The 137,407-nt window shown below is 45.4% G+C and overlaps 24 protein-coding genes; 11 read left to right on the top strand and 13 right to left on the bottom strand.

Annotated features, from left to right (window-relative positions):
• Window positions 1-503, bottom strand: part of GSTUM_00006385001 (uncharacterized protein) — a 2,544-nt gene extending 2,041 nt beyond the window's left edge. Inside the window, exon 1 of the mRNA XM_002838561.2 lies at window positions 118-503. Coding sequence (XP_002838607.1) covers window positions 118-414 — 297 coding nt within the window. The 5' untranslated portion in view covers window positions 415-503.
• Window positions 504-13,494: 12,991 nt separating this feature from the next.
• On the top strand, window positions 13,495-15,018 carry GSTUM_00006387001 (uncharacterized protein; the record flags this gene model as incomplete). The annotated part of the gene is made up of 1 exon (XM_002838562.1): window positions 13,495-15,018. The coding sequence occupies one exon, from the start codon at window positions 13,495-13,497 to the stop codon at window positions 15,016-15,018; it is 1,524 nt and encodes a 507-aa protein (XP_002838608.1).
• A 2,563-nt stretch (window positions 15,019-17,581) lies between these two features.
• GSTUM_00006388001 (uncharacterized protein) lies at window positions 17,582-18,871 on the top strand. XM_002838563.2 has 4 exons: window positions 17,582-18,131; window positions 18,257-18,411; window positions 18,518-18,618; window positions 18,682-18,871. Exons 1-4 carry the CDS (start codon window positions 18,068-18,070, stop codon window positions 18,815-18,817), a joined length of 456 nt encoding a protein of 151 aa, XP_002838609.1. The 5' UTR covers window positions 17,582-18,067; the 3' UTR covers window positions 18,818-18,871.
• Window positions 18,872-24,627: 5,756 nt separating this feature from the next.
• GSTUM_00006389001 (uncharacterized protein) lies at window positions 24,628-26,140 on the bottom strand. XM_002838564.2 has 4 exons: window positions 25,839-26,140; window positions 25,317-25,768; window positions 24,994-25,254; window positions 24,628-24,925 (listed from the first exon to the last, which is right to left on the bottom strand). The coding sequence occupies exons 1-4, from the start codon at window positions 25,927-25,929 to the stop codon at window positions 24,701-24,703; spliced, it is 1,029 nt and encodes a 342-aa protein (XP_002838610.1). The 5' UTR covers window positions 25,930-26,140; the 3' UTR covers window positions 24,628-24,700.
• A 26,789-nt stretch (window positions 26,141-52,929) lies between these two features.
• On the top strand, window positions 52,930-53,850 carry GSTUM_00006393001 (uncharacterized protein). XM_002838565.2 has 4 exons: window positions 52,930-53,092; window positions 53,177-53,548; window positions 53,613-53,645; window positions 53,707-53,850. The coding sequence occupies exons 1-4, from the start codon at window positions 53,063-53,065 to the stop codon at window positions 53,791-53,793; spliced, it is 522 nt and encodes a 173-aa protein (XP_002838611.1). The 5' UTR covers window positions 52,930-53,062; the 3' UTR covers window positions 53,794-53,850.
• A 3,117-nt stretch (window positions 53,851-56,967) lies between these two features.
• GSTUM_00006394001 (uncharacterized protein) lies at window positions 56,968-61,615 on the top strand. XM_002838566.2 has 3 exons: window positions 56,968-58,170; window positions 58,316-59,696; window positions 59,751-61,615. The coding sequence occupies exons 2-3, from the start codon at window positions 58,466-58,468 to the stop codon at window positions 61,040-61,042; spliced, it is 2,523 nt and encodes an 840-aa protein (XP_002838612.1). The 5' UTR covers window positions 56,968-58,170; window positions 58,316-58,465; the 3' UTR covers window positions 61,043-61,615.
• Window positions 61,616-63,491: 1,876 nt separating this feature from the next.
• GSTUM_00006395001 (uncharacterized protein) lies at window positions 63,492-67,633 on the bottom strand. XM_002838567.2 has 9 exons: window positions 67,388-67,633; window positions 67,075-67,167; window positions 66,727-67,005; window positions 66,561-66,651; window positions 65,196-66,479; window positions 64,701-65,123; window positions 64,172-64,634; window positions 64,031-64,106; window positions 63,492-63,950 (listed from the first exon to the last, which is right to left on the bottom strand). The coding sequence occupies exons 1-9, from the start codon at window positions 67,514-67,516 to the stop codon at window positions 63,882-63,884; spliced, it is 2,907 nt and encodes a 968-aa protein (XP_002838613.1). The 5' UTR covers window positions 67,517-67,633; the 3' UTR covers window positions 63,492-63,881.
• A 300-nt stretch (window positions 67,634-67,933) lies between these two features.
• Window positions 67,934-68,882, bottom strand: GSTUM_00006396001 (uncharacterized protein; the record flags this gene model as incomplete). Its single annotated transcript, XM_002838568.1, has 4 exons — window positions 67,934-68,046; window positions 68,109-68,477; window positions 68,539-68,667; window positions 68,783-68,882. The coding sequence occupies 4 exons, from the start codon at window positions 68,880-68,882 to the stop codon at window positions 67,934-67,936; spliced, it is 711 nt and encodes a 236-aa protein (XP_002838614.1).
• A 1,870-nt stretch (window positions 68,883-70,752) lies between these two features.
• On the top strand, window positions 70,753-71,800 carry GSTUM_00006397001 (uncharacterized protein; the record flags this gene model as incomplete). The annotated part of the gene is made up of 5 exons (XM_002838569.1): window positions 70,753-70,913; window positions 70,988-71,100; window positions 71,201-71,379; window positions 71,448-71,530; window positions 71,590-71,800. The coding sequence occupies 5 exons, from the start codon at window positions 70,753-70,755 to the stop codon at window positions 71,798-71,800; spliced, it is 747 nt and encodes a 248-aa protein (XP_002838615.1).
• Window positions 71,801-72,585: 785 nt separating this feature from the next.
• GSTUM_00006398001 (uncharacterized protein) lies at window positions 72,586-73,012 on the bottom strand (the record flags this gene model as incomplete). Its single annotated transcript, XM_002838570.1, has 2 exons — window positions 72,586-72,654; window positions 72,719-73,012. The coding sequence occupies 2 exons, from the start codon at window positions 73,010-73,012 to the stop codon at window positions 72,586-72,588; spliced, it is 363 nt and encodes a 120-aa protein (XP_002838616.1).
• A 1,255-nt stretch (window positions 73,013-74,267) lies between these two features.
• Window positions 74,268-76,867, top strand: GSTUM_00006399001 (uncharacterized protein). XM_002838571.2 has 7 exons: window positions 74,268-74,872; window positions 74,943-74,967; window positions 75,040-75,103; window positions 75,165-75,188; window positions 75,251-75,674; window positions 75,736-76,453; window positions 76,519-76,867. The coding sequence occupies exons 1-7, from the start codon at window positions 74,827-74,829 to the stop codon at window positions 76,718-76,720; spliced, it is 1,503 nt and encodes a 500-aa protein (XP_002838617.1). The 5' UTR covers window positions 74,268-74,826; the 3' UTR covers window positions 76,721-76,867.
• Window positions 76,868-77,145: 278 nt separating this feature from the next.
• GSTUM_00006400001 (uncharacterized protein) lies at window positions 77,146-77,989 on the bottom strand (the record flags this gene model as incomplete). XM_002838572.2 has 2 exons in its annotated part: window positions 77,887-77,989; window positions 77,146-77,838 (listed from the first exon to the last, which is right to left on the bottom strand). The coding sequence occupies exons 1-2, from the start codon at window positions 77,935-77,937 to the stop codon at window positions 77,146-77,148; spliced, it is 744 nt and encodes a 247-aa protein (XP_002838618.1). The 5' UTR covers window positions 77,938-77,989.
• Window positions 77,990-79,265: 1,276 nt separating this feature from the next.
• On the bottom strand, window positions 79,266-81,391 carry GSTUM_00006401001 (uncharacterized protein). XM_002838573.2 has 5 exons: window positions 81,154-81,391; window positions 80,666-81,085; window positions 79,924-80,597; window positions 79,771-79,866; window positions 79,266-79,698 (listed from the first exon to the last, which is right to left on the bottom strand). The coding sequence occupies exons 1-5, from the start codon at window positions 81,298-81,300 to the stop codon at window positions 79,566-79,568; spliced, it is 1,470 nt and encodes a 489-aa protein (XP_002838619.1). The 5' UTR covers window positions 81,301-81,391; the 3' UTR covers window positions 79,266-79,565.
• Window positions 81,392-81,610: 219 nt separating this feature from the next.
• On the top strand, window positions 81,611-82,746 carry GSTUM_00006402001 (uncharacterized protein). XM_002838574.2 has 2 exons: window positions 81,611-82,029; window positions 82,094-82,746. The coding sequence occupies exons 1-2, from the start codon at window positions 81,751-81,753 to the stop codon at window positions 82,427-82,429; spliced, it is 615 nt and encodes a 204-aa protein (XP_002838620.1). The 5' UTR covers window positions 81,611-81,750; the 3' UTR covers window positions 82,430-82,746.
• A 297-nt stretch (window positions 82,747-83,043) lies between these two features.
• On the top strand, window positions 83,044-84,575 carry GSTUM_00006403001 (uncharacterized protein; the record flags this gene model as incomplete). XM_002838575.2 has 4 exons in its annotated part: window positions 83,044-83,437; window positions 83,545-83,816; window positions 83,873-83,981; window positions 84,040-84,575. The coding sequence occupies exons 1-4, from the start codon at window positions 83,200-83,202 to the stop codon at window positions 84,573-84,575; spliced, it is 1,155 nt and encodes a 384-aa protein (XP_002838621.1). The 5' UTR covers window positions 83,044-83,199.
• A 781-nt stretch (window positions 84,576-85,356) lies between these two features.
• On the bottom strand, window positions 85,357-89,157 carry GSTUM_00006404001 (uncharacterized protein; the record flags this gene model as incomplete). Its single annotated transcript, XM_002838576.1, has 9 exons — window positions 85,357-85,603; window positions 85,665-86,454; window positions 86,509-86,767; window positions 86,831-87,280; window positions 87,331-87,893; window positions 87,944-88,427; window positions 88,505-88,888; window positions 88,947-89,075; window positions 89,128-89,157. 9 exons carry the CDS (start codon window positions 89,155-89,157, stop codon window positions 85,357-85,359), a joined length of 3,336 nt encoding a protein of 1,111 aa, XP_002838622.1.
• An 11-nt stretch (window positions 89,158-89,168) lies between these two features.
• Window positions 89,169-89,331, bottom strand: GSTUM_00006405001 (uncharacterized protein; the record flags this gene model as incomplete). Its single annotated transcript, XM_002838577.1, has 2 exons — window positions 89,169-89,248; window positions 89,304-89,331. 2 exons carry the CDS (start codon window positions 89,329-89,331, stop codon window positions 89,169-89,171), a joined length of 108 nt encoding a protein of 35 aa, XP_002838623.1.
• Window positions 89,332-89,869: 538 nt separating this feature from the next.
• On the top strand, window positions 89,870-90,600 carry GSTUM_00006406001 (60S ribosomal protein L32; the record flags this gene model as incomplete). The annotated part of the gene is made up of 4 exons (XM_002838578.2): window positions 89,870-89,928; window positions 90,033-90,138; window positions 90,239-90,360; window positions 90,413-90,600. The coding sequence occupies 4 exons, from the start codon at window positions 89,870-89,872 to the stop codon at window positions 90,519-90,521; spliced, it is 396 nt and encodes a 131-aa protein (XP_002838624.1). The 3' UTR covers window positions 90,522-90,600.
• Window positions 90,601-90,870: 270 nt separating this feature from the next.
• On the bottom strand, window positions 90,871-91,593 carry GSTUM_00006407001 (uncharacterized protein). XM_002838579.2 has 2 exons: window positions 91,346-91,593; window positions 90,871-91,289 (listed from the first exon to the last, which is right to left on the bottom strand). The coding sequence occupies exons 1-2, from the start codon at window positions 91,556-91,558 to the stop codon at window positions 90,966-90,968; spliced, it is 537 nt and encodes a 178-aa protein (XP_002838625.1). The 5' UTR covers window positions 91,559-91,593; the 3' UTR covers window positions 90,871-90,965.
• A 651-nt stretch (window positions 91,594-92,244) lies between these two features.
• Window positions 92,245-93,921, bottom strand: GSTUM_00006408001 (uncharacterized protein). XM_002838580.2 has 5 exons: window positions 93,602-93,921; window positions 93,421-93,508; window positions 93,218-93,346; window positions 92,846-93,152; window positions 92,245-92,760 (listed from the first exon to the last, which is right to left on the bottom strand). Exons 1-5 carry the CDS (start codon window positions 93,871-93,873, stop codon window positions 92,339-92,341), a joined length of 1,218 nt encoding a protein of 405 aa, XP_002838626.1. The 5' UTR covers window positions 93,874-93,921; the 3' UTR covers window positions 92,245-92,338.
• A 30,714-nt stretch (window positions 93,922-124,635) lies between these two features.
• GSTUM_00006410001 (uncharacterized protein) lies at window positions 124,636-127,332 on the bottom strand. XM_002838581.2 has 5 exons: window positions 126,377-127,332; window positions 126,252-126,311; window positions 125,834-126,197; window positions 125,360-125,727; window positions 124,636-125,304 (listed from the first exon to the last, which is right to left on the bottom strand). Exons 1-5 carry the CDS (start codon window positions 127,223-127,225, stop codon window positions 125,233-125,235), a joined length of 1,713 nt encoding a protein of 570 aa, XP_002838627.1. The 5' UTR covers window positions 127,226-127,332; the 3' UTR covers window positions 124,636-125,232.
• Window positions 127,333-129,669: 2,337 nt separating this feature from the next.
• GSTUM_00006412001 (uncharacterized protein) lies at window positions 129,670-131,322 on the bottom strand (the record flags this gene model as incomplete). XM_002838582.2 has 7 exons in its annotated part: window positions 129,670-130,092; window positions 130,164-130,644; window positions 130,700-130,718; window positions 130,782-130,859; window positions 130,963-130,974; window positions 131,060-131,125; window positions 131,187-131,322. 7 exons carry the CDS (start codon window positions 131,320-131,322, stop codon window positions 129,718-129,720), a joined length of 1,167 nt encoding a protein of 388 aa, XP_002838628.1. The 3' UTR covers window positions 129,670-129,717.
• Window positions 131,323-131,860: 538 nt separating this feature from the next.
• Window positions 131,861-134,720, top strand: GSTUM_00006413001 (uncharacterized protein). XM_002838583.2 has 4 exons: window positions 131,861-132,141; window positions 132,200-132,227; window positions 132,311-132,385; window positions 132,451-134,720. The coding sequence occupies exons 1-4, from the start codon at window positions 132,050-132,052 to the stop codon at window positions 134,590-134,592; spliced, it is 2,337 nt and encodes a 778-aa protein (XP_002838629.1). The 5' UTR covers window positions 131,861-132,049; the 3' UTR covers window positions 134,593-134,720.
• A 1,237-nt stretch (window positions 134,721-135,957) lies between these two features.
• GSTUM_00006414001 (uncharacterized protein) overlaps window positions 135,958-137,407 on the top strand; it is a gene marked incomplete at its 5' end in the record, with an annotated part of 1,849 nt that continues 399 nt past the window's right edge. Inside the window, one exon of the mRNA XM_002838584.2 lies at window positions 135,958-137,407. This exon is cut by the window's right edge and continues 399 nt beyond it. Coding sequence (XP_002838630.1) covers window positions 135,958-137,407 — 1,450 coding nt within the window.

Below are 137,407 nucleotides of genomic sequence, written 5' to 3' on the forward strand. Positions count from 1 at the left end.
TCGATAAAAGAATGAGTTATTACTGCTATAGCCTTGATGGTAGAGAGGAAGACATGAGATCATCTCGCCATGCACCATCCCCGCACTTGAAGTGCTTGACAATGGTGATACACATACAAAATAAGATAATCCAGCACCGCCACCGCTGCTAATACCGCCCGAGTACCCACCAGCAGGCCGCCGCAGGACATCCTCGGCACCGCTGCGCCTGTGGCCACCATTGGAGTTTGCGCGCGATATCAAACAAAGTAGGTTCAAAGCCAAGCCTAGGGGGTTCTTGACGGTATTCTGCAAATTGTCCCAGTCATGGGATTCCAGCCAGATGGAGAGTGCAAGGAAGAGGTCAAAGGGGTTGACCAGGCTCGATAGCCTCTCGGCCAGGGGTCGACGGCGGACGAAGCGTTGAGGAGGCATGGCAGCGGAGGAGGGGGGGTCGTCCGTGTGAAATAGGTCCGCAGCGATGTTCCTGTGGTGAAAAGATGAAGGAAGAATTCAAATACAACTGTAAACCGGCGCAATGGGGTTCGGTGCGATGTGGTCGTTTGCCCGGCATGAAAGGGAGAAAGGGTTCAAGGTCAAGTTAGGCTCCCGCTATTGACTGAGCCTTGTGCCGTGCGGTTTAGCTCGGGAAAAAAAAAAGATGCAAGAAAGTGGCTGCACGCGTTTGTTGTCGTCGGTTGTCGGGGAGATCAGACTGTTGCTACGTGCCATCATAACGTGCCCCGGTCAGCTTAATATTAACCCCGGTCAGCTCACATCATAGTGACCACCATACTGGTTCGCTAGGGCCGCTCAGCAAAAGTTACAAGTACTGTACAGTACTTGAGTACCGCACTGGAATGGTCCCACCATAAAAATCTAGGCAAGCTCCACCGGCCCCATACCTAAGGCAGTGGCTGGCTCTCTTGAGGCGCAATCCTGTGGCCAATGCCCTATTCTGAGGATAGCAACTGCTATACAGAGAGTAGTGGCGTACTGAATTTACTTGAGTACTCGAATTTATGGTACTTGTCCATAGGAGTGCCGTTTGACAAGGTTTTCCTGGGCTGCGTTCCTTCAGTGCCATAGAATTCACTCGCGCTTCCACTTCTTCTGCTGGGAATCTACTTGCGGGAACACTACTTGCCTGAGATGAGCGGGGATTGGCGAGCACTGGAATGTTTGGGTATTGGGTTCTCATGTCACGATCTACCGGCACTCGAGCACTGTACTGTACCTAGTACTGTACAGCACCTGGCACAGTTCGACAAACAACCTTGGCACTGGCGTGGATCCATGTATGATACAGTACCTTCAATCATAAGCAATGGAAATCATATAGATGCTGAACCTTCCCCAAACAAAGGAAGCCTGACCACCACCTTGGACCCCCGCTTGATTCCCCACCTCTCTAGTTGCGTGCAGCGTCTTTGTTCCCTCATCACCATCCCGGACCCCCGCTTAGCCCTCTTCGCATAACCTTGTTAGCTTATTAACCCTATCAGCCAAGGGTTGGAGCCTCCCCTGATTGTTTTTTGGCTAGGGCTTTTCTCTCCACTGGGCTGGTACGGCGCTGCACGAATAAGATATCATATCATCCGGCACCGGCACTTGTACCATCACGATACCCTACCCTACCCTATCATACCAAACTGACTTCCGGACTGCCTCCAGTTACCCCTTCGGCTATCAGAGTATAATCACTACACGAGCACAGTTGGCAAAGGGTATCAAACCTCAAGGCAATTGAAGCCCCCAAAAAACGATGAAATAGCTGCAAGGTCATAATCCAAGGACGGCAATATCCAAGTAAGGCGCCTCCGTAACCCGTGGTGAGGCGTGCGGGGGGAAATGGAGAAAATCTAGAGGCTGTGCAAGTATAATTTGCGTGTACTGGAGTATCGGCATGTGGTGAGGTGAGGTACAGTACAGTACCGGTACCGACAGCCGGTACTTAGGTTCACCAAGATCCTTGCCGGAATCATGAATGAGGCTCAGCTAAGCCCAGGAAAACTCATCCGGGGCGTCGGAACCCGAGCTGCTCGCTATTCACTCCGGCCCCCGTCCCGCAAACCCAGGTGGAACTACTGTGGCGAGGGGGCGTGAGATCGCTGGGATCAAAAACGTGATGAGACGAGGCGTTTTATGCAAGATTTACAACATCCACCTACCCTACAAGACAAGTACAGTACAGTACCATGACGGCATGCGGTGCAATATTATCCTAGCAACACCATACTTGTCCGCCTCAGTTCCTCCAAAACCGTGATAGGATCACGGTAGTAATACGACCCCATGCCGCAACGTAGGTAGTAGTTATATGGTTTGACCATAGCACCATAAACCCACTGCCCAGCACTTTGATCGTGACCCCAGGTCAAGAAAAAGGAGAAAGGGCAGAAATGGAAGAATCTCGAACCGCTTCCAAATACCAATGGAAGCACGTAAGGTATTTACAATAGCACTGTAGCACAATATTCGCTGGGAGTTACCCCTAACGCGGCAGACGGGCGATCAACCAACCAACATACCGGCACATGATTGGTACGAGCAAGTCTTCCGTGTGCGTATCATGTAATACCACACGGAGCCGGAACTCGTAGTCTAGTTTCCAAAGCGCACCTCTATATGTCGATTTCGAATCATTAGTTATGATAGCAAGTGCGGATAATCAGTACGAAATCTTTTCAAGTTAGCTGGTTTCATAAATTTGACATTAAAATCGTCGCACACACACACCAGTAACGAGTTGGCGATGCCTCCTTCTACGGACAGCCCGATACTATCCCCTCACGGTAGCGGTTCTTCAAGTTACAGATACTACGGTAACCCACCACGCATACAGATAATAAGTTAGATTTATCACGCGGAAAAAATCACGCGATACGGTAGCCTTACTAACTTATAGCCGTTTGCTTGAACGGGGTTGTACTGTACTGTACTGTACAAGTACTGTTATCACGTTGGAAGGAAGAGAGAAAGGAAGGAAGAAGAAAAAAGTTGCTTAGACCACGATAATTATCGGATTTGTACAAGTACTCGTACAGTAAATTACTTATGCTATGCAACAAGATAATAATGTGCAGTTACATATGAGCAAAGAAAAGAAAGGAAAAAAGAAAAAAGAAAAAAAAAAACCGCCTTGTACTTATTGTACTGTACTCACAAAGTCTTCGTCCGCCATCTTCTTCCGCCAGTTCCTGCATCCCGGTACGGGTACGGGTATAAATAGCACGATATGAAGGGATAGTATCATAAGCAGGAGGTGAAAGAAAAAAAAAAAAAATGACGACATGCTGGTATCATAATATTATTATCGTACTCACTCTTTTTTGTTTTTTGTACGTTACGAAAGGCGATCACTTAATCATTGGAATACTTACAATATTCCGATAAGTAAAAGGAATAAATAAATAAAAAGCGAAACAGATCCCTTTCCCCTGCCTGCCTGCACTTTTCCCCTGCCTATGATACTCGAGCGGAGGAGACCTGGTAAACGCACTTTCCACGGTTACTGTACCACACTCTATGCGTTCTGGAAGGAAGGAATGTGGACTATTATGCAGGTACAGTACTGTACTTTACGGTAGGGATCAGAGTTCAGGTACCGGTATCACCAATCAAACTATAGCTATGCATGTGCGATTCGAGTACTCGTAGGGTGAGAAAAACTTGTTTTTTTGTTTTTTTTTTGTCCCCTGATTTCTAACGGACTGCTTCTTCTCGGGGAATCTACAGTAAGAGTACTTGTATTCCTACCCGTGTCCATGCTATACTCTACTCCTACTGTACTCGTACCGGTATTTCCATTCGGTTGGGTTTCGCGGCTTTTTTGGGATGGGGGAAAAAAAGGAAAAGGAGGAAAAGGAAAAAGAAAGAAGAAGAAAATTAGGTCATGGACGGAATTGGATCACAAGTTGGACTAACGCTATGGGATGACGTGGGTAGCAGGTAAGTACTGTACTCGAGTGAGTATCATAGTTATCGTGGTAGTAGTGATGGTAGCACCGCTATGTATAATCATGCTGTACTCGAGTCGTGGTCCGACCGTGGATTGGGGAAGAGTAGAGAACTCTAAGAGTCGCGACGACTCTCACCCCCCCACCACCTCCCCCCGCTACCCAAACATCGCGCTGACAATATTGGTATTCAGGTCAGTCGTCCCTCCCTCGTGGGGGTCATGTGGGAAGGTGAATTTCAAATTTCAAATTTCAAATTTCATATGATTAACGGATGACTTAGCCCCCGCGATCCACGTTAATGCTTGTGCCAAGGTGGCGCTCCCATTTCCTCACATCAGTCTGCAAGTGATTAGATCCGGGAAGGTGAATTTCGAATTTCGAATTTCAAACTTCATATGACAAACAGATGACTTAGCCCCCGCAATCCCCCTTAATGCCTGTGCCAAGGTGGCGCTCCCATTTCCTCACATCAGTCTGCAAGTGGTGGTAGTCTAAGGGGTTGACTGACGCTCCCTTCTGCCCTTACCAGCAATGTTCAAAACGAAAGAGTGAAAGGCTAAAGGAAGGCTCAGGAACCAAGAGAAGCTTCTGGAACCCTTTTTTTCTTTTTCAAGGTTAACCTTTACTTGCTCGTGAAACTTTGCTTGCAGTGTGGGACCGTTGCCACCACATAAACCTGAAGTTACTTGCAGATATCATGACACCACTCTCCTCCCCTTCCCCTTTCCTTACCATTTCCCTTAATATTTTCACCTTCCTTCTCGTAGGGCACCAATGTATCCGAACTTCTACAAAGCGCATAATCAAATCTGCTTCTTCTTCTTCTTCTTCTTCGTCTTCTTCCGGATGGAGACTGCAGGATTTGAGACCTTGTAGGGGCGTACAGTGTCTATTTCACTTGGGACAAGGCTGATCTTAAGTATAAAGAAGCGAGAACTATGGATGCAGCGCTCACTTACTTAGGGGTCAGTACCCTACTACTACTATTTCATAGCAGCGCTTGCATCTGCCGGCACGCGGAACAGCCGGTCAACCAGACGATAGCCCTGCCAGATAGGGGGTACCGGCCTGGAGACATGGCGGGTAAGAGTCAAGAATAACTGAAACCCCACCATCCGAGAGTGGGGAGGTTCCCTTTCTTCCATTCTCATCCCATCCTTTGCATGACCTTTGTTATGGTACTTCCCACTCTGTCAACGGGCATGGTCCGAGATTGGGATTGCAGGACTTATTTCGGCCATAATGAGTTTCTCCTGGAGGCCTGCTTCAGAAGTGTACACGGCTGCGTCCGGAGGCCGCTTGTGTCCGACCCGTCATCCAGATGTTCACGGGATTCCGGTTGCCTGTCCAGCAAGGCAAACACATTCTGTCTGAGAATTTGTAATAAACAGTACTCCTTCAGCTACTTACAGCCTAGCACAGCTGCAAGGCAATGAGCCATTAGGATTCTTCGAAAGGCATCCCGAATGTTGCAGTTATTGAGGAATTGGGGTGGAAGAAATACTTAATTTGCTGTAGCACTCAGAGTGTGCCGTTTGTCTACCCAAGTAGCTCTATGTGGGTTGTCCGTATTGGGAGTCTCACGGACCTCTCCACACTAACCCACTAGTTCATCGGTCAGGCATTCTAAACTCTCTAACGCTAGCCCGATTGTAGTATCATATCCCCATATTCCAGCACAGAACAGGTTGTGTCTGGCGAGTGATAGCTTGTGAAGCATCCAAACAGGACACTGACAAGCCTGACTGCATGTCCGAACGACCCATAAGAGTCCCATTCCGACTCAGTCCTGTGTACCACGGAAGGATTAGTTCCCATAAAGCCTAATAGGTAGAGACATTCAATGAGCCCTCGCTTCGGCCCTTGCAGATTGGCATGAGATACGTTGGCATGGATATCCATGCACCCGTGGCTGGGCTACTATACCGATAGCAGCGAAGATCTCTCAAACCGGCGACTAACAAAAAAACCCTCCACTCTCGGAAAGGTTTCGCGCAGTGACCCAGAGTCACACCAGCTCTTACTTTGCTTGTCCTCGGCAGGATCACAACTTCTGCACACACTTTGCTCCCAGACAGCTACGGTACGGTATCGGGACTCCTCCACAGCCACGCAATTGAGCCAGGACCGGCAGTCGGGTCATCCACCCCTTGATTGAATTATATCCCGTGTGTGCCTCGCAGGAGCAATGTGAAAGAAGGGATGTTTGCGGGATGTTACCAAGATCTCTTAATCGCCCCTCGGGATGAAGATCTCTAAGAACCTCCTTGGAGGGGCGGTAGGTTCGTCAGTGGTCCCAGCGGTAGCTGATCTCCGGATGCTTTGACATCGCATTCCTCGGGCAAAATTCCCACATGGGCTATCTCCTGCACAAGTACCGGTAGGGGCAGTCGGATAGGCGGGGACACAAAGTACCGATTCACGCAAGTTATCCCGGAGAAGTGACTCGGGGAACCTTCCCGCTCTGCTAGAGGTAGTGTGGCCTAGAGCGGTTATTGGCGGAATGTTGTCTGTGCCTACAATGGCATGGTTGTTGTGCGGAGAGTTGATGTACGAGTACTCTAAGTAGTGCCGGTCACCGAAAACCGATTTATTATCCGCTTATCATCGGAATACTCGAGTACAGCACAAAGACGTAGTGTCCCCGCATAAATTCGCACTCGTGGCGTTTGCAAAACCGACCGCCCCCGCACGTAGCCAAGGGTTGGCCAGAGTCCCAGAATTTTTGTGGCGTGCAATAACATTCCATCCTGCAGAATTCACGGCGTCACAAGTAACTTAGCTCAGTTGTATCCATCTTTTCAAAATGCCCTCTATCGTTCCGGGCCAATAATCACCCTACCGGAAAACGAAGTTCATAGAATTAATTAGGAGTCAGTTTTAAGTAATGCTGTGCCGAGTTTTTCTCCAAAAAAGACAAAAACAGGTTCCTGTTGTCGGGCCCCTCATTGTTGACTTTTGGTGGTGAGGTAGTTTCAGAGGCCTGGCGCTGTAGTCTATGCAACGAACCGATCCTCGGGCATATGCTGACAAAGCCATGGTTCGGACCTCAGCTCACCGAAGCGGCCCCCCTGCGTGCCTGAGAGTGCCACACCATCCATGCCATCCCCATGGTATCCTACTCAAGTACAGGTATTTGTTTTCTTTATTTTTTACTTTGCCCTAGCCTTTTTTCCATTGTGCATTGCGCAGGGTTAAAAACAAAGTAGTGATGAAAGATAGTTCGCGGTTGCGGTGGTGAGGCGGTAGTGACTCGAGGGATAGATTTTTTCCCCTTTGTATTCCCTTTGTATCTTTTTTCTGAGGAAAAATATGCATAATGAGGGTCGTCTTTTGCCGGAGAACATACTTTGCCGAGAGAATGTTGCCCAACTTCAATCCCCAAAGGATTTTCAACAGCCACTCCCATGGGAATTCTCAGATGATAGGTAGGTGATTGCCTACACGTTAGAGAAAAATGTCATGAGTCTTCATGGAGATATAGGAAAGTTAGGTCTGACTTTTGGCCGGAGCAGGGGAATGTCCGGGACATGATAATTACTGTTACCTTCCTTGGCAGACAGTTAATGGATGTTTGCCAAGACATCAACCTGTGGTGGGCCGGGGTTAGCGGATTAACATAATATTACTAAGCCAGGGGAGCATGTCAGGTCCTCACCACTCTACGACTGTGCTTTCCAGCTGAGGAATTATTACCGTAGCTTATGAACTAATCGCTCTCCTTACCCCTCTGTGCAGTAACCCCTGTGCCTTGGTATTTTTCCAAGACGAGTTCCTTTAACAGCACATCTAGACCGGCCGTGGCCTTCGCTCAAGAATTCGGAGGGTCGGATTAGGGAGCATGGTAGACCATGACATCTCAAGTTAACCCCTCCCGATCCGGGGTTTCGGGAACGAGAAGGAGAAAAAAGAAAAGAGAAACGGGAAGAGAAAGAAGATATGACCCAGGCTGAGATGGGTCCAAGACTTCGTCAGGAATGCCGGAGGTCTCCAATTCGTGAGGGCTTTTGGGTGGCTATCGGTGCTGTAGGAGGGGGTGGTTTTCTTTGTTCCCTAGATGACCACAGCAGGGCGATAATACACATGATGACAGAGGAGACACCTACCAAAATATCATGGCGTTTTCAAATGGTGGTGAACGGTGGTGGTTCGTGCTTGCGGCGAGTTTGTATCCGGTGAGAGTTCCCCTATCCATAATCTCCAATCGGTGCCACCACAAGCAAGACAGATGAACACAGTAAAAATTGGGGGTGAAGCGGCCGTACATGGGTCTGTAACCGGAGTTACAAGAATTTTTGAGACTCCCGATTACCGGGTTCATCAACATCACCGGCTTTGGGAGGAAAGGAAAAATAATGCTAGTGAAAAAGGAAAGAAATAAAAAAAGAAATAAAGAAATAAAAAGGAAAGAAGAAGAAAGCTGTTGTATCATACTCAAGCAGACATATGCGATGTTGATACAACTGTTACCGGTAGAACTATGTCTGTCGGCTGACAGAGTTGAAGTTTCCACCCCAATTAAATAATTTCCCTCAGTTCTTCCAGCTCACGATACGACTGTGTGAGAGGGTACTGTACCGGTACTAGTACGAGTACTAATACATGTGGGGATTACGGCGCTAGCGGAACAGTGGCCTGTGCTTTTGGTGGTTTATTTTTCCCCTTCCATATGGCCGAGTACTCGTATGGTACTCGAGTAAGGGATTGCACCGTGAGAAGTTCGCGTTCCGATAGTCTCTCCCCAGCCGCAATGATATCTTTTTTTGGAGTTTTCTTTGTTTCTCACATGTGTTGCCACCGTTGTTTGTAGGAAACAGGTTTAGCTTGATACTGCTTACCTAGGACGATATTTTTTTTGATTCTTCCCTCGTGCTTTTCGGCCCCATCAGAGGCATCCCTTCCCTCTCTCCTCTACGCGTGAATATCGGGGTTACCTGTATGATACGGTATCGGTGCTTGCTGTTCAGAGTTCAAACGAAGCCGGGTGGTCCTGATAACCTCAACGAGCAGAATTACCCTAACCCATAGTGACACAATTGTCTTGTTTCCTGGAACGGGCCCTCGTCAAACTGCAGAGTTAGGGTGCTGAGGTGCTCCCCGGATCCGTTCCCATAAACCAAACCAGGGAAAATACGGGCACACAGATGAACAACACAAAGGACGTTTTCAACATTGGAAGTTTGTTCAATTAACAAAATATCGGTACCCTTGCTCTGATGCCACTTCAAGCCCGATTAAAGGAGACCTATCTGTTCCACCGGCAGAAATCTGGATGGAGTTATCTACCTGAGGTGGCTAAGCTGAAAGCACAGTCATCACGTTCGTTTTTAGGAAAAGACAATACTGTATTCCTACCCCAGAGCTTGACCAGCATTGCAGGGGTTAGACCCCCCCCCCGTTCCCCATAATCTCACAAAGTTTTTCTTTTTCTAAACCGCACTCGCGCGGCCGACTGGAATCCGGGCTCTTTGCACGGTAATTTCCACCCCAAGTGCCCGACTTCGGCTCGACCGCGCGAGTGCGTTGTGTTGTAATACGAGAAAACCTATTCGAGAACAATACCAGCGAGACTCGGACCCTCCCTTCAAAATACCATCCAAGTTTTTCTATGCCAGCGAAAACGCAATGTTTCACCCCACAATTTCCTGTGGTGCTGAACAAGGCAATGGAAAATAATGATTCAATTTCTAAGCGTGAAAAAACAATTTGAAAATATTTCTTTCATGTTAGAGGACAACTACTCGTGCAGTATGCAGATGGCCTTTGTCTCTTAAGATTCGGGATATATTCTCTTTTTGGGAAAATGCCAGGCAGGGTAGACATCCTGCCAAGCTGTGCTGAGACTGTACTTATTACCTTGTTCGGCACCACCAGAAATTGTGAGACGAAACGTTGCGCTTTTGCTGGCATAAAAAAAACTTGGATGGTATTTTGTAGGGAGGGTCCGAGTTTCGCTGGTATTGTAGATATGGGTTTTCTCGTTGTGACACTGTACCGTACTCGTACCCTTTGGTATGGGACACCACCGCACTCATGTCTCCGCGCCATGAATTGACACCCTTTTTGGAATATCATAACCATAGAAAGGGCGAACGGGTGCCAATTATCGGCTCGGAGACGCTGATGTGGATTCGCTGGGTTTCAAATGCTAGCGAGAGATTTATGATGGAAGGGGGTTTGGCTGCTTGACCGACAGTGGGGGCAGGTTTGGGTTTGGAGACCCGCTCGCTATGGGGGGAGGAAAAAGCGGTGGCTTGGCTTTTTGGGAATACCGCACATTGTCTTGGGATTCCTTTTGGTTCCTCCTCCTCCATGTCTGATGTTTAACCCGATCGGTTCCTCGTAGGTTTTCATTTTTTTGTTGAACGTGACGGACGCTCTGGGGCCTGGGCGAATCTTTTTTCGGGTGCTAAGGCTTGGTGCTCTCTCGTAGTGGCGCCAAATGATCTGCGACCAATCCCGCAAGCAGCAGATCTCACAACGTCTGCATGTGACTTCGTACAACAATCCATTTTGGGAAAATAGAGCTTTGTTTTCTGCTCCTTTTTGTCGTGATAATATTTCCATGAGTGGGATGGAAGATACTAGCGCTTCTTTGGAGGCGTTTTTTATATTTCCTTTTCCTTTCCATTTTGCTGCCAACATCCCATCCCATCCCTTACCCCTCCTGAGGTTTCTTGGTTCCAGCGGTAAGGTCGCACGGAGAGAGACCCTTGACGTCGCTCCCATGCATTATCATGCCAGCCGCGGGCACAGCCAGTTGGGGGAATAGATATTATTATAAGGATCACTAGGACAAGAACAGGACGAGTCTGCAATGCCCTGGGTCAGTATTGACTTGGTCACTGCGTTCAGTCTCTCATTCGCTCACGTTGGTCACCGCCCGGTCAACTTTGATCTTAATCACCCAGCAGGAAGATGCACCACTCTATGGCTAAGGCTGACCGAACTAACCAGCGACAGCAACTTATTTTTTTCCCCCACTGTAATGTAGGGGCACCGTGGTGCTCATGATTGTTGTTGCTGATGCCGGGTGATGCCCTGCACTGGCCTTTTTTTCCCATTTCTCATGATGTCCTGTGTATGGTATATTCGTATATTCTTTTTTGGGTCACCTCTTTCGCCTCTCTCGCCTTTATTTTTTTTGTAAAATAGTGTCAGCTATTTTCTCCTACTTTGGGAGAGGGTGTTCAGGTAATCTCGCTGCGTCCCTTGCTTGAGTGTACCTGTCATCATGCATCAGAATATGGGTGCGAACAAAAAAAAAAAACAACTTGTGTGCGTGCAGGTGGTGGTGGTGGTGGTGGTGTAGCTGCTCCTGGTGACGCCCTTTCTCCCTTCTTCCTCGTCTTGGACGGAATGGAAAAATGTAAAAAAAACCTTGCACCATCTGAATTGGTAGACGGGTAGGAGGGCCCAAGAACGGAAGGGAAAGTAAAGATAGAAGGGCAGAAGGCACAGCTATCAAATGCTGCCTCTAAAAATTTGACTGGGAGGGTAAGTGGTAGGGAGAGGGAGGGAGAGAGAGCTCCGTCTTCTTTGCCCACCAACGCCGTTTTCACGATGCCGCCGGAAACTATCTGTTCAGATCTAACACCACCTTACTTTCTCCAACCTCTTGTGATCACACTGGACGAGAGGGAGTGTAGGATAAAATAGAAACGGTTATATTCACCACCGTAATCCTGCGAATAGATGATACCTCTGGCACATCGGTTTGGGACTCAAACCCCCGTGCAGTCTAGCCTGACCCTTCCAAGATGTCAACGGGTGGATGCTTGCATGCCTTAGGGAACAAGTTTGACTGCATGCATGTAATTTCGGAGACTCGGTTGCTCAAAGCTAGCTTGTCGTCGCTACATAGAGTACATCTCTCATTCATAATCTTATTTCGAGGGCCTTCCCACAACTTTGTGTTTTTATTTTTATTTCTTTTTTGTCATTATTACTTTTTCGCATGATACTTTCGTTGTCTATCTATCGATTCACCCCAAATCTCTGAGCTCGGGAGTCGGACAAATCGATCTTGCAGACATACCCTTCGACCCTATTGCCTACCTCATAATCCCACAATCATCAGACGACGATCCTGATCGTGATTCATCAAATTGTCACTGCACCAGGGGTTCTCTGGGAAGGTCTCAACGACACATTCTCCCCCTCCCCCCCTTCCCGGAACTTTACTTTGACTCGAAAGAGCAGGAAGGGAGAAGGACGGTGTGAAGGAGTACCGTAAGAGATAGAGACAGAAAAGGGGGGCTAAGAACGACATCGATTTAAGCTATTAGCTTCGGAGGGACCTCGGGACTATTATTTATACCCTTGAGCTAGCAAGAACGAAGTTTGTTTGTCCCCACGGGTCCAGCGGTATTTTAGTGCCCGTCTATTTCACCAACGAAGAAAGGCACAAATTTATCGCTGCAGGCGCCGCCGCCTTACTACCTACGCGGATATCGTCTAGGATTCGTCTAGAGTTTACTCTCTGAGAGGGTATAAAGGTTCTACATTCGAGGTCCGGTCGAAGTTGCCGAGTTTTGGTGACGGGTTGTTCGTCGAGCGGCCTTGCTTGTTAGGATCACCCCCCTCCCTCCCGCCCCCCCCAAGCTTTTTTTTTTTTCCTTTTCCACCGCCCCGCTAGTTCTATCCACCCCCCCATATTCCTGCTACCAAACATCCACGCCCCCTTCATTCTGGGCGATCAAAGCAACTATCGCATGAAGTTGTCAGATTGCGGAGTTCAGTTGCCATAATTGCTGTATTTAGTGAACCTCCTGGCTGCTTGCTTACCTGAACAACGCTATAGTTACCTCTTGTCCGTCGAGCACACTGGAGAGAAAGAATAGTTGGGGCGTGAGGAATCGGACCGTGGATAATCTAAGAAATCCATCCAGGCTTTTTTGAATTTAAACTTCACCCCGCCAGGCAACAGAACCTAACACGGAGCCCGCCAAAATAAAAGCTTGTCCAGTACGACGCCTATCTGTTTGTCTTGCCCTCTTGTCCTCTGTCCCGCCTGAGCAATCGAGAGCTGAAAAACTTCGGAGGGTCGACGACTACTTTGCCCGTTGGATCCTAATATCGGAGCACCGGATTATCTCGAAGCACGGAGTTTTTATCCATTGGCTGACGGCCCCCCGGCGTATAAGAAGGTCTTCCACCCCCTCCCACACTGGACTGCAGGAACCATTACGCACGATTGCGTGTATTATCTTCAAACACCTTCAGCCCTTTCCAGGAGCTAATACATCTGGAGCCAAACCCATTGGCTCAGCCTTTATTCACTTTATTTCCAATCTCACACACTCTCGGTCTCCTTCCCATCCCCTCGCATTTATTTTTTAATTTTTTCGTCTCATTTTTTAAATTTCCGCTTAATCGAGGTGAGCTGGTGCCACGTTTAGCGCAGTAGGGAGCGCAGAGGTCAGAGTGCTGATATTCGCTTCTAGATCTTGCCCAATTCCCTTCCTGCTGCATCGTCGTCATCATCACCACTCTGGCTTTTTCTTTTCCTTATCATCCTCCCCACAGCACAATATCACCCACAACAGCAGCCATGAACGAAGCTTCGAGTTCAAGCTCGGTAGAACCGACCTTTGAGGGATTCGTCGAGAGTACTAGGGATGCCCTCCTTCTTTTTCAGGGTGTCATCAACCAAACCTTACCGACGGTGCCTCGCCGTCCTCACGAACGGGAGAGAGAGTCATTGATAAGATCCGGAGCCGTCTTCGTGTACGAAGAGAATTCTTCAGCGATTAAGAGGTGGACAGACGGGATTGCTTGGAGTCCGAGTCGGATAATTGGAAACTTCCTCATTTATCGAGAACTGAAAAAACCATTCGCACCAGGGGAGAAGAAGCGCGCCACCAAGGTAGCTAAACGTGGACAGGCTTCTCAACAACAACGATATTCCCGTGCTACAAGTGATGGAGATGGATCAAGCCCCGGATCACACCATTCTTCCCATTGCGGATCACTTTCCCCTCAACCCCATTCTTCGCCAGAGGAAGGTGAGATGAGGGTTCCCGATCTGGGGCCAGAACTGGAGCGTATGCTCGTGGGGTCTCTAGTCGATTCATATGGGTTCAAGCCTGATGGATTGATAAAAAAGACGATTAGTGTTCAATTCGGTGCTGGTACTTACCACATGGTTTCCTATTATAGATTATCTGACTTCGTCGACAGCCACCTGAAGAGGCCTGTGCAGGACCATCGATGCTCTCACTTGACCATTCATCAAGACCTCGTCAACAAACAATCCTTCCGTCAGATTGTTGATTCTAGGGGCGTCGAACTCTCACAGCCAAGCGAAACCAGGTATCCGAATAGCCCTTCACTGCCCGGCACGCACCCCAGTCAAGCCGTTAGCCCTGCCTGTTCAGATTACGGCTATCAGCCCGGCGGATACAATCCCATAGAACAGCGGTACGACAATAGCGGATACGCGGGTGCTCAGGATATTCCATATGCATACCCGCCAAACGGCCCTCGGGAAGGCGGTGGCTTTGGAGGATTTGGAGGCCGAGTAACTCAAAGACACCAGGGCTTTGGAAACCAAACGCCAGTTGGATATAACGTTAGCCCTATGGGAGCAAATGTTGGGACATACTTCCCCCATGCCCCGAGCACACACCCGAGCCCCATCCACGCGATTCCCACGGACTACGCTAGTGCCACCATAGGTGATAGCAATTTATCTAGAACAGCGGCTCATTATGGCCATAACGCCATCAATGGACCCGGCATGCGCCGAACAGCCCCCGCTCACTATAGTCCTGCTGAGGTGGGCAACTTACCCCGCACCCTCTCCGATCACTACAGTCACACTGCTACTGCTGGGGGCAGTCTTCCTCGAACCCCGGCAGCTAACTTCAGTACCTCCATTACTGATGGAGGATCACTCCCTCGTGCGTTCCAGCCCCGTGGAAGCCAAGGGCTCGATGACCCACAATATTCTCCTTCCAATTCTCCTTGGGGCGATAGTGGGCCGAACAGTGAATATTACCATCACCAACATCCACAGCCTCCTCACGGCCCATTCGATCCAGATCAATCCAATGGGGGTGGTTATGGCCACTGATTCTATCGATACACGAAGAACATGTTATGAACTGGTGCAGGGCGTTTGGGTGATGCAATTTCGAAATTGATAGATGTTCGGTGCGGTGATATGGTTGGGATGGCGTTTATTTTCTGCATTTTAAAAGGATCTCCTATCTTACCTCGGTGTTTTTTTTCTTTCTTTTCTTTCCATTTTTTCTTGAGAGCAGTCGAAATAGTAGGTCCTCAAAGTCATTGTGCTCTCAAAGATTACTTTTCCTTTCGGGAGTCACATTCGATCGTTATACCAATCCTTTGGGGGGTATAAAATTGCTTCCTTTATTGGTTTCCGGTGGCTAGTTTGTGGGTTCTGAATTCCATAAAGACATTTGGTTTTCGAGACCACCAGACTTTCGAGAGCCATCTCAATTACCCCCTCATTGTTTTTCATTTTTCGCATTTTCTCGGTTCCAAAAGTGGATGCTCTTGTATTGATAGTTTTTTTTCCATCTTGCGCTCTTGATTAAGGTTGGTGGGTTTGACATCTGAAAATGTTAACTATCTACTCTCGCAATCAGAGTCGGATTAGGTAACGCTTTTTATTTTATTTTTATTTTAGAAGCATTTCTTCTCTCAAAGGGTTGGGTTTTTAGTTTCCGGCTGTATTCCCATGGGAGGACGAGGTTCTCCTTTCGTTTCTTTTTGTTGGAGGGACAAGTGGTATTAATACGTTCATGGCTGTTGTTTTTGTTGAGGCTTGTTAGTGAAAATTGGGACTATCTGGAACGATCTGGCGTCTGGCGGTATATGTTGTGTATGGCTTATCATTAGCAGAGGGACTTAAGCAATGATGGAGCGTGTTTTGTAAAAAAAAACCACACCTGAAGTCAGGCGATGGACCAAAATTGTCGGCCGGAGGTTGCTGTTCATGAATTGAACTTGTGATGTGATAGTAGTGGTAGCAGTGCAGTAGATGTGATGGTTACATTCACTGCAAGTAGCCATCAAGGTGGATTGGTTGGTGCATAAAATGTTTGCAAGGAGCTCGAAGCACATCGAAGGCGAAATTTATATCTCCAGCGTTTGTACAGCATCGATGATAACTCGGTTTAGCCGTTATGCGGGGAACGACAGGACCGGAAGCGCGAATAATGTTATGTACTGTATGCAATGTAATATGGATGTATATACACGGAAGGGGACGAGAACGAGGGACGAGAATTAGTAGGGAAGTATTAGGGATGTTCCTCCGCGGTCACTGTGAAGATTTGTTAACTTTGAGGGAGATGGAAAGTGCCTATGTGGGTAATCACAGTAGCTGTTCTTGAGCGAAGAGGGGAAATCTTGTGTGCAAGTGGAAGCGCAGAGGGGGGGGGGGAGAGAAAGGAAACTGGCCTCGATAAGCTCATAGCACAGTGCGACTTGTGGCTGGCGGAGTGGCGGGAGCATTGCATATGATTGAACTGGAGAAGAGAGCTTCTGAAAATTATATGGGAGCCCGGTCACTTGCCCTTGCGATCTTGGCAGCGCAAAAGTAAAATTAAGAACAATGATGCGAATAATCACAAATCTGTGGTCATTTCACCAGTTCGGTTGTTCATCGCGCATTCCCGCAGTGATTAGACTATGATATGATACATCTACGGAGAGCCCCTGCCGATTGTGTTAGCGGGAGGGTGCTAGGGGAGAGAGAAGTGAGGTACCGGTAGGGGAAGGGAAAGGAAAGGGGAGGGAATAAAAGGAAAAAGAAAAGAAAGAGAGAAAACGTGGGAGAAAGGGTGGAGAAAAAAGAGATTATCCGAAGCAGATCCTATCAGTCCTGTGGGTCAATCCTTTGTGGTAAGGAACTAGGGTGTTTATTGTCTTCAGGGTCGTTCGCCAAATAATTAACTGGGAAGGCGTAGTTTCATGCCTGTTGAACCTCACTAAGCAGTCAAAGCTTTGGACTGCGGTTGTCTTATCGTATGTTTGCCCGCCTTGCCTTGATCCTTATTTCAACTTCACCGGACCCATCCGCCTCTATTTGATCATTGGTAAGGAGGGACGACATTGGTACCAGGAATTGGGGAGAGATTGAATTAAGAAATGGCAACGATAATGATAACACAGCCACTTCGGTCCTTGGCTTCACGCTCGTCAGTCGCAATAATATCTGCTGGTGTTACCACCGTCATTGGTGCTGATACAGCCGCCGCTGACGCTTTCTCTATGCTTGGACGGCGGCAGTCGGTGCCATCGGGGATGCGGGCGCTGATATGCCGTCGAGGCGTGACGACAAAGGGTTTGAATGATAGGAGAAGGGGTATCCTATTGATTGCGGGTTCGCGGTATGCAATGGGGTGAGTGATACCTGCACCTTTCGTTTCTTCCACCCGTCACCCCCATCGCCGGCGATTCTCCTCATCGGGGCCAAGCGTGACCATGCCACCTCAAGCTGACACACACACTCCCGCTCTGAAATAGGAAGGAAGAAATTGGGGGATCCAGCGCTGCGTCGGGTTCGCTTCGGAGTGCGGTGAATAATCCTCTGCGGCGCCAGAGCTACAATCATCATCGCACTTTCTCTACTTCCTCGATGCTTCTCACATCACATGGAGAAAACACGTAATTGATTCCCCTTGCAACCACTATTTCCTCCCTTACCCCCATCCCTTTCAATTCATTCTGCCCACCTCCTTCAATCTCGGACTACATTGCGGACCGGGGATGGGAGGGGAGTGCCAACGCATCACTTCCATTCCTGCTCAGATAAAACCCACTGAGGCTTACAATAATCTTGGCCGATACCTGACAGATCCAAACGCCATACAGCCATCACAGCTGCCGGCACCAACACTACCACATCTAATCCCGTAAAGGAGCGCCGAAATATTCTCCCTATCACCCCGCACGAGGACATCTATAACATCCCTAACCTTTTAACCTTTTCACGTATACTCGCTTCACCGGTTATCGGTTACTTGGTGCTGCAAGAGCAGCATGTTACTGCACTGGCGTTATTTGTTGCGGCAGGGCTGACAGATCTTGTTGATGGTTACTTGGCAAGGAAATGGAACCTTAAGACGGTCGTTGGATCAGTTATTGACCCTATGGCGGACAAGACTCTAATGACCATTTTGACTGTCACTCTGGCTATGAAGGGATTGTTGCCAGGTTTGGGCCCGCCCTTGGTTCCGCTGTCTTTCCCCATTGCACAAATCTTCTGTACTCTGCGCGAGGACCGCTGGGCGTTAAATAGCCATTGCTGACGAGGCGGGTTTTTCTACCCATGCTTGCAGTCTGGCTCGCGGGCATCATTTTGAGCAGGGACATCGGGTTGGCGATCTCCGCAATCTACTTCCGCTGGATATCGCTTCCTCCGCCAAAGACTATGGCAAGGTACTGGGATTTTTCCTTGCCAAGTGCGGAAGTGCGCCCAACCACCATCAGTAAGGTTTGTCTCCCGCGTGCATAAAGGGGTTCCGTGGGTAATCCCTTCTTACCTTAATTGCACCACTCCTGGGTGTCACGCAATATTATTGGCGCTAATGGAGATACAGTTGAATACTGCGTTACAGCTAGGCCTAATTGGCGCGTGTATGGCGCACCCTTTCATGGTGACCATGGGCCCGGGCTGGGACATTGCTCTCCGAGCAATGCAGTTAGTGTTCCAACTCCTTAGCCATTGAGACGTTTACTGAAGACCTCATTTCTCCATAAAAAGGTACACGGTTGCAACTACCACTGTTTGGAGCGGCCTCTCATACGTATACTCGAAGGATGCCGTTAGGATCCTCAAGCGGCCGCGGGAGCCGGAAGATAGGGCGAACCCTGACGATAATAAAAAGAAAATGAGCTAGCATCCGGCCACCTGACGCGGCGCCGGCTTCCTTGAAGCAGCGAATGAAAGTATAGAGCTCTATAATGAAAGGTCTAAGCCTGTAGATCGTAGACCTCATAAACTACAGCGAGGGAGACGGTAAATGAGATATCGAGCATCCCCTCACAGACACACACACATATTATAATACACGTACTATAGCTGCAAGGCAGAATACCCGTCCTGTCACAATCCCTCCCGAGAAGCGACTACCCGTGCCGCAGTCAAGTCACAAGCCCGAGTGATAGCAAATGACGCATGTGATTCCCTCCGTAAGAGAAAGCAGAGTACAGGCCCAGGAGTATTGTGCTTCGAATTGCCTGCACGCCCGAATATCACAATGTTGTAGAACAGCCGGTAATTGCGGTTATTATTATATCTGCGTATCAATGTCGCCGGATTGGAGCCGCTCCCTTTTTGGTGACGCACTAGGATAAACGGGACTTTCAATAAGGCAGCATGAGCACTTGCATGCCCCGCACTAGGCAGTTGGGGATGTTTTATGTCATAGAAAATTTCATGGCTACCATAGTCATAGGGTATTTCTGCTATTCTGACATAGGATTCCGCCATCCCTAGTTAGTGGGGAGGAAACAGCTGTGTTTGTTTGCTAGAAGAAGTGTTTTTCTTTTTTCCCACTCACCATCGAGGTGAGCTCTCTTTTCTTCAGATGATCGCGGAGATCTTGTTTCTCCATTCGCATCTTTCTTTTGTACGGAAAACCGACACGATGCCCGCGGGTTCGATAGCAGGGGGTACCCACTGCCACTCATGATACAATGCCAGTCTGCGAAACTTGGAGTGTAACTCAGCCTCAAGAGTGTGAGCTTAAGGTCTATCGAGGAGGAGAAGCATAATCTATTATGTTATCCCAACTATAGTAAATAAAACAGACTTTCAATTCGATAAACAGAAAACAAATCTTTTCACGAAAAAATTATACCCGGCATGATAGATGGTAAAAAAGACATGGAATATTATCTTCCCTTTCCTATTTCCACCTGGTATCGTGTACTTTTTCTCGAGCAGCCCCCTAATTGTATGTACCCCACCAGCTATCCCTGACGGCGAAAAATCCCCCCAAAATACTTATGTCCGGTGCAGCGAGCGACCCGGGAGAAGGAGTGATGGTTGGCGGAAAAAGGAATTCAGAGTTTCACAGAAGTTCATATGGGGCGGTGGGGTATTCGGATTATCGAGACCGGGGCTGAAAAGTGTGGCTGTATCATATATCGATCGGGATTCAGGATTGGGGAGCCCCGCGAATCATGTCCGGATGGCCGCAAGTTGGACACCGGAATCAGGAACTTCAGGTAACTTACTGTAGCCGTAGACTATCCGCTTCCTCTGATCGCCTAGACCACAGCGCACAGTCCTCGGTCTCCATTTTGGGCCTCCGGAGAAAGGTGGACCACCTAACAAATCCAACATAGGCTCGCAGAGCAGGACCAAAGGACATGGAGACGGCCAGTGCGAGTAGTGGTAAGAATGGTTTGTGAATTGGTGAGAATAGCGGCCGATTTCAAGAGAGCTTTAGTACCATAATCAAAAGGATGTTGACTCGGAACTATTCGATTCTTATGTCCTTGAAACTTGGGCTATTTCTACAATCCCCGAGGCTCAGTTTCTCGTAAATCTTTAGCTAAAGATAATAATAAAGGGTTGCTGAGAATAGTCCTCGATTGGTTCTCATACAGGAAGGTGTATAATTGCTCTGAATCCTAGATTTGCATGGAAAGGTGGTAAGAGTGGTGTAATATCATTGTTCTCGGATGTTTTTTTGGGAAGGTATTGAGTAGACGCAAGAGAGGGAATATCCATAGAACACCAATTTTTTTGGTATCATACCGGCCAAATGAACACCAAGTATGAGTAAGATGAACCATATAGGACTTTCTGTTAAGGCTTACAGTGCGAGCGATCTTATGGTTGAAGAGTTGAATACTTCTTTTGTTGTATATGTTGTAATATGACTTCCAAATATGCATCGGTTTTGTCATTGACTACGACTGAATATTTTGATATGGGTTCATCAAGTGACTGAGCTCATTACATGGTTGACTAGAGCAGAGATTACTTGGAAACTCTATTGTGGTACTAGTTTAGTTTCCTTGCTCACGTTTCCTTTCTCTTTACTACTACATTATGTAGTATTATTGTCGTTTATTTTTTCTTTTCTCTTGTGTGAAGCACATGTCCTGGATGATTGTAGCGCGCTCTCCTGTAGTATAAATAGGGCCCTATAGCCTCCTGGTAGAGCATGAATCAAGCAAGAAGTACAACTTCAAATAAGAATTACAACAGTATAAATACAATCACTTTCGAGTATTCTCTCATGAATAAAACATCAGGGAGTACAGTTGTATTTATTGAAAATAATTAGCTTACATTTTAGGATACTTGTTCTGATGCTCCTGTCTTCGCTGAAACTGTAATTGCTTATAGCATCAAGCAATTCAGTGCATGGTATGATAGTTGCTACTCCTATAGTAGTGTTGAATTGATTGACTCCAGAATATTTAAGGTATGATGCCTATTAGTATGTTGAGGAATGTATGGTGCTGCTAACTTTGTTCGGTCTATTTTACGGATGTAATTAGTAAGATGTGAACCGAGTTTAGTAATTTCATTAAAGAGTAATTGATAGGGTTTCTTGGGATGCATGTCTCCAGTTTAGCAAATAGATCTGCTAGTACACCTTTCAGGCCAAATATTTCCCAAATGTTGCCCTTATTAATGACATGTACAGTAGCTGTGAAGGGTAAATAGTCAGCATGTCATCTGCTGATTCATGGTCTTTACCTCCATTGCTCATAACTGTAACTCCTTGTAAATCACCTTTCAAAATTGACTAGTGGTGATGAATTAGCAAATATTATTAAGCACCTTCTGTATCACTTTTTACAATTGTTCAGGTAAGTAAGGTGGCATGATTTTCAGCATAAATTTCCACAGTGAGAAGAAGTACCTAGATAAACTGAGTTTTGGTAGAAGTTTTACCTAGTGCAATAAATATTTAATGGTAAAGAAGGGGGGGAGTTGTTAGGAGTTCTAAGGACAAACAAATAAAAAAATCTCTTAAAAAGAATTTGTTTCCAGGTTGAGGTTAAGTTATGCCTAGAGATTAGGATTCTGATATTATGATAGTCTTGCTTATACCGACATATCCTAAGTGGAAATTTTATGGTAGTGGCATTGTAAAGCTTGCACTATAGCTGGTGATTTTGTGTCATCATCAATGCCTAAAATCTCAGGGAGTTTCTTAATCAACTTGAACCAATCTAACCTACTTGCAACAGTATGCTTGAACTAGGCTGAACCAACATGGGTATGCTCGCAGGAAATTGACATAATACAACATTTTCAATAGCTGGCTGGACAACAGCATAGACACAGAATGGGCGGGTTGATAGTTGATATTTGATGTTCATGTGTGGTGGATCTGATTCATCAATTGGGTATGGAAACTTGCCCATACCTGACCCATCAGTAACTGTAGACTTGAAATTCTTCGGGGAAGGGAATTCATCTCCGGATTGAATTGAATACTCATTTCGCTCACGAGCAAGTCTGTTGGGAAGCGGTGGTACAATTCTCCTAGAGAGAGGCTTCGAGTTCTTTAATCTATTATTTATATATCCGAAACTTCGTTGAACTATACATCTTAAGACCTTAAGATGCAACGTTGTATCATATTGTCAATGAAGGCAGTACCTCGAATATCATTCACCGTAGCTCTCTGCGCTTGACCTACTGACTTCACACCCACCGTGTATCTATTGTTTTTCCATCTCACAAGACAGGCTTCCGAGACGTTTTTAAATCATAGCATGTCACTCGGCTGCTACACAACAGACAAGCGCAAGTGTATATGCACCCAAATCAGGCAGTTAGTCAGCCCCGTGGTGAATTCCTAATCGAAAAACTCCATAGGAGCTTCTAGAGTGCCCAATTAAGGACCTGCCCATCCGCTGGTCACACTCCTCGTTTTCACATGTTTGTGGAGGTCTCGAGGTAGGGGCAGTCAAGGAACTCCCATCCCCGATGAGTGAATAGTCAGACAGAGAAATTAACGTGAAGGTCCAAACTTATAGCCGAAGTGTATCTACATCTTCGGCTTTCGCCCTACCCCCCTCCCCCCATTCACAGAACACATACCGCATTCCCCATTCGGAAACCCAAATATCTGGTATAATACTTACTAGCACCTGACTCACAAAGAACACACTCAATCACCGCCAAAAATGCGCCAGTCGCTTCCCAATCCAGTAGACCCCTGTGCCCGTGATTCTCCGGAAGGTTCCAGCAGAAGAGCGGCATGCTTATGGGTGGGGGGAAAGTTCATCCTTCTATCTCACAGACCCTTCACGGCAGGATCTTCTTTCTCGTTGTCGTTCTTTTCCCCGCCCCACGTCACGGGTAGTTCAAGGGTAACGAAGAAACTGAACTTCCCTGGACTCCTACCGCGCCCACCCATGAGTAGATTAGTTGCAGATATCTTAACCGCTGCGCCAACTGGGTTAGGTTAGTCGGCTTGATATCATTTTTCAACGGAATATTATTGGAAAGGAGTGCTCGTCCTACTAACGAGGAGGTGGAGACAGACTCTCTTCCTTGGGGGGGGGGGGCAAATATTTGACATTCTGTATTAAACGTGGAAAGGATTATGGAAGTATCATAGATGCTCCCTCAATAGGGATGATATTATAGACACTGATCACGGATAGATAACAGCTGAATCTCTCCCGCGAGAGGGAATATCAGGCGATACGATACCGAGATGAAACGGGGTAGGCCTGGTCTCACCACAAGTAGGATAGGATTCTGAGGGAGTCACGGGTCCTAATTGCCAGCGGAGTATGATGGAAACAAGTGTACGCGGAAAACCATAACCCGGTCGACGGGTTCTTCATGGCCACTACAAGTGCGATCCAGAACCCGATTCGCGACCTACCCCGCCTTTTTTGCTCCGTCTTAGGTCTTCCAGTCAGAAAGAGCACAAGAATGTTAGTGCAGGCCTATATATGAGCAAATGCTTTCCCTAGCTTACTGTAATATTGCACAATGAATGCATAATTGCGTCCAAGATTTTATACTACCGCGTTCCCCCAATTCCTCTTTTATTCCCTTATATACCCCTGCCCTCATTTAAGTGTTATTGTGAGCACTGTCGAGGGTGAAAGATGACGGGTGTGCTCCAACACTTGCCCCCCGGTACTGTAGTATTGTAGAAGTACTCGAGTACAGTATTCATGTCTTATGATAATCCCATTTAGGGCATTGCTTGAGACTTTAGAGGTGGGATTCAAGAGTAGTTTAGCCTCCTGTATCATACCCGGCACCGTCGCAGGGGGGGTTCATCATTGATAAGTGCATAAGTTGACTAAGGAACAAGACAAGTTTCACAATATTATGACTTGATAATGGGATTGTGGTTCAAGGGATTGTGTCGGACTTTCAAGTCGAGTGCCGTGAGCATCATGGCCAAGTTTGGGTTTGGTTAGATTGCGAGTGTTTGTGTATGATATGATCGCGATTTTGGTGGGTTTCCCGGGCTTGTCGGGTAAACGGGTTGTTAGGGGTTTAGAGTGGTACCGACACTCTAGTGCAGAGGCCGTACCGCATTTAGCCAAGTTTCCAGTCTCACCTTGGACTGCTGATCCTTGTCGATACAGAGTTCCTTATCCCAAGTCATTCGGCTTCAACAAGCCACTAGTAACACCAAACACCTATCCCTCTCCCCCAAGTATCACATAATCACTTGGCAAAGCTACGCTTCATAAACAACAGTCAGTCTCAAGTCGGGTGTTCTATTTCCTCTGATCCAAAATACACAAAGTCCTATCTCGATCCTGAAAACCAATCAAGAAAATCGTCTAGGTTCCAACTGGGGCTTATTACACACTACCTCCTCAATCTTCTCCATAATCTCCGGAGTCAATTTGTTAGCATGCTTCACAGCCTCCAGGTTCTCGAGAACCTGCTCCGGTCTGCTAGCTCCTGTGATGACACTAGAGATGTTGGGATTCTTGATGACCCAAGCGATCGCGAGTTGGGAAAGGGTGATTCCGAGTCCTTTGGCGACCGTCTGTGTTATCATTACACCATTAGTGGTCCGTGGTATGTAGGTTGGGGGCATTGGGTCAATGGAAGTACTTCAAGGTTCTTGGTGGTGATGATTTGCGTCCTCATCTCCTCGTCTGTGTCGAATTTCTCTCTCATAGACTTAGTGAAGAGATCAGAAGAATTTGAAAGACGGGAGTCCTCGGGAATCTTGAAATCGCTGTACTTTCCACTCAAGATGCCCATCCTAAGAGGAGAGAAAGTGGTCAGACCGAGACCGTGCTTAGCATACAAGTTGTAGAATTCCTTCTCCACTTTGTCGCGGACCAGGAGGTTGTATTGGGGTTGCTCCACCTGAAGTTTCGAAATTGTCAGATCTCGCCCCAAAACCAACAAATATAGGACCGAGAAGATACCAGAGGCCCGATCAACCCCAAACGATCAGCAACTCTCCAGGCATCCGCAATCTCTTCAGCAGACCACTCGCTAGTTCCCCAATAAAAGGCCTTCCCCTGACCAATGACATGGTTGAAAGCCCGAACAGTCTCCTCCATGGGTGTCAAACGGTCCGGCCTATGAGCATAGACCAAATCGACGTAGTCCAATCCCAGACGCCCAAGAGAGGCGTTCAACCCCTCAACAATGTGCTTTCTCGACAAGCCAACGGAGTTCTCCGCATGACCTTTCGATGCGAATGCGCCTCCCCAGTGGATCTTGGTGGAGATGACGAGCTCATTTCTAGCCCAGCCGTACTTGCGAATGCACTCGCCCATAGCAACCTCGGATTGGCCGCCTGCGTAACTCTCGGCGGTATCAAAGAAGTTGACACCGGCGTCGAAGGCTGCTTTCATACAGTCGAAGCCCTTCTCTAGTATGCGTCAGTTACAAAGACACTCGGACCAAAAACCAAGAGATCAAGCAGCTATCCGGGAACCAACGTTTCTCAACATGACCACCATAGGTAAGCCATCCCCCCAAACCAATGACAGAAACCTTAAGCCCAGAACGGCCCAAAAGACGGTATTCCATGGCGATCAGCGTGAATTGAGGTGGAGGTTTAGGATATTGCGATGGAAGATTAGAAGTTGTGAGAAGGGGAACGTGAGGATGTTTGTGCCTTTAGGGGTGGTTGTCCTCACTTTATATGATACGTAACCAACGCTTAATAATTTATTTCTCTGCCCTTCTTCGACTTAGGAATACCGGGGCGTCAAGTCCTTTTAACCCCGCAATGGCAGTGGAGAATCGATTGCTTACCTAAAGCCTCTCATCCCCAACAGATTTATAATACATAACCCCCATGTCGGTAGAGCATCGCATGACAACTTTGGCCATTCACCACCATCCATAGTATGATACCAAGTATGATACAGGACTTGATCAAGACCCAATCGGGAATTAATATCTATGATATAATTACGCTGCATCTGCTACCGGTACCAGTTTATGCAGTAGTAACTTGAGAATATATTAGCACACCGTTGCCGCCTTCTATCTCGACTCGCTAATTTAGCCTACCCTACTAATTTTGGCATAAAACTACAAATGCCCCAACCACCACTTCACAGCGATAGCATACGAGCACTTCTATGCTCTCTTTTTCTCCCTAGAAGTTGTTCTCCTCCGGACCCGGCCAGCATTGAATATGGAGATAGGGCGCCTATGTTTGTTGCGGTGCCCCACCCGCCGTTACGTCCCCCGCTCTAGGTTATCCATGTAAACTTCCTGGAAACCCGAGGAATGGGAGGGAAAGGATTCTGCCCTGTCTGACCGACTAAATTTTCACCGAGGGAAAATTCTCAAGAGAACCAGGGCATACAATTCATCCCGCACAACTGAAAGCGCTGTACTGTACCCCCGATGACAATATCAACTTGATGAGAAAGCAAGAGTTGCTGGACCAGGATTAAGCAACCGAGGTCAGTACCAAAGACATATCAGATATTAAGTTACGGTACCCACCAATTGCAAATTTGGGCATTTCCTTACCACAAAGATAGAAAATGTGAAGGAAGCCTGGATATATCGCCACCTTGGACTCTTTTGTGACCATCCCCCTATGACACTTCCAATTCTGCACAACAGAGGAACCCGAACTCAGCCTTTATGATCCCTGATCAAGGAGACTAGTGCATCTATGTATTTTAAACCCCACAACCCACAGCCAGATCTCAGCAAGCAAGCAGACAGGAAATCCCACTGAGAGCGGAAAATCTCAAGCCCATCCCCGCAAGTGGGGGTCAGGTCACCGTCACGCTCTTCAGGTATGATATCCGTCATAAACCCTGCCCGGCAAATCCCTAATACCTAGTGTAGTATCCCGGTTGTCTATTGATAACGCTATTTTGAACTACTTGTAGGGCTTCGATTAGGGGGTGTTTGGCAAACGCGATTTGGTTGCAAATCATAATTTCAAATCCAAAAATGCGACCCCCAGTCTCCTCCATAGTATTAATCAAGGGAAAGGTTTCGTAGCGCAATCGTTACGGGGGGGAAGTGACAGCAAGGAGCTAACGAAAATCGGTATTATTTGCACCACTAGGAGAATGAGGGAGGGCATCACAATTACGCTGCTTAACAAGATCCGGCCAGTGGCACGCCCGGAAGAAGCCCCATTTACCACTCCCCCGTTTGCTCGCGGATTTCGAAGGCTCTGATAGAGTCCTCGCAGGTATATGATACAAACATGAGAGCTAATCTCACCCAGACGCACGGGCACGATAGCGATCACCAGCAGGGAGCTACAAAAATTACCGTGATGTATTATCGGTAGGTCACTAGTAAGCTGTTGTGGGCGTTCGGTGGGGCGGGGATATCAGGGAGTTTGTTTACAAATTGATATTGTGATAGTCTAATCGAGGAAAGGGAGTACAACCACCAAGCAAAAGTCTCGGTGAAACAGCACATAACTTAACCCTACCGGGAACTGTAGCGCTGTGGGGGGAAGTGAGTGGTATTGTACGTACAGCTTGTGGTCTATGAAAGGGAGAGAAAATCCGATTCGCCAAATGACCAGAAAGCCATCATACCACCGGTAGCCCAGCAGAAGTGGAGACAATGGACAAAAACCAACACTTCAACGAAGATGATAAACACTGAAATTCTAGCTCCAGTGCAAGCGGTTATACGAGCGCGATCAAGTCTTACCTACTCGTAGGGGCCCCGATCTGTCCGAGCCTACTAATCGTCGTGCAAGCCGAGCCGGCCTGTGCCAAACTAATCATATTATAGAGTAATACCTCGGGGAATTCTGTAAGCAAATAGTATCCCTGTTTTCATCCGCTCCGGCTTCCCATTTGCCCGCACGACTGTGCTATTAGCTCACCAAGAACTTCAAACTTTAGGCATCCAGCTCAAATACCCTGCTGAGAACTCCATCTTCTCGGACTCCTTTTCCTACAGACAATCCAAGCGCTCGTTCGAGCCCATATCTCTATTATTCCGTGCCTTCGGCGTTCTATCTACCCAACCGCATAAAACGAAGCCCTCAGAGGAAGCCACGCTCTTGTTCTCCAACCCTTCCGCACTTAGGCCGACCTTCTATGATACTATACAGGTCCTCCGCTCACCCCCTTCGATCACTCCTCTCACCTCCGTACCCGCTACCGTAAACAATTCGATCATAACCCAACCAAAGACACATTATCCAAGCTTCAAACGCAATCCCCAGAGAAGCGAAAACAAACACACGAACAAACCCGCGCCAGAAGCGAGGAGAGCCGGTGTGAGATTCACGACACATGTATATAAAAATCGAAAAGTAATTAAAAAACATCACGACCATCCAACGCCAAACCTAACACTACCCCCCAAGCTCGCGATAGAATCCGGAACGCTGACTACGGCGATGACACGTTACCCCGCCAAAAGCAAAACTTGCCCGAACGCACCCGTTACATGAGGAAGATGCGGAATCGTCCGCAGGCTGGCCGAGCGGAATCTACCTATCATGGGGTATCGCTCGCAACTTGGACCGTTGGTGGGGATTTATATTTGCAGGTTATGATACATGGAGAGGTATTAAAAAAGAGAGGCCGCTACTGGAGTACGGTAGCCGCTTATCTATAGAGGTGGGTTGGGAAGCACACAGGGAGGAAGGGTGTGATACTTAATCGTAATTACTGTGCTCGTGCCCCCGAGTGACCATGCTTTAGGCAAGTCCAACGCTTCCCGGAAACAGCAACCACGGGATCCCAGCGGCGGGGACGACACGGTTCCCCTCGTAAAACCAACCCAGCACATCCCATCCCATCCCACCCTAACGTCACATCACAAAACTATCAACCCACCCATTCATCTGATCACAACCAATCACCCGCTCCAACCTCTGCTGCAACCCCCCCCCCCCGCCCAAACAACAAAAGCCCCACACAACATATCATACCGCCGACGTTTCTTACAGCCCCCCCAGTCCCCCCAGAAAATCCAATCTCATTCCGAATCCTCGCAAAAGGTGATACCCTACTATTAGCGAGAAGGGGCATGTTGCGAGGTATGGATGGATGTACGGCCCTACCCGCAAGGAGGGGGGTTCCGAGCGGCGGGGGTTTCTCGGGGTAATTCCTATCGATGGTGGAGAGAATAGAGTCCGGGAGGGCCATTTAATGCGGACCAAACGGGAACACGACCAAGTTGTACCTGTTGCTTATTGGAGGTCAAAACCCAGTTACTCTGAGACCTAGCCTCGAAGGAAGGGAGCAACCGCACCAGGAGGCGGTTGACCGGAGTATCATAGGAATATAGCGTGGGAGTGTACGGATGCTATCACTCGAATGAAGGGGGACCATTCGCCAGACCGCTGGCTGTCCACTATTGCCTTAGCTGTGGTGCTGGTTCCTGTTTTGGGTCGCGGAGAGAGAATAGACCCTACGGGTATGATATTTTTAAGTTCCAGGGGGGAGGGGGTTCATATAGTTATATAGTACAAGATGTGACCAATGGGAAAGAGTTGGTAGAATAAACATCGCAGAGGAAATGATACCTGCTCACGTGGGTAATCCTAAAGGGGAGCCAGTGTAGTCGTATCACCTTACCAAAGGCAGCCTCTCACCGTAGATGGCCGCTTTGAACTACCTATTTGATAGCGGCGCCTAGGTGAGGGGGCCATCCCCGGAGACACACAGGCTATCCGCGGGGGTCATCATTACCTATGCTACCACTTTCTCACCAACAGTTGAGGAGGATTTCTCAGGGCCATTAGATGAGCATTTGAAGAGAACTCACAAACACCGCCGAATAGACGCAGTTTAGTAGCAGTGCCCCACCAACAAAAAACCCACATTCTAGGTTGCAGAAATACCTCCCTTCTCCCATCCCCAGTCGTAACACTACATCCAACGGCCCGAACCGGACATCACCAGCACTCACCCCCGCAGCCAAACCCTCATTCCCACAGCACAACCCCGCCCTCCTCAACAAACCACGATCCAATAACACTCACTTCCCACCACACGGAAAGGCGCCCAAAAGCCGATTCAGCACACACACCCCTAACAAGCACTTCCCACCCGCGCAACAGCATCTCCACTTTTCATTGAGCAATTCTGGTAGGAACCTAACGGCTATCATCCCGTGCGCTATGTTTTCCGATAAATGGGACGAGGGGTTCTCCGGACGGGAACAAAATATGTATGATGGTCTGATGCCAAACACCAATTATTTGGTTGGCGTTGCGATCCACCTGTCCATGCATCACTCTTCTTTCCCTGGCGAATGGGATTTGAGTGGAGGTTTTTTGATAAAATAGTGGGAGGGCTACTAGTGGTCCTTGCTGCCTGTCGATAACGGGACCTGCGTCACGTAGAGCTATCGCTGCATGGGCTGGAACTTTCACTCGCTATAATTCCAGAGTGTGCTAGGTAACGAGTTAAACTGAAAGAGATAAAATCCGGAGGCATCACAAGATGAGCTACCTTAGTCATCCCACAGGCAGAGCAATCCAGCGTCGCCCAGCATGCAAAAGTGGATATAAAACGCCGCCCCCGATAATCGACTACGGTGCACCGCATACCCACAAGAAAACCCACGTACGATAGAACACATCGAGTGATGACGGATGACGAAAACTGGCTGCAACTTTACTCCTTCCCCCCCTCGCAAACCGGACCAAGTGGACAGCTCAACACCAAATTTTAACATGGCATTTCCCCACGTATTTGTATGCAAAACTAAACATCCCCAACCGGCCCGGGGGCGGGGTCGCTGCGAACGAATCTGCCGGCGCGGGAAAAAAGCATCCCCTGATTTTCGTCTCCATGGCCAATAGAAAATTCCTAAAATTCCAGGATCTCCCTCCACCCTTTTCCCTCTCCTCCCAACCAGCGGCCCTCTTGCTCCATCTATTTACTTTCATCTTTTTAATTCCCCAGGAATGGTCTGCGGGGGGAGGGACAGTTGTCATATCCGATGAGATGAAGAAGATGGGGGGCAGAAGAGATGAGCCTGGGTGAAGCGGTAAAGGAATTTTGTTTTTTTCCCTGATGCGAGAAAATACTCGAGTATGAGTAGACTACATATGACGTGCCTAAAGGAAAGAAGGAAGGACGAAAAGGAGGATAAGGGAAAATGTAGAGCCTCAAAAGCCGGTGCCAAGATAGATGTCCTGGCTCGAATGACATCAGAGTCGTCCAACGCTAAAGAGAAAATGTTCCTGATTTGGTCGTCCTGCATGAAACACTCAATGCCCTAAACAAGGGGTCAAACTTTTCAACTTGAATCATGCACTTATCAACAAACCTTCTGGATGCCCATCGGGGGAAATATACCATCGAAAAAGCGAAATAATCACAAATGAGTACTTTATCATCTTCTTCGCCTATCATACTCTAGTAGAATATGGAAAGAAAAAAGAAAAGAAAAGAAAAGAGATAAGGAACTGTTATATATAGACATTTTAAGTTTTATTTTACATTCAAAAGATATTTCCCTGTGTTGGTCTGTTCTCTCTGAAAAATAGTATATTTAAATAGTAGATTACATTATAAATTTCAAAGCAACTATTGCTACCTTTTACCTACCCTACTACTATTTCGACACTTTGCCAACATCTTTGTGTTGCCAAATACCATACCCTCTAGCTAGTAACATATTAGTATTGTTCGTGAACAAAAATAACCGACTACAATGAACTGAAAAATAACTTGATCGTACAACTACCCCCTCACCAACCTCAACATCAGAATAACAAAAAAATGTAAAAAAATGTAAATACATAATAGAAATCAATATTTAGTGTATCATCCATCTGCCTTAATAATTGCTTCAATCCTATCCACCATTGAACCTGCTACAGAATCAAAAATCTTTGGGTCAAGAAGTTCTCAACGAGCAGTAATAGTCTTCTCAATAGCTTTTTTGACCTCATTGTCAGAGCACTTCATAAGATATAGGTCAGAATAATGTTCTAAAGCTTATCTTTCGCCAGTGCTCAAAGATGTTCAATTGGATTAAAATCTGGTGAATAGGCTGGAATTTCTATAAGAGTAATTCCTGGTACTCCGAGCCATCTTCTAAAAGGTAAATGAGTCTTAGCATTGTCAATGATAAAGAAAACCTCTTCCCACTCAAGATGTTCCTTAATATCTTCCCATATCCCTACAAGTCATATTAATCATGAACCTCGATAATTGACTTTCCAGCTACTCCACTTCTAGCAGAAGAAGAATCAGGAAAAACAGACAAAAAGAGACCATGAGTTTGACCATAAAAAAAATCAGTCATCTGGCTAATCTTCCTCTCCCCTGTCTTAGCAGTATGTTTCACACAATCCTTATTCCACTTCTCTTTTGAGTATCTAAATACCCATTTTCTCCTCTTTCCTTCCCACCTCTGAACAGCAACCTCATCTCCCCATATTACCTTCCTCCTTCACATCTCTCTTGTCCAGTGCCTATGAGCTAATACCCATTTTAATCTCTCCTGAGCTAGAGCCTCATCCAAGTGAACCCTGTCTTGTGCTAACCACTTTTTAAGATGCCTTTGTACAAGTCTTCTTCTGACTATCATGGAAGAAATCTTGAAAGCAATCTTTTAGACAATCTCAAAATAGGTAGTATTGCGATTTTCAAGAGCTTCCTCCACCATAGCATCATCCTGTAACTTGGTAGTCTTAGAACGTTTTCCTCTACCCTTCCTCTCCTTATCCTATAAGTCTTTCTTTGAGATTGGGTTTCTACAGTTGTGAGGAAGATGTTGAGGTAGTCAGAAATCTGCTAATATCCTATTTAAAGCTCATATAACCCAAGGATTCTACCTCTAGTAAACTCAGAGAGGTGATGAGTTACTATAGTCTTTTTCTAACAACTGCAAAGAATAGGAGACATAGTATTTAAAGACAAAAGAATCAGATAATGTGATTGGGTTTTGGTTGAATTGATACACTTTCTTTTGATAGAGTTGAAAATGAGGAGAGGGTGATGGACAATAGTTGTCACACATCCCGTGCGGTCAGTTATTTTTATTAATTAACAATATCGTTACTTTTCAGACTGATAGCCTACAGTCAGTCAAACTATTACAGACAGTTTTTTTTTTTTTCAAATATCTAACTTGGATTCCTATACTCTAATATGGTACATATTTTCCTCTTATCATACTTCAATTAGGAATTTTCTTATAACTTACTCTTCCTGTATATAGTACTAAACTACATACCTACAGATTATATATTCAATTATAACTAATATTCAAATTATTCAACTATAGGATAGTGGACTATGTATAGGATTAATAAGCATTATCAATTTTTCATTCTAATCTTTACAGAATTTCAGCTAATAGCTTTTGTTTAGGCTCAGACTCTTTGATTTTAATGTAAGTAAAGAAGTTATCTACTAAAAGTGCAGGGAGATTTGACTGTATCTATGTCCTGTCGCATGGTTGAAATATTATTTTTTACTTAATACTTGTATCTATTGGTTCTTTTTTTATTTCTTTTTATTTCTGTATTTATATTTATTTTATACCAACTTGTTGAACAAATATTATAATATTCTTAAATATAACTACAACTACAGTATTATACTATTGAAAGTATCAGATAATATATTAAAAATGTATTATCTAATACTAGTAAAATATTCCTTAGCCCTTACCTGTCTGCTAAAACTGGAGAGGAATTGAAAAGTAATTTTTAAACTTCTACAAGGAGTGCTATATGAGGTCTAATATTAAAAAATACTTTCATAATACTGTAAGAACTTGAATAAATGATCCTTGTACTAGGTAGTCTAAGATTTCCTCCTTCAGAAAAGGGTTAAAAACTATACCAAAAGAACTTATCTCTAAGACAAATAAAATAGAAAAAAATATCAGACCTTATTCAGAGAGGCAAGTCCAATGTCCTAGTACAAGGATTATTTATTCAAGTTCTGATGGTATCTTTCTTCTACAAATAGAATCTCTCTGGTCTAAAATAAGAGAATAAGATAAAAGTTTATAGCTAGTCCTTAAACATTTAAAAGAGGAAGAAGTATGATGTCATGAATGGAGCTTATCAAGGAAAGGGTTTTCACATGACTAATAGTTATGAGTCATAAGTATGTTATAATGTTCACACATGTGACCATTGCAGTCATATGACTTATTTATGTGTTTCACATATGACTATTGCAGTCATATGACTTATTTATGTATTTCGCATATGGCCTCGTTTTAAGGTCATGGATTTCGCGCATGTGACCACTTTGGGTCAGATAACTTGCTTATTGTATTATGATTGGTTTATGGGTTTGCATATATGACCTATTCGGTTATATGACTTGCTTGCATGTTTTGCACCTGACCTCGTTATGATGTCATGGGTTTCATATATGCAACCACTGGGGTCATATGACTAGTGTGTTATAATTTGGTTTCGCACATGTGACTACTTTGGTCACATGATAGGAGCATGAAGAATAAGTATATCAAGGGCTGATGGGACGTAAGGAGGATGAGTTCTGCATACATTATTCTAAGTGATTTTTCTATACTCATATATACTCCTTCTCAGTGGTGAGCTTCTACTCTCATGATAATCTTTGATACTAAGTAGTATCTGAGTTTGCCCAGTATCCTGGAATTGGAGATAGTTGTGGAGTTCTGGGCTTGTCTACTTGTTCACATGCTATTTCATCACTTGCTAGGTATCGTCGCATGATACTAGTACTTTGAGCAATTTATCGCTATCACTTATGAGCTTCTTTCAGTAAAATGTCTTCGTCTTCCTATTTATCGTCTACTCGCATAATATTTCATTCCATAGGGGGAATTTGAATATTATGTTTGGAGGGATCGCTAATGTTGTTCTTTGGGTAAGCTCACGTTCGCAGGATTTTAACGAAGTTCCTAGTTCTCACAATATAAAATACCTACAAGTTCATTTGATGTCCATCCTGTTTCTTCAACTCATTGTACTAGCCACATTACTCCTCATAGGACAGGATGGTGCCTGTCCGACCTCTCCTTATTACTACATATTTCTACAGTCAGAATCCTACAATGTTGTTTATTACCATTCCTTTGAAGGTTTATTCTTATGGTATTTACTATTAGGCAGAGATAACCTGATAGACTTCAGAGTTATCTAGGCCAAGCAAGATTCATTTCTGTAGACAGAGTTTATCTAGGAAGGCTCAAATTGCACTCGTTTCATTTATGACTACTAAGAGTGAAGTAAATTAGGTAAAGTAGAGTAGAATCGTAAAAATAATATTATATTGTTAAGGTCTCTTCTCCATTGCTTGATGATATCTAAAAACTTGAGAGGCACTTCAATATTTATATTTCACATCTGAGTGTTCGCGGACTACATCAATCTATTATATAACTATGTATCTCTTCTGATTATAACTCACAACATCAGGTATTCTTCAAGATGCAAACACATCGAGAACCTGAAAATTACCACACTCTCTTCGGTAATTGTGATATAGCTAACTGGGTTATATGCTGCTCCTAACAGTAATTATCTTATTATCAGAGTCTTTTCACTTATAGCCTATTTCTCAAGTTGAACTGAGTTAGTCCCAATCGTCTTCATCATTAATGAAATAATCAATTTCATCCACAGGTTGTATCTACAAAGGTAGTCATAATTGCAACCTTCCTAGGTCGCCTGACTTCAAACTTCTATAACTCTATATTCAACTAATAGATATCTTCTGGAAAACTTTCTACTAACTCACATGAAGCTATTCTACTGAATTAATAGATAATTCATCAGTTAGTTAGTAATCCTTAATTACTTTAGATGCTAGGATTTCAATCACTATTCTTGTATCAGAAATTATTCTTACAACTACCGTATGTTCCTGAACCCAGTTGTAATACTCTGTGAAGTCTATTGGCTTCTGTGAAAGTGTTCCTTGAAGTTCTAGACTCTTCTGATAATTCTAGAATGGGTGTGAATGTATTGAATTCTCCTGGAGATTCTTTACCATTCAATACCGTCTCTTCATGCAAAAATGTCCTGTTATATATGGCTTGTGATAATAATGTCACATCTTTGAGACCTAGTAACTTTCTGGATTGTTGACAGATATACTCTATTCTATTTCCTAGATCTAGCTGAAGGTCTCATCCCATATATCCTATAAGCAAGACTTAGCTGGACAGATGGCAACGATATATACAGTATTATTCTAATACCTTTAATTCTGTGACATTATAGTCACAGGACGCAACTGAGATTAATAGGTATGATGATGTGTAGGTTCTATAAAGGAGCCGTAGGGGGGTATTGGAGACCAGAGATTCCAATTTTGAGTAGAGTTATACTACTTAGGGTAATTCCTAAGTATTGAATCTCAGTGTTCCTAACATTTACAGTTGTTCAGTAAGATGTCTCCTCCTCGCCTCGGTGTGGATGGCTTTAACCCTGAAAACCTTTACCCCCTACTACAGCATTTATTATTACCTGAAGTAGTGTAGGACGATTCGCTGTCAGACACTCACATTATCTGTATGTTGGGTTGATTCTGTTGTGGATTGTAGTTGGTGGCCTCACCCATTACAACTAAGGCCTACATTCTATTCTCCCACTTCTGTTATATTCGCTCAACCCTTCCTGTAATATCAGTTGAGGTTGCCTCTTACCTGTTGTTTAGTCTGCGCCTCTTACCAGACCTGTAGAGCTGTCCCCAGACAGCTTGCCTAACTCTTTTCCAGCTTGATTGGACTTCAGTTCAGCTGGATTAGTTGCTATAGCTGGTGCTGGTCCCTTCAGATATTGGTACTGTCTTCTTTATCGCTCCCAGCTGTAGTTGGTGGCTCTCCCCTGACTGATGGTGTCAGGGTTTGGAGCTGTAGTGGTGTAGCCTTGTATGTGGCTACCAATGGTGACTAGTTAGTAGCTGTCCTTTGATTGTTAAGTGGTTGATCTGCTTGAGGAGCTGAAGGAGCTGAAGGGACTGTGGCGTCTAGTCTTATACCTGGTTAGAGCTTAGCTGTAGGGAGTGGGGCTTCTGCAAGAGTCAGTTGAGTATATGACATGTTGGATGCCATCCTTTTTAGTGTTTTTAGAGTTGTTCAAATGTCTACTGATGGGTTAAGCGAAAATGATGGCCAGCTGCCTGGATAGTGGAATGCAACCTTGCAGTTAGAACTTGGTTAAGTTTAGGTTAGGTATTGGAGTTTGGTTTGATTTCTTTGGCCAGACTCTAGGTATGGCTAGGGGAGCAAGATACTCTGGGTAGGTGATAGGCCCTACTAAGTGTTTTTGGTCAGTCACCACTTCCGGGCTTTCTTTTGTTTGGGATGTTGGACAGAGTTAAATTATTTAAAGCAAGATGGGACCATTGAGTAGCTATTTCCAGGAGGGTTTCTATTCTAGAGGAGACTTTGTGGGACGGTATTCAGACTAAGTAGTAGTATTTATTTGGTTTTTGAGATAAGGAACTTGGTCAAGTTGGTCTTCTGTTCATCTTCAGCTATACTTAGTACTGGTTAGCTTCATACCAGAGAGGCTATAGACTCAGCCTGTCACGAACGTGGCTTAGCGAGGAAAGGGCTTTCATGTGACACATGGTTATAAGTCACAGGTATGTTATTGTTTCATGCATATAACCAATTCAGGTTATATGATTAGTTATGTGTAGGATTTGTGATGTTTTCGCACATAGCTCAAGTATGAGTCATGGGACATGCGCCTGACGAGTATGCCTTACAAGTGTGCCTTACGGGCAAGCCTTGCGCATATGATTTATGTTTTGCACATGACCTCATTATGATGTCATGGGTTTCGTGCATATGACTCAGTCGAGTCATATGACTTGTTTATTGCCTTATGATTGGTTTATGAGTTTCGCACATGACCTCGCTATAAGGTCATGGGTTTGAGCATGAGATTACGTTGGTCACATGATTAGTTTGTTTTGATTTGGTTTTACACATGTGACCACTTTAGGTCACATGATTAAAGGTGGGAAGAACATTATATAAGGAGGCCAATGTGGCCGAGGAAGATAGGTTCTTCATGCTTTGTTCTAAGTACTTTTCCTACATATCACTTTAACGAATATAAAAACACCTTTACGATCTTTATCCTTATTGCAATATTATTATTATGCCAAGAAGCATTCATTACGAAGACGAGTTAGAGAAAGCTTACGATAGGTGTTTCCGATAGAAGACAAAGGTCTTGTACTATCGGTGACATAGGCAGAGGCCTAGAGCTATCGTAAGACAAGGAAAGAAAGGGAAAGAAAAGATAAGTATCGTTCCCCGTCGCCAAGAACCAACTATCTGAGAAGGGATCATTACAGGTGTTGTCGTATGATGTCTGTCCTTATCTCCTCTTCTTCTGAGATCCATTGTTTTCCATCATACCACATGTTTCCATCCTTCCATTGGCATAACCCCAGTGCAATTCCTTTCATCTCCTTTTTTCCTTCTTCCAAGGCTTCTCTTATTGCCTGGATTGTTTTGTCTTTCTCGTTTGCGTCCTCAATTCCTCTTTCCTCCTTTGATGTGAATTGGATAACCTCCATGGCCTTGAAGTACGTTTTTGGTAATAGGGTCCGTGTTTTTTATTTGATCCTTTCGTCTTCTTTTGTTTGTGGTTTGTCGCTTGCAATCCTTGTGAGAGCATCTGGCTTTCCGCTCTCTTTTCCTGGTCGGTATTTGATTTTGAAGTTGTATTTGCTAAGGTGCTCCATTCATTTTATCTGGCGGTCGTTTAATTCTTTCGTGGTCATGAACGGGACCAGGTGCTTGTGGTCGGTTAGAACTCGGACTGGATGGTCGTTGTTTGAAACGTATCTCCTCCATTCTTTTAATGCTTGAACTATTGCTAATAGTTCTTTGTTTGCAACATCGTAGTTGCACTCTGCAGGGGTCATTGTCTTGGATCGGTAAGACACTGGCCTCCATTTTCCATCATCGCACTGTTGCGATAGTATGCCTGAGCAGACGTATCTTGAGGCATCCATTTCGATCATTGTCTTTCGGTTTGGGTCGAAATGAACCAGTATGGGTGCTGATGTTAGATGCGTTCGTATTGCATCATATGCTTTTTGTTGGTTTTCTCCCCATTCCCATTTCTTGTCTTTCTTCGTAAGGTTATAGAGTGGTTTTGCAAGCCTGCTAAATCCCTCTATGAACCTTCGATAAAAGTTGCAGAATCCCATAAAGCACAGAACATCTGTTTTGTTGTTTGGTTTGGCCCAGTCCCAAATGGCTGTTGTTTTAACTGGGTCAACCTTGACCCCACTTCGATTGATGATAAATCCAAGGTATACTGTTTCTTCCTTATGGAATTCGCATTTTGTTGGTTTGATCTTCATTCCTAATCCTTGTATTGCCGCTATGTTGTTGCTGATATCTTTCTGGTGTTGTTGTGTAATGATCCCTCTTTAGATAGTTAGTGCTTGGCGACGGGGAACGATACTTCTCTTCCTGTCTTTCTTCTTCTCTTTGTTTTTACGATAGCTTTAGGCCTCCGCCTACGTTACGGATAATACAAGACCTTTGTCTTCTATCGGAAACGCCTATCGTAAGCTTTCTCTAACTCGTCTTCGGGACGAGCACTTCTTGTCGTAATGATATTGTTGCACTAAAGATAAAGATCGTAAAGGTATTTGATATTCGTTAAAGTAATAAGTAGGAAAAGTACTTAGAACAAAGCGTGAAGAACCTATCTTCCTCGGCTGCATCGGCCTCCATATATTGTGTTCTTCCCGCCTTTAGTCATGTGACCTAAAGTGGTCACATGTGCGAAACTAAATCACAACGAACTAGTCATGTGACCAAAGTGATCACATGCTCAAAACCCATGACCTCCTAGCGAGGTTATGTGCTAAACTCATAAACCAATCATAACACAATAAACAAGTTATATGCACGAAACCCATGACATCATAATGAGGTCATGTGCGAAACATAAATCATATGCACAAGGCTTGCCTGTAAGGCACACTCGTAAGGCATACTCGTCAGACGCATGTCCCATGACTTATACTTGAGCCATGTGCGAAAGCATCACAAATCCCACACATAACTAATTGTAACCGGTACGGGTACTTGGTTATTGGTTTTGTTTTATGTTTTGTTTCAAGTATCGCATTGATACTTGGTTTGTTTTAAGTATCACTTGATACTTGGTTTTGTTTTATGTTTTGTTTCAAGTATCGCTTTGATACTTGGTTTGTTTTAAGTATCGCTTGATACTTGGTTTTGTTTTATGTTTTGTTTTAAGTATCGATTTGATACTTAAGAAGTTTTACCAAAGTGTATCGCTTGATACCTTTGATTAGTTTCGTTCATGCTAGACATGAACAGATTTGTGTATTTAAAGACCGCCTGTTTCTACGATAGAAAAGGCAGACTTCGACAGACAGTATTTCAATATACTTGGTTGAACGGTTACTTCTCTGTTCCTCAGTACACCCTTGAAGCCTCCTTTAGTCCCCAGCTCTCGCCCCCTCTTTGGAAGAGTAGGCCACCTGCCGACTATCGTATCTATTACCGTTAACGTGATTAGCATCTTGCGAACACGTTACATTTTTTTAACCTCAGCAAGTGGTTAAGAACCTGTCCCTGGATTTAGGCCTGATCAACCTATCGATATCCACCTCAGAACGCTAGCGGAGAGAAGCCGCAGAATCACAGTACATTCGGCTTCATCTCAAACCCAAGATAGAGTCTTTGACGACCAGGAGTGGGAAGCAAATCCCACGACAAGACCTTACAAGGAAGAAACAACCCCGGCGCTCTACTAAAGAGCCGGGCGATCCTGCAAACACGGAAGATACACAACCTCCAGGAGAATTCCCTTCTACTGCCGCAAAGAAGCCTTCCTTTGAACCTCCAAACGACCCCGAATCTAGTAGCGAATCAGATATGGCTAGCACAGGAGGAGGGCCTTCTGGAGGGGGGAAATCTCGGGCAAGGCCTGAAGAAGAGGAGGTACCCGCTGCATTTGAACCACCTAAGTTTAAACTCCACCTCCCAGCGAAGTTCACAGGCGAAGGGAAAGACCTCAAACCTGAAGCCTTTGAACGATGGGCCACTGAACTCTCACACTTCCTACTCTTACAAGGAAAAGATGTGGAAGACCCTATAACCGGACTTATCATTAGATCATTCTGTGAAGGAAAGGCAACCGACGCATACCACCAATGCTATAAGGATTTCGGCGGGAATGTAAGATTAAGAGGATCTACAGTTCTCAATTACCTGAAAGGACGATTCCAATCCTCTATAACCAACGACCTCCTATACGAAAAATTCAACCAGCTCCAGCAAGTTAACGGAACACATGTCAAGCGAATCACCGATGTGGCTACGAACCTAATAATGTATAAGGACCGAATGGAGAGAGGAAGTATCTCCAAATACATCCTGAAGCGACGATTCTACGACACCATGCACCCTACCCTCCGGCGAGAAGTAGAACCACGCGAAGAAGATGGCGATGATATTGCAGTAATCATTGCAAGAGCAGAACGAAAGGACACCATTTTCCATGAGACCAAAGCCTACAAAACACAGACATCCTCTAATAGGAACAGCCAGCCACGACACAAAGCCTCCAGCAACTCTGAAGACGATACCCTACGAGTTTTCAAGAAGAAAACAAAATTCTCCAAAGAATCGAGACGGCAAAAAGGAGAATGTTTTGAATGTGGAAAAACAGAGCACATGGCAAAGAACTGTCCTACAAAGAAAGGAAAAGGAAAGGCAATTAAGAAAGAGGCGTCGGCCAACAATGTTGAAAGCAATAACACCCAATCCAGTGAATATGAAGAAATCCACATCGGATATATCGATGTGGAATGCAACAGTGTTCGACCTCCGGCTACATTCAAAGCACACACCACTCTGGAAGGTATTATCCTGATCAATGGCAAAAGGGCACGAGTCCTATTCGACACTGGCGCAATCGGAAGAGATATGATCAGTAATGCCTTTGTCTCTGTCTATGGACTCCCCACTCGAGACCTTAACCAACCCATACCAGTCAATATGGCAGTAAAAGGGTCACGATCCACAAGCCATAAAACCTGTAGTGCAACCATTCGACTTGGTTCTGCAATCCTACTCCCCCAGGAAATGCTGGTTGGAAATTTAGCCAAATACGATGCCCTAATAGGCATGCCATTCCTGAACCGCCACAAAGCTATAATCAGGTGTGGGGAATCAACCATCGATTTCCCAGATCAGAAGGTCAGAGTCTCATACAAGCTAACAAGCGGAGAATACCGAGCCGCAGTCTGTGAAGCAAATACCCAAAAACTATTGGATGAATACTGTGATATTTTCCCTGGTCAAATACCCGAAGAACTACCGCCTATGAGAGAGGTGAACCACCACATCCGCATCCGAGACCCCTTCAATCTCAAGAACCAACCCACCTACTCTATTCCTGACGCATACAAAGGACCACTTTGTGATTGGATAAACCAACAACAATGAAGAGGAGTCATCTACCGGGCAGAAGCCCCAGGTGCCGCTCCTATGTTTGTCCAACCCAAATCAGATGGCAAAAGAATCCGCCCCTTGGTTGATCTCAAGCTACGAAACGAAAATACGGTTATGGACAGCTCCGCTATCCCAAACCAAACCCAGATTCTAAATGCAGTTGGACGGGCTAGATTCCGAAGTAAGATTGACCTAAGCGATGCCTACTTCCAAAGAAGGTTAGATCCAGAAAGCGAACATTACAACAGTTTCAAAACGCCTTTCGGAAGTTTCATTAGCCGAGTTATGTTACAAGGTGATATGAATGCGCCCGCCACCTTTATGCGAATTATGGAAAACCTCCTGAGCGAATACCTCCACCATTTTGTTTGGGTTTACATTGATGATATTCTCATTTTCTCAAACACCGAAACAGAACATGCCTACCATATAGGATTGGTTTGTACCAAACTAAGGGAAGCTAAATTCTACGCTAGCAGAAACAAATCAATTCTGTTTGCCGATAAACTCGATATTCTAGGACATGTCATAGATGATGAAGAAATACACGCAGCCCCTGGAAAAATAGCCTGTTTAATGGAATGGTCAACACCACAGAATCAAAAGGAACTCATGCGATTCCTAGGACTAGTCAACTATATTTCCCAGTTCCTCCCACACCACGCCACTGTGACAGCACCGCTCACAGACCTTACCGGCAATGCAGAATTTGTCTAGACCCACACTCATGACCAAGCCTTTGCCAACATCAAGAAATTGATTAAAAATGCCAACGTTATTCAACCTATTGACTATAGTAAACCAGAACCGATATGGCTGATTACTGATGCATTAGATGTTGGAGTTGGAGCATGGGTTGGGCAAGGGGCCTCCCATGAAACGGCAAGACCGGCGGCATTACACAGCAGGAAGTTCACTAACTCACAGATGAACTATGGAACAACAGACAAGGAAGCCCTTGCTGTAATTGATGCTCTCGCCGCTTTCAATCACATCCTGATGGGCAATACCTTCACTATTGTTACCGACCACCAACCCCTCACCAATCTTAAAACAGAAAAGATACCTGGAAGGAGAAGAACAAGATGGATAGGTGAAATCAGCAAATACGATGCAAAAATCATCTATACCCCTGGAAGAACGAACTATTTAGCTGATGCTCTCTCCCGCCTATATGAGAATCAAGACATCGCAGACCCCCCTCTCGTTCACGACCACACAAGACAAAGCGAGGACAGCCCTGACGACACCTCCTATGAACAAGAACCATCGATGGCTATCGCCAGCTCTGCCGTTCCCTTCAATCCTTTCTCTTATACCATGTATAGTGCTGCCGGAACAGAACGAGGAAAGGACATTGATAAAGAATGGAAAGACAATTGCACGCCCCGCAGTACACCTCCTCACGAACTTGAACAAAGCAGACTCCACTGGTCCCACTATTACCACGACACCTGCCCTTTTCACCAGACTGAAATTAAGTTTGAAAACAGATACCAGCGACCATTCTATATGCCTGCTGACGATTCCAAAGACACCAGCTTCGATACTGTAGAAGGAGCAGAAGAGATGATCAATGAAAATGAATCGACCCAACCTCCTTATACCCTTAATCCTGTTCCAACACGATACCAAGGTCTTGAAGAACTCGAACAAGCAGCAGCCTACGTGGATGCAATATCCTATTTACGCCCCCCACCGACAGCCCCGCCATCCTCTCCTCCTATAACCGATTCACGACCACTATATGGTGGACCCTTACGAGTATACAACAATGAAACCATTGTTTCGGTCATACCCCCTACTATCCCCGAGCATCGGCGTCAACTCTACGAAACCTTTGAGGAAGAGGAAACCCCTATCGAACCAACAAGAGGATCCCTAATTGAGGATGAACGAGATGTTAGATCGACCACAGAAGAATTAACCTCCTCTTTCCGAAGCCAAATGATAGCAGGATATCGCCATGACCCAATTTACTTCAAAGCCATGGATAGCTCCAGGCATGGAGACCTCGCCCCCTACAACATATCCAACGGAATCGTCTTTACCAGTACCCGTTACGGTGACCATTGTCTATATATACCAAAAGGCCATATGTTCAATGGAATGACTATTAGAGAATATGTCATATCCGAGATTCACAACAAAGGACACCACAGTGCGGACCGCAACCTTCAATATGCTTCAGAATATGTTTACTGGCCTGAGATGCGCAAGGATTTCCACGATTTGGTCAAACAATGTGAACTCTGCCAGGCAAACAAAGAGCGAACACAACTACCTGAAGGAAAGGCACAGACCCTCCAACTACCATGTGAAATATTCGAATCATATGCCATTGATTTTGCAGGACCATTCAATAAATCCGCTGGATATGCCACCATCTTGGTAGCTGTGGACCGATTCTCTGGATACACATGGCTCATACCAATGAAGCTTACCGATTCCTCCAAAGACACCTGGAATAACCTCCAACGATACCTGTTTACCCCCCATGGGTACCCCTTATCTATTGTCAGTGATGCTGATCCCCGTTTTACCGCCAGATTCTGGAAGCAAACCTTAACCTCCCTTGGAATAAACCACATTATGGCTGCCCCTGGACACCATGAGACTAATGGCCAGGCAGAACGAAAAATCCGCGAAGTTAAGACCGGAATTAGGAACATGATCAATGAACGACAAACCAACTGGGAACCGGCCCTTGTTGAGCTCGCTGCATATATCAATGCCGGATTTTCAGATACCTTGGGAATGTCACCATACAAGGCAGTTTTTGGCCGTCAATACCCCCTCCTACCTACAACACTATTTAAGAACTCCTCAGTCCCTGCCTCTGACGACCATCTAAACCGCCACCAAGCAATTCAGAACGATGCCTTCCAAGCTGTTAAGGCTGCCCGATTCCGAAGCACCACTACTGTCCAGAAACGACGACGCAAACACATCCCCATCTCACCAGGAGACATGCTCATGGTACACGGTAACATGTTCATTACCAATGTTGGACGCAGCAAGAAGCTGCAACCCCGATGGCGTGGACCCTTCAAAGTCATATCCTTTGACGAACATACAGAGAACTACACTGTCCAGATGGATGGACGCATGTACCGCCGCAATACTGCAGTCTTTCACGCCTCTGCTGTCAAACGGTTCCACCCAAATGACGACTCCATAAGTTCCCTGGAAGAATCCACTCTCGACCCACACCTATCATCATTGAAAAGAAAGATGAATGGGAAGTTGAAGAAATCCGAGACCACCGCCTTTGGCATGGAAATGATCAGTTCCTAGTCAAGTGGAAAGGATACCCAACGAGCGAAAACAGTTGGGAACCACTAGAGGGACTAGAGCACGCGATGGATATGGTGAACGAATGGTGGAAAGACAACATGCCAAACGAATCCCTCCCCCCAACAATCAATTACATCACTATGTGCTGGACACCTACAATGCCAGAAACTGAGCGATGGTACACAGAACTCGAAGCTAGAGATGGATTTTGGGCACCACACTTTGAGTCGGAGTTTGAAAGCAGCGATGAGGAGAATCAAGCTATGGAGCAGGCTCTCGACAACTTTATCTAGTCACCAATCACCATCCGAATACCATAACGATGTCAAACTATGTGGAGCTCAATGTGAGGCTGCGACAACTGATTGTTGGACTGTTGTTGAACCGTGATACGATCCAACTTGAAGACTATTTCGAAATCCTCTGGATAGATTACTGTACTGATTGCGATCACGCTTGGGTTGATGTACAACGCGAATCTGGTATTCGTGAGTACTGTAACTGTAACTTAGACTTCTTCGAGTCTAAGTGTTTCCTTAGAGTTTCCTCTTGCCCCTGGTGTGAGACTTGGGATGAGCAGGAAATGGCGGAGTTTGAAGCTTTTGATTCCTTAGCCAATGATTTTGATGATTATTAGTTTTAGTTTGTTTGAAACAGTTGTTTTGTTTTGGGGAATGTAACCGGTACGTGTACTTGGTTATTGGTTTTGTTTTATGTTTTGTTTCAAGTATCACTTTGATACTTGGTTTGTTTTAAGTATCGCTTGATACTTGGTTTTGTTTTATGTTTTGTTTCAAGTATCGCTTTGATACTTGGTTTGTTTTAAGTATCGCTTGATACTTGGTTTTGTTTTATGTTTTGTTTTAAGTATCGATTTGATACTTAAGAAGTTTTACCAAAGTGTATCGCTTGATACCTTTGATTAGTTTCGTTCATGCTAGACATGAACAGATTTGTGTATTTAAAGACCGCCTGTTTCTACGATAGAAAAGGCAGACTTCGACAGACAGTATTTCAATATACTTGGTTGAACGGTTACTTCTCTGTTCCTCAGTACACCCTTGAAGCCTCCTTTAGTCCCCAGCTCTCGCCCCCTCTCTGGAAGAGTAGGCCACCTGCCGACTATCGTATCTATTACCGTTAACGTGATTATCACCTTGCGAACACGTTACACTAATCATATAATCTGAAGAGGTCATATGCGTGAAACAATAACATACCTGTGACTCATAACCACGTGTCACATGAAAAACCCTTTCCTCACTAAGCCATGTTCGTGACATGTTGTATGTTTTCCGAATATATGAGTACATCGTCCAGGTATACGATGCAACATATGTCGAGGTACTTATTAAGTACCTTGTTGATCCATCTCTGGAATGAAGCCGGTGCGTTGGTTAGCCCGAAAGGCATAACCAAGTATTCAAACATTCCATATCTGGAGGCGAATGTAGTCTTCCATTCGTCTCCTGTCTTGATGCGTATAAACTGGTATGCATCTTTGATGTCGAGTTTGGTGAAATATTTCGCTGATTGTAGTCTGTCCAGTGCTTCCCCAATCAAGGGTAGTAGATATCGGTCTTTCTTGGTAACCGAATTGAGGGCCCTGTAGTCCACGCAGAGTCTCATTTTTCCGTCTTTCTTTTTGACGAATAGTATTGGAGATCCTCCTGACACGAAAGAGTCTCGGATCTATCCTCTCTTTAGATTTTGCTCGATATACTTCCTAAGTTCTTCGAGCTCTGCTTCCCCTAGGGGGTATAACTTCTTATAGGGAATTTCTTTTGTTTTTCCCGTTTTTTCGTCTTTGTCCAGCTGAATTTCGTGGTCGATTCCTGGTCTTCGAGGTGGTAGCTCCGTAGCTTCCTCTTCTTGGAATAGATTTGTGAATTGGTGATATTCTTTTGGAACTAATTCTTTCCATCCTTTTTTGCTTTGGTATTTCTTGTCCTGGATTGCTAGCTCTGTGCTAATGTTGATTTTTGTTAGAACTGCTTTCTCGTCTTCGTATGTCCATTTGAGAATTCCTGTTGTATCTCCTCTTTGATAATATCGTCCAAAGGCTTGAACTGTGATCTCTTTGATCTCAACTCTTTTTGTTGTATCGAGCTAGTTTTGGTCCGTACTTCCAAATCCCTTGTTTCCTCTTATGGTTTCTTCCAGTTGATCTACTTCATGTAGATCTTCTTTGTTGATTTTTTTGATTATCAACTGTGCGATTCGATCGCCTTTCTTGACTTGGTAGTCTTCTTGAGCTACGTTGGCCAGGACCACTTTGATTTTACTGGTATAGTCGACGTCGATCACTCCTGCCATGGTCATGAGTCGGTATTTGACTGCTAGACCACTGCGGGGTGCTATTCGTCCATAGGTGCCATCTGGGAGTCCAATGGCTATTCCCGTTGCTATCGTTGCCTGCCCGTTGGCTGGTATCTTGATTCCTTCGTTGATATATAGGTCGTGTCCTACTGCCCCTTTGGAACCCTTGGTAGGCATTTTTGCCTCTTGGTCCAGTCTTTGTATCCGGACCCTCTTGTCTTGCCGCATCTCAGCAAACTTTGCATGCAAAGTTTCTTCTTCCGCTTCTCGTATTGGTGTGGAGTAGACTACAGGTGAACTGTTGAGACATTGTGTCACACATAGTTCACCTGTAAACGTCTTCTTGTTCTCGTTCCAATCGATCGTTGGATTATGCTTCCGTAACCATGGCATCCCTAGGACTATCTCATGGTTCTTTAGATCTGCCACTTGAAAGGTTGCCGTTTCCCTATGGCTGTCAATGTCCATAGGTACTGTCGCCATATGGGTTATAGGACCTATAGCGCTTGGCTTTCCATCCGCTAGGTAGACTTGTCTTGCTTTCTTTGCTTGTTTGGTGTGGAGGCCGTATTTGTCGCATATTTCTTTGTCGATAAAATCTTCAGTGGCCCCCAAGTCGAGCATTGCATATATTGTTGTTTCTTCTCTTTCTCTGTTGTATATCTTCATTTTGATCATCACATGATCTCCATCTCCTTCTCCTCTTTGCGTGTGTAGTGCAGTGTAGTAGTTCGCTAATTTGATGGGTTTTCCAGGTCCACATCTTGGGTCTCCCAGACTACCGTTTACTGGGAACCCTCTTCGTTTTCCGCCGGTGAATCCTCTGCTATCATTTCGCGGATGTTGCTTCTTTTCTGATTTTGGAAACGATTATTTCCAGTAGCTCTGTTTTCCTGGTATCCATTGTCCAGTCAGCTTCTGCATTCTCGTATCTGATGCCCTGCTTTTCCACACCTTAGGCATAGTTTCCCATTCATTCTTCTGGCGTATTCTTCCTTAGACAGATTCAGAGCAGGCCCTGCTCTTGATTTGTCCAATTCCATTGGTTCGCCTGGTGGTAATGCTCGACTTTCTCCTCGAGGTGCTTGCAGTTTGAAGGTCCCGTCCACATTCCTGGATGATTGGACCACCCTATGTGCTATAGTATTTTCCGAGTTGCTGCGCACCATGTTTAATTTGCTTTCTTTGTCAATTGCCCATCTTGCAAATCGTTCGGCTGTCGTATAGCGCAGATCAGAGATTCCCCATGCCTCTCGGAGTCTCTCACTGCAGTTTCTCAGGAGGATGATGTAGAGAGTCGCGTCATCAAACTCGGCCTCGTATTCCAACAGTCGACATTCGTTCCAGTATGCTGAGAACATTTGTTTTCCTTGCTTGAGTTTTTCTAGCTTTCGTCTTGCTGTTTCTTTGGCGTTGGGGCCTCCCAATTGTTCAAAGAGTGTCGCCTTGAACTCTTCGTAGGTGACCCATTCCCTCTGTTTCCTTCCATCTTGGAAGGGCATGATCCATTGTCCCGCGAGTCCTCTGAGTAGAGATTCCACATATGGAATCTTAATTTCATCATTGTCACGGATGTGACTTAGTCAGGAAAGGGTTTTCACGTGACACATGGTTATGAGTCACAGGTATGTTATTGTTTCACGCATATAACCTATTCGGATTGTATGATTAGTTATGTGACGGATTTGTGATGCTTTCGCACATGGCTCGAGTATGAGTCATGGGACATGTGTCTGACGAGTATGCCTTACGAGTATGCCTTACGGGCAAGCCTTGCGCATATGATTTATGTTTCGCACATGACCTTATTATGATGTCATGGGTTTCGTGCATATGACTCAGTCGAGTCATATGACTTGTTTATTGCGTTATAATTGGTTTATGAGTTTTGCACATGACCTTACTATAAGGTCATGGGTTTTGAGCATGTGATCACTTTGGTCACATGATTAGTTTGTTTTGATTTGGTTTCGCACATGTGACCATTTTAGGTCACATGATTAAAGGCGGGAAGAACACTATATAAGGAGGCCGATGCCGCCGAGGAAGATAGGTTCTTCACGCTTTGTTCTAAGTACTTTTCCTACATATTACTTTAACGAATATAAAACACCCTTACGATCTTTATCCTTATTGCAACCTTATTATTACGCCAAGAAGCATTCGTTACGAAGACAAGTTAGAGAAAGCTTACGATAGGTGTTTCCGATAGAAGACAAAGGTCTTGTACTATCGGTAACATAGGCAAAGGCCTAGAGCTATCGTAAGATAAGGGAAAGAAGAAGAAAAAGAGGTAAGTATCGTTCCCCGTCGCCAAGAACTAACTATAGGAAAAGGGATCGTTACAATGTCCCATGACTCATACTTGAGCCATGTGCGAAAACATCACAAATCCCACACATAACTAATCATATAACCCGAATAGGTTATATGCGTGAAACAATAACATACCTGTGACTTATAACCATGTGTCACGTGAAAATCCTTTCCTCGCTAAGCCACGTTCGTGACAAGACCGATGCGGCCGAGGAAGATAGGTTCTTCACGCTTTGTTCTAAGTACTTTTCCTACTTATTACTTTAATGAATCTAAAACACCTTTACAATCTTTATCTTTATTGCAACGTTATTGTTACGACAAGAAAAGCTCTTTATAAAGAAGTATTAGAGAAAGCTTACGATAGGCATTCCCGATAGAAGACAGAGGTCTTGTACTATCGGTAACGTAGGCAGAGGCCTGGTGCTATCCTAACACGAAGAAATAAGAAAACAGAAGAGAGAAGTATCATTCCCCGTCCCCAAGAACTAACTATCCAAAGGGGGATCATTACAGTATTAGTAGAATTTAGCCCTACATCATATATGAATAATATGTTTTTTGAAAACTATATTACAAGCTATCTCTTTCCCTGGTACTTAGTAGTCTGCCTACTCTTTTCACTTTTAAATTAATAGGCTTATACAGGACCCTAGTGGTTCTCGAAGTTCTACAGTGAAATAATATAAGTCCCTCCCTAATCCCTACCGGATGTACTAGCCTTATCTAACCCTTGAACATATTCGTCAACAAGCCCTTTAAGGAAATTCTTCATGATTTTATGGATCAGAAAATATTTGAATCAAAATCTATAGAGGCTTTTGAGAAATGGACTGTTGAGCACCGCCGTATTATAACTACTGAGTGTATTGGCAATGCATATCGCCAATTTTATACACAAAAGGCCGAGATTATTCATTCTTCTTTTTGTAATGTTGGCTTTTCACTTCCTATAAACTGTAGTTTAGATTACAGGTTAGATATTACAGAGTTTGAGAATATATAGATTGGGGATTGGAGTCAAGACTTGAGTGCACTTGATGAATTGGCAGATGTAGGAGATACAAGGTATATGGAGAATGCTTCTATTGAATTTGTACACACAGTACTTGAATGATAAACAACTAATACCATAAAGTCTTAGATTTGCAGGTCCAGTACTACACTCTGGGGGGGTAAAGGGCTATGCCAACACCTTCACATTAGCTATAGAGTACTTAGCACTATAACCAGAAGCTAGAAATCCTAGTTATCCAGATTTCTCCAGTTCCAAAGCATTGAGAATGAGATGCTCCCATCAAGAGTATTTTGCAGTTCAAAATGACATTCAGAAGGCTTAATTTCCATACCATGGACAATCACTCATCCTCTTGGCATATTGCGCATACCCTTGCTAGCATGCCAAGTCCCCCACTCCCCAATAGTGGATTTAACGAGAGTTTACGGTAGTACAAAAGTACTCGTAAGTAATGTAAACGACACCAACATTTTGAGATCCTGGTCAACACAAAGGAGCGGTAGTGGGATAAACCTCAGAAGAAGAAAATAAGGGGCCCGAATGCCAAAGCGGGAGTGTTGGAGGTTTCCTGCACCCCTTGAGGGGCGGTGCAGAGGGAGAAAAGTGATAAGTTCCCTTGGTATTGAGTCGCCAAGTACCAGAGCTGTACGAGTACGAGTAAAGACGGAGGACGTGCCCGAAGACTAAAATACATAGAATTCGTATTTATGCGCAAAGATAATTAGCCACGCATCCGTTCAGTTCCTCTGTTCGGGTACTGTTGCCAGTAGCAAGTACGAGTAGAAGGGAAACAGCAAGCAAGGGTGTTACAGCACCAATTGGCCAAAAAAAAAAAAAAAGCAGAAGACATAGGATCCCTTATCGGTACCTTTTTCGGGAGCAGTTTTTCTTTTTTTTTTTTTCGGCATCCCAAGAAGTAGAATCTGCTGTCTATCTTCAACTTGGCGAACTTGAAATTTGTTGATTCGCTGGGTCAACTTTGTGTGAACATATTCCTTTAACGGGTGACGTTCGAACTAATTAAGGTGATAATCTCACCCATCATCGCGCTAAGAGTGCCTGTATATTTCGGCACAGACGAAAGGATAGAGCAGCACAAGAATAGGATGTAGGTTCCAGTACGTACTATGTACCGTATGAGTACTCGTACCGGTAACTTACCGGTAGTAAAATGGGGCCAGGAGGACGTGCGAAGCCCCCCCTCGCAAAACCTTGCCTTTCCCCTCTTCTCAACCCCCACCTCATCCATTCCCGGTATCTGTCCTACAGCCAACATAAAGCGCTTGCAAAACTTCACCCCCAACCAATCCTACCATGAAGGTCTACGAATACGATAATAGCACGGTTGGTTTCCCCCTTACGAAGGGATGAAGTAAAGGCATCCTGTGCAGGAAAGCAAACCCTTCTAACTACGCCTGCGCCTTGCAGGAGGATCAACGCGAGGACCACGACTCGGGAGCCGTCGTTTCCGAAGCCGCCCTCAATGAGATCGGTGTGTTGGCTTACCATTTCGACTCCGTTGATGACGTGAACGCTCTTGCTGCTGAGCGTGGCTATAAGAACCGTGATGAGGTCACAATATCCCCGAGCGCTTTAGGTGATATCTACGAAGACAAAGTGAAGGCCTTTTTCCACGAGCACCTACACGAGGATGAGGAAATAAGATATATCCTAGACGGCGAGGGCTTTTTCGATGTTCGATCCAAAGATGACAGTTGGGTGAGGATCAGGTTGTCCAAAGGTGATTTGATTATCCTCCCAGCAGGAATCTACCACAGGTTCACCACCGATAAAAATAACGTATGGCCCACCATTATAACAAGTTGTTGGCTTTCGAGGTCTGCTGATGCTAATGAGAGCATAGTATATCAAAGCGATGCGACTATTCCAGGAGGATGTAAGTTCCTTCCCTCTTGCCACCTCTCATCTTCGCCCATCATTTTAATATGGAAATTTAGCCCAAATGGACTCCCTTGAACCGAGATCCTCTGGTCGACGAGAATGCGTACCGAAAGGCGTATATCAACTCTCTTCCCTTAGCGTAGGAAGTGATATTAGTTACAAATTATATACGTCATATCAATATTCTTATCCTGATCGTCCCCTACCTCATATCATAAAGTATTCTCGTCACTGTGATCAATTTGTCGTGCTAGATAGATCATGTATCCTGCTCACGGCACGACACAAACACTTATTAGCCTGATGGAACATTTCTGCGAGAAAGAAACAAAGTGAGGGGTGAAATGTCGATAAGCCCCGCCAGAAATGCACGACCACAGAGAATGGAACCCAATACAGCGCGAACTGGTATCGTAGTTTAAATTAGGGGTGGGGGTGAAACTGATCAGAGAGACCCTTCTAAATCTGGTGAAGGAAGGGAGCTTCGTCGAAAGCTGGCGTCCAACAAGATGAGCCACTTCCAGCGTGTCGGTCGGATGCCATTACTTTGTATGGATCCCATGACCACCTCATCGGGAACATTGGCACAAGCAATTTCAAAAAACAAAAAAACAAAATTTGTTTACTCGAGCACAGTACCGTACTTGTACAGTACGGGTACACCCCCTGGCCAATCAACACGCAGCCTCCTTTTCTCCCTATCCCCAAGAGCCACCCAGCCATTTCTCCTGTAGACCCCCGAGAATGGATGCCCCTGAGCCTTTGAGCCTTCGCCCGAGTGCGACATTATGACTTGCACATTGCCTCGAAATAAAAAACGGTCATCGAAAACACCCATACCCCAAGAAGAATAATGGAAATCCCCGGTACTGGTACCTCAACCCACTTAACCCTGGTTGCAGATCGGGAAAAATTACATGTGGGAAGTCGTGCTTGGGCTGTGATATAAGCTTTTGGAAAAGCCAGGTACCGGTACTGTAGACTTGGTCCATGCGCTGAACGATGTCGACTTGAACCCACCTGACACCGTGTGATGTCCTAGGCTAGTAATTTGGGGGTCATAATATGATAGCCTGGCGTTCCCAAGCACAGGCGGCGGAGAGGTAAACGACGACGCAAGATACAAGCACACCAAGGTGCCTAGCTAATGTAAACTGCGGACCCCTGCGATTTTCTTTTTTTTTTTTTACTCCGGAACGTTGGTGGTGAAATGATCCAAATCTCGGAGCATCCTTCTTCCCAGTTAGTTCTGGAAGGGAAGGTGGTGGAGGGGCGGTTTAAATCTCAACTTCCTTGTGAGGATTCACTTGTAAATGAATTTTACGCTACTGTACCCGCGTTCGCGGAGAAAGTTTCTTATCCTGCTACCGTATCGTCCAACTGTGGCTTTGTGCATGAGTCGTCGGTGGTGCTTGTGGCTGTAAGGGGAAAAAGGGGAGCACCCAAGGAGAGAGAGGATTTGATATCGATAACTTCCCCACCATCAGGACTCATTAAGCCCAATCCAGAAACTGGCGGAAAGACTGGGAGCTGCAGGCACGACATGGGAGATCACATACGGTAGGTTGTTACTCGAGTACAGTACTGGGATGAGCAAGGAATGAATAATCGAAACCAAAAAGAACGGTGAGTGCAGTGCACTACGGTCATAAGTTACCGGTAGAATATTCGAGTAGACTACGGCACACTGTTATCATACAGCAAGTCATCCCTAATAGTGGGGGGGGGAGAGGTTTCCATCATATTGGCTCGGGAATAAAAAACATTTGCATTCCGTTGACGCGCTAAATTGAATAAAATTCCGAGTGATGCCAGGTGATTACAGAAGAGATGATTTGGCTGGGCGTGCTCAGGAATACTGACGGGGTTCAGATGCCTGCAAAAACATGCATGGAACGCCTCTCTAGTGGTCTCACAAGGGGCTGCCGAATGACAGCATATACTAGGGCGTGGTAATCGAGAATGGGCACACTTTTTCGAACATTTTTCGATACCGTGCTTGCACTGTGCTGCGCAGTACCAGACACCGACGGTGTTCCTTGCTTTGAGACTTTTCAAGGGAGAAGGAGGCCACATCTCCTTATCGACCGACCTTGCCCCCCCCCTTTATTCCAAGGCCGGATGCGGTTCGATGATTGCTGTTTGAGGGGAGGGGGGGCTCAGCTACAGCACCTTGCACGCTTTCACCACTTGTAACTTCAGCCCCTCTCTCTCGCTGCAACAGGAAAGGTTCGTTTCTACGATCATCCACGGATTACCTTGTCGATAACATCACAATCATCAACTCCATAAGCAATGGAATCACTGGGAGGGTTTCTGTAGGCACGAAAGTGTGAGATCATTTGAATCGGGACGCTGAACCGGCGGGGCGGAAGCAAAGAAACCTTCGCCGGGTGTTTTGCTTTCGGGGGATCCATTGTGACCGCTGCTCTGCTCCGCTTACTGGTCCTCTGGTGACTTTAGCGAGACCATGAGGCCGTGTGTGTGGAGGAATGGAGGAAAGCCAAGGGAACGAAAGCGGCACGACAATTGGCTGGAATGCGAAACCCCGCACCAACCATACATTGAGTTTGATGTTGCGCCAAAGGTAGAGTGCTGCTTCCCTTTTCTGTCCTTTTTTTTTTTTTCATTCCTTTTTCTATTTTATTTCACTCCTTTCTTTCTTTTTTCTTTTTATTTGCTTCTTTTCAGGTTGAGGAGGAGCCAAGTACCAAGATCCCTGTTTACCTCTGACTCTTATGGTGATGATGATGGGTTTATCGGTACCCTCTGGTGGTGCACTCAGTACGCTTGGTATATAATAAAAAGATGGTGGGTGGGAGAGAGTGGTCTTTTCGATTTATTTTTATTCCTTTCTCCCTGAATCAGAAATCAGCGCTCTTTCCCCAGGTTGTTCTAGCTCATCTTGAAGTTGGGAGGGAAGGCGACAAGGAGGAAAGCGCCTGTCTTCCGTTCGAACTTCTGATTTTTTGGGGTCCATACAATTATTATTTTTCCTTTTTTTTTTACCTTTTCCTTTTCCTTTCCACTCGTACTGCCATTTTTTTCATTTGTTTTCGTTCCCCACACCACCTTTTTTCTCCCTTTCCCTTTTCCGCAGAGAGCATGCATACAAGGTACAGGACAAATCGGGGCCACGACAGGCCCGAGGCAGGGAAATTTTGTCGCAAAGGCCAACAGAGGGGGTGAAGCATCACTCTGGAAGGACACCCCCCTTTCTCCTGTTACTTTGACCGCCGTTTTCTCTCTCCATCGCTTCCTCTGTTCTGTTGCCCGTCACTTTCCTTTCATTCAACCCCGTACACTTCTTGTTCTATCATCCCCACTAACTCGGCTTCGATAGAGCCATCTATACAGGCTACATACTTATCATACCTCTCTCGTCTGGCGTTAGAGACGCCGTTCGAAGAGCGAGCCAAAGCTCTTTGCTAGGATGCCGCCCCTGCACAGCTTCGAGATCGATGTTCCTTCCCCCCTTCACTTTCTGGTGTTGGGGGGGGGAAATTTGGACTTACTCACATCCGTACATACATAAAATAGCGGAGACGGGGAATTTCGAGAATTTATTCCTTTTTTTTTATTACAGCTACGCCTTCCAAAAAGGGTTAGATGATTTCCGAATATTGATTTGGAGGTAAGTCTTCGTTCGCTCACCATTCAATCTCACTTTCCCACTGTTCGCCCAGCCAGCCGTGGTTCACTTTGCCCATCCGCCCTTGTCCCCTTCTGTCCAGATTCGCTGCTGTTGCTTGGCTGCTGCTCGGTGCTGCTTCCTGTGCTCGTCTCTCTCGCTCGTTGCTTTGGTGCTTCTGCTCCCGCTGCTGCTGCAACAACTGCGCTCTCACTCTCTTTCCCTCTCACTCTCACTCTTCTCCTCCCTCTTCACACACTCTTGTTCGCTCTCTTCACAAAGTCGTACTCCTGCTACTGCTCCCCCTCCTTGCTCACCTGTCTCCCATTACCCATTACCCACTCCTACTTCCTCCTCCACCCCCTTCCTGCTCCACCACCGCTCACATCTCCTCCTTTCTCCCTCGTTCACTCATTCAACGGCCTGCCATCTCGTCCACACCCTTCTCATCTTTAAATAGTGTTTCTATCCAACCCAACACGCAAGAACAATCGACTCCCGCCAGGAATTAAAAATTAAATAGAAGAAGGCGAATCATCCTGCTTGATCGTTTCCATCACCGTCGAGAAAGAAAAAAAAAAAACACCCCCGAATTTGGTGCCGGCGCTTGAACAAAGAGTAAACCCTACTGGACTCGAAAACCCATCTACCATAATACATCTGCTTCTCATCGCTTCCCTGGATTCTTTGTTCATCGATTTTACCCTAGTTCGGCATCGACTTTGTCGGGTCCGCTGTCGAAACAAACACGCGCGTGCTCCTTTACCCTCCGCTCTTCATCTCCACGAACAGTAAACCAGAGGAAAAAAATCGGTAAAGGGGGGCCTTTGGTCAACTCAAGACGCCTGCCCATTCCCCTTACCCTTGGTTCCGAAAATCTTTTTACAAGGTCAGCTTTATCCTCGCTCCCTATTCGTTTCGTTCGGCCCTCCACCCCCCTTTTTACCTTTCTCCACAAGGAGGAAGAGGACTGCTCTAGGGAAAAGAAAACACTTGCACTCCGCCCAATATGGCAATGCTGACGCAGTCGGCAGTTACCTCGACATTTCTCCCTTAAAATTCGCCACCTCCCAACCCCCTCTCTGCCATCTTCTACGACATGAGTCTCAAACTAGATTACTTCTGAAGACGACAAATCCCCCCCCGAAGAAGAAGCCGCAGAGAGGCTGTTTTTACGCAGGATAATGACCGAGAACCCTACTATTCCATCGACTCCTGGTCCTTCGCAGCCTCCCTCGCTTGCAAACTCGTCAACTACCCCTGAAGACGTCGCAGACACCTCCGGTGAAATCGACTGTATCTGCGAAATATCTGATGATGATGGATTCACAATATGTTGCGACAAGTGTGATACTTGGCAGCATCTTGTCTGCGTTCAACTCAACGGGGGAAATTTGCCCAAGACCTACTACTGCCCTAGATGCGATCCATGTTCTTTGGCCGTTTTGGACGTTCAAAAGGCTAAAGATATCCAACGGCAGCGAAGGGAAGTGGAGCAGGCCAAAAGGAGTCACAAGAAGAAGCGACCGACTGGCACATCTCACAAAAAGAAGGAGCTCGCAAACGGTACAAATGGCATCACATCTGGAAAAGTTTCATCGTCCTCGGAGAAGACTGGTGTGCAGGTGTCTGGCAAGTCGGTCGGCGGGAAAGAAATGCAGCAACCCTCTCGGAAAAGAGGCCACCGGGCCTCCGCCCAGTCAAGTAATAATGCTGGACTTAGCCCTCCCATTACCCATCATGCTGTCTGCAATGTCCCCAATGCAAATATCCCCCTTGAGTCACCGTCTGCCCGTAACGGCGAAACTGAAAGTGATACCGACCCTGAGAAACCGACAAGATATCTCGGAGAAGGTTTCACTGACTTGGGTAACAGCATGAACAAATATACCGGTACCGATGTCCAGCAGTTGACCCACAAGATGGGAGATTGCGCTTGCTTAGGGGAAAAAGAGTGCCTTGTCAAGGGAGTGGCTGATGGCGAAACGGTTATTAGCAAAGCCCTCAATGGGAACGGAAATTCACGTAAGCAACGCAGGACCAATGCATCCACCGAGTCGACAGTTGGTTCTAAACGACCAACCCCCGACCGTCAATCTGTTCCATTAAAAAAGGAGGAAGACGAAGAAAGTCGATCTGTTTCACCGCCATTATCACGAAGCAAGCCAAGAAGCCGTGATCTTACACCGTCAATGCCTCAGGATGTTGCTGTAGAGAAGGGTGAGATGACCGGACGTGAGGCTAGGAAATTCAAAGAGGTCTTATCACGAATACAAAAGCAGCAGCAAGAGGAGCAGCAACCTCAGGTTGCAAAACGGAGGAAGAGAAACAGTACGGTCTCGCTCACCCCTGGCACATCATCTTTGCACAGTCCGGGTATCGATATGAAAGGTTGGATAAAAGTACCCGATTCAAGTAAGAGGAATAAGTTCCCCAACCCGAGATCGCCATACTCACCGCCTACAACAGGATCCGGTCCAAATCACGGTTTTGTGGAATACTCCGTAACTGATGCCGGTGTTGGGAGAAGAGCATCAGATTCTCCTGTCAGTTCGGATGAGAGGATACTCCGCCGGACTTCTTCCTATTCTCCGGTTGCTCAATTGACCCAAGGGCCCAATACGCTCAAGCACGTTAGTAAGACCGTCTTAAGACCTGCGCGACCGCAGTATGAGGACAGGGCGATACAAACAGATCCTGTCGAGGAAGGAATTCCTTGGTGGTCGCCGGCTGCCGTGAAGGCGCCCCCTCGACCGCCACGATTACCTCTTCGGAAGCTGTTGATGCAGAGTTTACTTCGAGATAGAGAAGAAGCCGCCGCAACTGTGTTAGAGGACAAGAAAAGGAAGCATGATGCTGTTTCTGAGGACCCTGAAAATATACCCTCTCCTAAAGTGCCAAAACTTTCTAACAGTGGGTCTGCCCGAAGCACAACAATCTCACCTTCCCTTCGTGCAAAGGGATCTTTACACGAGCCCTTACGTACGGCAACTTTGCCTACTCTGGATATTGGTTCTCTATCGAATCAAGCCTTAATTACGCCTGATATGCCCACTACCATGGTTGGTGCTAGTGCCGCTAAATCACCTTCGTCGCCTCGACCTCCCGGTCCTGCGTTGGCGGATCTTTTTTCTGCTGATTCGGATAAACCGTCATCAACTCAGTCTAGTCCTACTCAAGAGAAGCAGCCCTCTGATAAAATACGGGTGAATTTACCACTGGACAAGCCTCGGGTGAACGGATATAGAAACTCTAGTTTACACGTGCAGCTGCCACCTGGCTCAGGAGCTGTCAATGGACCATTGACACCCGCCTTGCAAAGTTCATTACCTTCAGCTCCCAATTCAGCCACAATCCAGCCTCCTTCGACAACATTCCCCAGCTATGTCTCTCCGTCGGTGTCTGCCCTGAATAGCAACATGGTCAATCCTAGCCCAACAAGGACGACGAAAAAGATGAGTTTGGAAGACTATGGTAAAAGGAAGCACAAGACAGAGCCTGTCGAGAAGAGTGATGAGAAGTTGAGTGTAAAAACTACGAATGAGGGACCTGCGACTTCAACGAATTTATCCAAACCATCCATCGTGTCGTTAGTGGAGGAGCCCACGAGCATTGCTGATCCTGCGCCGAGTACATTGTCAATTGTAACAGCACTGCCACCTCAGGCGATCAACTCGTCAAAGCTTGCTATGGAACCAATCAGAATTCCTCCTGCACCGAAGGACCAAAGGACGACTTCGTTGGGTAGTAGTGTACGTTAGTTTCTTTTACTCTTTTCTTATGTCACGGGTTGTTTCTTGTATGAATTCTTTAGTCATTAGTAGGTTCTTGGGTAGGCTATTAGCTTGTTCTACCAACTATTCTCTTCTCTTAACTTTTTTTCTTTTTTTTTTCCTTTTCATGGTTACGGATAGGATAACTTTTTCCTTGACACTTTCTTGTGTTGCTGTCGCCTTCTTTCTTTTCGGTGGGGAAAACAAAACTTTTATCTTTTTCATCATGTCTTTAAAGCCTGGGCTGGGGGAATTGGAGTTCAAATTTTCGTTTTTTGTCTTTTTAAGGGGGAACTAAAGAAGTGTTCTTTTTTTCTTCTATATATATACGTATTATATATATTTGCCCGGCTGGGCTAAAGAAAGGGTGAGTTCGGTGGAACCGGGAAAAATCTACCATCTCCAATCTGAGAACGGGAACGGCAACAAAAAAAAAAAAAAAAAAATCACGAAAACTTTATGCTTGTTTGCTGTTTTTGTTTCGCTTTCTACTGGAGATTTTTTTTTTTTTACTGTTGACTTTCTTGTATAATACTTCTTACCTTCCTTGTATAATTGTGCTCTGTACTTAGATATTTACCACCTACCTCCCCAATCAACACCTGCCTCCCAAATCAATGAACGGATTCTGGCTCTTCTTTGACCTTGTATCACCCTCAATTCGAGATGACTTGACGCGACCTGTCAAACGAGAATGGAAAGGAAAGCGCGGGAAAGCAAGAGTGAAAGAAATGAAAATTTCCAACCAACGGTAAGTTAACTTACTCGTGACTTGAATAAACTTGATCCCTTGCTTCCCTCACTTTGACCACAGTTCCTCCTATCATATGTACCCTGTACAGTACACAGTACGGTATGTATGATCTTGATCTGATATAAAAAAAAACCCCTCCCACCGGTATCATAGCAGCTAACCGCAGGTCACGGACCCGAAAACAACCAATAAGTGTTTTCAAGCCATTGAGATATCACCAAAAAATTAAAAATTAAAAATTAAGTTTTTATTTTATTTTTTAAAAAAGGCAGTATGATAGCAAATAATACCTTATGATGCATGAACTGTCCATAAGTATACATACATACATACATACATACATACATACATACATACATACATACATACATAAAGTACAGGTTCCGAGCACCAGTCTAATAAAAAACTATCCCACTCTATCCATCCATTATGCAAAACGGACCTGGATAATCTTTTGTTCAATCCACCGTATATACGATTCCTTTCTGGCGAGTTTTTTTTTTCTTTTTTCTTTTTTTCTTTTGCCAGTGAATGAACTCTATTTTATTACAATGTATATATACATCCTCTACTTGACATGTTCGGAACTGTTACCGGTATATCGTTCGCCGTGGAGCACAGGTAAGTATCATAGTATGATACCATAAAAGTTATCGGGAATGCAGTGACGAACCCAACCTGGTTCGTTATATCTATACCCCCTTCATATGGAGGGGCTCTTGTCTCTTGTGCGGTATATTAAGGGGGAAGTTGTCATTTTCGACTACCCGACTACCCTACCCTACGATACGATACTTGATGAGTGAGTGGATTTTCGATAATCGATTTGGTCGATTTCTCTATGGGTATCTATCACCTACCCACTCGTAAGACTACGCATTATGATAATACCTTACCATAGGATCTCACCGTTCCTCGTATCGTGATTTTTCAGATATTTGTGTGCATGGGTGCAGAAAAAAGAAAAAGATTTTCCGGAGCCTCTGGATTTTGGCGGTAGAGTATTGGTATTTTCGTTCGGCTTCTTACGTGGGGGGTAGACTACGGTACGGGTGTGTGTGTGACATGCTCGGACCCTTACAGGCTGCTCTCGCGGAAAGGGCGGGATGGATGGAAATTTTTTTTTTTTCGGTGGATTTATGTACAGTACTTGCTTGATTGTTTGGTTGCGGGTCGACTGGTTGGGCTAACTTACCCCGCAGTAGGATGGATGGGATGGGATGGGATGATGGGATGAGATGGGATGGGATTGCGCTTTCTTGCTTGCTTGTCTGGTTATCTGCGCATGTTTATCTTGGTTCCTGGCGTGCCGGGTTTGCCTATAGTTTTTTTTACTGTACGAGTGCTTCTACCATAGCCTACTAGGGCCTGTTTTGATTTTTGTAATGATTTTATTTTAGGGGGGCACTTTCATCTATACAAGTTATAAAACGTGTCCGGTAACTTGTCCTTTGCAGAACCCATCTTTCTAGTCCACTGCTTGCAGCATTTCTCAAGCTTACGAGCGCAGCCTGGTATACATGTCACGTGAATCTGACAAACAATAGCGGTGTTTAAAGCAACTGGGTATTCTGCTTTGAAATTGGTGAGCCTTCCCGTCGCAACTTGCTGCTTTAAATTACGTGGAAGTCATATCAATCAGCCAAACTCGTACATCTCCATAAGCAAGGCCTTACGGAACCGTAAAGGAAGGAAAGCTCATCATTATATTTTCAATTTTCTCGTTTTTCCACCATCATTCGTTCTACCCTATTCTAGACGAAAAGAAAAAAAGCGAGAAACTAATAAAGGTAATGAATGGGTAAAGGAAATGGAGCCAGTTTCTGGGATGATCGGCAGAAGGTGGAAAAAGGAGCCGGGGAGTAAGGAAAATAGAATAAAAAAGAAAGATAAACAGTAAGCCCCACCAGGAAAGAGAAATTGAGAAGAGGAAAGAAGGCTGATAAAAAATGGGGTTTTCACAACCGGATTGAGGCAAGTAGCAAATCTGGTCGATGAAAGGTCATCTTTTTTATCTAGGATATTGACATTCCGTCGTTTGCTAGGGATGTAGGTAGTGAGAGGAGAGGATTTTTATTCGCTGAATGAGAAACGAGAGCCTTCGATACCTTCAATTCCTGTGATAGCGGTTCTGGGTGTGACCTGTTGGAAGGTGGAGGGTTAATATCGGAAATTAGGGGGCAACTGTGTCAATACTAAAGAGGAGGAGGTAATCAACTCACGTTTTTACGCCTGTACCAGTTGGTGAAATCCTGAAGGGAGTATCGGATTTTCTTGAAATCTCTTGTTGAGACAGCACTAGGTTAGGGTATTCATCATTAGCACCCATACAATCGGATGATATTAGTGAGGATATTTCATACCCCTCAAGCGTGGTCAAGAACTTCTGGGCTTCGGCAGGAGAAATGCTTCCAGCCGGTAGAAGCTCTAGAGTGTGCTTCATCCATTGCAGCCAAGGTTCAGGACAAAGCTCAACCAGAGCCAACAAGACTCCCGAGGAATCCGGAACACAGTCTCTTGGGAAAGAGTACATCAACCCGCTCAAGATTTTCTGAGTTATGAGCTCTCCCTTGCTCAGAGCCATAGCTTTCACAGCCTCCTGAACTTCCTTCGGATTGTCTGGGTAAGCGCTGGTTGGCGGCGAAGAGCGGCCATAGGCTAGCACATCGCGAAGGAACTGCAACACGGCCACAAGGGGGTCGACTTGCTCTAAGCTCAAAGAGTGAAGAGAAGCCTCAAATATAGGCTGCAACAAATTGGAAAGTATCAGCTTATAGGGGTGGAACATGACACCATCCACCAAAAGGCGGAAGAAGTCCTCAATAACTAGCTCCAGTTAGCAGGTTGGATATTGAAAGGAGGGGTGTGTGATCAAAACAGGAGGGAGCAAACCATCAGGGATTTCGGTAGCGGCCTTTGTGTTTAATAGTCGGAACATGTTCAGACATTGTTGCTCTAGAAACTGGTAAACCGAGGCCCTAGTAGCTTCATCAACAAGCTCTTCATCTGCGAACTCTCTGATAACTGCACCGGTAACCCATAAAAAGCAGCCCTGATGAGACTTCTGGAAGCAGGCAACCAATTTCTCCGCCAACTGAGGCAAGAGTGGTAACATATCGGTCCTATAGCTTACAAGCATCGTCCTATAACATCTCGAGACTCTCTCACAGACCGGTGAGAATTCAACGAAATTATCGAGAATCGTCCCGAGCACCGGGATAAGTCCCGACCAAAAGCGAATCATAGGATTCAATGTTCCCCGGGGAACGTGCGGATGAACAACTTGAACAAAGATTGTCAAGAGTTGGATGTAATCTATTGGGATGGGGTCATTCTTAGTTGCTATAGTCGCGAAAGAGAGTAAATTGGGTCCCTGATAGGGCGTACCAGCCAGTTCACACTTAGCCTTGTCGTCATTGGCACTATTTGCCTTTTCCATGAGCCTTTTTGCAATGGGCTCGCAAAACAGCCTCAGAGCATCATATATCTTGTCAAGCGGCTGGGCCGCAACAACATGGGCAACTCCGTCTGTGACTTCGTACAAACTAGCGATAGGAAGATCACCAGCAACCTGTTCGTAAAAGTTGTGTAGTTGGCCCACATGATCAACGAGAAGTTTTCCACAATCTTGGCAGAAGAATTTTAGAGCCATGGCGGCGGCGCGCGCAACATCCTTAGAGTTATGTTCGAAACCTCTGGTGATGTAATTAAGTTGAGGCTCCAGATATGCGGGATGTTTTGATGTCCATTCAGTGTATCTTCCCAAGACCAATGTTGCTGCGAATCGAACCTTATCGTGTTCCGGTAACTGAACCAAGGATGTCATTATCTGGGGCAACACTTGCTCCTCATCCGCAGGAATCATCCTCCCCATCGCCCTCAAACTGAAGAGGGGTGCTTCCAAACTCTGCCAGTGCTCGACTTGACCATTGACAGGCTTCTGGGCGGTGGTGGCATAACGCTGCATCCAGGTCTGAATTTCAGAGTAAGCCTTGCCTAAACATGCTGCCGAGCCAATAACTTCGCAGCAATCCTTCAGAACATCACCCATGGAATGCCTAAACTCCCTAAACTTTTCTTCTGTTTCCCTATCTCCGTCGAACGGGTCTGCTTCACTTCCTTCGGGGTAATGAAGATGCCGAATCATGATATCAACCAGTTGCGAATAGATATCAGCTATCTTCACCCTGGCCTCGATGTACTTTTCTAGCACCAGATAGTTCTTGAGCTCGTACCAGAAGTTAAAGGTTAGTGAAATAACATCGCGTTCAGCGTCCAGAGCAGCACATTCAGCAATTGCTGACACCAATTCACGGAAGTCCATCGGCATGCGTGCAATTAGAACCACCCAAGCTTCTCCAGCCTCTGCAAATATTCGAGTGTACCCCCTGAATTTCTCCGGATCTTCCGCCTCAGCTGCTTCACGGATCTTCGGTCGCAGGTTCATGACCCGCGGGTATAAGATCCGGATGGCTTCCTGTGATGCATCAACCTCCCGTGTCTCCCGAAAGATATTGCAAAGACACTCAACAGCAGGGTCGAGAGCTGCATTTGAGGAGAGTGCAGAGATGATAACATCAATGAGCTGGGTTCCGATGACATCAAGAACCGGGATCTCACGAAGCCAGGAGTTTACGCACGATATTAGGGCAGGATTGGGTGGAGATCCAGCTAAACCGTAGTAGTGGGAGTAGAATTAGTAAATTGGAACTGGTGGTAAAGGAGTGGGGATGTAAGGGAAATGGAAATTACCTGTGGATTGCGCATATTGGACAAGGAGCCTGAGTACTTCTGTAGCGTTATCCGTGAGTAGTTCTCGAGATCTTGTCTCAAGCTCCTCCTCCTAATTTCTTTCATCAATTTCTCATCCTCGAACTCAAATGAGGAAAGAAAAGAATTAACATCCCAAACTACGTACCGTCAAGCTAACCTTCCTCCCTTCAGTAACCTCTTCGGGGAGGATTTTCAAAAATTCCAATAAACACACACTGCTCTCCACATCATTTCCCAGTGTGCTAACTACCAGACCAATAACGTCCTTCCACTCCAGCAACTGTAAGGCCAGACTGGCTAAACAGACACACAATTGCGTTCGTATCGGGCGTGAGCCGTTCCGGTGAGCAACAAGTAGGCTCAATAGGGAATTCCTTAGATCCACCAGGGCATCCCGTGGTAGTTGGTGAATATCGTAAGTGATCTGGGGAATGGAGAACAAATAATTAGCGCGGTCGATCCCGGTCACCAAGGTGCTCTCGAGCCAACAAACCTTTCCCTTCAATGTTGTCGCAGCAAAAAGTTGTGCCTCAACACCAGCGTTCTCAGACTGTAAAATAGCGTGCACAACAGTCCATGCCTCGGGCTAATATTATAAAATAATTCCAGTCAGCGCCTTCCTTCCTTCCCTCCGCTCATCGTGCTCATCCTGTTGCAGGGTTACCCCGCATCACCCCCCTCAGATGACCCCGCCATCATCCTAAGAAATGAGCCTCACTCAAAGGAAGAAACGGCCACGGAGATCCCGTCATCCCACCTCTTTCCCCCCGACTTTAAAAAGCAAGAATTTCCAAATTATAACCAACCGATTTTTGAAAGTGCTCCAGGAACTGTGTAGCTTGGTACTTTTGCTCCCGGTCGACGTTGCCCTGCATGGTCGCCAAAGCCGCGAGCACGGGCGCAAACTGATCAGAGGGCCCATTTGGCGAAGCCATCGTGTGGAATTTAGCGAGAGAAAATGCTGCGTATGTGTAGAGATTTGATTAACGAAAGATTGCGGTGCTCAAGATTATCAGGACTATCGGTGGGAACGGGGTTGGTGGTAGTGGTTGTTGGTGGGGGTTAAGTATGGAAGAATCGAGATCTTTTTGGAGTGAGCTTGACGTTATTTTATCTTTTTCCAGGTGGTTGCCATACGAAAGGCACCCAGCATCATTAAATTTTGCCTTAATTTACAATGGCCTTGTTGTCCACTTTTTCTTTCTTGGCATGTTGACTGTGGTCATGGGTGACTCATCACTACCTGAATAGGAGATTTTGAATGCACACAAATTGTTCTCCTAATCGTGAGTTAAGCATCAAGTTCTTGTGATAGCCTAACATAATCCGAAATCTTTATCCTATGATATCATTCATCTTCGCAGAACTCTCCCGTCTCCAGAAATGATTAAATCCATAGGCCAATCACTGACATCCACCGGCACAGTCCCGTCTTCAAATAATTGCTCTTTCAACGCAAGGGCAACTGTGATGCCGCAGGTCAGCATCCTAAGCGTATGACTTGCATGTGATATGGGTGTAAAAAACCTAGTATTGGCATCTTTCCTTTTCTTTTGACTCCATCTCCATTGAATACCCGTTTGTACCTAGCTAGAAAGTAGTCGTAGTAGCCCTTCCCGTGCCCCAACCTTCTGAAGCCCTCATCGAATGCAACACCAGGCATAACTATTAGATCCAGCCCTAATTCCTCGTGCTCCAAGCAATTGTGCCTCGCAGTTATCGAATCATTCGGAATTGTAGGTATCCCCCAGCTGTCCGGTTTGAAGGATTGATAGTCAGCGAGCGAGTGAAGTGACAACATATCCATCAAACTTGGAGGGGAAGTTGAAACGGGGTCAGGTGAAGTCGGCTGGCTCGGGGGCTGACGATGTATATAAGGTACATATAGCTGTTTACCTATGGGGAATTAAGTAAAATCCCGGGGCACCAGCGAGTGGATCGTGATATGATTACGTACCGCATTCGAGACCATCTTCCACAATCCGAGAAGTATCTATCTCCTTGGCTGGCATAGAGAGAAAGACGCTCACCCGACGTGAGGATTGGAACTCGGGGAGCGACAAAAGCGTCTCGGTACATATTTGAGCTTTGTGACAACCATTAGAGCTTAATCTTCCCTCTTGGTTTTTATACCATATGCACAGTTAACTAAATATGGGTAGATAACTAGGGGGATCAGAACGGTGTAAAGATTTACTTACATTGAACCGCGAGGCTCTCAGCAGAAATAGTAGACAAGGTCTTCTTCACGGCGGTCCTCAGGTTCCTCTTCGCCAGTGTAAGAGCGGACCCTGATGCCATCTTATCTGTAGCAGCAGTAGTGTGGCCTCGGGGTCTCCTTTTCTTCTCTTCCCTTCTTTTTTTTTTTCTCCCGGGGGAGGGGGGTGCGGGTGTGTTCTGGATAAAGGCTGCTAATGCTTGAAGAGAGATACTATAGCAGCTGGGCGTTATATGATAGGTGGGTCCGTACTTGTACGATGCTGTTATGAGACTTGTGCGATACCCGCAAGCCACAAGTTGGGTGAGGAAGTTCTCAACGGGTATGATGGGGAAACTTGGGAAATTCTGTCCTACCGTAGGACAATCTGCGCCGGCGGTAGACTATTGGTACCGGTATCATACTCGGGTTCCGCAAAACGACGATAGTATCAAAACCGTGCCAAGGTTCCCCCCACTTCGAAAGACGCTCACCGACCTCCGAAGAAACAGCGCACACAAAGAAGTGCCTAACGATTCAATGCAAGGATCAAAAACACTTCCCCACGCAGCGTAGACTCTTGACTAACTTAGGCCCTGTTTGGCATGCCAAACAGGGCCTTAGTTCTTTTGGAATCCCACTACGAGTACCCCACAACGACTACTAATATAACAAGCACAAATCCAAGAAGCAATCAATAAAATGTCAAAAGCAGAAAACCCCAATATTGCTACCATAGTATGAGATTCGAAATTTTTAGACCTCTTATGCATGTATCATAGCAGAGAAGATGTCAATCGAATGAGTGGCTATCATCAAACTATAAGTTAATGCCTGACCAGGGGCTGACAATGTGTTGATATCTGCACTAGTAACCAAAATAATAATAGCAAGGATAGTAATGATTTCAACAATCAAATTGACTTGAAGAACAAGATTTTCGAAAAGGTCTAATAAACACTTGACAATATGAGAAACTTGAAGATGGTAGAGAATAAAGCCAAAAAACCATGGCAAGAAATTTCAGAACAGATATGGAGGACTGCATAGGATCGAGATACACAAGCAGCACAACCTCTTTGTATCATGAGGTTAGATGTTTTATCATAAATAGTTCTCATCACAGCATCATAATATTATAATGTAAATATTGCATTGAGCTATTACTTGCGCTGAACCGCTAGGCACTCCCAAGGGAGAACCGCTCCTTTGAAGGTCGCTTAGCATCTTTCGAAGTGGCATGGTTACCCTCAGAACTTTGGATATTATATACAAAGAGATACCGCAGCAGAGTGCTGTATGATGACAATGAGAACAGCAAATGTACCCCGATTGAATGCGGGTACTTTAAGAGCCCCCCCAGGAGCAATTTACCGAAATAATTATCTTCCTAGGGGGATATCCGGGCAGCACCACGAAACCCCCGGTAGGAAGTCCGCTTGTCTCCGCGAGTTCGTTGATGTGTCGCATGAAGCAAACTGCCATAATGAATTGTACGGAGGGGGGAAAGCTGTATGCACAGGTACAGTACAGTGCAACGCTGCGACGGTGTGGAATTGAATCTCATCGCGAGGAGCATCAGATCGCACCAAGGACTACCGATGATTACCGAGATTATTCAATGATGAACCGTGTAGGTTTTCCATATACTCGAGTACTTAATAGTGCAATGTCTTTGAACGGGCTGAGCTTGGTGCAAAAGTTCAAATAACGAAAGCCAGGTACGAGTAAAACAATGTTTCACAAGATAATAAAATAAAAATGTGCTGCCCCTGAGATGTGGCCCCTGGCCCAAGCGTCAACAAAGATTTGGCAGAAGGCAATTCTCCTAACCACCGATTTAGGATGTGCCCAAAATACTCACCTTCCCCCGACTTCATCCTCCTCGAGATCGGCTTCCCCTCTGACGATTAAGACAAGCTTCTGACGCCCCGTACTACTACACTCAAGTTAAACGCGCAGCACGCATAAACTATGCTTCCTTCGTTATCGGTAACTCCACTGGCTGTAACCCTTCTCGCGCTTCCCTTCGTGTCAGCCCAGGATAACGTGACGTCGCTCACAGGCACTTGGTCATCCAAGTCAAATGCAGTCTTCACTGGACCGGCAAGTGATTGCCTTTCATTATTATTCTCGTGTTACGCTTCGCGCGCTTGCCCAACGTGAGGCATTCACCTTGAGCGATGCTGACCGAGAAGGGGTAATAGAGCTTTTATGACCCTGTAAACGAGAAATTTTTTGAGCCCACGCTCACGGGCACATCCTATTCATTCACGGATGATGGATTTTATGAAGAAGCGGTTTATATTGCCGTTGCCAATCGTGAGTTTTTCCCAAAGATACCAAGGGCTTCCTTTCGTTCAACCTGCCTTGTCCCTGTTCTCCCCTCCTACCGGTACGCTGACAAGTCTTGGTTGGTAAGCTACGAACCCTTCATGCACAAAGGGGGTATTGCAGTGGCAGCACGGCGGATATGTAATTGCGGAGAATGGTTCGATAGTGCTGCACCCGATCATGGTAGATGGCAGGCAGCTATATTCAGATCCGTGCAAGCATTCGACCTCGATTTACACAAGATTCAATACGACGGAAGTCTTCAAGGTATGCATAGCGCATAGCTTATCTCTTATCATTGCGGAGCGGAATCCCTAACAAGAGTGGTCTCCTAGAGGTGGGAGATTTTTGTTGACGAATACCGTGGAATGCACCGACTCAATCTTTATAAATTCGATGGTGCCCCAATGAACCCGATGTATGGCCTCCTTTGCCCTAAAGTCTTTAGTCTTCGACATCTGATCAGTCCTAACATAGGTACCTCGCATACCGCCCTCCACAAATGCTCCCCACACAGACCCTCAACCCCACTGTTAGCGCTCCAAAGGCTACTAGGGCTTCGAAGTTGAAGGTCAAGCGTGCCCTACCTAGTAATCTCAAGAAAGCTGAAAACATCAATGCAGATAGGTGGTGGTGGATTGGGGTGGGTATGACCGGTGTTGGGTTTTTAGGATTCTTCTTGGAATAGGAATAGGGGACGGGGAAACTGGGCACACGAAAATAACGAGAGGAGTATGGATAATGGATAAATTACTGGTATGGCGATGGGATGGACAAGGGGAACATAGACATGAGGATACCAGGGCACGGATGTTTTTTTTTTTGTTACGTATTATACGGTAGCATCGTTTCTGCTGCCTCTTTTCTTTTTTTCTTTGTTTATTCCTACTCCCACTTCTTGTAATACCCTCTATAAGATGGTGCCGGCGCCTTAGAACGATAACGACACCTAGAAAATTTAATAGAATTTTTAAGATTCCTTCTATAGATCTTTCACAATTGGTTATTGGAACATATCTACCGAGCCATTTTCTTTTTAGTCTTCTGGCTGGTGATGTTGAGGCCTTCGGAGTTTGTATGGGAGGGGGGGGGGGGTAATGAGACTTATATGGGGAAAAGAGTTTTCGTCTAATAATTAACCAAGGGACCTCCTGATTAGGTAGAGTCTACTACCGTATCAAGCCTAGTGTTCTTGGTTCGCCACGAGACTCAGGGTGGGTTCCCAGTTTACCGGTGCCGGTATGGCACTCATGTTGGGCATCAATATCTTCCATTTTCTCATTATTGCATAGGCAAGCCGTTCTTGTTACAACACCCACTGGATCTTGGATAGGATAGAACAGCTATCGCCTTGGGGAAGATTTTTCTTTCACAAAGCAATCATCAAGTTCATATTTTACAACAGTCGTATGATATATTGTACCGGAACAGCGCCCCATTACCCGCACCCCGCACTAGCATTCTCTTCGAAACTTAAGCAGAGGCACCATCGTACTCGACCAACTTCAACTTGTCCAAGTCGACACCGTGGAGGGATCGAGCCTTACCATTCGGGCCCAGCGGTCAGCCATGTTGAGGAAGGGAAGGTTTCTGTGAAAGGACATACATTGATTCCATAATGCGTCTTGCCCTCGTCATGCCCAAACAAGCTGGACCCGCAGTTCTTGCAGAAGTGGTAATGGATAACCTTCTTGTAGAAGGAGTAAGTGCTGAGGTGTTCCTCGCCCTCGACCGTGATTTTGTCGCCCGCAGCGAAGAACATGAGGTGACCGCGGTCCAAGCAAAGGGTGCAGTTGCAGTTGATGATGTTTTGCTCTTCGATAGGCGTTGCTAGGATCACGCTGAACTTGACGTTCTTGCAATGGCAGGATCCTTCGTAGGTCTTCTCGGTGGATGTCATGACTTTTCCTTGGTTTTGTTCGTGAAGGTGATTAAACGTTTTTCTTCTTTGTAGAAGGAGGCGATACCCTTTTTGCTTCTATAGTCGAGAACTTCGAAGCGAGTGGGGTGTGTCTGGGGTCTTTATATGCTATTTCTGGAAGCCATCTTGCTAGGTTTTATGATTCATGGCTGATGCTGTCTTGCTTAACCCCCCCTTTTTTATTCCCAGCCCTCAGCGATGCATGCTACGAGAGTGTGGGGTTGGCGGGGGGACGGGTTGCAGGTTGTTGGGCCCGGGAAGTGAGACACGCTACGAGTATGATACCGGCATCGTGATAACTCGAGCACAAAAGAAGAGTCATGTCCAGGAAGTTTTCATGAATAGGGATAATAAATTTACCATTACCGTATTGAATTCGTGCCCCTGGATAGCGACGGGGACTGGCAACAGCCCTGCCTTATCACAACTAGGGAACCCAACACTCTGTAGGTATGATAGAATAAGAAAGATTACTTTTGCGGAGTGTACTGTACTTGTACTGGACTTGTGTGATACGGGTACAGTACTTTCATACCTACCGGTATTTGAGTACAGGTATGATATATTACCGGTATATACTACCTGATTATTGCCAGCATGGCTCCTCAAAGTTATTTGTAAACTAATAAATAAACTTTGCCATCTAAAATTTACTATGCCCTCCAATTGAATTTATTCGTTATTATAGTTCGTTTGTGGACATCAAGCTTGATGTAGCTCACCGGCTCGAATTGCGAAGAGGTACGAAAACCCTTCCCGACACGACTGGTCTATATCATACAAGTATCATACGAGTGCATGCCGTGTTTCATCGCTGCTCGGAAAGATATAATTATGCTCGCTATAGATGCACCTGGATTGGAGGACGGGGGGGGCGCCTCTTCACAATGTGGCATCCCGCATTGTTCCTTCTGACTGGTGAGGCAAAGCAAGATAAATTGCACACATGAATTAAGTTATGCTTACTCGTAGTTGAGTGCCGGTGCCGTATATGATGGTGATTGATTTCCATTGAAAAGGGCATCGGTGCCCGCCCCCTCTAATTTCAGTACGATACCGGTATTCCCTTGCTGACATTTTGTGATAACTCGTAGGCCGGCGACAGAAGCCATCTATCTAGTGCCGGCCGTTGGAGGGGTGGAACGGGTCACGGGGTAAGAAAGAGTTATGGTATGATACATATTCTCTATATGCCTTCGGCGAATACTTTCTCTCTCTCTTTCTCTCTCTCTTTTTTTTTTCCTTCAAATTTTTGGGAAAGAAAAGGCCACAATTCGGAATCTGAGCCAATGGTCTATTCAAGTCCTCACCTCCTACAGTGCTCGAGCGGAGTCCGATGTGGCTGCCATCGTGCTAGGTCCCAATCATGAGTAGTACGAGAACGCTTATAGTTAGTACTGTATAGTACATGTGCGGGCAGGAACTCAACACACGCAGCGTTTGATCGTTATTAGACTACAATAGCAGTGAGCGGTCCGTGCTTGTGGTTACTGTGCAAGAGAGAACCGCAACTGTGATACGAGTACCGTACCGGTATTTCCACATTCTCACTTTGAATTAAGAGCCAGTCCAGCTAAGTTAGAAACTGACTGACTGGGGGAAGGTCAACGTGGCTGGTCACTTCTTGGTTGGGCCTGCAACAACAACCACGAACCCCGCCTCTTCTTCCTCCGCCTCTTTCTTATCCAACCCCCCCCCCCGTTCCTCACTTCTTCCCACCATCAACTACCTCTCCCTATCAACTCAAAAGACCATCTTTGGGACATTATTCCTCTTAAATCTTGAATCGAATCATGGGTGACTTTAACGAAGAATACGACGTTGTCATCGTCGGCACTGGTTAGTTTTGGGACCCTCTGATACCCTTGTCTGTTGCCTCGAAGCTAATTCACTGCCATCTACTCGATAGGTTTGACCGAATGCATTCTCTCTGGGTATGGCAATTTTCCAAGAAGCTTTACAGTTACCTGCCTTCCTTTCTTCTGATTGCTGACATTCCTTTGTAGTGTTTTCGGAGCCGAAGGAAAGAAGGTCCTCAACATTGACCAGAACTCCTACTATGGAAGGCGAGTGGTTTTTCATCACTAGGATATAGTTTTTTCGGTCGATTACTAACTTTCTCTGCAGTGAGAGTGCTAGCTTGAATGTGATGGAGGTGAGTATGCAATTGTTGAGTTGTGACGGCCAAGTTGGAGCATACTAACTGCTTGCGTGTAGATGTGGAAGAAGTTCAGGTGGTCTGATGAGCAGCGGAGGGTAGAGGCCGAGAGAACAAAGGCTGAAGAGGAGGGAAAGCCAGTCGGTGCCAGTGCTACCCCCACCGGCCCAGAACCTCCTGCCGCTTTCGGAAAGAAGCCGAGTGAATGGAACCAGTGGCACATCTCCTTGGTACCAAAGTTTTTGATGGCCGACGGCGAATTAACCAACATCCTCCACAAGACTGGCGTTACCCGTTACATTGACCTTCTTCAGGTCGGAGGGAGCTACGTCGTGAAGGGAGGCTTGCCTTACAGGGTCCCTTCCACTAGAATGGAGGCCATGACGTCGTCTTTGGTCTCCAGCTTTCAGAAGTATTATATGCAAAATTTCCTACAGTTCATTGCCAATTACAAGGAGGATGACAAATCGACTCACAAGAAAGGTGTGTTTTTCCTCTTATCTCAGCGCTGCAGCGAGCTGCTTTCTGATATCAATGTATTTAGGCCTCAATCTTGACCAAAACACTATGAGAGAGGCGTACAAGCTCTTTAGTCTTGATGCATGGACCTCAGGGTTCATTGGTCACGCTATGGCTTTATATGTCGATGATTCTTACCTCGACAGACCGGCTAGGGAGCCCATTGAACGTATCATCCTCTACGTTAGATCCATGGCTCGTTTCGGAAAATCCCCCTACATCTTTCCGCTTCACGGATTGGGCGAGCTCCCGGAGAGATTCTCTTTCTTGTCTGCCGTTTATGGTGGAACGTATGCTCTGAACACTCCCCTGCAGGAGATTCTATTCGATGATTCCGGCGTCGTTTGTGGAGTCAGGTTCCCTCACCCCAACACCAAGGAGGAGGTGACCGTCAAGACCAAGAAAGTTATTGCCGACCCCAGCTATTTCCTTGGGCAGGACAAAAGAATTCGTCAAGTTGGAAAGTTGATTCGTGCCATCTGCATCCTCACTCACCCTATTGAGGGTACCGAGAATGCCGACTCGGCACAAATCATTATCCCTGCGAGCATAACCAAAAGGAGGAACGATATCTACATCTCATTGGTTTCCTCTGCATTCAATGTCTGCCCCAAGGGATTCTATCTTGCCAGTGTCTCAACCATCCTCGAGGACCCAGATTCCGGGAACCCTCATGCGGAACTCGAGCCTGGATTTGATCGTCTGGGACTGGGCTCTGGCCGCCTGGGCAGGGATGAGGAGAAGTGAGTTTTTTTCCTTCGAAATTTCATTCCTTGGTTTATTCAATCCGGATACTAATATTTTGTAGGTTCATCCAAGTTGTTGATCTCTTTGAGCCTGTTGAGGACGGCACCAAGGACCACGTATACATCTCCAAGAGCTATGATGCTTCTACACATTTCGAGACCTGCACCGATGATGTCAAGGATATCTACAAACGTGTTGAGGGCAAGGACCTTGTTATCGAGCAGAGGAAGGATGAGCAGCAAGAGCAGGCGGACGAGTCTTAAGAATTCTTGTGAATTTTTTATGGAGTACATGAGTCTTTTCATCTTTTGCACGTTTTTCCATGTTGCCTAGTGAGTTGATGCTGCGTGACATTTGACAGCACGATGTGTCTTTCTTGAATCCATACGATATAATATAAGTGTTTTAAATTGTGAAGTTGAGTGGTGTGTGGTTTGATGTGATGGGGGATCAGGTTCTGGGCTCATTAGTTGTCACTCGGTTGGATGGTGGAGTTGCTTGAGGTTACAATGGAGGGTAAAGCGAGCAACGTAACGATGTTGAAGTTTTGGGGTAGTGCGTGCGCGATTGATGGCAAAAAATGTACTCCATAACTCCATAAAGTTGACATGCTGGCTGTGCTCTCATGTGCGAAACAACCTATAAACAAGATAGGAAAGTAGCCCCCCCCGAAAGTATTATTATTCCATCAGCTCCTCTTCTTCGTGGTCCCAAACCCACCTGCGAAACCCATCATCCTAGCCATAGCAACCGCATCCGGATCCTCCTCCTCACCTCCTCCCTTCCCATCACCATCTCCACCTTCAACATCCCCCTCCTTCCCCAACTTCCTCTCCCTCTCCTTCCTCTCCCGCCTAGCAACCTTCCTCTTCTCCCTCCTCTGCACCCTTTCCTCTTCCTCCGCGCGTGCCCTGTCCGCCAACCTCCTCGCTAGATCCACCTCCTCCCCATCCCTCCCCTCCTCCTCCCTCCTCCTCTTCAACCAGGCTAACCTCTCAACAACCATCTCGAGTGTAGCAACGACAACCTCATCCCTCTCACCGACGGCGTGCAGGTGCTGCTTAGAGTTAAGGTGATCCACCCATTGCAGCGAGTCCTTGAACGTGAGGTCGCAAGCCTCGCAATAAAAGCCGGCCCCCCTCCCCCTCTTGCCCACGCCCGCGCCAGCCGGGACTAGGGTCGTCTTGTTCAGGTTCTCCTCGAGGTTTAGTCGCGAGGCGCGCGCCGAGGTGCTGCTTGCGTCCGGAGGCGTGGGCGGTCGGTGGAATTTCTTGCCCGCGAGTTTGGCCTCCTGGTGGAGTTTTGAGGCCGCGCGGTCCTGAGATTCACGCTCTTGCGCCTTTGCGGTCCATTCTTCGCGGTTCCAGGTTCGGCGGAAGTTCTGGTAGGGTTAGAATTGTGGGGAAGGGAGGGGAGGGGGGAGAAGTACGGTGTCACCGCCGGTCTCGGTACCGTAGGCATTTTTTTTGTCGCCTGACATTGTGATGGCGGGTGGAGTGGTGGTGGTGGTGAGTTGGATTGTTGAATGAATGGGTGGAGGTTTGGGGCTCAAAAAGGCAATTCCGAAGTTGGATTCTGTGTAGCAACTGGGCCCCTGCCAGAGGTCGTCATCAGGTGTCTTTTACGCCACAGGGCCATTCTCACTTCAATTGGTTCTGACATATGTATCATAATAATATTATTATAGACTAGTATACCACCTCAGGGTACCGGTATCGGGTGCGGGTGCGGGTGCGGGCTTCGCGGTACGGTAACCCGGTTTTCAGCTGAATCCGGCGTGCATTAGGCTACCTTGTTTGTAGGCAGTCGGAGACTACGATTCCCGGAGTGACCATGGTATCATGCCTTTTTTCTTCTCTTCTTCGGCGGGGCGGGCACCCCCGTTCAGATTCCTGGCCTCAACGCGAACAATACAACAACCTCCCTCCATTGCGCAAGAGCCAATCCCGAATCAACTGCGACTAAAAGGGCATGCAGTAAACCGCTGCGTTCCCGACCAGCTACAGGTGTATTTTTTGAACAATTGGTGATGAACCCCCCCCAGCGCTCGCGGTGAATCTGGATCAAGTAAATTTCGCCACTTTTTACTTTGTTGTGTTCTGTGTTCCTCACCGCTACAGTACTTTATGCCCTTTTTTCCCGAGACCTTAAAAGTATCCATGATAATAGCTTCTGTATATCTGGCAGTACCATTGGACGCCTCATCACCTCCGGCGAGCGATGGAAGTATAATATCATACTGCCACAGTACTGTACAATATATACTGTAACTCGGGAAAGCGTGTGGTGACGATAGATGCGCGGGGGGGGATTGTGCAGATCAATGGATAAAGTACAGTACATACTGTAAAAGCTATGATGAACCCAGACCAGTCGTACTGGTGTGTACTTTTTTTTTTTTTTTTTTTTAACCTTCTCTCTTGAACTCGAATTCTATAATACTAGTATAATAGTGGTTGGTCTTGAAGGCCTTCTTCTAGGGAGTTTTGTGTGGTATAGTATCATACTCCGTATCGTGTTTGTCGCGGTTCGGGGATGCGCAGTGTGGTGCTTGTAGGGTACTGTGTAGAGCGGTATGGTATCATACGGAATTGACGTGTTAACCCACAGAACTTGATCTATTAGCAGGCATGGTATGATAAAAGACTTATGTAGTAGGGATGGAGACCTACTGCCTGCTGCAGTGCGAATGAGCGTGAGAAGTAAAGCCCCCACCCACTCGCCTTATGATACAAGCAGACTAATATCGTACGTAAACTAGGCTAAAAGTCGTGGAATAAACTATACAAGACCATATACCAGTACTGCGGTGATTTGGCAGCAATCCAGATGATGTTATAAGAAGTGGAAGAGGTTCTGGGTTTTATATAATATGGAGACCTTGCGATCACCGCCGTCGTCGCTGTTGCGGCTGCCAAAAGAAAGAGAAAAAAAAATGGGGGGAGGGCGGGGGGGCACATGCGAACATGATAGGAATAAGAGGAGGGATACATAGAAAAAAGACCACAAATATAAACTTCCCCTTTTCTCCACTATACTTAAGTTAATTTGTCTTGGTTGTTATACTCCCAACCCTCCCGCCTTCCACTCATCGAGCACTGCTATAGCCTAGCCAGATCCAGAAGCCTTCTTCTGGTCGTCATCGTCTTTGGGCATGTCGTCGTGCTGATGGGTAAGGTTGTGCCAGGCACGCTTTATGAAGTTTTCGTTCTTGTGCTGTTCATAGGGGGAGGGCCCCTGCCTGAAGTTTGATGTTTGGTCAGTGCGATTACCTGGGTGATTGGTGTTGGTAGTAGTAGTGGAAGGGCCATACTTTTCGCTATTAACACCCATTATCCTCCTAGCAGTCTTATCGTCGAGTTCCTCGGCAAGCATTTCTAGAAGGATCCTTTGGCGGGCCGTTAGGGTTCTGGGAAGAGTTTGTCAGTTCTGGTGGCAGTAGAGATTGCAGGGGTTGAGGGCCTACTTTGGAGGGTTGACCTTGAATTCAACCGTAAAATTTCCGACGCTTACGGAGTCGAACCCTCGCATACCTTTTCTGTAGATCTTTGTCGTGTCCCCGGTAGTTGTGCCTAGGGGGACTTCAATGTCCTCTTCGCCGCCGCTTAGCGTCGGGACCCTGATCCGACCTCCCAAAAGGGCGGTAGTCAATGGTATTGTAGCAGTGTAGTAGACGTCCAAACCCTTCCGCCTAAAGTACTTGTGCGGTGCAACCCGAAGATGAACGAACAAGTCCCCCCTCCAAGTCTTGGTGGACGAAGCGCCGGAGGCTTTCGAATGCGGGGCATCGCCCTCATTGTCCACCTTTATTCTCATACCAGTGTCTACGCCAGCGGGTATGTCGATCGTGATTGTTCGGGGCTCCTTCGTCACGCCCCATCCATCGCAGGTCCCGCACTCCGAGCCCCGAGGGATTACTACTCCCGCTCCCTTGCAGGCATCGCAGGTCGAGGCCATCTGGAAATTGCCCTGCATGAAGTGTACGCGGGTACCGGTTCCGCCGCAGCGGCCGCATGGCTGCCTCTGAGTTCCGGATTTCATTCCCGTGCCTGCCCAGGTTTTGCACGGTAAATATGCGTGGATGTGAATGTCTTTTGAAACCCCCTTTGCAGCCTCCATGAATGAGATTGTTGTTTCAACCTATTTTTATTCCAGTCAACCACTTCGTTACATGTTAGCGGCGGAGGGATAGTTCTTCTGTAACGTACCTCAATGTTATCACCAAACGGTATCCCCCCCTCAGAACCACTCGTCCCCCGCCCACTACTGCCACCAAATGCACTAAACAAGTCCTCGAACGAAAAGTCTGCTGGGAAGCCCTCGCGAAATCCACTCTGACCGAACCCGGCTCCGGTGCCAGGATTGAACCCAGCACTAGGTTTGAATGCTGCTTCGCCATATTGGTCAAACTGTTCCTTCTTCTCCGGGTCCGAGAGAATCTCGTATGCTGATTGGATTTCTTGGAACTTTTCCCTCGCCGAACTGTCCTTGTTCTGGTCTGGATGCCATTTCTTCGCCAATGAGTAGTATGCCTTCTTGATAGCGGAGGTGGATGCGTTTTTATCAAGGCCGAGGACGGAGTAAGGATTTTTTACTGATGCTTGGGACCTTGGAGTGCTATGAAAGGACTGTAGGGAAGACATGATTGGTTAATCGCAATGACATACTATAGGCAACTGTGCGGGGAAATACTCACTCTCCTGGGCGAGTGATTGGAATTTCTCGGGACCGGCAGTGATCTCGGGAGTGTCGGAGCGTAGGAACATCTGAAATTTGTGATAGGATTTGAAGATGTCCGTAGAACACGGACAGCCCTCGGTAATACTGGAGGAATGAAGCTCATGATTATCGCTCACCACCGACACTTGCAGACGTGGCAATCAGGCGTCTTGAATAGAAAGTGTTCTGGAGTTTTTTATGCTGTTTACCTGGTGGGACGGAAAAGGTGGGAGAGTGGAACTTGGATTTCAAGAAAGAAAAGAAAAAAAAAAAAGAAAATAGCGTGGATGACTCAGCAAGGGAAATTCTTGATTATATCACGTGGTATTGATTTCATGGAAAGTTCTCGAGTTAGGTTGGCATTCCAGTTTGTATGCTAGGTTAATCGGGGCTTGGTTTGGTTTCAACGCCACTGCTTTTGCTCCCGAATCAAACTCTTTTCGCCTGTAAACTACGCCCAACCTTTTCCTCCCCCTTCTCTTGGGCCTCAACCCCACCACCCACTACCAAATCACAAGCCCAACGAACGAACTTTTTATACATACGGCGAGAAACTGCTCGGTAAAACATTTAAATGTCTCAGTCTGACAGTCTCGGTTTGCCTCAGGTCGCGGCTTGTCTCCTGGTAGGATATTTTGTTTTCAGATGGTTCTTCAAATCTTCGGATCCTAGTATCGTTTCGCCAACCCGATCACCGGTTGTCGACCAGCGAAGGTTACAAGAGCAGTCCCTCCTCTTGACGGGGATGTTCCCCCAAGTGTCTATGGCAGCCGCACAAGCTGAGCTCATACGGAACGGTGGAAATATTGAGATCGCGACGGAGAAGATTCTAGCTGCTGGGGGACTTCCTGAGGTAATTGGTTTCTCCCGGGGGATGCTTTGTTGGGGGCAGGAGCTAACCTTGACGTTTTTATTAGCCTCCGGCGCCTGTCGCTGCTCCCTTAAATTCCTCCACCGCCAGACCGGCGCCTGCGGCTGCTGCGCGTCGTACAGCTACCCACAACCCCTCAGGAGCTTCGTCTTCTCGGGCCGTGGGGTATCAAGATTTGATCACCAGATACAACCTTCATAGCCGCCTTCACGAAGGAGATTCTTCTTCGTCGTCTACCCCCTCTGGGAGGGGTAAATCTCCCCAAACTAGGTCGGACAGACAACTAGCGCACCAGAATAAGCGAGATGAAATGATCCTAGCAGCTCGACGCAGGATGGAGGAGATGGATCAGAAGCAAGCTGCTGCCAAGGGGCAAGCATAATCGTGGGGGGGAGCTCAATTTTATCTTTTGTTAGAGTTATCCGAGTGACAACCGTTATTTTCCTTTTTTCCCTTCCCGTAACTGTTCTTTTTCCTTTTGACTTGTTCTAGGCGCGAGATTCTGTTATTTGGACACTGGGTTCGGGGGGGTTTTTCCTGTCAGTATCATACTCGTATCAGAGCATCTTTGCCTAGTCATGGCTATATTGCTGTTTCTACGTTACCCATAAACTGGCCTGATTGTAATGCGTTCCGTGTTTGGATTACCAGTATTTCGTTTTCCGTAAAAAAGAAATCAATAATGAGTTACTTTTTAAATATAGAGATTTAGCTATGATTCAGATCTTTTTTTTTTCCTTTTTTTTTTCCTTTTTTTTTTGTATAATAATTATGATGATCTTATGCTACATCCCCATATCGTACAAGCAATACCGGTACGGGATGAGCTTGATAAATTACAACGCAGTTTCGGAGTCGGGGAAGCGCAGAGCCGCTACACTTCTCATCTTGTTCAACCGCCGGGTAACTAAACCTTAATTTGACCGCAGTTCCCAGCTTTAAGCTCTTAGATTTTCCCTACTCATTTCCTTATCCCCTCCATCATTCCCTACTAATACTATACTCGACAGCCTGGGGTCTCCGCCGTGTAAACCTCCTTCTCGTAGGTACGAAATACTTCCTTCTACAGAAGAAGGCCCCCCATCGCCCGCTACATCCTCAACCAACCTGTTCCCGCACCAATCCTTGCCTTGCGCTCTCGAAACGTGACCAATGGATGCAACTACACCTACGAGTCGTCCGACCTCAAGCTCAAACACGCACCCGCCGACCGCCGGGAAATCAACCGGACCTTCAACAGCCACAAAAACGACTGCTAAACCAGCTGCTCCCCGAGGGCCTCCAGCGGTACCTCGCATCGATGAGAAGCCACTCTATGAAGCCCTCAAAACTCATGTCGGGTTGGAAAATTGGCTAATATATAAGGAAGCTCTTGGAGGCTTTTTGACTGGTCTGTTTTTTCCCTCTACCTTTAAGTAGGTTGCGCTTGAGGGCGCGTAGTAGGGTCCGACAATGATGAGAATTGGAGCTTACATACATATATCCTACGTTCTCCAGGTCGCCTCAATCATGAGGAGTTAACCTCGCGCATCGCAAGTTTCATCAAAGGACCCGCCGTGCGAATGCATAACCAATTGTTGTTAGCCATGTACGGAAATTCGTCAAGGGATTTGCCACCAACGGATGTTGCGGCATGGGTGTCTGCTACTGATAAGCCAAGTACGCTTTCAAAGATGCCGGCTGGGGACGTCAATGAGAAGAGGCTGAAGAAGGAGGTTATGGCGATTTTGGCCAGGGAGAGGAGGAGGATCAAGGAGGTCCCTATGCCGGTCCGTTTCCACTCTACTTCTAGGTGTCCATGGGGGCGACTATTGACGACAGACAGCTGGGAGACGTTGAAGATATGCTCGGTAGTATGCTACAAGATTACCATTTGGCAAAGCAGGTCAAGATCCCCGAAGCTCCTCCTCCGATGAGTGCGGGTCTTAAAACAAGTACTCCCACCTTCCCCTCCGTCCTTTCTTACTAGCTGACACTTCCCCTCCCCCAAAGACTGGGAGTCCGAGATCAAAAACCGCTACGCGATGGCCCTCTCCAGCGAATCCGGCGAATTCCCGGACGTCGAGAACATCCGCCAACGCATGCTCCCAATATGTTACGAAGAAGGTGTTCCCGGCGGCTGCACCCCCGAAGCCGCAAACTTCATGAACGTGGCGGCGGAGACCTTCGTCAAGGAAATCCTCTCAACCATCATCTCCCGCGTCCGCTCCAACGGCCCCAACTACATCCAGACCGACAAGTACCGCAAGCTCCACCCGAAGGGCCGCTGGACCCCCCCCAACGAACGCCCGCTGTTAAGCATGCACGATGTCAGGCTAAGTCTCACCCTCGGCGATAACTTACTCGCACAACTGCCCTTGAGCCAAAAGAGGATTATGGCTGGAGGCTGGTTCGAGAGGGATTACGAGGTTGAAAGCGAGATCGTCTTTCCCGATGAGGTGGATGCAGGCGACTGGGAGGGCGCCGCAGTCGAGGATCGGAAGCAGTTGAAGGGATTGTTGGATGAATGTTTGGCTATTGGGGCATAGAAGTGCGAAAAAGATTCATACTGAGTTTTCTAGTTGACTTAGCTGGGGGGGGGCATTTTATGGCATTTTTCTTTTCTTTCCCCCCATTATGATACCTGTAATAGTATTACCTCTCCAAATCTTTCCCCTTCTCTTTTATCTCTTAAAGGCGTTTTTTGGGGTGGATGGGAGTTTGATTTTCGGGCTTCTTTCCTTGCTTTTATGTGAAACACTCTACTTTTCTTCTTCGGGATAGAGTTTGTTTTATATTACCTTGGTGATCCATTCAATCTATGAATGAGGCAAAGGAAATTACCACTGCCATCTTGAGCGAGGGGAGGTCTTTGAGAAAGACGGTAGAGTAGGAAATTGTACAAGTATAATTTCACCACGGGTTGAGGATTATTCATTCTACCCTAGTTATTGCCTCCACTGCTCGTACAATACTGTGCTTATCGGGTCCCGCATTCGGCAGTGGTGTAATCGAGAAACACAATTTCACCAACTCGTGATATTATTCCCCGAAAGCAAGAGTTACAGCGCCATACCATCCAACCATCACGAGTAAATTAACCAAAAGTGGGCGCCCGACACAAAACTCCCGCTACGTATTATATTGCACCTAGAAATCTCATCATAACCCATCAAAGACATTTGAAGAGAGAAGAAAAGAAAAAAATAACTAAAAATGGAAATCATAAACCACTGATATACTAATCGTAAGGTCTCTACAAAGCCGAGAACAAGGGGAGTAGACGGGAAACTAAGAACAGCACCACCGCTACTACTACTAGTAGTAGTACTACATAGTCTGGACGACCGAAGTCCCATCAACGAACCTGGTCCTAAACACGCGATTCGCATTCTGGAACATGCCATCCTTCAAGCTGACCACAATGAATTGCGACCCTTTGAAGCGCGTCTTGATCAGTCTTCCTATGTTCTGAGTGTGCGAGAGGTCCAGCGCTGCGTCCACTTCGTCGAGGATATACATGGGAGCTGGCTTGAATTGGAGAAGAGCCATGATCAGGGAAAGGGCTATTAGGGATCTGTGGGTTTTTTTTTCAGCTGTTAGCAAATGAGGGAAGTGGGAGGAGAGGGCAGGCTAACCGTTGTCCTCCACTTAATTCCGTCAAGCTCTGTTTCCAGACCTTTCCGAGAGACACCTTGACTTCGAGACCGGCAGAGACATCTTTTCCCTCCGGCGGTTCCAATTTTGCGAAACTGCCTGGCAGAAGTTCTGCGAATATCTGGCCAAAGTCTCCCGTGACTTTCTTCCAGGTCTTCTCGAGCGCCTCCTTCTTGTACTTGTCCAGACTGAGGATAGTATCCTCGATCTTTTTCTTGTCCTTGATGACGGTCCGCAACATATTCTTGAGAGCTTGCTCCTTCTTCTCAACAGAGTCGATCATGTTCATGACCTTGGGATTGATCTTCTTCTTCATGTTCTGGGACCTCTCGGTGAGCTTCTTGAGCGAGGAACGACACTCGCTGATGTTTTGGCCCTTGAAGTCGTAGGGTGTCCCCGGACGGCCAAATTGCTCCTTCTCGTCTTCGATCCACTCATGCTCGCGCTCCATTCTGGCTACCAGCTCTGTGGCAGTTTGCTGGTCTTTGTGGAATCTTTCGATTTCGTGGCCAAGCTTCTGCTTTTCTAATGCTTCTTCGGCGAGACGTGCGTTTTTGGAGCGAGTAGCACTCTCAAGCTCTCTAAGCTCTTCGTCAAAACCTGTGAGCTTAGCGCGCTCATCTTCTAGTTGGGCGAGTGCTACATCATGAAGATCCTTGATCTTGGCCTGTTCTTTTTTGAGTTCGGCGACTTCATCTTGCATAGATCTAAGTGTCATATCTGCCTCCTCGAGCTGCTCTCGGGAAGCTGCGAGATCACCTCCAGCTTGTTCTAAAACGAAGGATTAGAAGTGCACAGAAAAGGAAGCTCTGAACTGAAGGTTACCTCTTTCAAGTTGTGCGCCCTGGTACTCCTTTTGCACGGCTTTCATTATCTGCGATTGTTTGCTGACTTGTTTCTTCAAAGACTCAACTGAAACTCGGAGCTCAGCAAGTTTTCCACCCTTATTATTCTTAAACTCATTCATATCTCGCTCGATATTCTTCACATCGGTTTTGGCCTGGGCTTGCCGTGCCTTCGCCTCGACGATTTCTTTCTTCAATTGCACAATATTCTCTTTCATTTCTTCGACAGCTTGAATGATCTATCAAAAATAGTTAGCTACCGCCCGTTCGTAAGATAAACCAATGCAAAACTGGTGACATACGTTAGATGAAGAATTGCTGTTAATCTGCTCCTCTGTCAGGCCGATCTCGTGGTTCTTCAGGTCTAGCTCTTGCTTAACCTTCTTAATCATATCCATCTTCTTTTTCTCTCTGGCCATTATCTGTTGCAATTCATGTAGTTCCATGCGGTGCTGTTCGATTTGTCGATTCAAGCCATTGAGCTTCTGAAGGGTGACCAAAACCCCACTAGAGTTCGGAGCAGATCCCCCGGACAGAGTTCCGGAAGGATCATAGACATCACCTTCAAGAGTCACCGATCTCATTCGAACATTGGGGTCAAAGGTGACTGTCTTAGCTGTCTCTGAATCCGCACAGATGAGTGTAGATCCAAAGACGAACTCCATTGCTGCGGATATCTCCTCATCATAGCCTATCAACGAGAGGGCCAGGTGAACTTTCCCAGGAGCGAGGCGTTTGGCGGTTGCAATTTTCTACCAACGAGAGTCAGCCCAAGTCATAAGCAATCATAAATTTTAGTCACCTCGGCAGAAGCTCTGAATGCTGCAATCTTATTGAGGGGAATGATTGTAACCCGCTTTCTTAACCGCCCATTCTCCAGCAGTTGGGTACCTGTGACCTGTGTGTCGACAACAACATTGTACAACCTTCCCCCAGCAGTAATCTCCAGGGCGGTCCCCGCCTCCGCTTTATCCTCGTCAAGAGTGAACAATTGTGCGACCAAACCCTTAACTTTCGATCTATCAAAGTTCGGAGTAGGATCAGAATAGTTGAAGTCAATATTAGCGACTCGCCGTTTTAGCCCATCGGCTTGTTCCTGAAGCTCCCTAATCCTGGTCTGCAGAGTTGCTTCTTGTTTATGCATGTCTTCCTCCTTTCCACCCTCATAGCCAAGCTTCTTTAAGTCGGCCTCGAGCTTCTTTGCAGCTGCTCGTAGACCATCCAGCTCCTTGTAAAGCGTTGCGTTCTGTTCTTTGGCCTTCTTTGCCCTCGGCTCCTCTTCCTTAATCCTCTTCTCAAAATGGGATATCTTCAGCTTGGCTTGTTCTTGCTCCGTTGCCGCTGCACTAACTCGCAGCTTTGCTTCTACGAAGCTATTAGCCCCTATGTCTCTGGAGTAGAGCCGGTTCCCTAACCTTGCAACTGATTTTGATAACCGCTTTCCTGACCTTCTTTCGAAGCCACCCCTGTTAATAGGGTCTGCAGAAGCTCCTCCTTTTTCTCAGCCTCTCCGCTCAACGCATCGAATTCAGCCTTCGCTGCATCGTACCCCTCCTTCAGCTGATCATATATTCTCGTCTTATCCGCCAACGATTTTTCCATCTCCTTGACACTCTTCTCAATTTCCTTCCGCTTCTTTTTCTCTTCATTTATACTACTCGATTTCAGGTCGAGCACAGTTGTAAGTCGAACAGCATCGTGGGACATCTCCTTCACTTCATCTTCAAGTGCCTGAAATTTCCCTCCCTTCCTAAGCTCCCTCTCCCGCTGTTGCTTGACTCTCTTAATGTCTTCCGCGAGATTTTCTATTTCGAATTTCAGTCGCTTGGCGGAATCGTCTATGTCTTTCCCGCGCTGCTTCTTCGCTTCTAGATCGGCTGCCGAGCGGTTGACTTTCTCCTATTGAGTGGTTAGGACGGATTCCACAGTTCGGCCGAGGGAAAGCTTGCCTGGTTCTTAAGGTAGTCATGCGCGACAACAATCTTCGTCAATCGTTCTAAATCACTCTGCGCCTGTTGGAAGTCCAAGAATGCTCGCTTATCCATTTTCAGTTTGTCCAACTTGGGTTCAATCTCCTCCTTTAGAAGTTCGTTGATCTCCTCGACTTTCTTATCCTTCTTTGACATAGTCTTTAATGCCTTATCTCTTCGGTCCTCAAACATTCGGGTCCCCGCAGCTTCTTCGATCATCGATAGAATTTCTGTAGGCTTCATGTTCAGCACCTTGGTGATTCGACCTTGCATGATAAGGAAATTCGGGTTGTTGATATTGAGCTGGACGCTCTGGAACAGTGTCTGGACAACATGCTGCTGGGTTCTAGAGCCGTTGATGAGGTACTTGCTCGTTCCCCCTAATACAATCTACCCAAAGATTCAGCACCACTCCCAAACAGCCTCAAGGATCGGTCAAGGATCATACTTGTCGAGTGACACTTATTTGTGCGAAATCTTGGTAATTTATGGGACTCTTTGCTTTGTCTGAGTTATCAAAGACTATAGTAACACTCGCTTTCGTCACACCAGCTTGCCCACGTTTGTAAATCAGATCCTGTAACCAAGTTAGGGCTTGGGAAGCGAGAAGAGTGAGCGAGGTTACGTACCTGAAGATTCTGCGCACGAACGGTTGTCATGTTTGTGATCCCTAGGACAAAGCATATCGCATCCAAGATGTTCGATTTACCGCTACCGTTGAGGCCGGTGATTGAATTGAAGCTCTCATCCCTATGAGAGCATTTAGCTTGAAAAGGCTTTAGTCGAGCAAAGTGAAGGGACTCACCATCCGGTAATGACTGTTCGGACCGCATAGGATTTAAAGCCCTAGAACAACAGCGTTAGTCGCCAGCATAGTACACTCTCCATCCGGGAATACCTGCATCGATAATAATTTCAACGACCCTCATGTTGGTCAGTGGTGAGAATGGCGGGGGAGGTAGTGGTTAAAGGTCGATTGAGTCTGTTATTTTTGTGTTTATGGGATTTGTTTTGGCTGTTATCCACCGCGCGCTAACACGTGCAGCCGACAACCTTGTTTCATTAGCGGGGCTTAGTAACCTCCACGCTCATTGCTACCGCCAAGACTCCAAAGACTGGGCCACAGGGTTTTTTACTCAGGTAGGGTAAGAAGACAGTCACATTAAATCCCCGCACAACACACCTCCGCAAAAATTGTTTGGTGGGCTGAATTCCCAGAGCTTGTCCATCAATTTACGACTACCGACCGACAGCAACACCCCTTTTTCCACCAACCTCCGATTTTTCGACAAGGTGAGCACTCACTACATGCTGGGGAAATTCTCGCTAGAAAATTCTGTTATTCTGACTATTTTTTTTCTCGCCATTAAGATGACCGCTGCCAAAAAGCATATCCCGATCGTCAAGAAGCGGACCAAGAGGTTCAATCGGTAAGAACCTCTCTCCGCCTGCTCCTGCGATTCGAACTGCGACTGCGGGGGAGAGATAAAGGAAAATTATGGGCACGGGACTAACGTTATTGCGAAAACGATAGCCACCAAAGCGACCGCTACAAGACAGTCAAGGCGGCATGGAGGAAACCCAAAGGTATCGATAACAGAGTTAGAAGGCGCTTCAAGGGACAGGCCGTCATGCCCTCGGTACGTTCGAACTCTCGGAGGGAAGGCTGAGGAACTTGGGGAGGGTTGTAGTATGATTGGAGTTCGTTATCTGACCGCTGCATGCTGGGGGTGATTATAGATCGGTTTTGGATCTAACAAGAAGACCCGCCACATGATGCCTTCTGGGCACAAGGCATTCCTTGTCCAGAACACCTCCGACCTCGACCTCCTTCTCATGCACAACAAGACATATGCTGCCGAGTACGAATTCTCTAGAACCCAGTCATAGCATACATAGCTAACTAGTATATAGGATCGGCCACGCTGTTTCATCCCGGAAGCGTATCGAGATCATTGCCAAGGCTAGGACATTGGGCGTCAAGGTCACCAATCCTAAGGGAAGGGTTACGACCGATGCTTAAATGGGTTGTTCTGGAGTTTTTTTTTCTTCTTTTCCCTTTCCCCTTTCCTTTTTGTTATCATACAGGGAATTCAAAAAAGTAAAAACTGGTTGGGTGAAATCTACCCGGTGGTTCCTGTTCCGCTGGTATAGGCTCTTCCGCTGTGTATAATTCGGCATTTGCGAGTCTCTGGGTATGATACCTGGGAGGTTTTTTTCATTGAGCTTTATCTATATATATGCGGGGCCAGATGACAGCACCTATCTGAGCTAGTGAACGAAAAATGGAAGGAAGCTTGATAGAGTGTGACAGCACTGTACTGGGAGCCAGTCGTCGGAAATGACCTCAGCTATCGTAACACCCCCCAGCCAATGATCCAAACCAGACATTTTCATCCCACCCCCAACCAATCCCACACCTAACAACCGCGCTCCCTTTCCCCGGAAACCCAACCTGCCCAATTCCTCAATCCCCCCTCTCCCTCTTCTCCCAATCAACCCAACTCCCCCTATACTCTCCAACCCGCCGATATCCAACTCCAACCGCAACCTGCGCCGCAGCAGAACTCCTGATCCCAGCTTTACAATAAAACACAACCTCCTTCTCCAACTCCGGCTTCGCAAAGCCAAACCGATCCTCGAACTCCTCCGGCGACAGCGTGAGCGCGTCGGGCGATGACGCGATGGGGATATTAACTGCCATGGGTATAGCGCCCGCAGCGAATTCCGCGGGCTCGCGGACGTCGATCAGGGCACATGTTCGTGGGTAGGTTTTTGTCAGGGATTTGATCTGCGGAGGGGGGTTAGCCGGGGAAGGTCGGGGGGGGGGGTGAGGGGGAAGAGTACGGCTTCATAATCGTAGAGCTTTGTGTTTGGTGATTGGGCGGTGGAGTATCTCTTCGATACCGATAGCGGTGGTTGTTGTCGCGGTGGAGTGCAGAAGAAGGGTGGGGCGTGGAGGTGCGTCGGGATGGTTGCGATTTTCCTTCTGGATATGGGAGTGCCCGTTGAGAGCCTCGGAAGGAGGAGGGTTGTTAATAGTCTTTTGGCGGGAGACATGTTTGAGTTGTTGCTGGTGATGGTATCGTTTTTGTGGTGAGAGGGTTGGTTGGCTGGTAGGTGGGTTGGAGTGCTTTCAAGCCGTAATCTAGGTCTAATGGCTTCGGTAGCGCCCCCCAACCAACCGATTATGGATGGATGGATGCACGGGGAGGTGCGTCATCTGTCATCACTCATTCCCATGATAGTGGATAGACGGTATCATACCACGGGTATCATATTATGCGGCCAAGCAGCATGCATCATAATTCCATCAATTCACGAAGATAGTGTGACTACACTTGTACTAGACTGTATAGTAATATTACAATAATTATTATCATAATTCAAGCGGGCTGCCTGGCACCCACCCCTACTGCGGTTATCAACATACAGATGTATAAACTAACATGACCCGAGTTCTTGATGAACCTCACATCGTCCATCAATAAACCAACCAACTAACTAATCCACCTCCTCCCCTCCCTTATGATGACCACCAATTCCCAACAACAAACGAACGCACGAACACACACAGAAAAAGCGTGGAATCGAAAAGAGAAATTCTGCCCCTCCCAAAGCTATTGTCGCGGGGAAGTACCTTTAGAATGCCTTATGAAGCGAACAAGCAAACAAAACGAAACAACATATATATGCACAAACGAACCTTTGAGTTATAATACCTCATTATTATTCTTAAATTTAATTGAGAAGAAGGGTGTGAATTTAATTTTTTTTTATCATTCCTTTCCTTTTGTTTTTAACAAAAAATATTTTTTATTTTTTATTTTTTCATCTTTTCTAAGATCTCCCACTCCAAGGACTAACAACCACTCCATTTGGTGATGCAAACTCTTTGGATCTACCCGAGTCATTCATTTGTTCCTTCTCGGTCCTTTCTCTTGCAGGGTCGATCATGAAACGGATGGTGCCATAGGTTCCACGCTCGGTGGGTACGACGGTGGGTGGGATGGACTCTGCTGGGGAGGTATTTAGGAAGTCTCGGCTTGGGTGGATGTAGTGATTGTTGTTGCTGTGATTGTTTTGGTGGCTGCTGCTATTGGAGCTTGTTCCGTTCTGGCTTGAGTGGCCATTTGTGTAGGGTGTTCGCTCTTTGTTCAGCTGGATACGCTGGGTGAGGTAGACATTGCTATCGTAATTCAATCCGACGATAGTTTGGATCTTGTGGCTAGTGTATAGCTCCAGGAGGTCATCGATTACGGCTATTTATTTTTCCAATTTTTCACCATATTAGCCTTGTTCTTCTTGCTCAGATCCCACGTATGCCAGGGGTTTTGGGTAACTCACAGAGCACAACCTCCCGACTAGCTTCAAACTTCTCGTACTCAATCTCGACCCTCTGATCCTCCAGCCTCATCGCAAGATCCAACGAGGCGAGTGCAAGGACATGCGGAGTGGCCTTCAGCGGCGAGAGTGTCTTGTACACATCCACGGATATATCCCATGCCAACTGCGTGAGTGCCTTCGAGCATCCAAACTTCTTCGCAAACTTGATGAGGAACGGCTGAGCGTGTCTGTATCGGAAGTCAAAAGATGAGGACTCAAGAATAACGCGCTCAATCCCGATGATGCGCTTTACCGTCTCGTCCAAAATCTACGCCTTCCCCTCATCAATAATCGCCCGACTGCCAAGTAGCAAAAGGAACATCAGTAACCCACCGAGGAATCAGAATTAATCGGCTCATGCTGCGGATGCCGCATATTATAACTTGTAGCGAGTATCTCCCTCGACTTCTTCAACGTGTCCTCGATTTTGCATGCCACGAAGAGCGCTGCCACCGCTACATCCTGCGGGGGTTTTTTTTTTTAATAATCAGAACTCGTGAACCCACCCCGCTACAATCTCGGAGCTAAATACATACCACGTACTGCTGCTCAGAGTAGGGATTCCGGGAAAATAACCGCGACCGATGGTACAGTATCATAGCTGTAGCCATTGTTCGAATGGGACTGCGATCACCGGCCGCAACCAGCAGCCGTTAGTTGTTGACATTGTTTGCCGGGAGCGCCGAGAGCGAGCGGGAGGAAAAAAAAAAAACCTACAACTGTAGGGCATGACCAAGTTGCATGATCCAGGCGCAGGCATTTAGCCGTGTGCTAGTTTCTTTTGCCTCCGTCTGCGAGTCCCTTCGTGAGCGTTCTTCGATCTGCTGATCCGTCAGATACGGTCGTGATCGCTGGATGTAAGTGTTGCTGAAGTTCTGTGAATGTGTGGAGCTCGGAGATGTCGAGCGCCGCGAGGGAGCTGGCTGCGTACTGTGCATCTCTGGCGGAGATTGGGCGATTCGTAGTCTGTCGTTGGGAATTCTGCCCATGGAGTCAGTCAGTCTGTGATGCAGAGTTAAGCTTGCTTGCTGGTGGTGGGACACAAGTTGGTAATCTGTTTGTGCCTTCCGCCTTGGCGTTCAGCTGGATTGAACCTTAAATTATGTCTACCATATTGCATTTGTGCGATGATCGGCACCTAACCCTAAAGCGTCTACCGGTACTCTCGCTCCCATAATAATATTATGATAATAATAATTATTATTATGCATAAAAATGATTATTATTACGGCAAAGGTCTCTAATGCTACAAGATCTTATAAGATTGAACGCTGATCTGATAGTGAAATATAGTGCGGGGGTTTTTTTTTTCTTCCTATAGTGCTAAATCTAAGATACAAGAAAGTAGGTATAGAAAATACAAAGATTACTGCTAAGACTCAGAGCCTGTTTGGCAAAAATGGGGCTGTTCCTTTAGATGACAGTATCTGCAGGGGCAATCGCCTTCCCTTGAAAGTCCCTAAGAGTGTAGTTAGCGACAGGTAGCAGAATTGTGACCAGTTCCCCTGCACGTTGAACATCAAGGCCAGGAACAGGCTGGAAACTCTAGATCAATAAGATTTCCCAAAAGCTGCCATTGTCATATCTCTCCTACTCGTATTCTTTCTTTGTGTGGAAGTCCCTGGGGTGAGCGAGTAAGTGGAGGTTCAACATGATTAGCAATAGGAATTATCCCTGGAACTGGTACCTGGGGCGGTAGTAGAGGATTAGGTTCCAAGTTTGAGATATCTACTGGTAGAATATTTGTCTCATAGGTTGCTTTCCAGGTGGCAATTGATAGAATTTTTAGTAAATAATTCTGAATTGGCTAGAGAGTTCTGTATTAACTTATGAAAAAGTATTAAGAAATAGGACCGCATACCAAGTGAAGACTCATAATGCAAGTAAGTGCATGCCCATATGAGATGCCATTTTCTTGATAGTTACTACAGGAGCAAGTAGTCATCTCCAGGTTGACTATTTTGAACATACTATTGGGCTGAGTAACATGACTGTAAATAAGATTAGTTATTCTAGCAATATTTTGCTGAGCCTATATCCTACTCTCTCCTAAAGCTTTGATATAAAATGTTGTATAAGGAACTCCCACAGCTGAACTGGAAGCAAATTGATAGCGATCAAATCTTAGCCCCATAAGCTTATACCAAATAGAGTTCAGAAGCTCCACAATAAACATCTCATGGTATAACTTCAGTACAAAGTTGACAGATTCTACAATATTGGAGGTATTATGACTATATCACCTATCAGAAAAGAAAATATATGCCCAAAGAGTAGGATTAATAATTTGAAAATATTCTGCAGCTGAGGGCTTGATTTTTTAGGGTTTATGCATGGTGGACTCATACTTGGCAATACTGCAGGCTCAGGCAATTGCCTAAAAGTTGGAAGCTAAACTTCTCTCATAGCATGTAATAAAGTTTTCCTTTAGATGCTGGCAGAAGAAGGCATGAATAACAGTAGGTGATAAGACATCAGAAGTTGTAAAAAGTCCTTCCTCTCTATTGCTGATAAGGGTGGTAGGTTTTGTGGTAGTTTCTGGTATTGCTAATTGTAAGTTCAAAAGAAAATACTCCCCAGAAGAAGCATTTTCACTTTCAACTACAGCTCAGGCAAGGAGTAATGAATGGCCATTGGCATCTATAGTGACTGCTAGAAGAAGAGTTTGAATGAATTTAGTTTTCAGAAATGTCCTATCTTCAGTAATAAAATACCTGCAGTGCCGGAAAGACTTCTGAGATTTAGCTAGGGAGAGAAAGAGTAATTGGAAGCGGTCGATATTGTGATTGCTAGATGGGCAAAGATACATAGCAGGATTGGACTATTGAATTGCAGTCAGATAGCTGTAAAGGAGATGGAATCCATCTTTTTACCCTTCTAGAGTGTTCTCTAATAGCACATTTTTAATCCCGCTAGCAGACTTATAGGATAGAGTCTCACCAAGTTGGACTTGAAGGTAGTCAATAATTTCCCTTAGTTTGGTTATCTGTGTAACATTAAGATATTGTAGAAGGTGTTGGGGTAACCAGCTAAGAGAGCTTGAGACTGAATAGTGTTTTATTCTATCTCCTGAAAGGTAAGTATGATCAGAATTTAGCACGGTAATTTTAACATCATGCTCTGCAGTTTGGTTTGCCCTCATGCACTATTCACAGTTAAGAGCCACACAAGAATAGATTATCCACTCATGATCATTATTGGCAACCTTGAATAAAAAGTTTTACTTTACTGACCAATCATCAACTAACTCCTTGGGGTAAACATATGGAATAATTGCCCTAGTGCCGGTGACACTGGGAGTTATGTGAGAGCAGACATTTTAGGTAATAGAGCCTTTACAGCAGACTGTGAATATGAGGCAAATGCGGTAATGCACCAACCAGCATGCTAGGATTTGACTCTGGATAGTAATGTGATGGAGGGTGTAGTTGTTGTCATAATGGTCTGCTGATTGGCTAGCATTTACGCTACAGAAAAATAAATCCCTCTTCTATATTTTAGTACAATCAGATCAGTGTTCAATCTTATTAAGATCTTGTGGCGTTGGAGGGCCCTGTAGTATTAGAGGGATAAAACATCAAACTCTGTAGTATTGGAAATCTTTGCTGTTATTATTATTCTAATCTTGTATTGCCACGTTGGAAATTTGGGTCAGGGTATGTGGGGATAGCTGATAAGTTGTAGTATCATGTAAATAATAAAGTAAACCAGTATCTCTTAACTATTACTTGCAAGTTATAAATGTAATACATGTAAAGAAAAAACCAAGTATGAGAGAACAACTTAATTTTGTAATACTTTTGCTTTTTCTATTAAGATCTATATTATTATACAATTATCATAAATTACTACTAGTAAGAAGTAATTATTAGAAATACCAGGATCCGATACATAGAAACTACCCTATGTAGGGTAACTCAACTCGGAATTGGAATCTCTGGTCTCCAACACCCCCCCCCAGCCCTCTTAAGTGCCTGCACATCATCACATATACCTATCTTAATTGTATCCTGTGACTATAATTATAACTGGTACCGGTACTCGGTTATTGGTTTTGTTTTATGTTTTGTTTTAAGTATCGCATTGATACTTAGTTTGTTTTAAGTATCGCTTTGATACTTAATTAATTTTACCAAAATATACCGATTGATACCTTTGATTAGTTTTGTTCATGCTAGGCATGAACAAGATTTGTGTATTTAAAGACCGCCTGTTTCTACGATAGAAAAGGCAGACTTCGACAGGCGGTATTTTCAATATACTTGGTTGAATGGTTACTTCTTTGTTCCTCAGTACACCCTTGAAGCCTCCTCTAGTTCTCAGCTCTCGCCTCCTCTCTGGAAGAGCAGGCCATTTGCCAACTATCATATCTGTTACCGATAACGTGATTAGCACCTTGCGAACAGGTTACATTTTTTTAACCTCAGCAAGTGGTTAAGAACCTGTCTCTGGATTTAGGCCTGATCAACCTATTGACATCCACCTCAGAACGCTAGCGGAGAGAAGCGGCAGAATTACAGCACATTTGGCTTCATCTCAAAACTAACATCGAGTCATTAACGACCAGAAGTGGGAAGTAGATCCCACGACAAGACCTTACAAGAAAGAAACAAACCTGACGCTCTGTTAAGGAGCCGGGAGAACCTGCAAACAAGAAAGATACATGACCTCCAGGAGAATTCCCTTCAATTCTAGCAAAGAGGCCTTCCTTTGAACCTTCCATTGACCCCGAATCCAGTAGCGAATCAGATATGGCTAGTACAGGAGGAGGGCCTTCAGGAGGAGGAAAATCTTGGGCTCGGCTTGAAGAAGAGGAAGTACCCGTGATATTTGAACCCACTAAGTTCAAACTCCACCTCCTAGCGAAGTTTACAGGAGAAGGAAAGGACCTCAAACCAGAAGCTTTTGATTGATGGGCAACCGAACTCACACACTACCTTCTCCTACAAGGGAAAGATGTGGAAGACCCTATAACCAGACTCTTCATTGGATCATTTTGCGAAGGAAAGGCAACTGACGCATACCACCAATGCTACAAGGAATACAGCGGAAATGTAAGATTAAGAGGATCCACTATTCTCGATTACCTGAAAGGCTGATTCCAATCCTCTATCACCTATGACCTCCTATACAACCAATTCAACCAGCTCCACCAAGTTAATGGAATGCATGTCAAGAGAATCGCAGATGTAGCTACGGATCTAATGATGTATAAAGACCGAATGAAGAAAGGAAGCATCTCCAGCTACATCCTTAAGCGACGATTCTATGATGCCATGCATCCTACCCTCCGGTGAGAGGTAGAACTACTTGAGGAAATATACAATAGTATGGCAGAAATAATCACAAGAGTAGAATGAAAGGATGCCATCCTCCATGAAACCAAGGCATACAAAATACAGACATCCTCTAGTAATAACAGACAACCACGATACAAGCCCTCCAGCAACCATGAAGAAGATCCCCCACGGGTTTTCAAAAAGAAAACAAAATCCTCCAAAGAATCTAGGCGACAGAAAGGAGAATGCTTTGAATATGGAAAAACAGGACACATGGCAAGAAACTGCCCTATGAAGAAAGGGAAAGGAAAAGTGATTAAGCAAGAGACATCGGCTAACAATATTGAGGGCGACAGTGATGATGCCCAATCCAGTGAATATGAGGAGATCCATATTGGTTATATCGATGTGGAGTGCAATAGTGTCTGACCTCCGGCTATATTTAAAGTACACAGCACCCTAGAAGGTACTATTCTGATTAATGGCAAGAAGGCTTGCATCCAATTCGACACTGGTGCGATTGGAAGAGACATGATCAACAATGCCTTTGTATCTGTCCACGGACTCCCAACTCGAGACCTTAACCAACCTATACCTGTCAATATGGCAGTAAAAGGTTCATAATCCACAAGCCATAAAACTTGTAGCGCAACTATCCAGCTTGGCTCTGCCATCCTACTCACTCAGGAAATGCTAGTCGGAAACCTGGCCAAATACGATGCCCTGATAGGGATGCCATTCCTGAACTGCTACAAAGTTATAATCAGATGTGGGGAATCAACTATTGATTTCCCAGATCAGAAGGTCAGAGTCTCAAGCAAACCAATAAGTGGAGAGTACTAAGCCGCGGTCTGTGAAGCAACTGCCCAATGCCTATTGAATAAGTACTCTGATGTCTTTCCTGATCAGATTCCTGAAGAACTACTGCCTATGAGGGAAGTAAATTACCACATCCATCTCCGAGACCCCTCTAATCTTAAGAACCAACCTACCTACTCCATCCCTGATACATACAAAAATCCACTGTGTGATTGGATAAACCAACAACAAAGAAGAGGAGTCATCTACCGAGTGGAAGCACCAGGTGCCGCACCTATGTTTGTCCAACGAACCCAAAGCAGATGGCAAAAGAATTTGCCCCTTGGTTGACCACAAACTGTGAAATGAGAACACGGTTATGGACAGCTCTACTATCCCAAATCAAACCCAAATCCTGAATGTAGTTGGATGGGCTAGATTCTGAAGCAAGATTGACCTAAGCGATGCCTACTTTCAGACAAGGTTAGATCCAGACAGTGAACGCTACAATAGTTTCAAAACACCCTTTAGAAGCTTCATTTGCCGAGTTATATTACAAGGTAATATGAATGCACCCGCCACCATTATGCAAATTATGGAGAACCTCCTAAGCGAATACCTCCACCATTTTATATGGGTTTACATCGAGAATATTCTTATTTTCTCAAACTCCGAAACAGAACATGCCTACCATATAGATTTAGTTTGTATCAGACTAAGGGAAGCTAAGTTCTATACTAGCAGAAACAAATCAATCCTGTTTGCCGAAAAGCTTGAAATCCTGGGACATGCAATAGATGATGAAGGAATACATGCAGCTCCCGGAAAAATATCCTGTTTAACAGAATAGACAACACCCTCGAATCAAAAGGAACTTGCGCAATTCATAGGACTAGTCAACAATATCTCCCAATTCCAACCACACTATGCCACTGTGATAGCACCGCTCACAGACCTTACCAGCAATGCGGAATTTATCTGAACCCACACTCATAACCAAGCTTTTACTAAAATTAAGGAATTGATTAAAAACGCCAATGTTATAAGACCTATGGACTACAGTAAACCAGACCCAATATGGCTAATTACTGATGCATCAGATATTGGAGTTGGAGCATGGGTTGGACAGGGAGCTTCTCATGAAACGGCAAGACCGGCAGCATTACACAGCAGGAAGTTCACTAATTTACAGATGAACTATGGAGCTACAGACAAGGAAGCCCTTGTAGCGATTGATGCTCTTACCACTTTTAACCATATCCTGATGGGCAATACCTTCACTATTGTTACCGACCACCAACCTCTCACTAACCTTAAAAAGAAAAGGTGCCTGGAAGGAGAAGAACACGATGGATAGGAGAAATCAGCAAATACGATGCAAAAATCATCTATACCCCTGGAAGAACCAACTATTTAGCTGATGCTCTCTCCCACCTCTATGAGAACCAAGAACTCACAGATCCTCCTCTTGTTCATGACTATATAAGACAAAGCGAAGATACCCCTGATGATACCTCCTATGAACAAGAACCATCGATGGCTACTACCAGTACTGCCTCTCCCTCCAATCCTTTCTCTTATACCATGTACAGAGCTGCCAGAACAGAACGAGGAAAGGACATTGATGACGAGTGGAAAGATGATTGCACCCTCTGCAGTACACCTCCTCATGAGCTTGAACAAAGCAGACTCCACTGGTCCCACTGTTACCTCGATACCTGCCCCTTGCACCAGACTGAAATTAAATTCACCAACAGATACCAGCGACTGTACTATATATCTGCTGATGATTCCAAAAATACCAGTTTCGACACTGCAGAAGAAGCAGAAGAGGTGATGGATGAAGTTAATGATGGATCAACCCAACCTCTTCCTACTCTTAATCCTGCCCCAAGACAACACCAAGGTCTTGAAGAACTCAAACAAGCAGCAGCCTATGTGAATGCAATATCTTACCTACACCCTCTGCAGTCAGTACCAACATCCTCTCACCCCCTAATAGATTCACAACCGCTATATGGTAGACTCTTACGAGTGTATAACAATGAAACTATTGTTTCTGTCATGCTTCCCATAATTCCCGAGCATCGCTGACAGTTATATGAAATCTTTCAAGAAGAGGAAGACACTATTGAACCAACAAGAGGATCTCTCATTGAGGATGAACGGGATGTTAGATCAACTACAGAAGAATTAACCTCCTCTTTCTGAAGCCAAATGATAGCAGGATATTGCCATGACCCAATCTATTTCAAAGCTATGGATAGTTCTAGACATGGAGATCTCGCCCCCTACAACATATTTAATGGAATGGTCTATACCAGCGCCCGAGATGGTGAACATTGCCTATACATCCTAAAAGGTCATATGTTCAATGGGATGACTATTAGAAAATATGTTATTACCGAAATCCACAATAAAGGACACCATAGTATGGACCGCAACCTCTAATATGCCTCAGAATATGTTTACTGGCCTGAAATGCGAAAGAACTTCCACGATTTCGTTAAACAATGTGAACTCCGCCAAGAGAATAAGGAACGAACATAACTCCCTGAAGGGAAAGCACAGACCCTTCAGTTACCTTGCGAAACATTCAAATCCTATGCTATCGATTTCGTAGGACCATTCAACAAGTCCACTAGATCTGATACCATCTTAGTAGCTGTGGATCGGTTTTTTGGATACACATGGCTCATACCAATGAAGGTTACCGATTCCTCCCAAGACACATAGAATAATCTCCAACGATACCTATTTACCCACTATGGATACCAAATATCTATTGTCAGTGATACTGATCACCATTTTATGGCCAGATTCTGGAAACAAACCTTGACCCCTCTCAGAATCAACCATATTATGGCTACTCCTAGACATTATGAGACTAATGGCCAAGCAGAACAGAAGATCTGCGAAGCCAAGACTGGAATTAGGAATATGATCAATGAACAACAGACCAACTAGGAACCAACCCTCATCGACCTTGCTGCATATATCAATGCCGGATATTAAGACACCTTGGGAATGTCTCCATACAAGGCAATCTTTGGCTGCCAATACCCTCTCCTACCTACAACTCTATTTAAGAACTCCTCTGTCCCCGCCTCCGATGACCACCTAAACCGCCATCAGGCAATTTGGAATGATGCCTTCCAAGCTGTTAAAGCTGCCCGATTCCAGAGCACCACTACTGCTCAGAAATGAAGAAGTAAACATGTTTCTATCCCGCCAGGTGATATGCTCATGGTACATGGAAACATGTTTATTACCAATATTGGACGCAGCATGAAACTACAACCCTGATGGCGAGGACTTTTCAAGGTCTTATCCTTTGACGAGCATACAGAAAACTACACGGTTCAGATGGATGGACGCATGTACTGCTGCAATACTGCAGTTTTCCATGCCTCTGCTGTCAAGTGATTCCAACCAAATGACGACTCCAAGTGCCCTGGAAGAACCCACTCACGACCTGCACCTATCATTATTAATAAGAAAAATGAATGAGAAGTTGAAGAAATCTGATACCACCGCATTTGGCATGGGAATAAGCAGTTCCTGGTCAGAAGGAAAGAATATCCTACGAGTAAGAACAGCTGGGAACCACTAGAAGGACGAGAACACATTATGGATATGGTGAACGAATGGTGGAAAGACAACATACCAAACGAATCTCTCACTCCGACAATCAATTTTATTACAATGTGCTGGACACTAACGATGCCAGAAACTGAGTGATGGCAGATGGAACTCGAAGCTAGGGATGAGTTTTAGGTACTATACTTTGAGTCGGAATTCGAAAGCAGTGATGAGAAAAATCAGGCTATGGAGCAGGCTCTTGACAACCTCATCTGATCACTATCTACCATCCGAATACGATAACGATGTCAAACTATGTGGAGCTCAATGTGAGACCGTATTACGAATGTGGCTTAGCAAGGAAAAGCTTTTCACATGACACATAGTTATGAGTCACAGGTATGTTATTGTTACACACTATGACTCATTTGAGTCATATGATTTGTTATATGTGGGATTTGTGATGCTTTCGCACATGACTCAAATATGAGTCATGGGACGTGCACCTGATGAGTATGCCTTGCAAGTGTACCTTGTGGGTATGCCTTGTACATATGATTTATGTTTCGCACATGACCTCGTTATGAGGTCATGGGTTTCCTGTATATAACTCAGTCGAGTCATATGATTTATTGTGTTATGATTAGTTTATGAGCTTTTGCACATGACCTCGCTATGAGGTCATGGGTTTTGAGCATGTGACCATCTTAGTCACATGACTAGTTTGTTATGATTTGGTTTCGCACATGTGACCACTTTGGGTCATATGACTACAGGTGGGAAGAATACTATATAAGGAGGCTGATGCAGCCCAGGAGGATAGGTTCTTCACGCTTTGTTCTAAGTACCTTTCCTACTTATTACTTTAACGAATATAAAATACCTTTACGATCTTTATCTTTATTGCACCATTATCATTACACCAAGGAAAGCTCTTCAAGAAGAAGAATTAGAGAAAGCTTATGATAGGTGTTCCCAATATAAGACAGAGGTCTTGTACTATCGGTAACGTAGGTAGAGGCCTAGTGCTATTGTAAGACTAAGGAAAGAAACAGAAGAAGAGAAGTATTGTTCCCTATCGCTAAGAACGAACCATCCAAGGAGGGATCTTTATATTACAAAGCATTACATAGTGCGATGCCAAACAATAAAAGACGGCATCCTTCAACCCAGACAGGGAAGAAGATATCGATATTGATGATCAAAACCTTAATCTAGGGGGATTTAGCGATGCTCTAGATCACATTTCAGCTGAGTCCTTGAGGGTAGTAAGCCCAGTAACCCCAGAGAAAGGATCACCAGTCGATAGCTCTCCTGTGGAGACTCTACAACCCGAGAGAATATCGGGATCAGCATTACCTAAGCCTCTGGCCCTGACCGCTCCCACACCAGGCACTAGCATACTTGGAATAACTGAGAATCAGTTTCAGACATTTCTAGCAGCAACACGAAATACAGGACAAGGAAACATCCAACGACCAAAAGAAAAAGTACCCGACACATATGAAGGAGCCGAAGATAAGCTACAAATATTCCTGGCACAATGTGGAGGATATTTTACTGTTAAGGGATATGGAGATCACTATGATGAGATCAAGATTCTATATGTGGAATCTCCACTAAGAGGACTCACGGGGCAATGGATCATGCCCTTCCAAGATGGAAGGCAGCAGAGGGAATGGGTCATGTACAAAGAATTCAAGTTGACACTATTTGAACAATTCAGGGATTCCAACACCAAAGAGACAGCATGACAAAAGCTGAAGAAACTCCAACAAGGAAAACAAACCTTTTCGACATACTAGAATGAATGCTGACTATTAGAATACGAGGCCAAGTTTAATGATACTACCCTCTACATTATCCTCCTGAGAAACTGTAGTGAAAGACTACAAGAAGGGTGGGGAATCTCCGACTCATATTACACCACAGCAGAACGATTTGCAAGATAGGCCATTAATAAAGAAAGCAAGCTAAACATGGTTTGAAACAACCCAGAAAACACTATAGTATACAGGATGGCCCTATCATCCAGGAACGTGGATGGAACCTTTAAGCTGCAAGCAGCTCGAGGTGAAAGTCAAGCATTACCACCGGGTGAGCCAATAGAATTGGACAAATCAAGGGCAGGACCAGCTCTGAACCTGTCTAAGGAAGAATATACTAGAAGTATGAACGGGAAACTCTGCCTACGGTGTGTAAAAGCAGGATATTGGATACAAGAATGAAGAAGCCGACCCGATAGTGAATACCAAGCGTCCAGAGCTGCTGGAAATAATCGCTTTCAAGCTCAAAAGAGGAGCAACATTCATGAAATAATTGCAGAAGATATACCGGCGGAAAACAATAAGGGTCCCAAGTAAACGGTGGTCTGGGAGACCTAAGATGTGGACTTGAAAAACCCATCAAGTTAGTGAACTACTACATGGCATTATACATAAAAAGAGGGGAAGAAGATGGAGATCATGTAATGATCAAGACGAAGATACACAACGAAAAAGACGAAGAAACAACAATATATGCAATGCTCGACTCTGGGACTACCCAAGATTTCATCGACAAGGAAATCTGCGACAAATACGGCCTCCACACCAAAAAAGCGAAGAAAGCAAGACAAGTCTACCTAGCGGATAGAAAGCCAAGTGCAATAGGTCCTATAATCCATATGGCGACAGTACCTATGGACATTGACAGCTATAGGGAAACGGCAACCTTTCAGGTAGCAGATCTCAAGAACCATGAGATAGTTCTCGGTATGCCATAGTTGTAAAAACATAATCCGACAATCGATTGGAACAAGAACAAGATGACCTTTACAAGCAAACTATGTGCAACACGATGTCTTAACAGTTCGTATGTGGTTTACTCGACACCAATACGAGAAGCGGAAGAAGAAACTTTGCATGCAAAGTTCGCCGAGATGTGGCAAGATAAGAGAGTCCGGATACAAAAACTGGACCAAGGGGCAAAAGTACCTACTAGGGGTTCCAAAGGGGCAGCAGGACACGACCTGTATGCCAATAAAGGAATCAAGATACCTGCCAATGGGCAGGCAATGATAGTGACAGGAATAGCCATCGGACTACCAGAAGGCACCTATGGACGTATAGCACCCCGCAGTGGTCTAGCAGTCAAACATTGACTCATGACCATGGCAGGGGTGATGGATGTCGACTATATAGGTGAAATCAAAGTGGTCTTGGCCAATCTAGCTCAAGAAAACTACGAAGAACAGAAAGGCAATTGAATCGCATAGTTGATCAGCGAAAAAATCAACAAAGAGAATCTGCACGAAGGGGATCAACTGCAAGAAACCACAAGAGAAGATAAGGAATTTTGAAGCATAGACCAAAACCAGCCCGATACAACAAAAAGAATTGAGATCAAAGAAATCACAGCACAAGCCTTTGGGCAGTACTATCAAAGAGGAGATACAACAGGAATTCTCAAATGGACATACGAAGATGAAAAAGCGGTCCTAGCGAAAATCAACATTAGCACAGAACTAGCAATCTAAGACAAGAAATACCAAAGCAAAAAGGGATAGAAAGAATTGATTCCAAAGAAATATTATCAATTCACGAACCTATTCCAAGAAGAGGAAGCTATGGAGCTACCACCTCGAAGACCAGGAATCGATCACGAAATTCAGCTAGACAAAGACAAGAAAACGGGAAAAACAAAAGAGATTCCCTAAGAGAGGTTATACCCACTAGGTGAAGTGGAGCTCAAAGAACTTAAGAAGTACATCAAGCAGAACCTAAAGCAAGGATGGATTAAAGACTCCTTCGCATCAGGAGGATCTCTAATACTATTTGTCAAAAAGAAAGATGGAAAAATGAGACTCTGTGTGGACTACAGAGCCTTCAATTCGGTTACCAAGAAAGAATGATATCCACTACCCTTAATCAGAGAGGCACTGGATAGACTACGATTAGTAAAATACTTTACCAAATTCAACATCAAGGACGCATACTACAATATACGCATCAAAGTAGGAGACGAATGGAAAACTAGATTTGCCTCAAGATACGGAATGTTTGAATACTTGGTTATGCCTTTCGGGCTAACCAATGCACCGGCTTCATTCCAACAATGGATCAACCAAGTACTCAATAAGTACCTCGACATATGTTGCATCATATACTTAGATGATGTACTCATCTACTTGGAAAATATGCAACAATATCAGAAGGATGTTAGCAACATTATGGCCGCAATACAAGGATCAGGAATGAAGATCAAACCAATGAAATGCAAATTCCATAAGGAAAAAACCGAATACCTCAGAATTATCATCAATCGGAGTGGGGTCAAAGTCAACCCTGTCAAAACAGCAGTCATATGGGATTGGGCTAAACTAAACAACAAAACAGATGTTCAGTACTTTATAGGATTCTGCAACTTTTATCAAAGTTTCATAGAAGGGTTTAGCAGGCTTGCAAATCCACTCTATAATCTAACCAAGAAAGACAAGAAAGGGGAATAGGGGAAAACAGAACAAAAAGCATACGATGCTATTTGGACACATCTAACGTCAGCACCAACACTGGTACAGTTTAACCCAAACTGAAGGACAATGATTGAAATAGATACCTCGAAATATGTGTGTTCAGGCATACTATCGCAACAATGCAAAGGCAGAAAATGGAGGCCAATGTCTTACTAATCCAAGACAATAACCCCCATGGAGTGCAACTACGACGTTGCAAATAATGAACAATTAGCGATAGTTTAAGCATTAAAGGAATAGAGGAGATACATTCTGAACAACAACCATCTACTCCGAGTTCTAACTGATCACAAGAACCTGGTCCTGTTCATGACCATGAACGAATTGAATGACTACCAGATAAGGTGGATGGAACACCTCAGTAAATACAACTTCAAAATCGAATACCGACCAGGTAAAGAGAGCGGAAAGCCAGATGCTCTTACAAGTATTGCAAGCGACAAACCACAAACAAAAGAAGACAAAAGAATCAAACAAAAAACACAAACACTATTACCGAAAACCTACTTTGAGGCAATAGAGGTTATTCAATTCACATTGACAGAAGAAAAGGAAATTGAGAGGGCAAACGAAAAAGACAAAATAATTTGGACAATAAGAGAAGCATTGAAGCAAGGAAAAAAGGAGATGAAGGAAATTGCTCTAGGTTTATTCAATGGGAGGGTGGAAACATGCAGTATGACGGAAAACAAGAGATTCTGGAAGAAGAAAAGATAAGAACAGACATGACAATACCACGATATCCGAACGGCAGGACACGGAGGAATAGCTAAAACCACAGAATTCATCATGAGGTCATTCTATGGGCCAGGACTGCGCGAAGATGTCAAAAGATATGTCAAAAATTACGATACATACCAAAGGATGAAAACAGCTAAACATGCACCATATGGATTACTGAAAGCAAACGAAGTTTCCAAACAACCATGGGAAACAATTACCATGGATTTCATCATGGACCTACCAGCATCGGAAAAATGCCATAGCATCCTGGTCGTGGTGAATCGTCTGACCAAAATGAGTCATTTTATTCCAGTCAGAAAAGATATCGACATGAGGGATTTTATATAAACATTCTTCCGAGAAGTCTTCCGACTTCACAGCCTCCCAATGAATATCAATACTGACTGAGAAATACTATTCACATCAGGACTATAGAAAAAAGTAACTGGAGAAATGGGAATACAAAACAGGCTGAACACAGCATTTCACCCGCCAACAGATGGATAAATAGAACGGGTAAACTCGATACTCGAACAATATTTACAGGCCTACGTCAATTACCAACAAGATGATTGGTACAAATAGCTATCAATGGCCGAATTCGCATACAACAATGGAAAGCAAGAAAAGATCAGTATGACACCCTTCTTCGCGAATTACGAACTACATCCACAAAGTCAGACCACATATTATACGATTAATAGTATAATACCGGACAAAACAGATATGGGAAAACTACATGAGACATTACAATACGAAATAAGTCAAGTACAATAACGGCAAAAAGAACAATACGATAAGCACCGAAGACTGGATCTGAACATACAACCACGGGATATGGTATGGCTCATACCACGCAATATCCATACAACAAGACCATCAAAGAAATTGGACTACAAGAAAATCGGACCATTCAGGATACTGGAAAGGGTAGGCAGCCGAGCTTATAAACTTGACTTTCCACCCTCAATATGAATACACAACACATTCCACATCTCACTCCTCAAATTACACAATGACAACAAGTTTCCCTTATAAACAATTATTCCTCCACCTCCGATCGAACTCGACAGAGATCCAGAATACGAACTTGATGAAATAGTCAATTCTCGCTTCTTCCACTGTCACCTCCAATACTGGGCCAAGTGGACGGGATATTCACCTGAACATGATAAAACTTGGTACTTCGCACACAACTTCGAACACGCACAAGATGCCATCTCAACCTTCCACCAGCAATACCCAGGCAAGCCTGACCCAGGTAACGATTACGTTCAACCAAGACAAAGGCGAGGGAAAGGCTCACTCGCTGTTGTAACAACACGAGGGCTGAGGCGATAGCCCCCACCAAACTATACCAACCAGCCCTGTATATTCATTCATGGGGCCGACCGACGAAGAACTCAGGGAAAGGGAAAAACAAGTACAGCATAATGCCATATCATGGACAGTATGCTACAACAATGGATATCCCACACACTACAGGGACAAGGAAGGCTCCAGATGGTTCCTGAGAGAATACAAAAAGTTCGGTCCGTGCCCGGACCATGCTTTAAAGCACTAGAAACAGTGCTTCAACAATACATGCAAGATGCACAGGATAAAGAAAATCTCTGTGGGATACTATCCTCAGAAGAATGGGACAAAGAAAGAGTGGGAAGGAAAGAATACTACTATATGGCAGAGAGCTAGGGCCTCGATGATGAGGCCCAGGGAGGGGGGAGCCCAAAACTCATCGATGGAAATGGAACTGGATGCCAGGAGCATATGCAGGCAAATCCAAAGACTTTGGGAACATCTTGGTCAGGCTGAAGCCACAATATCCGCAAACGACAAAATGATCATAGAGCTACAACAGCTGAACAATATTTAGAGGGACACAATCAAGATGGCGAACCTCACCTTGGAAACCGTGAGGGTCAGATGGGGGAAAGCAGACAACAAGTTCAATAGGCTTCAGAGGACCATGCACTCGGCAGGACAGGAACTATTGAAGCTTGGGGAAAGAGCCTGATGGGACTCAGGCTTAGGAGGAGAGGAGTTAATATCACGAATGTGGCTTAGCGAGGAACTGGTTTTCACATAACACATGGTTATGAGTCACAGGTATGTTATTGTTTCACACTATGACTCATTCGAGTCATATGATTTGTTATGTGTGGGATTTGTGATGCTTTCGCACATGACTCAAATATGAGTCATGGGACGTGCACCTGACGAGTATGCCTTGCGAGTGTACCTTACCGGTATGCCTTGCACATATGATTTATGTTTCGCACATGACCTCGTTATGAGGTCATGGGTTTCCTGTATATAACTCAGTCGTGTTATATGATTTATTGTGTTATGATTAGTTTATGAGCTTTTGCACATGACCTCGCTATGAGGTCATGGGTTTTGAGCATGTGACCATCTTAATCACATGACTAGTTTGTTATGATTTGGTTTCGCACATGTGACCACTTTGGGTCATATGACTACAGGTGGGAAGAACACTATATAAGGAGGCCGATGCAGCCCAGGAGGCTAGGTTCTTCACGCTTTGTTCTAAGTACCTTTCCTACTTATTACTTTAATGAATATAAAATACCTTTACGATCTTTATCTTTATTGCACCGTTATCATTACACCAAGGAAAGCTCTTCAAGAAGAAGAGTTAGAGAAAGCTTATGATAGGCATTCCCAATACAAGAGAGAGGTCTTGTACTATCGGTAACGTAGGCAGAGGCCTAGTGCTATTGTAAGACTAAGGAAAGAAACAGAAGAAGAGAAGTATCGTTCCCCATCACCAAGAACTAACTATCTAAGGAGGGATCGTTACAGGCTGCGACAACCCCTTGTTGGACTGTTGTTAAACTGCGATGTTATCCAACTTGAAGACTACTTCACCATCCTTTGGGTAGACTACTGTCCTGATTGCGATAACGCTTACCTAGATGTATAGTATGAATCTGGTACTTGTGACTACTGCGATCTGCATTTCTTTGAGTCTTGATGTTTTCTTAGGATTTTGTCTTGTTCCTGGTGTGACACTTATGATGAAGAGCTGATAGCGGAAACTGAAGCTTTTAGTTTCTCAGACTCAACTTTTGATGATAATTAAGTTCTGTTTGTTTAAACAGTTGTTTTGTTTTGGGGAATGTAACTGGTACCGGTACTTGATTATTGGTTTTGTTTTATGTTTTGTTTTAAGTATCGGATTGATACTTGGTTTGTTTTAAGTATCGTTTAATAATTGGTTTTGTTTTATGTTTTGTTTTAAGTATCACTTTGATACTTGGTTTGTTTCAAGTATTGTTTGATACTTGGTTTTGTTTTATGTTTTGTTTTAAGTATCGCTTTGATACTTAATTAGTTTTACTAAAGTGTATCGATTGATACCTTTGATTAGTTTCGTTCATGCTAGGCATGAAGAAGATTTATGTATTTAAAGACCGCCTGTTTCTACAATAGAAAAGGCAGACTTTGACAGATGGTATTTTCAATATACTTAGTTGAATGGTTACTTCTTTGTTCCTCAGTACACCCTCGAAGACTCCTTTAGTTATTAGCTCTTGCCTCTTCTCTGGAAGAGCAGGCCACCTGCCAACTGTCGTATCTGTTACCGATAACGTGATTAGCACCTTGTGAACATGTTACAATAATGCACCGGAATTAAAGATGTCACAATAATACCATATATGTTGCTACTGTCTGTCTGATCAGATCCTGTTCACAGGATATATGTGAGGGGACCTTTGGCAAGGTCTGGGAAGTAGAACAGAGCAAATCCATTTACTATTCAGAAAGTTACTAGGCTTTAAAGATGGAGCACCTTTGGTATAGGCCGTAAGTAACAGGACGTTTCAGTATAAAGATATGGTATTTAATGGTAGAGGATCTATACAAAGAGCCAACACATTCACATCTATCCTAAAATGACGAGAAGAGTTTAGAACTCCTAGAAAATACTACTGAGGAAGCCAATAGACTTTACAGAGTATTATAAGTAAGTCGAGAGATGTGTTATAGTTTCAGGAATTATCACCAACACTCTATAATGACAGAAGCTCTACTACCTAGATCAATGAGAAGTTGTTAACATAGGGATTATCTACAAATCTAATAGAATGGTATCCTGAGAATCATTAGAAAGTTATTTAGAAGAAATCCATTAATTGAATCAAGAGTTATTGGAATTTGAAGTTGGCAAACTAGGAAGGTTGCATATACCACTACTTCTGTAAACGTGGACTCAAGATGAAACTGATCAGTTCATTAATGGAAACGTCTATTGAGGCCAACATAGTTCAATTTGAGAACTAGATTATTAGTCTGCAAACTCTAACTATGAGATAATTACTATTAGAAGCAGTGTAGCTTTCTGAGAAATAAAATAATAATTAGCAATATAGGTGTGATTGTTTTCCAGATCTCCTGGCATTCACACTTTTAGAAAACATACAATATTGTGAATTATATAATAGAGAGGTACATAATTTGTACTTAAAATAAATGTAGTTTAAGAGTAGTAAGACTGTGACAATCCTACACTATATATTAGTTCTTCAACAGTCAACAACTTTACTTTCATGATTTCATGATAGCTCTGAGACTCTTTGTCTTCCTTACCACTTCTGATAACAACTATTAATATCTTCTTAATCTTGTCTTAGTCCAATAAGCGAGATCTCTTTTTCACGTGGTATCGTACGAGGTGTTAAGTTAAAAGTATAGATTCAATCTTGTAGAATAGGAAAAAACATAAGTAGTTATGTAAGGAGTCTGTGCTGGAGGTTCTTTTTATTTATTAATTATTGTTAAGGTATAAGAAAACCATATAGAGTGCTAGCTCTGTCGTAAATAAAACCATATTTACCCTAGACTAAGAGAAAACTAGTACTCCTAAGACCCTCTGGTATGAGCCCAACTGTACATACTCCAAGGACCATCAACTCAGGTGCTTAGTTCATATACCTTACAACTTGAATGCAATAAGGTCTTGGCTAGAAGCCAACTAAATGTCCAAGAAGATTCCTCCTTCAAAAGAAATTTCTCCTACTAACTACATGTAGCCAACAGAAAGAAAACTAAACAGGCTAGACAGGAAAGCATAAGAAAAAAATCTATCTATAAACTACTACAAAAATCACAAAAGAAAATAAACCACAGCCTACTATTACCAGATTACAATATATAAAACCATCTTTAAAGTGAGTGGCTAGTGAGAACCCTAAAGGCCGATAACTCCAGCCTGCTGAATGTAGGAAATAGTGCAATACTAAGGTATGCTAACTGAGAAATGAGGTCATAGTAACAGACTCAACAAGTGGATATTTTAGCAGAGAAGATGCTACCTAGCAGTAGGATACTAGCCAAAGATCGACTTCGGACAAGTAGCAGGTCTGGGTCAGTTTACTACGAGGTAGCTTCTTGTATCAGAAAGGGTATCTCTGAAAGCTCAAATTGACTAGATATCACTTGACTGGTTGATGGCAAGTGTACCTTTGTTGATGGTTTGAAGATTGAACTAGTTCGAGATAGTTCTTCAAGGATATCTAAGCCAACCGTAATATCAATAACTTCACTGAAGATGTGAATCAAACCCATGTGCTCATAAAAGGATACAAAGTGGTAACCAATTAGACCAGAAAGCCTTGATAACAAGGAGATCTAAAAATATACTGTTAGGCGGAAACACTCTGATAGACTTCAGAATTGTCTAAGCCAATCAAAATTTGTTTCTGTAGACAGAGATTGTCTAGGAAGGTTCGGGTTCACTCTTTTCGTTTATGACTACTAAGAGCGAAGTAATTTCGGTAGAGTAAAATAGAATTGTAAAAACAATATTATGTTGTTAAGGTCTCTTCTCCATTGCTTGATTATGTCTAAAGCTTAGGAAGCACTTCGATATTTATATTCCAAATCTGAGTGTTCGTGGACTATATCTATTTATCATACTACTTGTTACAAACGTGGCGTGGTATAAAAAAAGGTTTTCACGTGACACATGATTATGAGTCACAGGTATGTTATTGTTTCACACATATGACTCACTCGAGTCATATGATTTGTTATGTGTGGGATTTGTGATGCTTTCGCACTGGGCTCAAATATGAGTCATAGGATGTGTGCCTGGCGAGTATGCCTTGCCAGTGTGCCTTGCGGGTAAGCCTTGCGCATATGATTTATGTTTCGTACATGACCTCGTTATGAGGTCATGGGTTTCACGCATATGACTCAGTCGAGTCATATGACTTATTTATTGCGTTATGATTGGTTTATGAGTTTTTGCACATAACCTCGCTATGAGGTCATGGGTTTTGAGCATGTGACCACTTTGGTCACATGACTAGTTTATTATGATTTGGTTTTGCACATGTGACCACTTTGGGTCACATGACTATGGGCAGGAAGAATACTATATAAGGAGGCCGATGCGGCCATGGAGGATAGGTTCTTCATGCTTTGTTCTAAGTACTTTTTCTACTTATTACTTAACGAATATAAAAACACCTTTACAATCTTTATTCTTATTACAACGTTATGGTTACGCCAAGGAAAGCTCTTCACGAAGAAGAGTTAGAGAAAGCTTACGATAGGCATTGCCGATAGAAGACAGAGGTCTTGTACTATTGGTAACGTAGGCAGAGGCCTAGTGCTATCGTAAGACGAAGAAAGAAGAAGAAAGAGAAGAGAAGTATCGTTCTCCATCACCAAGAACTAACCATCCAAGGGGGGATCGTTACACCACTATATACCTTTCTGATTATAACTCACAATGTCGGATATTCTTGAAAGGTGTGAGTACCTGGAGACCCTGAAAATCACTATAAACTCTTTGCTAATTATGATATAACTAACTTGGAACTATACTGTTCCCAATAGTAGTTATCTAATCTTTAGAGTCTTTAGACTTGTGGCCTACTTGTCAAGTTGAACTGAGTTGGCTCCAATTGTCTTTGTTATTGATGAAATAATCAGTTTCATCTGCGGGTTGTATCTGAGAAGGTAGTCGTAATCACAACTCTTTTTTAGTTGCCTGACTTTAAACCTCCATAACTCCTGACTCAACTGATAAATGTCTTCTGGAGGACTTTCTACTAATTCGCAAAAAGCTATTCTACTAGATTGATAATTATTCCTTCGGTCAGCAACCTTTAGTTGCTCTGGGCGACTCTACAAAGTCGTATATGCAACCTTCCTAGATCACCGACTTTAAAGTTCAATATCTTCTGATGGAGTGGTAAGTTTGGGGAGCCTTGAGGGGTGCTGACCTGGACTGGTTTGAATTCCCTAAGGGAGTCTTGAAAAACTAGCCAGTATTGCCTGCCTGTGAGGAAAAATCTAATCCAGGAACAGAGGTATGAGAGCACTCCCTTGGAGCGTAATATATTGAAGAGGTCATTGGAGGAGATGTTACCAAAGCCTACCTTGATGTTGAGAAAGAGGGTAGAAACCTCCAGTTGGGGATGATAGAGTGTTTGAACTTCATAGGTGAGGATTGCATATGCATTAAAGATACTGAGGCCTGAGAGAGAGCTATACTGGTAGGGGTTTGGAAGGCTAAGAGACCGAGCCAGGAGGGAGAGGCAGGTTGAGTGGCCGGAAGTCCTTTTTTTTTTTTTAGAATCATATTATTACTTGTTTAAAGTACAAGAATATCACATGTACCGCGAGCTATAGTATAAAGAAAACCCCTCCTCCTCAGACCAAGAGAAAACCCGTACCTCCAAGACCCTCTAGTATGGGCCCAACAGTACACACTACAAAGGTAATCAACTCAGGTGTCCAGTCCGTAGACCTTATAACTTAAACGTGAAGGGGTCTCACCTAGAAGCTAACCATATACCCAAGAAGATTCCTTGCCTGAGAAACCTCCCTCCTACTAACTACAGGTAGCCAACAGAAAGGAAATCAAATAAGCTAGGCAGGAAAGTGTAAGGAAAAACTCTACCTGTAAACTACTAGACTACAAGGACCACAAAAGAAGTAACAACTGCCTACCGAACTACTAAATTGCCATTTATAATCAACCGACCATGAAGCTGATAGCCGGCAATGAGTCCTAAGGCCAGATGCCCCCAACCAGCTAAGCTACGGATGTAGTGCAATACCATGATCTACTAATTGGGAACAGGGGCCTCTATACCAGGCCCAGGGTTTAGGGACTATTTACTATGTCCATCATATTTTTTAAGGTAATAAAATATACAAATAGCCTATATGTTGAAAAGAATATATATAAGTGTTCGGATTGCTCCTTGATCACTCTCAAGATATATTTGTTCAACACATAACAAGTCTTGTCATAGAAGTAATATACATTATGACTTCCTTCTTCTTCAATATAGTAACAGTCTCATAGTTATCTCCTATTACTTAATAAAATACTCATATTTTCTCAAGTATTTCAACAGCAACTATTGTTTACTATTCTCTTTCTGGATTTCCCATAAGAATGATATGTGAGGTGTGAATATAAAGTAGTATTCATAAAGATATATGATATATTAGGAAGTAACTTAGATAGTTACATGAAGATCTATCTCCCAGGCTGAACCCATCACCTTATATAGATCTTTCCACAACCTGCTTACAAATTCAACCGTTATATAAATTATAGTTATGACCCATATGATTACATGAATCTTTGTCCTTATAACCTCTTCCCAGGTCATACGCATAGCCCCCATAACCCCTAAATAGGCCATGTGTGAAACTCACATAACTCCAAAACAGGTTACCTGTACGAACAATAATCATAACATCATATGACTCAAATGAGTCGTTAATGAAAACTAGATTCTACATGACCACTAAACAGGTCATGTGTATGAACATTAATTATAACATATAAAATTCTTTACAAATCACATTGGGTTTGTAACACTAAGCATATTATTGGAAATATGACGGTTCAGTATAATCACCATATAATGAATCTCTAACAATAAACCTAAATCAACCCTAGTCAAAATGACCAGCTCTACTTGTAGAACCATAAATGTGACTGATTTAGTCTGATTTTTGAGTATTCTATCAGAGTTTAATTTAAGAATTTGGCTAATTGTTTAACTCAATGGTTATCCACTTTTTCAAACAAGCATGCCATTTTCTTATGATGGGCTGCTTTAGATCCTTATTGAAATATACTAAATGAAAACAAGCATCTTACTAAAACAAATATATCATATATTTTTAGACCTTGCTGAACACACCTTTAATATAAAGGTTTTAGATGGAGAAATTTATATAATAAAAAGTGATTTTATTCCATAAAAGTGGCATACTGAACAGGCCCTTAGACTTATACTGAGAGGAGAGGAAAGGGTGGCACATACACAATAAACACTTGAGAGAAGGTAGCCAGCCTAGCAAGGTTATCACCTGTTAAAATGTAGTAGAAAGTACCATCTTTGCCAATCGTTATACTAAAATACATGTATAATAAGTCTCCGCTATTGCTAGGTTGTGCTCAAGTTGGTAGTAACATACTTGAAAATAGAAGTAAACTATATGGTCTACTATTAGTCATCAGAAGTGTTCATGAAACATGTCTTGCCTTAGTCAGCTACCTCATCAAAAATGCCAGATTTCAAAATTGATCCTCGCTACCGTGAAAGTAAATAGTATTATGAAGCTATCCACGAAGCTACCCAGGATCAAAACATAAAATACACACAATCTGCTGCTCAATTGTCTTTTTTTAAATCATGGTTCACCAATGTGGATACGCAAATCCTCCTGCACTAAAAATAAAGCAAATACCTAAAACTTGATGAAGAGAGATGACCAATATTGAAAAAGGAATGATAATTGCCTTTTTCTACTGCCTCCGCAATATTGCCCTTATTGCTCAAGTTATTGGCTGACTCTGTATAACACTTAAAAGCTTTCTTGTCCTTGTATGTGAGTACTAATCTCTGTATAACCTTACTCACCCTGATCGCACCTGTCACGAACGTGGCTTGGCATGGAAAAGGTTTTTACGTGACACATAGTTATGAGTCACAGGTATGTTACTGTTTTACACATATGACCGTTTCGGGTTATATGATTTGTTATGTGTGGGATTTGTGATGCTTTCGCACATGGCTCAAGAATGAGTCATGGGACGTGCTCCTGGCGAATATACCTTGCGAGTGTACCTTGCGGGTAAGCCTTGCACATATGATTTATGTTTTGCACATGACCTCGTTATGAGGTCATGGGTTTCGTGCATATGACTCAGTCGAGTCATATGACTTGTTTATTGCGTTATGATTGGTTTATGAGTTTTTGCACATGACCTCGCTATGAGGTCATGGGTTTTGAGCATGTGATCACTTTGGTCACATGACTAGTTTGTTATGATTTGATTTTGCACATGTGACCACTTTAGGTCACATGACTAGGGGCGGGAAGAACACTATATAAGGAGGCCGAGGTGGCCGAGGAAGATAGGTTCTTCACGCTTTGTTCTAAGTACTTTTCCTCGTCCTTGCCGTCGCTTCGTCCCAAGCGTTTCTTTCGCCCTCATGATGGGCCTTGATGCCTTATATTCTAGGAGAGATATCTGAGTTCACTCAGTAGTTCCTGGGGTCATTAGTGTTGAGGTTTGTTAGGTGTTGCGTGGCGGATAACTTGTTTGCGTCTCGTTTCGTTGGGTTGGTTATCTCACAATGCTAGCACTTCGAGCACTCATCATGGTCACTTCCGAGCCCCTTACGGTAAAATGTCTACGGCTTCCTGTCTATCGTCTACTTGCAGGTTTCGCATTCGTTTGGGGGGATTGAACATTGCGTTTGGGGGGATCACCCGTGTCGTTCTTTGGACTAACTCAGGTCTCTTGTTGGGTTTTAACAGAGTTCTTAGTTCTCGCGATACAAAACGCCCTTGGGTTAGACTGATGACCTTCCCAAGTATCAACACGTCATACCGGCCGCATCACTTCCTCTAGGGAGGGGGCCTTGCCGGCCCCTCCCTACCTTGTTACTCTACGTTTCTACGGTCGGAGTCCTACAATGTTGTTTATCGCCATTCCCTTGGAGTTTTGTCCTTGAGGCATTTACGGTAATTTAGTCAGGCATCTCCTCCTCGCACCCGTGGGGATAGCTTTGACCCTGAAAAATCTTACCCCCTGGTGTGGTTATTGTTGCTACCTGGGGTGGTGTGGGACGATTGGCTGCCAGACACTCACGTTGTCTGTACGTTTAGGTGGTTCAGTTGTGGTCTGTGGTTGGCAGCTTCACCTATTGCAAGTGGGGTCTACCTTCTGTTTGTCTGCTTCTGTTCGTTCGCCCTCCCCCTTCTTGTCGCGTCGGTTGGGGGTGCCTCTTACCCGTTGTTCAGTCTGACTTCACGCTGGACCTGTGGGGCTGCCTTTTGCTGGCTCTGCTGACTCTTTCTCGGCTTAGTTGGACTTCGGTTTGGCTGGGTCGGATGGTGTAGCTGGTGCCAGCGCCTTCAGGTGTTGGTGCTGCCTCCTTTGTGGCTCCCGGCTGTGGCTGGTGGGCCCCCCTTGGCTATACGGTGTTGGGGGTTGAGGCTCTGTTGGGCGGCCAAGACCAGTGGCTGCTTGGTGGGGCTGGGTATATGCTGTCCTGTGGCTGTCGGATGCTTGATCTGTCTGAGAGGCTGGGGGGCTGGATGGGCTCTGTGATGCCTGGTGTGTGGAGCTTGGGGAGGGCTGATTGGGAGGGGAGAGGCACCTGCGAGCACCGGTCGGGTATGCGTCAGGTTAGGCAATGTCTACTTAAGTGTTTCCAGTTCGGCTTGGACTGTTGGGCGAAGCTGCTGAGTGCTGCAAAGCTCCTCGATGGACCAGTTGACTGATGGCCACCTGTGCGGATAGTGGGTTGCGACCACCTGGTTGGACTTGTTTGGGTCTTGCGTGCTGGGTTTTGTGGGGTTTGTTTGGTTTCTTTGGTTTGGCAATGGGTATGGCTGGCAGGGACATGGCACCACGGGTGGGAGATAGGCCCCACTGACTGTTTTAGGTCTGTCACCACTTCTATGTATTTCTTTTGTTTATGGGTTTGTTTTGGAGGACAGGCAGTGGGTACAGGTCCTCCTCACCATTACGCTCCTCGGAGGCACTTGGCAAAGTGGGTTCATAGGATCGACGGCCTGGCATGCGGATGCGAGAGGTAGACATGTTGGTCACCTCCTCTCTGCTATTGTGTCACCTGTAGTTTATGTTTGTTTTAGTTTTTGTTAGTTTTCTACTGTGGTGAAGGTGTTGTGGGACGGTGTTCAGGCCGGGCGGTAGTGATTTGATATTTTGTTGGACGAGGAACCTGGCTGGGTTGGTCTTTTGCTCGGCTTCGGCTATGCTTAGTGCTGGTTGGCTTCATACCAGAGGAGCTACAGACTTGGACCGGGGCGGGCGCTGGGTTGTTTGATGGTCTTGTAATTAGTTTCCATGCGGGCATGACTCGGGGATGGCAGGTATGGGACCGTAGACTTAGTTAGCTTAGGATTAGTGGTATGCCGGTTAGCGGTATCCCTGTGCCAGCGGGAGCTCATCGTATGCCAGTGTTGGCGGTACGAGTTTAAATAAAATTAGATTGACTTCTAAGTACTTTTCCCGCTCATTACTTTAAAGAATATAAAACATCTTTACGATCTTTATCTTTATTGCACTGTTATTGTTACGCCAAGAAAAGTCCTTCACGAAGACGAGTTAGAGAAAGCTTACAATAGGCGTTCCTGACAGAAGACAAAGGTCTTGTACTATCGGTAACGTAGGCGGAGGCCTAGAGCTATCGTAAGACAAAGAAAGAAGAAGACAGAAAGATAAGTATCGTTCCCCGTCACCAAGAACTAACTATCCAGAGAGGGATCGTTACAGCACCCCTATTCTCAGCCATCAGCATTATCATACAATTGTCCAAGCAGCTAAATACAACTGGAAAATGACCAGATCCACCTTCAGGGATAAATATACACCAGGTATTTCTCTTTCTACTGGTAATTTCACCTGGTCCTAGGACCACTATGAGTGATCGACTATGATTGACTAACTAATATCAACAAAAATAGTGGAAGGAGTACTCAGAGAGGCCAATTTCAAGAACTGGCTTGCTGAATCAAGGCCTAGGCTCAAACCTGAGCATGTGGCTAAGGGATTGAGGTGGGCTACAATTTATAAGAATTGGACAGTAGAAGATTTTGAAGCAGTGATTCAGAGTGATAAGTGTAGTGTAGAGAAATCCAGAGATCTAAAGCAGCAATGGGTATTCAGAGAACCTGGAGAGAAGTGACTAGCTGATTATGTTCATTCAAAGGAGAAGAATCAGGGAATTTCGCTTATGGTTTTGGGGTGCTTTTGGGGTAAGAGAAAAGGTCCTTTAGTTTCTATTACTCAAAATATGAATAAGACCAGGTATGATAGGCTTTTAAGAAGGCATCTTTTTCCTGTTATTCATCAAATGATCTCTTTTGGCATGCAAGATATTCTGTTTCAGCAAGACAATTCTCCTGTTCACAAGGCTTATAGTATTATGGATTGGTTGGAGAGAAACTCTATTGAGGTGGAGGAGCATCCCCCTTATTCCCCTGATTTAAATCCAATTGAGCATGTATGGGTTGAGCTTAAAAAGCGCTTGCACCAGTAGTATCCCAGGATTGCAGATACCCCAGGAGGAAAGGAAGCTGTTAAGCAGAGGTTGGCACATGTATTACCATTGGTTTGGGAAACAATTGCTAAGGAGTTTTTTGAGAAGTTGTGGAAATCAATGCTTGATAGGGTAGCTGCAGTTCTGGAAGCAAGGGGAGGTTATACAAAGTACTAGACATTGTTATTTCTATTTCTATTATTAAATTTTAATTTATCTACTGTCATTGGGGTAGTATTGATCGTTCACTTGTTTGTTCGTTCACTCATTTTTCCGCGCGTGCACGCGCTGGCAACACAACCCCACTACCATTACCCCACCACGGCACCCTATGGCGCAATCACCAATTAAACATGTCACGGATCACGAACACTTCTGACGACTGACTGTACTTTGTGAAAGCTCTAAGCGCAATAGAGAATACCATAGAGATCGCCACGCTGCGGGCGGGCGTAAAGGCAAATAGAAAAATTGTACTAGTGGTTGGCTGATAGTCATTGCGGGTGTCGTATATCCCCCCACCTTGAAACTCTAGGGTTTCTAACCGCCATTTATAGCACGTATTATGCTTAAAACCCCAAATCCGGCAGCGAAAACAAGATATCATACTATGCAAAACAGCCATCTCTTAGATTAGTGATCCCGCACATCAATATGCTATCCAGGGACTACTTACCACTCACAGTGCCCAAAGAGCCGTCCGTGAGATGGAACAAATGTTCAAGTGTCTCAGGCGCTAGAGCTTGTAGTGGCACTCTTACCTAATAATATTATAGGGGTATGATACTCGGTTCATTGGCATTGGGTGAGGCGGGAGCTGAAGCGAAGGGAAGGACACCATCGTCCATCACTGCTCTTGCTGGCCCATCCGAGACCGGAGGGGCAGCACCCTGAGACATATTAATAATCTTCTCTCCGTCGCTAGAAATTGGGCGAGATCCCCAGAACAAAATTGAGAGGTTCGAGAAGTTGGAATATAGTTAAGGAGGCGGGAGTAAGGACCTAACCAGAAGACAGGAGAAATCATGGAGGAAATACAGCTCTCATAATGGGCGAACACATCACGGATAGCGCCGTGATCCCGGGCACGCCAGGTACGCGTTTATACTGTTCGTATACCCTGTAATCCAGGAACACGATGGGGTGTATGATACGAGCACAGTTATCATACTAGCAGCACAGGGCACTCAAGACAGGGCTCAACCACCGTGCAAACAGACGAAGTATGATATTAAAACGAGAACATCTGATTCTTTCGAACTCTGGTGAGACAGCCAATAATATTGTTCCTAGGTCATGCGCGATGACGACATCCCCATTAACTACAACTAACCGAAAAAACCCAACTTTAAACCTTAAAGTAACCAAGCCTCGGTCATCACAACTCGTTCGTTTTGCAGTTATCAAAAAAGGAAAGAAGGTAGACCACGATACTGTGCCCACACCTCAACATCTCAATTACTCTATTCTGCCTTGAGTAGGCAATGGGGCTCTACGTGGCCACGGTGCCATAATAATTTTCTGTAAATTAGTCTAATATGCCCACATACGGTATTAGTACCGTACTCGTAGCGGAGATCCGTCCTGGGCCTGATATCATGATGGATTACCGCGCCCCGAACCATATCCACACTGAGCATATCTTATCATTCAAAATCTCGGTGAACGTCTCACACGGGATACGATATCATAGCATATTTAACAAACTATTAGGTTGGACTGGATCGTATTTGACATTTTCGGCCAGGAGGGGTAAGAGGCAGCATTTTTATTGTTCTCTCAATGCTAACCTGAGCAAGTAAGACATAGTTAATGTGCCGGTAGTTAGCGTAGGTGAGAGCTGACTCCCTATAGATTAGGAATACAGTATAAGGTGAACGTCCCCACGCTTTCCAAAGGTAGTTCAAAGAAGGCATTCCTATCCATAGATACCCGGCCAAAGGAAGCTTTGATAAACCGTTAGTATCATACATCAAGGGGCGAGAGCAATCAGTACATCTGACCCAACCTCACACAATTCATCGCAAAACCGAGGCATTTCAAATGGAAAAAAGAAAGTATATTATATACGGGAACGATTAACTTTCCGGGTGTGAGATCTGATACGATTCGATAGAAAAACACCCCCCCGACGAATGGAGCACCATGACTTCAGACTCCTTCCCATCACCTCAGGCCAGCGCATAGCTCTAATACCGGTGCTCACCCCCCCCTCCCCCGCTTCAGGGAAGCCTACCGCCTCCGCGATCCATAATCGGCAATGCTTAAATTCTCAACCTCCCTTCTGCTAAAAAGAGCGGATCAGCTATACTTGTGCGTGGAGAAGGGGTTACACACAAAAAAAGTCCTTCAACTCGAAGGACTTTCATCAAATTTTCTCCGGCCTTGTGGCTGAATGTATAGCATGCTACTGCTCTAACTCACGGAAATCATCCCGAGTGACACCCTGTGATCGGATATACCCGGGAACTGAATCATATGATACGATACCAAACTCAAACCATCTATCCATCTGCCAAAATGCGATACCCCACAGCCTCCTGCATTAAGGGAAAGGAAAGGAAAGGAAAAATCAATATTCTAAGTTATTCACCTAACCTCACATCACACCAAAGCACCCAGGGCATGTAAAGTGAACCAACCAGCAGGGAAATCGGGAAGAGGAGAGAATAAAGGGCAGAAAGGTGCAAAAAGGATAATATAAAAGAGGGCGCATGCAGGTAGATTACTAGTTATCGTGGGAGAGGGAAGAAAGCACGAGCTAGACTAAAAAGGTAGTTTTCTTTTTCTTTTTCGTTTTAGAGAAAAGGGAAGACGTATCTTAGCCAGGAGACGAACGAGGAAAAGGTTGACAAGATTTATATGATAAATGCTTTCTCGATGACAATGGTACCATCCCAACGTTCGTGTAACCAAACATCCTTTTGGGATCTCTAGATATTCCGCCTCCCGCATGATGGAGGGCTTTTTTTTTTGTTCATTTTTTCATTTTTTCATATTTATATTGTAATTACCACCCCAATTCACCGAGACGAAGTTAAGCAAAAGCAAGCAAGCACATGATTCTAACAATAGCACATCCTCCTCCAGTGGGAACTCTTTTTGGAGGCAAGGAAAGGGAAAGTAAGGAGAAAGATTGAAATGACATGTAAGCGGCAGGTGGCAAAGTAAGGCAAGGGACTAAAGGGTGAAGTCGAGAGAGTAGGTAGGTACGGTAAGAGAGATTGAGACACCCTCGGGACTATTCAAACACATGAACTCGGCTCCGGTCCGTATGGAATGGATGGGTGGATGGACGGATGGAGGATAGGAATCGGGTTGGTACCATAAGTCTCTGGGCAAAGATGAGAACGCGGGAACGAGTCAAGGAGATGAAGTTGAGGATGAAGAGGAGAGTGGGGATGGGGAAAAAGAAATCATACGAGAATGGTATAGAAATAAACCGGTGAGAATTCCGCCCCCCGGCAGCCCCTTTTCCGTTAACCCGAGCAACTCCACTACCATGCCCTCCCCCACGCCCTCCCTCTATATATCTCCCTCGACAAGAGAAAGTAGTAGTAGTGGAAGTATGTACTACTCATACTCAAGATAAACAGTATGAGGTATACAAAGGGTAAAAACAACTATAGGGAAGAGATAGAAAAAGAAAGTTTTCCCACGCAAGGAGAAGGGCTAAAGGGGAAAGAGATGAAACAAGGGGGGTAAAGGATAAATGGGAAAAATAAAAATAATAGCTGCACATGGCTGAATTTGAAGAGTTTAAATATCCCATCATACGATCTCTAATCCTCAAAGAGCGTGATAGCAAGTCTTGTGGTTTGTGGAATTGGCGACTCCATGTCATATCTTTGACGAAGCGATGGTATAATGATCTCATGGGAAAAGCTCGTCGTGTAGATTTCTCACGTGGTCGTAAAGCTCTTTCGCATGTGCAGCCGATTTAAGCTACTCATAGAGTGGATTAGAGGACATCAGCAACTAGTCAAGAGATTGGGAGTACCTTTAATGTCATAGAGTCCAAGCCTCCACTTGAATTTGGGATCAAGAGAAGGAACTGGTTGCCTGTAGGTTTGTTCCCAGCATGGTCCCCAAATATCATTCCTTTGAAGATGGGCACATTAAGAATCAAGGTGTAAGTTCCATCGGTTCTCATAAGTATCCTTGCACTCTTCTTCTCCTCAGGCACAGAGGCGGACGGGGTATCATCTAATCCAAATGCGCTCGCTGAAATGGAAGATTTTGAACCTTTGGTGTTGAGTTTGAAGGTACCCTTTCCCCGTTCCTTCCAGACTTTGTTTTCTTTATCAAACGAAAAGATTTTTCCCGGACATTTGAAAACTGTGATTTCACCCTCCTCTCCAGTAGCAACTATTTCCGAGTTAGTATTGAACAGAAACCGGTAGCCATGGACAAAGGTAACAAAGTAACGAACGGGGCGACAATGTGATATGAGGGCGTTGAATAATGGACCTACTTTCTTGTTGGGTGAAGGTCTCCTTTCCGGAAGAGGCCTCCTTATGCGCCTCCAAATCTACACCACCTCCCTCCCCATTTTCATCGTCCGTCTTCTCATCATCATCGTCTGGAGCTCCAAATGGTTTTGCTGCTGTCCCACCGATAGGTCCCGAGAGCTTAGGAGCCGAGGAAATAACATCCCCAGCTTTGCCACCCAGAGATCCGAACCCAGAAGGACCATAGGAGCTTCCAAAGCCAGACGAAAATGCCGGAGGCTTTGCAGTAGTATTGCCTAAGGCGCCAAATGGACTTGGGGGGTGGGATGCAGACCCAAGGGTAGCGAAGGGGGATGCTGCTGAGCCGGACATTGCCCCGAAAGCCGACTTTTTGAATGTATCAGATGGCCCCGAGCCCCCGAACAATGGTTTAGAGCTTACAGAAGCTGTTGCGAAGGGTGATTGGGCGGACGTGTTACCGAACCCACTGCTTGCTAAAGTCTTTGGGGATACATCAGTATAAGTTGGGACAGAATGGTAGAAGCAACATTGTGATATATAAATACCTTGGATTCGGATTTTGTATCAGTTTCAGTGGAACTCATTCTGGCAACCTCTGGCTTGCCGAAGGCTTTGCCGTTAGTCAACTCATTAGATGGTGTGGGAATATCTGCACCCATTCCGGAATCCGTCTCCTCCTTTCGTTCTGCCACCATCTTTTTCCTACGGTCGGCGTCTTTGTCCTTATCATCCTCATCGAACCTGTTTCTGCTCCTCTTTCGCTCCAGTTTCCGTGGGCTAGTCATGGCTGAGCTTGCGGAATGTAAACCATCGTTATGGCCCATAATCTCGTCTTCTTCCGGATGGGTTGGTGGTGTTTTCACCCTATTGAGAGCTCTGGCAGCCTTTGCCATGTCATCGTCGGAAATTTCTCTGCTCCTCTTTCTCTCATGAACCCTATGCCTTGAATCCGTCTCTTTCCCATTCCCTTCATTCCCCATATTAACATCCTCACCAGGATCCGTTTCCTCAATGCTTCGCTTCCTTGGCCGTCGAGGTTTTTCTTCCCCCATATCTTGGTCAGTTTCGGAGACAGCAGCACTATCAGTAGCCTTCGATTCTCCATCCTCCTTTTGACTCTCACTAGCTGCTGCGGACTCGGGCCGCACATTCGCAATATAAGTTTTCTTAAGCTTTTCCCGAACTTGCTCGTTGTCACTAGACCCTGAGAGGGACCCGGAATCTTCATCATCCGCAACTTCCGACTCCTTGTGTGTGGGCTCAAGAGAGTCCATATCGTGTCCATGGATAACGCTGTTATCGTCCTTGTCGTTTTCCCGAGCAATCAACTGAAGGGGCGTTTTCGAGGGGGACTTGGCTCCCGGATCGTCCGTCGCGACTCCGCTATTCGTCATTGATGCAATATTCTAGAGGACCAGAGGGTAGGTTGTTTGTTCAAATGTGGTATAGGTAATGGCTAGTTTGTGCGTAAAAAGTGATCTATGGTGATAGCCCGCAATTGAAGTTTTGTAGTAACACTTGCCTGAATTCAGGGAAATAAATCGAGACGGATGAGGAGTGGTGCTCGTGTAGGGCCAGCAGGAGGATAAGTGTCTAAAGGGAAGGGCCAGAGAAATCTCGGGTCGCGCCTATGTCAGGTGAGAATGTGTTGCGCGTGGGTAGATGAAAGCACGAAAGAGGGGTGGATAGGAGAGGAGAGGTGGTGGTCAGTTGGTCTTGTGAAAGATAAGTAGCCGGGTGTGAGGCGGCTGAGAGGGGAGAAATGGTTGCAGTGCGTGCGGCGTTAGAGGGTAGACCAGCTTAGTTAAGAAACAGTGACGGGCACAAGGCTCCTTAAAGGCAAATTGAGTAGAGTATAGATAGTATAGAAAGTTTTGAGGGTTCTATAAGAAAATCTGTGAGCTTTTAGATATTTAGACCTATTCTTTCGATAACAATCAATGTTCTCTCGAGACTTGGCAGACACATACTCTAGGGTACGATAGTGAGATTCTTGACTTCTCCTTTTCCTCTTTCCAATTTTCCTTCGTCTTTCCTTTTCTACCGTCCGGGATTTCCCTAACAGCTCCAGGGTGAGCAACCTGAAGGACTTGTGGGGCGAAATGAGTTGCCGGACGCAATTGTGGGGAAAGTCGGGCACGTACAACGTAGGCTACGGCAGCAGAGCAGGCGTTGGCAAGCGGACAGAGGGATAATGAAAAGAATAGACTACTCGAGTAGAAACAGAGGGGTCTGATGGGCTTACAGTATTTGGTTGGCACTCTTGGAGCAACTCAAATTTCTGAATTTTGATTTGGGGTCGAGGAAGCCTGGCTGACCGACTGGGGGGGGGGGGAGTGGGAATGAGGGAAATGGAATGACGAACGAGACCAGGCAAGTGGATACAGACAGGCACCAAGAGACAGACAGAGGACACCGAGACTGCGGAAGGTAAATAGACGAAGGGGTGGGTTGGTTAGAGAAGTCTGGCGGCGGTCGACCGCGTGCAAGCGACAACCCGAGACCATAATTTACAATTCTGAGCGGTACTGTGCTGTACGGAACTGAACCAAAGATTGAGCGACTTGAAATAGGATGCCTGTCATGTCTTCGGTTACCTTGTTGACCATTCAATACCAGCCGATAGAGCCGCGGGTCACCATACGGTGCTGGTGTCTCTGGGTCAATTGATTTATCCTGAATATCACTCATTTTGGCTGTTCTCTTGCTCGAGCACAGCACGAGCGCTGTGCTTGAGCAGACAACCGCACTGTACTCGTACAGTACCTCAGCTCCTTGCAAGGCTTTCGGTCAACTGGTTGAGCTCTCTGGTGGTGTGAGTTGGCGCTCTGGAAGCGGGCATAAATAATCCCTGGCGGGATGGCTTTTTTTGTCGAGCAGTCGGCCATACTCTTGTCCTGTGGGTATAATGGGCCAACTCACTTGTACTGTATTTAACCTCTTGTGTACGGTGCCATTAAACAATTGAAGAAGGGAAAGGATTTAATCTCTCACTATTCCAGTTACCACTACAACGCCATAAACCCTACAAGGACGAACAAATAGCCGGGTTTAATGGGCAACGTGGTATTGTAAGGGAACAGCAAAAGTTACTGTAGGCATCATGAGGGGTGTGCACAAAACGTGGTGGTGGTGGTGGTGGCGCTTTGAGAATCGATAAAAACCCAGTCCCTAGGGGTTCAGTTCACAGGAACCTACGAGTACCGGTACCATACGGTACGTTAAAGTATCATAATTGGTTATTACGGGGACGGGAGATTCGTTCAACAAATTTGTCAATATTGAATGAAACATGATTTACATGATTTTGCTCATTCTCGCTCTCCTCCAATCGCCTTGTCCTTGTTTCCTCTTTTGTCCTTTGGGGACCCAGCAGGGCACCTGTAACCTGAAGGGCATTGCACATGGGATTTGCACTATAAATTGCCGCGCAGTCCAGTACTCGTCCAGTACTCGTACATCACTTTCACCAAAAACTCGTTGGGCATCCACAATCACGCCCCTGCAAGATCCGTTGCTCGATGGCCCATACACCGCCTCGTCTGCCACACCGCTCAGAAGCCCCACAACCGTAATACGTGTATAATGGCTACGGCACCGGTACTCGAATGGCTTTATGAGCGCCTCATAGTAGTGCTTTGCAGAGAGACCATGACATTATGTTACTACAAAGCTACTGGTATCTAAAAGCTCATAAAAGCTGAAGCCGCCCCACCACACACACTTGGGGGGTTACTCCCGTGTGTGAGCCTAATTTCCAATTGTTCAGATGGATGTTGTACAACACCACTTGGCATACGGTAGTTCACTTGCAGTGCTTGAATGATGGATGATAAGACAACAGCAAAACATTTTGTTTTGTTCATTTATCGTTCTCCGGTTTGGTTCATTCGGCTTTTCCGCGAGACAGGAACCACTTCAGACTCCCCTTCACATCCACATCTCTTAATCCTCTCCCAATCAGAACCAGCTTTCCTTCACCTTCCGCTGTTAGGTTCTGATCCGGCGCATCAAATATCTCAAAGGTTTCTCGTACGCCCTGTATTAGCAGGACATTTCCCGTTTTCGTGATAGCCCTCCCTTTCAATCTGTGGATATCGAGAATCGGTTGTTCGTTCGAGTGTCCTGAGACCTGATCGCCCGCTTTTTTCGACGGACTCGGAACTTCCGCTTCCCATAATAAAGACCTAATCCAAGCATCCAAGGAATCCAACATCTCTCCATCTAGTTCGGGGAGCTCAAGAGAAACAGTTGAAATTGTCTTGAAATTTTTTAATACAAGTTAGCGGGGCTTCCAAACGAGGCTAATAAAGCAGGTAATGATCGACACACCTCATCTAACCGAGTTTTAATTGGTATTTTCAACTCCCCAACATTTTCGTAGGCCTTCAAATCCAAGAGCCATTCACCAAGATTATCTACCTTACCCCTCTCCGTGACAATAATTCTTGCTAATCCGTTCATGCCCGCTATCCTCTGCTCAACGATCTCCATCTCTTCCCGAGTAACTAGGTCTGCCTTGTTTATCACCACCACATCCGCGTGAGAGATCTGTAAGTGTGCAGTAGTCATCCCAACACCCGCTTCATCATCTTTCGAGAATTCCTGCTGGTCTTCGAGGGTACGAATAATATTTGCTGCATCGACAAGGGTAATAATTCCATCTAAAAATATCGTTGATTTAAGGCCTTCGTCTAGCCAAAACATAGGCGCTATATTTCCAGGGTCTGCGAGCCCAGTCGTTTCTAGAAGGATGTAATCAAACTTGCCCCGGCGTTCCATAAGTTTTTCGATGGCCGCTACCCCTATGTCCCTACAACCTAAAGTTGGCAAACAGAGACCATTGAGGAGGCAGGGGTAAAGCCTACTTTACTGAGCAGCAAATACCTGTATTATGCCTCAGATGCCATGTTCAGAGGATGGATAAGGGGAAATTTTCGGTGTGCTTACAGCCATTTGCTAGCTCCAGCCATTCTTCAACTTGCTGACCATCTCTCTGGATGGTTAACGATTTTTCGATATCGCTTGCTATTCAAAACCGCCCAGTCAAATTGTCTTCATCATTAACAAAATATTCCAAGCTTGACCCGCAACGGAAGGGTTTCTGTCGGGCATTAGGGGATGAGCTCACAGTTTCCAAATTCTAAACAAGTAATATTAGCAAACACACTAAATAAGGTAGGGCAGCACAGTGGAGTAACTAAATCAGTGAATGAGAAACTACCCACCGTTTAAAATGACTGCGATCTTCTTTGAATGTTGCTCAGTAAGGATATAGTTTAAGAGGGTAGTTTCTGTCACAATTAGCATGAGCAGACAAAGTCTCAGGATATAGGGGAGAGGTTTCACACGCACTCCCAGCTCCCAAGTATCCCGTGACAATTGTTATCGGTGCCTTTGATAGCTGAAGGTCTTCGAGGCTGAGGAGAGTTTCAGTCGAAACTAGAGCTGGGGGCTCCTCATCGTCAAGGTCAAGGTGATCGGAGCTCATTTCTGTGATATGTTGGAGTGAGATGGTGCTGTGTCGAGGCTGGTCTCAGGGATTAAGTTAGGAGTAAATATTGTTGCAATTGCCAGTTGGGGCTGCAGTTAAGCAGTCGGAGTGCATGGTGGGGTACTATACGATATCTCGCACTTACCGTAAACGAATTGAATTTGTGGGGGATAAATAGGGAGAAGAGGGAGCTGACCCCTCCATGCATTACGGTCTTGGCAAATGGCTGGCGAATGAGGGGCAACATGAAAAACATCACAAACTCTTCGTTGATGCAGAGGTGTCCCAGGAGTACTTTAGACTACTAGTATGATACTCAAGTACCGGTATGATCATCGAGCACTCTCTGCCCCTCCGGGTCTATCAAGAACTCGAGGGTAACATACTGCAACCACGGTACATATGGTACCATAATCTGTAACTCACGTAACCTGTCTAGGTTAGGCCTATTTTTTATTTTTATTTTCTTGCAGAGGAGGGGATTAGAGTCATAACTTGAACCCTCTTGACCATAACCTGCGGCCCCACTTGCCATCTCCGAGTTTGTGGAATTATATCGCTCACAACTTCCCCTCCTTCTCCCGCTCTCTCCTCCGCTCCTCTTCTCTCATCTGATACCCCCCTGCCCCCTCCCCCTCATCATTTATATCCCTTGTGCACATCCCTCATCTGGTGGCTGCAGCAAACTTCTTCGATCCCTACGACACATTTCGCCCTCACCATCATGCCTTCTGTTCAGGAGAAAGGACCCACAACACTTTACGACAAGATATACGCCCATCATCTTGTCGATGGTCAGACAATTTATATTGATAGGTATTGATCTGCATTTCCGGCGAACAAGGAAATAAACTAATATTCTTTGCGCTTGAAGACACCTCGTTCACGAAGTCACATCACCTGTTAGTTTTTAATATTCATTTTTACGTTTTTTCTTTTTTCCTTCCTTGAATTGCGCATAGCTAACGATTACTGCAATGTGTAGCAAGCCTTCGAAGGGCTGAGAAACGCGGGAAGGATTGTTAGGAGACCTGATTGCACTTTGGCTACTGTCGACCATGTACGTTGATGCCAATCATCTTGTCAGTTATGCCTCTCAGTCTTGGTTCACTGACTTTGGTAAAGAACATTCCGACATCAAGCCGCGCAAACTATAAAAACGCAAAGACCTTTATTGAAGAAGAGGACTCCCGCATACAATGTTTAACACTCGAGGATAACGTTAAAGCATTTGGCTTGACCTATTTTGGCCTCGGTGATAGTCGCCAAGGTATCGTCCATATTGTTGGTCCGGAGCAGGGCTTCACTCTTCCGGGCTCTACGGTTGTGTGTGGTGATTCTCACACTTCAACACACGGTGCTTTCGGTGCTCTCGCTTTCGGTATTGGGACTTCTGAGGTCGAACATGTTCTTGCTACTCAAACCCTTATCAACAAAAAGTCGAAGAATATGAAAATTGAAGTCAATGGTGCGCTTCTACCTGGTGTCACTAGCAAGGATATCATTCTGCACATCATTGGGAAGATTGGTACTGCGGGTGGAACTGGCGCAGTGATTGAGTTCACCGGGTCTACGATTAGGTCGCTGAGTATGGAAGCGAGAATGTCCATGTGCAATATGTCGATCGAGGGTGGTGCTAGGGCAGGATTGATTGCGCCGGACGAAACGACTTTCGAATACCTTAAAGGAAAGCCTCTTGCTCCTAAATACGAATCGCCGGAATGGAATAGCGCGTTGAAGTACTGGAGAACCCTCAAGTCTGATCCCGACGCTGTGTGGGATATTGAAGTCTATGTTGATGCTAGGGATGTTGTGCCAACCGTCTCGTGGGGCACATCTCCTCAAGACGTTGTTCCCATCACTGGCAAGGTTCCGGACCCTTCCGAATTCGGTGATTCTGTCGCTAGACAGCGTGTTGTCCGTGCATTGGAATACATGGGTTTGGCGCCTAATACTCCTATGCAAGAAATTACCGTAGACAAGGTCTTCATTGGTTCTTGTACCAATTCTCGCATTGAGGATCTTCGTGCGGCGGCGAAAGTTGTGAAGGGAAGGAGGATCGCGCCCAATATTATGAGAGCAATGGTCGTTCCTGGTTCTGGGCTTATCAAGAAACAGGCGGAGAGGGAAGGATTGGACAAGGTTTTCCTTGATGCTGGTTTCGAGTGGAGAGAAGCTGGGTGTAGCATGTGTTTAGGCATGAACCCGGATATTCTGTCTCCGCAGGAACGCTGCGCTAGCACAAGCAACCGTAACTTCGAGGGTAGACAGGGCGCGGGTGGTCGTACTCATTTGATGTCTCCAGCAATGGCGGCTTCGGCAGCAATTTCAGGAAAATTGGCAGATGTGAGGGGGTTTACTTTTGGAGCTGCCGAACCTGAGGGGGCAGGGGGCGTGCCTAAGACCATAATTGAGGCAGAGCATCCGGACCCAGTTACCGATGAGGATATGGATAGAATCGATGATATTCCAATTGACGAGGAAGCTTCCAACGCCGATGCTGCAGCTCGCGAGGATACTTCGAGTGCTTCCGCCGTGGGAGTTGGCATCCCAAAGTTTCTCACCTTGAAGGGTATTGCGGCTCCTCTCCCAATGGCGAACATCGACACCGACGCTATTATCCCCAAACAGTTTCTTAAAACTATCAAACGAACCGGTCTGGGATCTGCTCTATTCTTCGCTCTCCGATTCAACCCCGACGGAACCGAAAATCCAAACTTTGTTCTCAACAAGGAGCCATACCGTAACACTAAGATTCTTGTCGTCACCGGCCCAAACTTCGGATGTGGTAGCAGCAGAGAGCATGCTCCATGGGCTCTCCTTGATTTCGGTATTAAATGTATTATCGCCCCATCATTTGCCGACATCTTTTTCAATAATACGTTTAAGAATGGAATGCTTCCCATCGCCATCGATGACTCGGCAGCCCTGGATAAGATTGCTCGGGTGGCCGAGATGGGAAAAGAAGTTGAGGTCGATTTGCCCAATCAAGTTATCAAGGACGGCGATGGAAATGAGTTGGCCAAGTTTGATGTGGAGGAATTCCCTAAGCATTGCTTGGTTAATGGGCTTGATGATATCGGATTGACTCTGTTGATTGATGATAAGATCAAGGAGTTTGAGAAGAAGCGAACACTCGAGTACCCTTGGCTGGATGGAAGTGGGTATTTGGCTAGGCGTAAGAGGGGCAATGGGCCAGTTAAAATTACAGCGGCTAAAGTTCCGACTACCAATCGGGGGTTCGAGAAGGAGATCACTGAGTGGTGAATGCTATACTGATGATGTGGCGAGATTTCATCAGCAATTTTTTTTTTAGTGTTTCAACCCAGGGGTCCCAGTTTGTAAACCGGAGGTTTTGCAAAGTGATTCGTGAAACAATAATACTTGTGATATGATATGATAGTGATATTCTGTGACCATGTTACCGTGCCTATCTCGATCTAATTTATTATCCTAGTACCACTGAGCTGGTATACGACCAACCATGATACCAGTACAATGCTCAGAAATCTGAATGCCAGGTGATAGGCCTAGGCAGTGCGCAAGTGACTTGTATCGTGTGTATCATACTATCATATCATACCCGTATCGTAGCTTACCGCTACTTGTGTCGCTGGAAGAGGCGGGAGTTACCGGGATCGTGGTGGCAGAGGTGACATTCCAATATCTGCATTCCTGATAATCGATAGCCACGCTTTTGTCCTTAAAGTGACATTTCCAGACCTCGCCATGTGGTTTTCCAATTTTGTTACATTCTATACAACCTCCCTCCACGCCGGGTTTCCAGATTTAAGGATAACCAGGTTGTTTTGGGCTGTGAGGATTCAACCTCAAGCAGAGGATACGTCAAAGAGTACTGGCATTACCAGCACATCACTGCCCAAGTGAGTTAAGGGGTGCCTAGTTCTCTTTTAATTCTTATTTAGGGACTAGTTTACTCCATCCCGGGGCATCAAGTTTATCATTATCGCCCATCACCATAGTTTTGACGATTAGGTGTAGGCTGGGAGATGTGTATCACGGCGCGAGTTCGCAGACAGATTAATAGTGCCATAGGGTTGAATTATCCCTCACGATGTATAGGATTGCAGTATTCCTAAAGGTGTATATCCCGGACTTAACATACTGGTAGGCTTAGGAAGCTAACAGACAAATCCAGGTTTTGATTTATACTTGTCCTGTGCAGCAGGAAAAAGGGCGACGCAACCTAGGAGCTCTCCACGCGTATAATATATCAAAGATACAAACCTCCCAGCCTTTCTCCTGCTTCAATCATTTGACGGCTCCCCTATTCCTCAACTTTCCTATCCGCCACCTTTACATTCCAGTTTTATCGGCGCCTTATGGTAGTCTTATTGTATTCCTATTCAGTATCCAACCTGCCGTTATTATTATACCCAGCCATCCCTTGCTAGGGGCCTCACGATGGAGCCCCCTCCACATTCCAACTCTCCATTCTTGTCCCAGCTGGGTTTTAGAAAACCCCTACCACCGCCTCTCCCGCCTATCCCTATTCCTGGCTACGATGGGATCATGAGTGATGACCCCATGGCAATCGTATTTAACCTTGATCCCCGCCTTCAGGGAAACCATTCGTCAAACCCTCTCCCGATGCCACCACGCAAGAATATGATGAACCGATTTCAAGAGACAAAGTTTTTCAATAGCATTCGGGCTAGACTCAACAAGCTCGATGAAGACACAAGGGCTCTGGGCTCTTTCAAACCTCAAAAAAAAAAACAGAAGGAGGGAGAGGGGACTCCGTTAGTCGTTAGAAGGAGATCTGGGTCTTTGGTTCCGGGAATTGGCTCCATCCCCAATTCTGACATTTCGACACCTTTACCTCCGCCATTGCCTGTTAAGAACGAGGACAGATTGCCCAAACATTCGAACGTGTTTACTGGGGTACCCACCCCGACTGAGACCGCGGCCAACTCTCGAAACCACTCTTCGGCCAACAGTGTCGACGCTGGTAGCGGGTCCAAATCGCCAAATACGACTAGGAAAGTCCGGAGATTGCCCAGCTTAGAGGCTTCGTTGAAGGAATATTGCTATATCGAGGAGCCTAAGGAGAAGAACGAGCTGGCAAAAATGCCTTCGGCCAAGGAGCCACAGCCTTTCACGAATCCCGGAAAGACTGCCGGGGAAGTCGAATCTCTGGAGAATGATGCTACTCCCCCGAAGGCAAAGGGAAAAGGGTCTTTTTTAGGGGTGGGCGGCCCGGAAGTTGGAGGTCCTGGAAGCTGCCAAAGTCAGCCGTGGAAAAACTATGTCTCCCAGAGAAACCCCCAACAGCAGCGTCAGCGCCTGCCGGGCCAAAGTCCTCTCAGGGCTCTAAAAGGGTTCAGCCAGAACCGTCAAACTCGAACCCAAGGTCTCATCGAAGAGCTTCCAGGACAGGGTCAGATATTTATACCATCAGTATCCCAACGGCTACACTCATGGAAACCAGAAGGAGAAGTGAGGACTATGCGAGAGCGGCTACGCACCTCCACCTCCACCTCCACATCCCCTCTTCTCAAATACATGCGCCCTCCCATCGGCGGAGCACTTGCTCCCAACCCCGAATTCACGCTTCCATTCCTTCGGAGCGCGACCATTTCGTCGGACGAGCTCCCGCGGTTCAGCAAAGAGTCACCGGGGCCGCTCCACCCCCGTCAAGATTCAGAACTCTTTCTGCAACCCACGAAAGTCCCAAGCACACCAGGGGGCTCCACGCCAGGTTCCCCGCCCATGAGAATTGAGAGTGTCGGAATCCCAGAACTTGAGGCTGTATTGGGTGCGGGGATTTCTGCGGGCTGGGATGCCAACCTACATGATCCTTCTATATACGCCCGTCCTAAAATCCCGAGAAGAAATGCACTAATCCTGTCGAGTGACCCAGGGTCTCTCACAGGGGTTTTTATCGATCATCAAGGATCAACAGGATTTGAAAGTGGTTATGCCGCGCAAATGCCGCCGACGCCGCCCAGAAGTTCATATTCTCCAAGTGTCGGGAGATCAGTTGACGGTGACCGCCACGATCAGGGCAGAGAAAGCGTTTCAGGAGGCGAACACGCAAAGGCCATTCTCGGAAGAGCTG

This window comes from Tuber melanosporum (assembly GCF_000151645.1).
Source record: "Tuber melanosporum whole genome shotgun sequence assembly, scaffold_26, strain Mel28".
Classification (NCBI taxonomy): domain Eukaryota; kingdom Fungi; phylum Ascomycota; class Pezizomycetes; order Pezizales; family Tuberaceae; genus Tuber; species Tuber melanosporum.

Excerpts from the sequence above, each read along its gene's own strand:
- GSTUM_00006388001 (XM_002838563.2), top strand. The coding sequence starts at position 18,068 with ATGGCGGACAAGACTCTAATGACCATTTTGACTGTCACTCTGGCTATG. Across the intron at positions 18,412-18,517 it reads GCCCAACCACCATCAGTAAG|TTGAATACTGCGTTACAGCT; the intron begins GTTTGTCTCCCG and ends ATGGAGATACAG. Across the intron at positions 18,619-18,681 it reads ATTGCTCTCCGAGCAATGCA|GTACACGGTTGCAACTACCA; the intron begins GTTAGTGTTCCA and ends CTCCATAAAAAG.
- GSTUM_00006389001 (XM_002838564.2), bottom strand. The coding sequence starts at position 25,929 with ATGGAATACCGTCTTTTGGGCCGTTCTGGGCTTAAGGTTTCTGTCATT. Across the intron at positions 25,769-25,838 it reads TGGTGGTCATGTTGAGAAAC|AGAAGGGCTTCGACTGTATG; the intron begins GTTGGTTCCCGG and ends GACGCATACTAG. Across the intron at positions 25,255-25,316 it reads TGGGGTTGATCGGGCCTCTG|GTGGAGCAACCCCAATACAA; the intron begins GTATCTTCTCGG and ends TCGAAACTTCAG.
- GSTUM_00006393001 (XM_002838565.2), top strand. The coding sequence starts at position 53,063 with ATGAAGGTCTACGAATACGATAATAGCACG. Across the intron at positions 53,093-53,176 it reads ACGAATACGATAATAGCACG|GAGGATCAACGCGAGGACCA; the intron begins GTTGGTTTCCCC and ends TGCGCCTTGCAG. Across the intron at positions 53,646-53,706 it reads TGCGACTATTCCAGGAGGAT|CCCAAATGGACTCCCTTGAA; the intron begins GTAAGTTCCTTC and ends ATGGAAATTTAG.
- GSTUM_00006394001 (XM_002838566.2), top strand. The coding sequence starts at position 58,466 with ATGACCGAGAACCCTACTATTCCATCGACTCCTGGTCCTTCGCAGCCT. Across the intron at positions 59,697-59,750 it reads GATAAAAGTACCCGATTCAA|GATCCGGTCCAAATCACGGT; the intron begins GTAAGAGGAATA and ends CGCCTACAACAG.
- GSTUM_00006395001 (XM_002838567.2), bottom strand. The coding sequence starts at position 67,516 with ATGGCTTCGCCAAATGGGCCCTCTGATCAGTTTGCGCCCGTGCTCGCG. Across the intron at positions 67,168-67,387 it reads TGGAGCACTTTCAAAAATCG|CCCGAGGCATGGACTGTTGT; the intron begins GTTGGTTATAAT and ends TTATAATATTAG. Across the intron at positions 65,124-65,195 it reads GGCTAAGTGTGAACTGGCTG|ATTACATCCAACTCTTGACA; the intron begins GTACGCCCTATC and ends CCATCCCAATAG.
- GSTUM_00006399001 (XM_002838571.2), top strand. The coding sequence starts at position 74,827 with ATGGGTGACTTTAACGAAGAATACGACGTTGTCATCGTCGGCACTG. Across the intron at positions 74,873-74,942 it reads CGTTGTCATCGTCGGCACTG|GTTTGACCGAATGCATTCTC; the intron begins GTTAGTTTTGGG and ends TCTACTCGATAG. Across the intron at positions 76,454-76,518 it reads CTGGGCAGGGATGAGGAGAA|GTTCATCCAAGTTGTTGATC; the intron begins GTGAGTTTTTTT and ends AATATTTTGTAG.
- GSTUM_00006401001 (XM_002838573.2), bottom strand. The coding sequence starts at position 81,300 with ATGAGCTTCATTCCTCCAGTATTACCGAGGGCTGTCCGTGTTCTACGG. Across the intron at positions 81,086-81,153 it reads CCAATCACTCGCCCAGGAGA|TCCTTTCATAGCACTCCAAG; the intron begins GTGAGTATTTCC and ends TCTTCCCTACAG. Across the intron at positions 79,867-79,923 it reads TTCAAGGTCAACCCTCCAAA|AACCCTAACGGCCCGCCAAA; the intron begins GTAGGCCCTCAA and ends AACTCTTCCCAG.
- GSTUM_00006402001 (XM_002838574.2), top strand. The coding sequence starts at position 81,751 with ATGTCTCAGTCTGACAGTCTCGGTTTGCCTCAGGTCGCGGCTTGTCTC. Across the intron at positions 82,030-82,093 it reads CTGCTGGGGGACTTCCTGAG|CCTCCGGCGCCTGTCGCTGC; the intron begins GTAATTGGTTTC and ends CGTTTTTATTAG.
- GSTUM_00006407001 (XM_002838579.2), bottom strand. The coding sequence starts at position 91,558 with ATGTCTCCCGCCAAAAGACTATTAACAACCCTCCTCCTTCCGAGGCTC. Across the intron at positions 91,290-91,345 it reads AGCTCTACGATTATGAAGCC|ATCAAATCCCTGACAAAAAC; the intron begins GTACTCTTCCCC and ends CCCCCTCCGCAG.
- GSTUM_00006408001 (XM_002838580.2), bottom strand. The coding sequence starts at position 93,873 with ATGGGCAGAATTCCCAACGACAGACTACGAATCGCCCAATCTCCGCCA. Across the intron at positions 93,153-93,217 it reads CGATTAATTCTGATTCCTCG|ATTTTGGACGAGACGGTAAA; the intron begins GTGGGTTACTGA and ends GGGAAGGCGTAG. Across the intron at positions 92,761-92,845 it reads TAGTCGGGAGGTTGTGCTCT|CCGTAATCGATGACCTCCTG; the intron begins GTGAGTTACCCA and ends AAAAATAAATAG.
- GSTUM_00006410001 (XM_002838581.2), bottom strand. The coding sequence starts at position 127,225 with ATGACGAATAGCGGAGTCGCGACGGACGATCCGGGAGCCAAGTCCCCC. Across the intron at positions 126,198-126,251 it reads CACCCTTCGCAACAGCTTCT|TCGGCTTTCGGGGCAATGTC; the intron begins GTAAGCTCTAAA and ends ACATTCAAAAAG. Across the intron at positions 125,728-125,833 it reads GACCTTCACCCAACAAGAAA|TTGCTACTGGAGAGGAGGGT; the intron begins GTAGGTCCATTA and ends ACTCGGAAATAG.
- GSTUM_00006413001 (XM_002838583.2), top strand. The coding sequence starts at position 132,050 with ATGCCTTCTGTTCAGGAGAAAGGACCCACAACACTTTACGACAAGATA. Across the intron at positions 132,142-132,199 it reads CAGACAATTTATATTGATAG|ACACCTCGTTCACGAAGTCA; the intron begins GTATTGATCTGC and ends TTGCGCTTGAAG. Across the intron at positions 132,386-132,450 it reads CTTTGGCTACTGTCGACCAT|AACATTCCGACATCAAGCCG; the intron begins GTACGTTGATGC and ends ACTTTGGTAAAG.